This window comes from Watersipora subatra, chromosome 1, assembly GCF_963576615.1.
Source record: "Watersipora subatra chromosome 1, tzWatSuba1.1, whole genome shotgun sequence".
NCBI lineage: Eukaryota > Metazoa > Bryozoa > Gymnolaemata > Cheilostomatida > Watersiporidae > Watersipora > Watersipora subatra.
Window position 1 is genome coordinate 23065768 of NC_088708.1, and position 144179 is coordinate 23209946.

Here is a 144179-nt window from a genome sequence, read left to right on the forward strand (position 1 = left end):
GTAAATATCGATGTCCATGCAAATCAATAATAGAGTAAAATCCTTAAATTTGAGATCACAGACAACGCGTTTTACGAGTGATAACATTTATTACGACTTATATAAAAATTTCGTGCTGATGATTGGCTAATGAAGCAATCCTATATTTATCGCTCGTTGACTCTTTTCAGATGTATCACTAGTTACATCACGACTGAAGCACTCGCTGGAATGTGAGCTTTTTAAAAGATGACCTCATTCAAACGCACATATCTCTAGACAGGGTTAGTCTACAAAGACAAAAATGACACCACATTGTAGCTGATGTTTTAGCCTTTTATTGGTCTTAATTTCATTAAATCGACCTTTTTGACGCAACCAAATTTTTAGAGTAACCTGTCTCATTAGATTAACCTGTCTCATTAGATTAACCTGTCTCATTAGAGTAACCTGTCTCATTAGATTAACCTGTCTCATTAGAGTAACTTGTCTCACTAGAGTAATCTGTCTCATTAGAGTAACCTGTCTCATTAAAGTAACCTGTCTCATTAGATTAACCTGTCTCATTAGAGTAACCTGTCTCATTAGAGTAACCTGTCTTATTAGAATAACTTGTCTCACTAGAGTAATCTGTCTCATTAGAGCAGCCTGTCTCATTAGTGTAACCTGTCTCATTAGATTAACCTGTCTCATTAGATTAACCTGTCTCATTAGAGTAAACTGTCTTATTAGAGTAACTTGTCTTATTAGAGTAACTTGTCTCATTATAGTAACTTGTCTCATTACAGCAGCCTATCTCATTAGGTTAACCTCTCATTAGATTAACCTGTCTCATTAAAGTAACCTGTCTTATTAGAGTAACCTGGCTCATTAGACTAACCTGTCTCATTAGAGTAACCTGTTTCATTAGATTAACCTGTCTCATTAGAGTAACCTGTCTCATTAGAGTAACCTGGCTCATTAAAGTAACCTGTCTCATTAGATTAACCTATCTCATTAGATTAACCTGTCACATTAGAACAGCCTGTCTCATTAGATTAACCTGTCTCATTAGAGTAACTTGTCTCATTAGAGTAACTTGTCTCATTAGAGTAACTTGTCTCATTAGAGTAACTTGTCTCATTAGAGTAACCTGTCTCATTAGAGTAACCTGTTTCTTTAGAGTGACATGTCTCATTGCAGTGTGTTCTACATGTAACTTGACTGTCATTATCTACTTATCCATCAATTCGATAAAAACCTGAACACAATTGTGTTTTCTTAGATAGAAAACGACATTACTAGACAAGACATGATATAAAAATACACAAGCGCTTCAGTCTACATTTGTCGAAGTTTGAACATATTACATAAATTACATACGGTAAATTCTATTTGTTTGACAAAAATGATGTAAGTAAATACTTTTTATATTGTACTGTCAAGCATTGATTTGTAATAGGTTATTGTTTGGTTGCAACATGCAATGTATTTCTTGTGACAAAGCTGTAAACTCAAAAACAGCTTAGTCAGAGCCGTGACGGCTCTGACTGCTGTTTTTGCTCTGCTAGAATAGGTCAGCCATAGATATAGTAAACCCTATATATAGGGTTTACTATATCTATGAGGTCAGTGCTACCAATGATATACAGCCCCCATGGGAGGCTGTATATCATTGGTGCTACTTAGCAATGCTTTTACATACGGTAGTATTGAGTATACGATTCTAAAATACAATACCTAATTGACCGCATGAAGGTAAAATAACTCCAAAATCTGGGCATTCGCTACCGCGCAAATTTTTTTCACAACTTTTCAAAACAATGGCTGTTTTTCATGTTTATTCAGAGCAGATTTTATTGCTTGAAGTCAAAAAAGCAGCACACCAAATTATTTGACAACAATTTTTATTTACAGGTTTGTTTCTGCATTTGTAATATTATTGCCCCAAATAAATCATTACATTTCGGGTGTAGGAGGTTAGTAACAGTTTCACAGCACTAAAAAGCAAAATTCAAACGTCAAATATTTTACTATTAAGCATGTCAGGTAAATGTCAGGTAGGTCCTTGGGTCATTTAGCAGCAAATAGTGTACAAGAATACGGCCATATCATGGAACCATCTTCTATGACTAATTCAAACTTTCTAGCGTTTTAGAGAAATTAAAGTTTTTGATTGACGTTAAATTTTAGTTTGGGTTTTATTGATGTGTAACGCTTATAAGAAATTGACACTCTCGATAGCATGGAGCTATTTACTTTTTTAATGATGAGAAGATTATTCCTAGGAAGCCGGGAGTTTACAAGGCGCCCGTTGCCTAGACACAGATAAATCCTCTGATTGCAATTGGTCGGTAAGTGCATTGTAGTACACGTGACCTCTGATAATTAGACATGGCGTCGTAAGATAAAAGAAGTTAGGCATAAAAGTCGTACGACCTCGCATCTCATGCCTTCTCAAAGATTGGGTATTTATAGTTTTACTACATGGTTAAGCGTTATAGTATACTTTGCAACATATTTGCATTCAATTTAGTTAATTGAGAAATACTGTAAATGCTTGTTTGTTTAAGAACTTACGTTTTTAAATTATTGCAAAGCTTATATATCGCTCACAACAGAGGATGCAATGGTGTAGTAAGTAAAATAATTAATGTAGGTATGTTTAGATATATGTGTTGTTAAAGGCTAGAAACTTGAAGTCAACTGAGTTATATGACGATGTTTGTTAACACTATTGTCTGTTGCAAGTTTTTAGATGTTGTAATAAGACAACATCCTGAAAACCATAAGTTTTTAGGATGTTGTTCTAAAAATTTAAGTTGTCTTGCAATTTGTCTGCAATGGCTGTTACGAGTTGCAATGTATTGTTATTTGTACTATTATACAAAATATTAATATATTCTTCGTTATCGTTGCATGTGCGTATGATCTGGCGTGTAGCTGCGGTTGAAATAGCAGTACGGTATACAACTGCTTTTGTGCTGCGAAAACGTTATAACAAAAGGTTGTGCGATGTAAAATTAGTTTATTTCTGTCAATTATTGTTGATTGTGTTCTGTTACGCTCTATGTTTAGTTTGTACGTACAAATAGTAAATCAATAGTAAAGCTTTTTTCTGCATTGTAGATTTTCAATCTGTGAAGCGCGATACTAAGAGTCCGTAATAATCATGAAGTTCTAGTTGTTTTGTTAAATTTGCTTCTGTCAAGCTTTTAGTAAAAAACACTTGCTAACCAGTACGTTTGCTCTTTTGGCAATGACTTGGAAACGACGTTGCTTGGCTATTACAAAAAATTTTATTCAGCTGTCAGTGTCCTTACTAATTTCTGTAAAAGTTTTCTAAATGATGTCAAATGTGTACAATTAATGGTCACTGCTGCAGGACCTCTCAATATAGAGGAATTCGACTATTTGATCTATGTGGATGCTTAACATCAGAATTATTGACTCCTCAAAGGGTACTGACCGTAGTCTTACACACACATAAACAGTTTGCAACTGATAATGAAGCTCTTCTCATAAATATACAGGTAAGTCATTTGTGACGTCTTTGCATGTTTTTGGCAAGAAACCTTAAATATGAAATGTTAGGTTGACCGCTTTTTTGTTATATAAGAAAATTTCAGTAATAGTAAAACTTTGTTTTTTTTATATCACAAGGTTAAGATAGGTTTAGAATTAATATAATTTACAATATAAATTATGCATATCAATCATCACACCTTAGAGCTTTCCATGAATTATTTCATATATGTTTTAGAGATAGGGGACAGGAATCAGTCAAGCGGGTAATTCGAAATATCCTCGATGACTTACATTTTACCTGAGTTTTAGTAAAACTGTAAATTGGCATCCAAAAACTAAGGAACATTTAATATCTGGTAAATTTAGAATGATTAAGACTTTAACCTAAATAGTAGAAATAGTCAAAAAAATCTTGTAAGCAAATTGGGTTTGCAAGGTCATTTGTTCAGCGAATCTTGTCAATTGATGGGGCAATATTTACTTTTCTTTTCTCAAGCGATAAGGACAATCAGTTTAAAATCTACATCGTAAGTATGATCTAGTCCTACAGCCTACAATCTATCTATACAACATTATTGCATGTTATCTTTTTATTGGAGTCGAGTGACCTCGGTAAACTGTTTAGACTTACTCTCTTTGATCTTTAGGTTACAATCTTGAATTCTAATAAGCAAAGGAGGCAAACCTACCAAGCAGCATCATCTCTGGTTTTACAATTTTAATCACTGAGTTTCCTCGAAGCGGCTCGAAAAGTTTCAAGAATGCCCACTTCAAGCGGTGTGTCATTCAAGTCTAGTTACCAGCAGCGGCACTCGAGTCCACAAGAGAAGCTTCTCTATAAGAGACCATCTGAATACTCGTCGTCTACATACTCATCCGTATACTCGCCGTCCAGCTATGAAAACACTGCTAGTTATTCAACTTCGCATATACCTACTTCCTCTCGAATCACCGATGGGCTCTCATCAGACTTTTCCAGAAAAGCAGATATAAAGGGGACTGGTCATCGCTCCACGACATCTGAACAGCTCTTTACATTACCTCCGTCAAGTACTTCAATCACTGGCTCCTATCCGAAGAGTCATGTTAGTTCAAATTCCACCCGACAGCACAAAAGTTCTGGCTCATTTTTGAGCAGCTTGGGCAGGTCCAGCTCGGTTGAGTCTAGGCAGTCTCACTCTCGGAACCAGCTATCAGACCCGGCCATGTATAACTACAATGACAGTTGTACCTCGCATGACTCACAGACTGCCATGAAGGTAAAGTATGTACTATATTGGATGGCACTAGTACTATTTCTCTTATCATGTTACACGATTTCCCTGGGTCTCAGGCCGTTAAACTAGGACTCAACTATTTTTTCAATATTACTGCTCTAGTGACGTGAAGATATGCAAGTAAGGCTGTTTTCCATTACCTCCCTCTTTTTATTTACTACAATAGTTGATGTAATGTCAGACTTATAGCCTTACATAGAAATGGAAAAATGAGCTCATTGACAGCGTACTTAGCCAATGAAATGCAAGCAAAGCAAAAGCGTTAAGAATGAACAGCAACATGGTAAATGGTGGGTTAATGTCCATCAGAGAGTGCACTACACCTAGTGCCAAATGTTGGTCTAGGCTGGTCTGTTGTGTACCAAAGCTTTTTGCCTACAGTTTGTATAGGGTTCAGATAGAGCTATCTTATTTAATGTCTAACTTTTTATGCTTATGATACAATTTAATTTATTGTTATTCCTTGAACATATGTGTGTACTGATGTGTGTACTGATGTGTGTACTAATGTGTGTGTAGATGTGTGCACTGATGTACTATGTGTAGATGTGTGTACTGATGTGTGTGTACAGATGTTTGTGTAGATGTTTGTGTAGATGTTTGTAATGATGTGTGTACTGATGTGTGTACTGATGTGTGTACTGATGTGTGTACTGATGTGTGTACTGATGTGTGTGTAGATGTGTGTACTGATGTATGTGTTGATGTGTGTGTAGATGCGGCGGGTAACAAACCATTGTAAAACTCGGCTCTTATCACAGTAACTAGACTCGTGCACTCTGTGATCTCGTCATGAATACTCAGTATGTGAAGAATTATCCCATGAAGGACTAAGGCGCCCGAGTGGTGTAGTGGTAGCACCCTTGCATTTGAATCTGGTTCACAGGGTTCCGTCTTGTGGGTGGCAATTTTTTTTCTAACTCTTAGCATGGCTATGGACGAACAAACGCTGCTCTTATTATAGTAAAGATTTGGGTGCAAGCATGATTTACTGGGTCACATGATTTACTGGGTCACATGATTTACTTAGGGGTATAAATGTCTTGGTAGGCAGGCACGCTGCAAGCAGCCATGCTTAAACATTGATTATTTCTGCATTTGACGCCCGTGTAGCTTTTTTAAACCATGTTGTATATATTTTACCTTTTTACTATTTTTGAACGCATGACTGACTATTTATTTATACATTTAGAAAAAATTAAAAAAATCACAATTTTAGATTAATTAGTATTATCTTGAACATAAAACATGTCAAAAGGTCAAATCACAGCATCAAACCTGTCAGAGTTTCATCTAGTTCCTTACCACCGCTATGGATAGGCAGGGTGTGGGGCAGCCCAAAACCTGTCAGCGTAAGGCGTTGTTGATCTTGTGGTCATTGCAATTTTTTATATATCACAGCTATTATTGAATTCATCATCAGAACGTTGTTACCAACATGAATTTACTAGCTTGACAGCTATGCCATGCTAGTTTTATCTATAAGGCAGCGTATAACATATGTAACCCGTTTTAAATGTGTGGTTGTGTGTCGTAGAGTTAAGTTTAGTGAGTTTAGTTTATTCTGTCTAGAGCACCTCGGCGAAAAACTTTGATGGCGGAAATGTGGGTCTTACTAACCTTGGAAACACGTGCTTCATGAACTCGGTTCTCCAGTGTCTGCTCAACACCCGCAGTCTCACAGATTACGTTCTGAGTGAGGACAGGTCACGGGACATCAACACTACGACTAGCTCTATGAAGGGGGCTCTTATGGAAGGTAGTCTTGTAATCAACTCTTGGAGGCACATTGTGCTAAATGAACAAGTCCTCACGAGTCTAGATATTACTACTGGCATGTATTAGTGAATGATCGGTGAATGATAAAAATTCTATATGGTAAAGAAAATAGGTTTAATAGTTGCACTGTTCCTGTTACTCTACTCTAGCTACGATCTTTTCTAAGGCTACATTTGTACCGTTTCTTTCAGGCTACAATCGTTTCACTCAGGCGTTGAATTACTTCAGTTCCAATGTGGTGAGATATGTAACTAGCACATCTCTAATTAAAATGAAATTGAAAATTAAATGAGAATTGGTGCTAAAATCCGTGTGAAGAATGTGCAAACTTATCACTATGTAGTAGAATTCTCCTTAGCTTGTCTACTATAATAACGTAGAGTTGATATTTGTACTCATTCTTTTAACCACAGACAAAAAATGTCCAGCAGACGTCAACAAAATTAGCTTATAAATTAAGGAGCAGTCTTGTATGCCACTTTTTCCTCTCACATTGTATTACCTTCCAGTCTTGTACTAGCTCTGGAGTGCGCCAGACATTGGCTCACTTCTGAAGCCCTGTCAAAAAACTTTCTTCTTACATGACACACCGAGTGGGTCAATCAGGCTCCCCTGAGCGGGCCATATAGCAACACTAATTGTATCAGCCGCGTGTCATTATATTGCATGCCTCTTCCGAAGCATTACTGATGAGGCGCTGGGAGTATTCACTAATTCCCAATAGCCTGTTTAGCTCCCAATCAAACATGTGGGCATTAGGGAACTCCATGTATTCTACTATTTTTATTCTAAAATATAATAGGCCATTAGCCTCTGTTATGCAAGCGGTAATCAATAGGAATGCTATGCATAGCGCTATCAGTCAGCTCTGCCCTAGCATAATGTAGGCGGTATTGAAAAACCAGAGTAGCTGCCTCATGTACAGGTACAACTCTGTTACAACACAGCACCGCACATTCTTGTCTAGCATATTCATTCATGGTGGATGTGCAAGTACACAGTTACATAAGGTATGCCACTTCTGGCAGGCTCATAATTAGCTGCTATTTTTATGTCAGACGCACAATGAAATGAGTATGAAGCTTCTATTTTGGGCTATAAGTCATGGTCAACCAGCCTTTCGTATGCTGCAGAGTACGCCAAGCTTGTTAGAAAGGTCTGGGAAGACGGCACCTCGTCCTCCATCGCTCCACGTGAGCTCAAGAGTAAAATAACAAGGTTTTCTCCGAGGTTTTCAGGCTACAAGTGAGTTAAATTACTGCTATTCCATTAGTGTATGTTCTTGTTTATGAGCGAGTTATTCTTATGAGGTGATACTTCGGAGATTTGGCTCACCAAGTTATGGAAATATGTCAGTGGATCAACAAATTGCCTCAAAGTAGGGTGGTTCTTCACACGATTTGATTTAAAGAACTGGGTTAATCTACTTAAATTGAATAGCGGAATGCCCGGTGTTGCAAGGGTATTAAACATCAGCTTATAAGCAGTGATAGCAATGCCACACTTATAAACTCAGCCTAGAAACAATGCCACTTGCCATTAGCCTGGCACATTGCCAATGGCTAATTTAAGTAAGCTAGTTTTCTATGGCTTTTACTAATATATGAATGACGGTGCGTTGTGCCATAACGGAGAGCTGTAGCGTATTTTCACCGACATAACGACATATATCGACCAATGAATCCATCAATCTCATGGGGCTCGATGATTTAGCGTAGTGTATGGGGAATCGGAAGGTTCCGAGATCAAATCTTCCGCGATATGGATTCTTCATTCCAAGATTTTAATTGCTATAACTGGGCGAACCGAAGTACAAACTCTGAGATTTATATATATAGAAGTGTTTGTGGGTTTGTCGTATGTCCTGTTATATTAATAAAGTTATAAGTACTCAAAACCTGACAGTTTCCTGATGAGAGTGCAAGCTTGCCACACTATGGAATAATTGGTTGGTTACCTTGCCAGTGTGCATGAAGATCGTGATTGTGTGAAATACCATGATGCATAACTATTATAAGTACATTATAATTGTACCTATAATCATTACCATCATGATCCATACATGATCCGCCATGGTCATTAAGTTAAATTGTTTAGCGATATAACTTAATTTTTGCTAGCTCGTAACTTAAACTAGTAACAATTAAGTTACTAACTTAAGTTACTCAAATCATTGGGTAAAGAAACTTAGGCAGTGGCAACTACATTACCTGCCACTGTTTAAATCTATTTTAAATCTTGAGCCATTGCACAGCATAAGAAGTGAGAAATGTTTTTCAACAATCTGTTTTAGCTATGCATTGAGCTTTCAAATACTGTAAACGCTCCTATTACGTATACCTCTTATTACGTAAATTTCAGATAACGTAAATAATTTATGTGACGTTTTTGCTTCGTCCTACATGAAAAATTTCATATAGCGTAAAGTGTTAAGTTGGGCGTGTTTTCAAATTTGATTTGAACGGTAATCTATCTCATTGCAATTGTGAAAGAGAAAAAATGACATGCATATAGCATTATATCTGTTATATATACAACTTCGCAACATTTTAGCTCGTCGTGATAGGTAGTCAGATGTGTCGACAAAACAAAGAATAGGTAGCTGCGCAATCGTTAATAAATACAAAGGCGATCGATTGGTGCAGGTGTTACAGCGTTGGCCTACCAATCTGAGTGTGACAAGCTGGAGTATCGTCAAAAATGCTGTTTTATCCTAACCTTGACCCCTGGATATAGATGACGACGAACAGGGAGTTCCACCTTTGTAGATTAAAAATCTTTTGTTATTTTGCTTTATTGTAGACGTATAAAATATTTGTTATTAGTTTTACTTTGCAGAATAGACTTTGCTGTTTAGAAAAAGTAAGCAAATCATTGTAAATGAATATCGAAGATGTGCACTCCCCATCAACTTATTGCAAAATTACCGCAATCATTGTCTATAAAACCGATGAGATTGATCAGAAAAAGTAAAGTTGTCGATGCAAACCAATAATACTGCAGTAACGGTACAGCTCACAAATTGAAAGAATTAAGTAAAGTTTTTCCTTTCTGCATGGCCAAAAGAGTGAGTTTGGAAACATCTTAGAATGGATTAGGCAATTTACATGTATTTTACTGTTCTTATAACTTAAATTCTCTATAACGTAAACATTCCTGGAACGAATTATTTACGTTGTAGGTGCACCTATTGTATTTGAATTACGAATTGGCCGGACACACACATAAATAAAAAATACCGTTATTTAAAGGTTATAATGGAAAATGTTGTATATGTTGATTAAAAATATTTCTTTTATGTAAAAACTTTTTTTATTACTTGTGCAATGCTGGACATTCAGCCAGTCTTTACTATAATAATAGCCATGTCTGTCTATCTGTCCTAAACCGCTGAGAGTGTTATGGAAATAGATTACATCACATGGGAGTCGAACTCGAATATTAGGATTCTCAGGCAAGCTATCATCTGCATCACTCGACCACCTTACTGCATCATGGAATAATCCCTTACTGCACCATGGAATAATCCCTTACTGCATCATGGAATAATCCCTTACTGCATCATGGAATAATCCCTTACTGGATCATGGAATAATCCCTTACTGCATCATGGAATAATCATTCAGTTAGTTATTACACCTGACGGTCTCTCACGACTGATGTGACAGCTAGTGTACTAGTCACATATAATCATGGAGTTTACTTCTTCTGCAAACTCTCACTGATTGGAGAAACAAACAATTACATCGCGTGGAAATATTAACACAACTCACACCATGAATATGAAGTTTTTCTTGTGGAACAGATGGACCGCAGTAAAGCGTTCTTTACATAAAAACTATCATACCATCTATTATTGGTTAAACTCCAGTTGTGTGTCAGATAACATGTTAGTATGAAATTTATTGTTTTTATTGACCCACTATACGTTCTGGTTTTTTCCAACAGAACATTGTTTTATGGAAAGTCTGTTATATTGGCATTTTATGCCGCGTGATCTTATGGCCCATAATACCATCATTTCCATGTTTTAAGTTAATGCTCATCTATATATATATATATATATATATATATATATGTCTCAAAGTTTGTCGTTTGTAGGATTGATTGTCCGGCTATAGCAATTATTAGAATAGTTGTAGCTAGACAACAATGCAGATGCAGAGTCATGGCTTACCGCCATTAGAAGCCTATCTTATTAAGCAGCTTACTAGAATTTTCCATTGGCAATATGCCTGGCTAACAGCTTGAAAGTTACAAAGTTTTAAAACCTTTACAGTTGTTTTTATTTTTTTCTTAATTTATTTCAACTACACAAAAAACTTCTCTCATGATATGTAATTTGAAAGTTAGAATGGTAAATGTTGTTATATGCTAAATACAAATCAATTTTCTGTCTTAAGACTTTTTATTACCCGGGCAACACCGGGTAGCACAGCTAGTTTATCATATTTTGCAATTTATTGAGTCGCTCAAAAACACGGTTTTTAATTTGTGAAGGAAATTTCCTCCTTACCAATTATTTTTTGAAGAGCAGGTTGTATGAAAGGCTATTCATCGATATTCAGTTACCATTTGTATGATGAGGTGCCCATTAGCGGACCACAAGCCCTTCCGCTAGTTAGCGAGGCCTTATACGGTGCAGGCAACGATTAAATTTTAAGCGGTTTGTGTAAATAGCATAGATATATTCTTACTAGAAATTATTTGTTTTGGCTACTACAAATCTGGTCTTTCGGTCATGATCACGAAAGAAAACTGGTTTGTATACGATTGTCAACCAAATTGCCTTATAATCTAAAGAGCAATGATTTGCACTACTTTTAATCGCGTGATGTGGCCCAATAGTGGTCAGCTCATTTTGGTATGCTCTTGATGGCTGGGGTGCTTCTTCAGCATTCTTAAAGATTTTTTTTGCAAGGCACGCTCAATGTTTAGTAATATGGCTTTTCTGAGCGGTGTGGATAACAACAGTAAAAGATTGAAGTATTTACAATAATATCTGGTTTGAATTTAAGGTCAGCTGTTGTAGTTGGCACCACACCATTTGTAACAGATTAATAGTTTACCATTAATGTAGTCTAACTCATTTTTAATTTTAGACTAAAAATTCAAGTAACTCCGTCACAACACAATTGTTAAATACAAATATAGAAGTGAATTATAAATCTATACGATAAATAACTGAACTCCTTTAATAATGCTGTAATATATGTTCGGTAATCGCTAAGCACATGAAGTTGAGAGTGTCTTCAGTATCACAAGCACCTCTCTGTTTAGAGATTTGTATTCCATACAGTCTTCTAAGACGTCAGGGAGACGCTACTAAGAGTATTACGGGAAGCGATGGGAACTTGCATAAGGGGCTAACAACTACTGTATCTTTAAAGCAAGAAACGTAATGGTTTAAAGCTGGATGACCGATTTTCAAAGTCATTTTTCTCAAATGTGCTTTTTCTGTGACTCCATATGCTACCGGAGACTATAGAAAGAAGAAGATATGATATATTGTCATGAGATTTTACTTGTATATTCAGAATTTTGTGTAGAATCAGGTGATAGTAACAGATTTTGGCTAAAATCAGCACCTTCTTTGTTATTCTGTAAATTATAGGTCACAGTCTTGTCATATCGATTGGCATAAATCTTTTGGCTTAAAAATTTTTTTTGCAAATTGTTATCAAAATTCTGTTTTTATGCCTGCTAGAAGCACATTCTGAGCTTCAATTTGACACCAAGAACAAGCATTTTGGTGTAGCAGCTTATTCACTAATCGTCAAATGTGAAGCTCTGTAAAAATATTTATTTATATTTATTGATGGACATATCTCAAAAACTGTTGCATCAAACATAATGATTTTTTGTGTGGTTGATAAGTACCTAGCTTCCAAACAGTGTGCAAAATTTCAGCTCTTTATGTCCATTTTCAGAAAAAAAGTTGTCATATTAAGTTCCATCCTCATAAACCATATGGTTCCATTGCACTGTCAAAGAATGGAATAATATATCAGAGGTGTCAGGTCTGGTGGTGTATCAGCTCTCATTATGATTTGTTAGATCTGTTATGGTTTACTAATCGCTGACCCGTGACTGCATTTCGTCACCTCCTTAGTATGCAATTACCGGTATCTATATGGCTGTTAAGGTCAGCGGGTTGCATACCTTGGGATCAAGTTTTTAGTTATATATCAAGCCTTCCATCTTACTTTCCACAGACTCTTCACACTCTGACGGCTGAAATGTGTCCCTATTTATAGCCTCTATTGCTGTCTTATTGTTGTGTGCAATAACACATCCTCTCTTCCTTCACCCCATTATGCTAATATTAGGGATATTATTGCCAGTCATGCATCCTTATGATTCTCCTTAAATAAATTCCTATTTCACTTTTGGTTGCATCAGCATTGTGATGGACTCTGTGAATTCTGTTTGTAGTAATAGATATGGCTTGGTGTCTGTTAGTTACCTCTTGGGCCTTAAACATCTAACAAGTTGCTAAAGATCTAAACAACCATCAATGAGTGATTATACTGACTTCTAACGTTTCTGCTGTATGCTTCTTATGGCACTGTGTGTTTATTCGCAAAACTTTTTCTTCTCTCGCGTCATTCGCTAATTAACGTATGTTAGCAACGAGCGCTCTTTGTACTTTTTACAAAGCAACCGGAAGCTATTAAACATTATTATATTAAATATTGATTATAAAAAAGTAAGTTAAAACTAGTCTTAAAAGAATGATTTGTTGGATCACAAGCTGATATGATATGATATTACTGAAAAATTAGCAAATTGGCATAAGCTTCTTGGAAAAAATGTGGGGGTCGTTTATAGTTACTAAATCATTGGGACTAAAGCTCCTTGCCAATTATCCAATTATATTTGCCAATCCTCCTTATCAACCGGTTCTATAATAATAGGCAATGATAAGGAATGGTATGGGAGTAGTGAGAGGGCGTGGGAAGGCAGCAGCTGATAAAAACTAAAAGGTTTGGGAACTTCTACTAGATTTACATTGAAGCCTAGTGCACAGCTGTTTTGGCTCTCAGCCAACTAAGTGCGTGCCTGAGCTTTCTTACTTGTCCATGTATTGTATTTGATTGGAGAGTGTATTGACCTCGCAGCCATCGTATCATTCCTTCTACATGTATAGCGTGTGTAACTGAAAGCTTTCACCTTACTCACCTCTTGCCGGGTGATAACCCGGCTGTGCCCTGCCGGCGCTTCACTCGTGTCCTCAGTAATTAACCAGGGCACTGCCTTACTATTGTTTATAGCGCTAGGAGTTGTGCTCTTTTATTTTTACAGTCAGCAGGATGCACAGGAGTTTCTCCGTTATTTTCTGGAAGGACTTCATGCAGATGTAAACAGGGTTCGAACTAAACCTAAATACATTGGATGCGATGAAGAGGCAGAGGCTAAAATGCAGTAAGTGTTCTTTCTCTTGGCAGCGAAGTGACATGTTGGTTCCTAGTCATTCCCATCGCAATTATTGGCAGTTGCAGTCGACAGCTTTTTTGCAACAAGATCATCAGTTCGTAATTGTTAAAAAGCAGAGACTGCGTGCTGCTAGGCAGGAGCAATATTTTATTAGAAAGTATTGATACTTTTCTATTATTTGTAATTTTTTGATGTTTGAGGTGATCTGACCGCCAGTATGTTTTAAGATTACTTATCGAGATTAGATCAAGCGAGTGCGATATGACGTCTATAGTTGCAAAAAGACTGACAGAATAGAGACGCGTAACGCTGCAACTTGAACACAATAACCGATATAAACTATAGCAACAATAGCAACTAGTAACCTCATTTCACACATATTTTCCTTCCGAGTGTTTCAACCGCGATCATATTTTGTCGATTTTAATCTTAAAGGTTGACTTGCAACAAAATTCATATTACAGTTATTTGGTATCAAAAGATTCACCATGTCTTACTCTGTTGTGTTGTAGGTGCAAAATATGTGAAAATGTGTTTATAAGCTCTTAAAAGCTCAAAAACGAAAAGCCACTGTAGATTGGAATCAGTTTATTTCCCTGACGTAGTCATTACATTTGGTTATTGTTTTGTCACGTGATGTTCTCACGTGAATTGCAAGGCCAGTAAAAGCTCAATATAAAACTTATCGTAGCACTAGTTTATGACAAACACTTCGGGTTTTATCGAAGACCCCGTATCAAATATAGATGCTCGCTACTTTACAGTTTTGTTTCGGCTTGGTCTAATCGGCAAGTCGTAATCTGATCATGTGACCCAATACTTCGCAAACAATTTTTGCAGCACTTTTCGATTATCACAGGTGACCAACAGGCTTGTCGTGATTATCAGACAATGATATGTACTCCTTCGAGGTAAGGTTAAAAAATTAAATGAATTTTCACGATAGGTTATAGGATATCAGTGCTGAAAGTGACAGCATTACAATGGCGATAAAATAGACGCGTAAGAACAATAGACATGGTTTTATTGAATGCGTGAAGTATATTTATGGAAATATTTCAACAAATGAAGTTGCATGAAAGTGTAAACAGAAACCATCTTGTAACAACTACGTCTCATTTGAGCCGTTTTAGAAAGGGATCCAAACTATGGCGGTCTCGTGTGGCTGCGATTAACTGTTCGTTTTTGCGCTTTTAAGAACTTGTAATCACATTTCCACATATTTTGCACCTACAACACAGCAAAGTAAGACATGGTGAATCTTTTGATACCAAATAACTGTAATGTGAATTTTGTTGCAAGTCAACCTTTAAAACATTCTGGCCATCAGATTACTTCAAACATCAAAAACAATCAGCAATGATAAAAAGTAAAAACATGATTTTGTGCATTTTTAAATATAGATAAGATAAGCACATTTAGCTACAGTGACTCAATGTTAAACATTCCTCAACATCAAATCTTTAGGCATCTGCTCTACTTGTGCGGTGACTAATGCAATAACATTGATTGTGTGCAGTGACTAATGCAATAACATTGGTTGTGTGCAGTGACTAATGCAATAACATTGATTGTAAAGTTATCAGCCATTTTAAACCAGCAATGCAAGCCACAGATCTCAGAGTGCCACATAGATAGGCACATGGCTAGGATTTATTAAACGGAAAACAGTTGATAGCCTCGGTGGCACTCAGCACTGCGCATGTGCTGATAGTATAAGCTGATGTATCAGTTCCTGTCAGGGATCACAGACTAGCCTCCTGTTAGGTTACTGGGTTAAACCAGCTCCTAGAAGCAGGAACGCGTCTTACATATTGGCTATTGTAGATGTTCATTGTATAAATGGGCTAATATCTTCAACTAGCTTCTATCAAAAGGGTCATCTTATTGTGGCTTTTTTATGCAAAAACAGAAGGCAAATAGCATGGCTCATAAATTCTTAAGTCCAGGATCTGATTGTACATAACACAGTGACACTTCATAACCTACATAACCAGTACATAACCTGTCACTACCTGTCTAAGGCAGGTAGTGACAGGTTTGAAATAGAACATGATGCTATATCTAGCTGTCTTCATCGTAGGGACAGTGAGAAGGCAAAAGAGTATTGGAGAAGATATATCAACTTTGATGACAGTGCTATAGTTGGTAAGTTACACATTGTATCTAAACCTTGTATCTAAAACCTTGTATCTACAACCTTGTATCTACAACCTTGTATCTACACCTTGTATCTACACCCTTGTATCTACAGCCTTGTATCTACAACCTTGTATCTACACCTTGTATCTACACATTTTATCTAAAACCTTGTATCTACAACCTTGTATCTACAGCCTTGCATCTACACCTTGTATCTACACCTTGTATCTGCAGCCTTATATCTACACCTTGTATCTACAACTTGTATCTACACCTTGTATCTATAACCTTGTATCTACACCTTGTATTTACACCTTGTATCTACAACCTTGTATCTACAATCTTGTATCTACACATTGTATCTACAACCTTGTATCTACACATTGTATCTACAACCTTGTATCTACACCTTGTATTTACACCTTGTATCTATAACCTTGTATCTACACCTTGTATTTACACCTTGTATCTACAACCTTGTATCTACAATCTTGTATCTACAACCTTGTATTTACACCTTGTATCTACATCTTGTATCTATAATCTAGTGTCCACCACCTTATATAGAATGTTGTGTCCAACACTTTGTATCCATAACCTAGTGTCTGTCACTTCCACTCTAGCTGTCCCAACATCCTCTAATGCACTCACATTGCTAGTCTAAATTCTATGAGTGGCTGGAGCTCTGTGACAGCATTGGATATCATGCCATCATTTTTTGCACAACTGCTTCACTTGTAAATGCAGATCAGAATAAGTGAATATTTATTATGTAATATTATGTAATATTGTGTTTTTATTGCAGATCTGTTTGTTGGCCAGCTGAAAAGTGAGCTGAAATGCATGACTTGTGGATACAAGTCTGTCACATTTGATCCGTTCTGGGATCTCTCGTTGCCTATACCAAAGGTTTGTCATGCTGGAGTTTGTATTTAAGGCCAGCTCTGCGTAATATTTGCAGATCTGTGGGAGGGATAGATGCTTATATGAGTGAATACAGTTTTTACAAGTTTTTATCTTTGCTTTGCATCAGGCTTGAAATTGCACCACAAATCATAGCCGACTGCCGCTCAATACATCGATTGCATAACTAGATCTGCATACTAGTCTAACCATGATAATTATATATATATATAGAGATATATATATATATATGTATATATCATGTTTGTATAGCAAAATATACTTTTTTTCATGTATATATATATATAATTTTCATGACTAAACTGGTATATGTAGATATATCAGTACATTAGTACTGTAGTGGTAATATACATGTACAACTGGTAGGCTACATGTATGTACCAATACATATTATGTACAATAGACCCTCCGTTAACGTAAACCTATTACATAAAGAATAACATAAAATTCCACTTAACGCAAAGAACTTATGGAAAGTTGTTGCTGTTGTTGAGCACTACATAAGAAATTCCATATATAAGCGTGAAGTTGGTGCAAGTTGTCAAGTTCTACTCAAAAAACGAGAGTCACATAGTTAGCCTTAAAAATATGGCTTTTTCTCTTGTCGCACTCGGGAGAGAAAACGGTGTATACGAGTATCTCTATTATCTCTATATACATGTACCCTCCCAACCTAATAGTTTGGTTTTTTATTTTTGCAAGGCCAAAATGATGAGTTTGGGAAGATCCTGAAACTAATTAGGCAATTTACACGTATTTTACTGTTCGTATAACGTAACATCCCTAATTCAAGCGTTCCTGGAACGGATTATTCACTATATTTGAACCTTGAATAGTGAATTTGTATTCACTGTATATTATTCTACTGTATTTGAACCTAGACTGCAAATAGATATACGTACAGTCATACTTCAACTTACGAGCTTAATGCGTTCCGAGACTGAGCTCGTATGTCAATTTACTCGCATGTTGGTGCAATTAATTTATATATAGAACAATTAAATATATATTGATTGGTTTCCATACTCTAAAAAAAGGCAAATAAAACACTCAAAACAAGATGTTGTAACAGAAAGAACATGTTGGCTATTGTCCTTACGTACTACATGCTTTCAAAAAGCAACAAATAAAAAATAATGCAAGGAAATGTGATTAATTAAAATGTAAAATTAAATACATACAATAGCAGTTAACACTCGCATTTGCCAGGGAGGGAGATATAAGTTATCCTTCGTTACAACAGTTGACTTTGATAAATTTAGATTTTATCAAAGTGTTAAAAGACAAACTTAGAAGCAAACCTAAAAGCAAACTTTCATTTTCAACTAAACGTAATTAAAATTTCTTCGGCGCTCATAGTTTGAAATTTCTCACTGGTTAGCGAGAAATCTTTCCTTTTTTTCGCTTTCACGACTAGCCGGCCGTTTTAAGATAAACCTATCTAAGGACGTTTGCCTTTGTCGCCCTTGCAACATGTTGCGATTAGGACGAACACAGGTGTCGTCACAAATGGTTAACACACGATCACTAGCCAACTTGTCCGAATGTCTATTAAACAGTTTGGATAGATAGCGCCGGCCTTTTCACACTGCATCGTTTCAGTTACGCTGTCACCGGCCAATTGTTTGTCCAATGCCATCAGCGGTCGTGAAGATCGCTGCACCGTTTAGAAACTATGGCTAGTCCTTTTGCGAACTAAATGCCCTGAATATAATCCTTCTGTTTGATAATTATGAATGTATTTCTGTCATATTGCCGAGCTATCTGAATCACGCATACACATTTCGCATATTTTTCAATACTTTTCCGTTTAATATCGACTGTTATCATTTGCTTTTTCTTTGTATTATCTTTCATTTTACTGGCAAACTTTCGGTCTACGCACAGTACTTTTAATTCACATAATTCTGCACAGAAAATCGTGCACAAAAAAACACGGTACAACAGTATAACCTGAGCAGTTGAAAAATACAGAGTGATGCTGTTCTAATAAAACACCTCCGACATACTTGGCAACTCACTCAAGTGCTCGTATCTCAAACATGGCTCGTATGTTAGTGCTAAAACTTGCTAGAAAGCTGGCTCGTATCTTAAGTTTCTCGTACGTTGGAGCACTCGTAAGTTGAAGTATTACTGTATGTGCATCTATCAACCAGTTTAGCTCATGTTGCCTTAATTTATAGAAACAGTTTGTCTTAAGTGATGGCAAGTATAGTGGTTGTGTTTTACATTGTAGAGTCGTTATGAAGTGGACATTCAGGCATGTATGGAGAGCTTCATGAAGGAAGAAATGTTAGATGGAGACGAGATGCCAGTAGGTTTGCTGATGAATGAGTTGCTCACCAGCTCAATCATAAATATTTTCTGTCAATATATTTTTTTGTTTATTGAAATTTATTTATTCACTCTTACTTTTGCAAAACCTGCAGAATTAGCTGGGTTGATTGGGATATGGAGAGGTGTATATCACTCGGCTTTCAATCAGTTACCTTATTTTGCTGCCAGCAGATCACTATAGTTCTGTAATGTTTCCGTATTGTGGTCTGTATTATGTTGCAGACATATGCCATATTGTGGTCAGTATTATGGTCTGTATTATGTTGTAGACATGTGCCAAATGCAAGACGCGCAAACGTTGTGCTAAGACATTCAAGATACAAAAGTTTCCAAAGATTTTAGTGCTGCATTTGAAGCGTTTTTCGGGAGAGCGGTATCGTCAAAAACTGTCAACCAAAGTCAACTTTGAAGTGCAAGGCTTCAATCTCAAGCAGTTTGGAGTAGACTGTGAGTAGTAGTTTCAGGACATTTGTCGTGTTTAGTGCTGAGGCTAGCAACTGTCCTATTAGTATTATGCATTAATTGAATGCTTTTACAACTCATTTGAGATGAAGCAACTGTAGTATATCTGAGCACATTTTATCCTTTTGGGAAGTTTGTCCTGTTTGACCTGTTGAAATTTCAGCTGCCTACATTTGTTGTGTAAAATGAAGCAAATATGAGCCTTTGATTATTGATGGATTTTCAAAATCAATACATGTCAATAGCCACTGAAGTTGAAACCCATGAATGATCTTGTAGTGGTCTGTTGCAGTGCATCAGTACACATGAAGACCTTCGCATAGCTGGCTGAAGGCAATGATTTTCTAATGCTTTTTAATTAAAAAAAGCGACTGTGCCAGGGTTAGGTGTTAACACCACCTAGAATATTAATAATCTAGGTTCCAGTTATGTGCTAAAATTTGGAAGAGCCTGCAGTCGCTGTATTCAAACTCAATATTTAATATGAATCACAGTTTAATGAAATAAGTTGTTCTGTGCCTTAACTTGTTGGAATTTCTGTTTTGAACAAATATTTGTTTTGAGGCAATCGAAAGCTTTAACTAGCAAAAATAAAAAATCCTAAAATTATATTATCACATTCTTTAACTGTTTGGTGGTACTTTTTGACCAACAGGATTCACTGCGGCGAGCGGCAACAGAGACGGCTTTGTTTTGTGTGCTCAGTAGAGAATTGGTTAAACTATTTCAATCATGAATGTGGTTCTAATTAATAACTTTTAATTTGTATTTTATGGGACAACAACTAGTTGCACACATTTAACCTTAAATTAACCCTAGCCTGCATTAATCTTAAATATCTTTGACACGCCATTGCTGCTAGCTAAAACTAGTTCAGCAAATTTGTTCGGGAGTTGTCTGCTTTAGCAGCAGATAACTGCAGTTGAACTTAGATCTAATGCCTGTTTTCCCTAGTCACAGTGATTAAATGAAATGGTAGCATGAAATAAATCACATTGGTTTGCTTGTAAAACTTCACCTTATATTCTATTTAATTAGATGTTTTTAGATTTAGCTACAGACAGTTTTGGAGATATGTTTGAAGATCATCTGCCTCTCCATATTGAGATAATCATTGATCAACCAAACTGTTTATAGCGTAAATTGTTTCTAAGAATATACGCTGTATTTTTGTTTTATTTGCAGCTACAAGATCTGTTGAATATAATCTTTACGGAATTTCTAACCACGTGGGGAGTGTCTACTCGGGTCACTACACCGCTTACTGCAAGCACCCGCACAGGTCACGCTGGTACTCATTCAATGATAGCAGGTAGCTTTAAATCAGCTTTCATATTTCTATTCTGGGCTCTAGCTGTGGCCTTGAAGTAAAATCACTTACTATTACTATACATCTCATATGTGAAAAAAAACAAAGTTTGAAATCGGATAATAGGCTAAGCCATTCATTGTTGAGTGAATCGTGTTATCTGCCATTAATCCATCCTTCCTTAAAGCATTTATAATTGTATATACTATTTCTTGTGTTAGTTTAAGCTAATTATAATAAGTTTTATTTGTAGGGTGAGCAGCATTTCATCTCAGAGCCTTATCTCAGAGGAAGCATACGTTCTGTTCTATGAACAAGTATAGCAAAGGTTTTCTCAACAACAAATGCTTTTCCGCTGCTCAGATCTGTAGTAACGGGAAATGACACTTCCTGTCTAGAAGGATGTACTTTAGTTAGCTTTTTATTACACATATTTTGGTTTTATTACCACTATTTGTGGTATCATAGCCATCCAGCTTATCTTATTTCAGCTAATCTCTCACCCTAACCTCAAAAGGTATCTATGCTGACTGCATGAGACTATGCATTCTCTTCTATGACACTAGCCCTCTTCACTCATTTACAAGATCTTTTCTCCATAGTTTGCTGATAGTATTCGGAGTTACTCAAATATCCATAAAAATATGTAAGACACTTTTAATTTTTAAGTAAAGGTTGCAAAATGAAAGACCTTGCTTTCTATTTATAGGTAATATTTTTAGCTGTCTTTTAGTTCTAATTTATTTCAGCTACATCGCTAGTACAGCTTTGCCAATATACCTACAGAATCTGTACAGATAGGCCTGTCAGAGTTTAGAAGGATCAATTACCTCACTATTTTTATCTTTAGTCGTGTAAGATTGAAAGTTATACTCAAGTCTTTGCTACCTACACAGCCAGAAAAATGTTTTTAAAGTGCTGCATTACATCGTCTAGCTTTGTGCACAGCTTGCCACATCTTTTGTAGCCCTGTCAGTGTTTCCAATTGTAGAAATAACAGATTTTTAACTTTTAACCACCCCAAATATAAACCAGCATCTGTTTATAATAAATTAGAACTAAAGACATTCTGAACAAGGAAAAGTCGATTCGGAATGCTGGATTCACACACAGAGCACTTATTTCTTACAATATTTGATGCTTTTGCTAAGTTTGAGAAATGCTAAATAGTTACTCAGTGAGTTAATATTTTGCCTGTGGTCAGGTGACTTGAGAGAGGAATGGTGTGCTATGTTACATATATTATGATGGTTTCTGATTGGGATACTTTTGTGTCTTCTGCATACCAGTTGTTATTTATGACTATGAAATTGAAAAAAAATTTAAAATTCGTACCACAACTATATCACACACAATATTTAAAACCCGTACCACAACTATATCACAATATTTAAAATCCGTTCCACAATTATATCACAATATTTAAGACCAGCACCGCAACTATATCACAATATTTAAAACCCGTACCGCAACTATATCACAATATTTTAATTAAAATATATCACAATATTTTAATTCCGTACCACAACTATATCACAATATTTAAAATCCGTACCACAATTATATCACAATATTTAAAACCCGTACAACAACTGTATCACAATATTTAAAATCCGTACAACAACTATATCACAATATTTTGAACCAGTGCCGCAACTATATCACAATATTTAAAACCTGTACCACAACTATATCACAATATTTAAAACCTGTACCACAACTATATTACAATATTTAATAATTCGCACCGCAACTATATCACAATATTTAAAACCCGTACCACAACTATATCACAATATTTAAAACCCGTACCACAACTATATCACAATAGAATATCATGTTGGAGTCATGGTTATTTATTCTAGTGTTCATACTTTATATTTGTTCTCACAACATTTCATTGTTGGTTTCAGTTGCTAGTTGCGAGAGTTGCAAATAACTAACAAATTATTTTGATTAAATTTATATTAAGTTGATGATTGCGTAGTACAACTTGTACAAGCACTCCATAAACATTCATGTACATTTGCAAAATTAAGTTCTGACAACGAATCTAATCTCATCTGATAGAAAATAGCACCCTTTCTCAAATACAAGTTTCTCTATAATTATATGAAAACTGCAGGTTATAATTGTTTCAATAGGTAGAAATATATATACATGTATAACCATATAATAGATATCACTTCTCACGCAGGCGCTTGGCGTGCCACCGAGTAGTTGAATGTGTAGCTTATTTTGAGTTAGTAGACAATAAGCTACTTTGTAAATGATACTGTAGTAGAGTATTTGTGCTGTTTTCTCTATGTCACTCCAGAATGCTCTTTTGAAAACATTACGATTATGATGAAACCTCTACGGACAACTCTCATGAAGACACTACAGACAACTGTTATACTCGTGTTATAGGTATTAATTGCTATATTTACAGAGAGCTTAGCATGTCGGTCTGGTGGTAGGAATAATTATATTTTGTCAAACACCAAGCAACACTTATATATCGATGGTGGTATAACAGGTAGTATTTATAAATAGTAAGGTGACATCATCTAGTAGTAAACAATGAATCATTTGCATTGGGATGGTATGCTGACAAGATAAATAAACAGCACATAAAATGATTCAGTGTTATTGACAATACTACACGACTCTCATAAACACACTATAGACAACTCTCATAAAGACACTACAGACAACTCTCATGAAGGCACTTCGGACAACTCTCATAAAGACATAATAGACAACTCTCATAAAGACACTACAGACAACTCCCATAAAGACACTACGGACAACTCTCATAAAAACACAACGGACAACTCTCATAAAGACACAACAGACAACTCTCATAAAGACACTATAGACAACTCTCATAAAGACACTACAGACAACTCTCTACAATCACCAGACACAAACTACAATGTAATTTCTCAAAGGTTTGGCTAGTGTTTGATGTGAACCAGGCTTAATGTGCAACTTATGTCTCATCACCTGCAAATTTTGTAGCGTTTGTTTTTATCTTGTCAATTCTGCAAGCACTCTTCATAATTTCAAATCTCTCATTAAATTTTGTATTGTGCATGAACCAAGTTTTAGCTCTTTGTATGCTCACAAATCAAAAGCTTTTGTTAATAATCTCCATGAGCTAAATATTCGTTAAGTTGAAGATCTTATGCAATCTGGCCACGAATACAATGATGTGGTTTTATTCTAGCTTCATCGCGGGTGTACTAGTCTAGACTGGGCTCATTCCCACTGCTCGAGTTCAGTGCAAATTCTTTGCTAAGTAAATCATTCCTATACTTGTTAGACTATAGCTGTTTCTTAGCTGGAGGCAATTTATATACCAACACTTTGAGTAGGGGCGGTTATCGCATGCCAGCATTTTGCAAATATGCTGGCTAGTCCAGGCTTTTACATTACTAGACTTTTTGTATAATTGAAGACTGCTTGAGTTACACGCAATCAATCAAGTATCTATATCCAGCTATTATGTGGAGCTTGATGTAATACTTGCATACAGCTAGTCACAGTTAAATAAAATCACAATAAGTTTAAAAGTATTAAAAATCAAGGGCACAGCATTTCTAGAAAAGTTGGAATAGTTAATTATCTATATTTAATATAGATACCATTGAACTATTTATTAATAGCAATATTCGAACTAATATATAAATACGTTTGCATAGATTTATCAATGTCTATAGTTCAATCACAGGTTCACAAGAAATGTGGGCAAACTTGCCTCCAATGTTCACCAACATGATTATGGTGTATTGAAGTAATATTCTTGTACCGATCACGAGTTCATAAAAAATGTTGGTAAACTCATCTCCAAACAAGGAAGTCGTCATTTCAAGTCAAGTTGAGCAACATACCGGATAACAGACGTTTTTTACATCATATAAATACATATTTAGTTTAAAATGACAGGAAACAGACGGCATTGTGTGCATAGCATTCGTCATTGCTTATGACCTCCCTGTATTGTCAGGGGAGACAGCTTTCATGGGAAAACATTTGCTGATTAACACCTTTCTAGTGTTTGTGTCAGAATACACATAGAATATTGGAGTTATAAATGCATTTAAAAGCATCATGCATACACCGCAAACTATCTGGTAAGATTTTAGCAGGTAAGACTCCAAGATTGTATCTATAGTAACTGCTCCAAATAAAAAAGTCAATGGCAACCACATGACAGCAAAGAGTGTCACCATAGCCATGAGAACCTTCCAGAGTCTTTTGGATCGCTTGTTACGTTTTACCTGCTGATCGACGAGAGCTGCTTGAGCTGAGGTACTCGCTACTATCGGTGTTGGCGCTTTGCAAACTTCTTTGTATTGCTTTAGCTGTGTATCAACTCTTTGAATCTCCTTGTACAGGCGACGATAACTGATAAGAATCACAGTTAGTGGAATGATGAATATGTTTGCGATAGTAAAGGCTGTAAGAATCGAAACAAAACTTGATACATCCCTCGTACATATCTTGTACCGATTCTTTCCGACTTGCACTTCCAGTATGTTATAGACAAAGATATATGGACTGAAAAGTACGCTGCCGACCAGCCATATTAATATCAAGACAAAGGTGGCTGATGTCACTTGGAGTTGTTTCTTCGCGGATGTAGCGATCTGTCTGTGTCGATCAATCGCGATAGCAGCATTGACCCAGACAAGCACAAATGCTGACAGAAGTATTGCAAATGGTGCATACTTACAAGAGGTGGCACCTGAAAGCCATTGTCCGTCATAAGCGGCCTGTAGCATGTAAATGCTAAACGCGAGTAGCGGTACCGCAACAAATGTGTTGCTTAGCACAAACAAGTTTGTAACATTTCGGAATTGCTTAATAATAAAGAAAGTTGCTGTGAGTATCACGCACTCTAGTAGAAGAAAAGCTGAGATGGCAACGATAATTGTAGAGAAAATCTTGTCAAGATTGTGTTTTGCTTCAACTTCAACGAATATAGAGAAGTAGATGTTGCGATTTCCAAATTCATCGCGAGACGAAAAATAGCTGGTGTTAATTCCATTCTTCATGATTCAAGAATGCAACCAGCTTGCATTCAATCAATAAGAGCTGCTAATTTATATACTCATTTTTCAGATCAATGTTTATCGACCTGTTTAACATAATGAGTGCATAGTTTCACAAAGCAACAAGTAAAAGATTATTAAATAAATATATTGCTATATTCCTTTTGCAGCATATTCAGTTTCTGGTTTTTAGCGATAATGCTCAAGTTAGGATGCATAAAAATATGTCCAATATTGCATTGATAGACCCGTCAAAAATTGCAACATAGACACGGTGTGTTTTGTTGCGCTGTCTTAGTGTGGGTTTTTTACATAATATGTTTAGAGGGTGAAACGCTAAACAGACTCTACAAAACTGTGGCATCTAAAAGTAAAGCAGCAATTGAACATGTCAGATGTGCTATTATAACTATCAGTCAGCTAATGTTAGGTTGCCGTCTGCGCGCTGTTAAATTGCTATACTCTAATAATACATGGTTCAAAGCGGTAGCTGAGTCAATCAACTGCGATTAGTTTATAGAATTGGTAAGATTGTGAAAGAGTCTTAAAATACTAATGAAACGAAAAAATCAATTAGTTAATGAGAAACTGACCTGTGTTTAGGCATGCATTCGAATGACAACTGTGAAGGATCGAACGACACTAAAGCTAAAGAAATGGTTGAATATACCCTAGGGAATATAACGATACGTTATTCTGTACATGTATTACAACATTGCATGATCATGCATGAACTTTGGTGCAGTGATCGTTGTTGTACCATTGATATAATAAAGTGACCCTTTTATCAGAGATCATGAATGACATAACAGACAAGTTTTTTTCAGGTCAGCAGTTAGAAGACTAGTCTGAGAGGTCCTATTCTATGTCGTTTTATGGTATTCTATAGATGTATCAGCGTGTAGAGCAGCCATGAATATTAAATATATATATATATTTATTAAAAATACATAAATCTGTTTTTTTAGCTGATAATTTGCAAGTCTAAAAATTGTTATGTAATCAACTGCTGAAAGCGGATCTATATCTCCTTGAAACAAGTTTGTAGATTGACCAACTGCTAAGTACTCCATATTTTATATTATACTATAATTCACTCCGCACTTAGTGTGGTGAGTGTTTTTTTGAATTATTCCTCACAAAACTAGTGTTTCTAACGATGATTTATATATTATGTATTCATGTTATACAATAATATAGGTGAACTATGTGAATGTCCTGCGTTGCACGGGTAACAAAAAAGGTTTTTGCACAAAAAATTTACTTTTAATCAACATACATTTGCCAATGTAACTTTTAAATGAAGGTGTTTGTTTATTTCTATGTACTGTGTTTAAACCAGCCCGCAGCAGATTTTAATTCCTAAAACTTTAGCGCTATAAGCGAACAGACAGAATACAAACAACCATTGAGATTTATATATATAGATATAAGATATATATATATATTCATGACAGTTATACCACTACCGTTTCAAGTTTAAACCAAGGGTATGCTCCCTTGGTTTTTCCAGCTTGGTCATTATAATTGTTATCATCACTGACCGAGTCTACAGCTACTATCACTATATTCGTATGAGAGGATTTCTTCAACTTTTCAGAACAGCATTTTTCAATAATGAAATTTTTATCATGACAACATAGAAACACTGTAGGTTAGTAGCAGTAAAACTACTTACAAAATAGCTCAGCAATAAAAGCTTAACTGTCTCATAATGAAATCGGCGTAAACAGTTAATCATTGAGCAAAAATTGGTAATAACTTGCAAATTTCGCAACAGAGCTGTTAGTCATCCTTTATTAGTTTTACACTCTCAATATGAAGAGTTCTGTTCTCTTGCAACCAGTTTAACCTAGGTGTCTTTAGATCCTTGCATTCGCTCGGTAGTACTGTACAACTATTGCCAACTTTTGTAATACTGTAACTAATAAACCGATAGTGGGAAAACTACTAAAGGGAAGTTGGATATCAGAAACTTCCGGAAGCTTATTTACCACTTTCCTACAACCTTGAAATGTACATCACTGTTGATGACACCCGCAGAGTGCCACTACGTATGAAATGCTTAATATAACAATTATAGTCGTACACACAGCTCCTAGAGGTGTAAGCAGTAACGCAGTTCAAGTAGATCAAAGAAACAAAAATTAAAAGTATTTTAAAGGTTTGAACCTGGTATCTGATAGATTATGGCAGTCTTGCACTACAGGTATGATTAGCACACATATTTCTGATCGACCTAGTAGACACCTTGCTGACCAGTTTTTTGCATATCAGTTTGTACAGAGTTTGTGAAACATTTACTCACTTCCTTACTCATATGTATAAATTCATCCTGCACCCTCTACCGTAGCAGGAACTGGTAAATACTAACCGACAATCATATAACCATAAGATGATGGCTTACGAAAGAATAACAAGGTATTTATTTAGTTAATAATGCCAGTCATTGTGATGGTAGTAGCCAAAAACAAGTCTGAAGGGGTTAAAGAAAAACTGCCTTCAACCTATCTATTACAGGAGAAAGATAGAAAAACAGTGAATCAAATAAAGGCTGCAGTGTGGACTGTACAGTCACCATCATATTGTATAGTACCTCCCAGGCAGGATGCATTATCACCTGAAACAGGAATATACAGATGATACCAATGATATTATTAAGGCACACAAATTAGTTTATCACCATTCAGTGTTCACATATACAGTGATACCTTTATTTATGAAAGGCTCTAAATACATAACTTTTAGATTACGAAATACTTCTTCGGAAAAATATTGCTTCTTGTTATGAAAAAGGCAAAAATTTCCAAATACGTGCTGCGACTCACAGCTCCCAGAATCCTATTCATTTTTCCCCGTCATCCCACGATGATCACCAAAACCTCAGTTTCACGCTAGCGAAATTCAGAAACACAAGAAATGTTCAGAGAGACTTTGTTAGGCTTTGTTAGTGTTTATTGCACCTCCACTTGAGTGTATTAACTTTTGTTCACCATAGGTGAAGAGACAAGTAGTGAGAAGCAGAGAGCTGTTTTGTCAATACACATACAATGTGAGAGATAGTAGAAAATTACAAAAAAGGAATGCATTTAGTTGATAAACAAGAAACTTTATTCCTTACATATGTAAAACTCATTTTTATGTTAAATGTGCAGTAATTTAATTCTAACATGTACTTGTTACAGATCTTTATGCATTTTTGTAATATATAAAAATTTATGTGCGACTTTCACGGGCTTGGAATCGAAAAAGTCATTTATACGGTAAAAAGTGTCTCTACTTTCAAGATTTTCATGTCACAAAACGATCTCCAGAATGAATTTATTTTGTAAGTAGAGGCACCGCTGTACTGAGCTCACCTCGAACAAGTAATCTATACAACTTTTACAAAATATGTTCAGAACTCCTAGCCTATAGGATACCACGATCTAACGATCATTCTAAGATGACAATTTAGTAATTCATGTGTATAACATATTCTGTTCCAAACTATGATGAAATATTAGCAACTAATATAACAGACCGTAGAGGAGTTCTGTAGTCTGTCATATTAGCTGCCAATATTTCATCTATAGAAGAGATCTGTTACATTGAGATTGAAATTATAATCCTCACAAATTCGCTTCAGATATTTAAAACTATTGAGACAAAATGAACTGACAGATCAACACTCCCACTTGTATGAAAATTCATAAGTAAATGCTCAAATGATATTCAAATTAATGAAGAAATTTCATTAAAAATTAATTGCTTCTTCTTGACAGATGACCAGTTAATGACGAGTGTCAATTTGAGGATGTAGGCCCTTAGCTAGTCCTAACACCTACCCAGTCAATACAATATGGCACACTTTCAGCTATAAAGGCTCTGAGAGGAGCGCTGACAGAGATGAGGAAGGTTACTGTAGCAACTGTATATCTCCAGACCAAATCCAGCAGCGGCTCACAGACAACAATGACAGCCTCTAGCCACACAGGAACATTGCTGCAAAAAGATATATGACCATCTAAACATCTTGCGATGGGCTGATACAACAAGCTCGGATGCTCTGTTATAGAAAAAAGCCAGCGCTAGTGTGCAAAACAAATCTTGTAAAGCTTTCACCCTAAATTGTATACATAACGCATCTTTTTGAAATTCTTTTAGTAAGTTTCATTAACTTAAAATTTACATTTTTCCTGTTTGAGATGGAATTCTCCAACTAAATATAAATAACTCTCCCACCACTATTTATAAACAAGAATAATGGACTCCTGCCTCACATCATTCTGTTTCAGCAATAATTATTTTCAACAAAACGAGAAACATGTGGAATGTCAGGCCAAACACAACGTGCCCTCACAGCTATTAAATTGTGCCAATGTCTGTCTGAACACTAAACTTGGCCATAGAGGCTGCAATCACAATGTGGTTAAATCCAAACAAACCACTTCTAAATAATTTGGAACGTATGTTGAATTCATTCTCAAAAGCAAAAAGCAGTTTTGTATTAAAGCAGTTTTTAAAAATTAATTGTGATAGTGATTACTTATGATTTGATACACGTTTCTAAACCTGACTGTATTATACTGTTTGACTACCATGATGATAAATGGGATTTTTCTGAGATTTATAAACTCGTTAGAAAGCTGTAACACAAATTTTAAATAATTGAAAACATTCATTTGTCTAAACAGTAAGCACTAACATTCTGGTAGGAGGTAGTAGCATAGCAAATGGTCTAATCTACTCTCTGGTAGTAACATGGTTAAAATCTCTATATCTGTACGCAGTCTGATAGGATGATGATAGGATGGGGACAAGCTGATTAATTTGATATATTTTACTATCGCAACAACTTGACAAGATGAAAGCTGGTATAAGTTGTAAACCTAACTGTGTCTAGGTTAGAGAAGCTCATGCTTGTCTGCCTGACAACATATGCACAGGAAATTTGTAGATGTGACAGTTGCTACAGCCTGTTTTAATTGTGTTCAGAGTGTGGTTCAAAACATGATGTATATGGGCGTTGGCAAGTCGAGGCATGAGCACGAGTTAAACTAACCTGAAGAGAAATGCGCTAGCCTTGTAGAAGAAGGAGCTAGCCTGTCTAAATACGCTAGTGAGTACCACATCAGCTCCAGTGTCTTTCAGTAGCCGGCCTATTCTGCTCTCTGTAAGTGCAACCCAAATTAAGGCATATTACCAATAACAAAAACAAACTCTCTCTTAGCTGATTGTCATCTGTTCTATTCAGCATTTTGAGAAAAATTTCTCAAAAACTTACAATTAGGGAAAAGCTGAGGCGACCCAGAAGTAAAGCAGGGTTTTTTTCCAGATAAATTGTGAGCTTTCAGCACAAAAATTTAGTTTGCATTTAAAAATTGAAATGTTTTTTATTTTTTTGAATGGCCTGTTGGGCCATGTTCAGATGAGACAATCCGCTAACATCAATGTTGTTAAGCAGTCTTTTACGTAGAATCACCAAATATCAGGTTATTTAAAGCATCAGTTTTCATATAACTGGCTAGAATGTACATGAATATTTAGCCATGACTCGACAAACAACTCGGTGTCAACCAGCCATTTGTTGACATATAAAAAGAATTACGCATTATTGCTGACAAAATGTTAGTCCGAGTTCCTAAATGATTCAGCCAATCACAATCCTTCCAGTGTAAAGATATTTTGCTCACAGTATGCGCTGAAGATTTCATGGAATATTCTCATAGGCACTGGTAGCGTTTAGTGAAACTAGTGCGAGATTTGACCTTCAACGACAAACTCCAACAATTTGCTAGAATATTTTATTTTTTAGAAATTTACAAACTTTCAGAAGGAATGTTATTATTAGAAAATGATTAAAAGCGGTGCTAAAATTCGTGATTTTAGATAAAAGACTCTCCTCGACAACACCATGTTAACAGATTGCTTCACCTGAACATGACCCAGCAGCATCAGTAAACAAAGATAAAGAGAAATTGGGTTTTTGAACACATAAAACCAGAGATTAAGTGCGACTTATGTAATAGCGATCCGTAAAAATACTGGTGACTACCAAAGCTCCGATATGGTGCGTCTAACAAGATAGCAACCCATGAGTACATACCTCGCCAACCACCACTAGAGCCAACATCTATGGCAATCAACACAAAGAACATCAGCAAACATAACCCTACAACAAATTTGAAGGTCGATCTGCTGCTCTCTGATGCTCTGACGCTGATTTCTTCAAATTTCTGCAACAACCAGTCCGAGTAGGATGTTAGGAGTTATAATATACTCAGGGTGCAGCTAGGGAGGCATTAGTGTGATGAATAAAATTGTTGAAGCCAATATTACATGAGATTTAGCATTTCCCTCATTGACAGACTCACCTAATGATAACACACTTTCAGTTGAATAGGTCGTGGTAACTGATGAGTAACCTAATGTAAGACCATATAACATGACTTTATTATCTATCATTATCATTCGTTTTATTTATTGTGGCTACAAGCCTGAAAGTGAGATCACGAATTGCTAAAAGATGACGAGCCCTAATCGTGTAAAGATAATTTCTTTGCATAACTCAGTTGACAAGCGAGTAAAATGGAAGGCTAGGCTTCATCGAAGAAATGCTGCCGAGAAAAGAATAGTGACAAGATGCGAAAATTTTAAATTAAAATTGAAATGGAAGCTAAATGGTAATAACTTTTCTTTTTAAAGCTGACACTTGCTCATGAACTGGAGACCTAAAACTAAAGCATCTACCATTATACGGACTCGTCCCAGGAATGTACTATAATTATTATATTAACTGCACTAAGGAAGAGCAAACTTACGGCGCAGGCAGCCATACACGACTGTAAGCCAGGAGTTGATTTGTTAAGTTTGCTGTTTATGGCAGAGAATTCCCTAACAGTTTCTGTGACCAACGCAGAGTTGAGAGTCAGTGATAAGCTTGACCAGTCAGAGGTTAAATGTTTCAGCACAATACTGCAAATTTACATGAGTTCAGTCAGGATGCAGGCACGGTGCTTTCTACGATCTACTGTAGTGAGTAGATTATTGTAATCATACTAGTCGTGTTGCTTATTGTAATCATGCCGATTGCGCTGCCTTAAGCTCGGATGATTGTAAAACAAAGTAATAAAACAAGGTAGGTATATACGCTACAACATGTACGAGTGAGAATGCACAGCTAGCAACTATTTAGCAAACTATCAACAATCTCTACATAAGGATGTGAAAAGGAACTGCTTCTCCATGACATTGCAATGTAAAATATGAAGGCAATGATAGCAATGAGTAACAAGTAGTAAAGCACCTGCTCTGAGGTAGATGCTGAAGGTAAAGATTCTGTTTCCAGATCGTAAAACAACGCTTATCAGACGCTAAACAAAAGATGATGCTTTCTAGAAGCTCCCTATGCATGTCTGGAGTGCCTTTCTCCATACTGAGTCTTGCAAGAAATGATGGGAAAAAACTGTGCATCCTGTCCTTTGGATTCTTGCCAAAAGCTAACTTCTGTTAAAGATAAATCAAGTACAGATGGAAGGCTTGTGTATAGAAGGCATCTCGAGAACAGAACGAATACTACTAAAAATAACTGATGAAGAAAGTAAGATATTTATTATCATTTCATACTCGAGGGAGGAACCAATAGATAGCCATTACAATACACTGATTTGCCAAGAGACAACCGCTATTCATGTAACACTTGTGCTTATAAGCGTATATCCCAACTTCTTTCATTCTCATTTATTAACTCCAGGGTAGTGAGCACTTGTTAGTAAAACACTACACTACCTATTGGTAATTACCCGCTCATGCATGTGCAAAGCGTTGAATCCTGACGTGAAGTCACCTTGACTCAGTTACTTGAAGACCTAAATTTCAGTTAGAAAGCATATGTATTATACAGTCATATACAGTACAGTCATATACAGTACAGTCATATACAGTACTGTCATATACAGTACAGTCATATACAGTACTGTCAGAAATTATGAGATAACCTCACATTTTAAGAGTCATTCGCTAGTAGAGATGATTTTGCTAGAAACTATGGCAAACCATAATACTATTAGAGGTAGAACTTTTTAACGATTAATATTAATTGTGTTTGCAATATGTCTCATAATGTCTGACATCACTTTACACAACTAAAGTATTAATTAGCCTTATGCTTTAGCTTAAGCTTGGGCTTAGCCTATCGTAACCATCTTTTCATCTGAAGTCTGATAGCGAGCCCGTAGAACAAGTTAAGACTTAGGAAAGCTACCTTAAGAATAGGGTAAAACTCTCGAAGTTTCTTCTGCGAAGCCACCTGCACATTCTTATCCATCATGAATATTCCATCAAACAATAGGAAGTAGTCCTTCATCTCAATGATATTGTAGCCTTGATCGATGCTACTGCCCGCTTTCCTAACATAAATACATGATTGACATAAAGTGATGGCATAAAAACTATAACATTAACATAATAAGTAGAGCGAGTCTGCATATAATCACATAAGAATAGAGTGGGTGCAGCCACAGAGGTCTTATGCACAATCGCTGGTATCGCAGATGATGGACGGATGGTAAGATGTACTGTGTGTGCCATTTTACTATCTCGCATCGTTCAAAACTTTGTAAAACCTTTTAGTAAAATTCTCTCAACAAAAATGGTTTACCATCGAAAGCAAGCTTTTGTTTACTATGCTTGATATCTGTCATCTTGATATCTGAGGCACTCATCGTCGATTATGCGAACCGCAAACTGATGGCATCGACGAAGCAAAGCGGACACGTTGAGAAAGTTTGCAGTTGTCAAACTTTCCCCATATTTCGCCGAGCATCGACGACAGCCTTTCAAATGTGAACCATTTCGGCGATGGTAATTCGCGATCGCCAATAGCGTGATTTATTTATTTCCGCTTATGACCATTGCTGCGGGACTAGTATTTGATTTCAGTCATGCGAAAACAAAGAGGTTTCTTCACGAAAATTTAAAAAGAGAAATGAGAACACTACGCTACTGATGCAAAAGCGGATGGGTTTGTGATAGCGTGAACATTGTTATCATCGACGATCATCGAAGTACTGTGGAATCAACGCCTAGATTACAGCGATATAGTGTGAACCAGCCTTTAAGCGCTCAACAATAATGCTGAAAACTTACTGGAGCAGAAGAGCCAAGTAGCTGACAGCATAAGGTGCGAGAGACTTGATTCCAATCACTTGTAACATTAGTGATACCCACACTACCAAAGAACCAAAAACACAGGCTACATTTATGAGACACAGGCTATAAATTCTAATGCTATCTATTCCTGTGTGCCTAGGTTAACTTTCTGGCAACCCACCAGCAAAGATAACGATAATATCTCTGGTATTCTCTAAGTTCAGATGATATATCAGAGGTCAAGAACTGAATAAACGGCTGCTGGCTTCAAAAGGGCAAGGTTGTCTCGTAACCCTATGTACAGGTGATCGTAAGTATCTCCTAGTAATCATCATGCTGCTGCACTCCGTTTTGTGTTGGGGCTCAATAATTGCCATATTTCAAAATTTCATTGCACAATTTCTGAAGGAACTCGACCAGAATGTAAACACTAACAGATGTATTGACTATGCTATATCGACAAAATGGTAAGCCGACGACATACTGATTGAATAGCATCGGAGGTTGTTGAACAAACAGAAGTAATGAGAAATAAAACATACTAATATGTTATATTATCTATCTTAGCTATATCTCGGCAACTCTAGGGCAATTACCACTGTTTCCAAGGTTATCGGCAAAACGACTAGCTGGTAATAGCATGCTCAAGAGGTAAAGATATTCATATATCGACGAAATGGTAAGTCGACGTCATACTGATAGAATAGCATCGGAGGTTGTTGAACAAACAGAAAGAATGAGAATTAAAAAATGCTAATATGTTCCATTATCTATCTGAGCTAATCTCAGCATCTCTAGGGCAGTTACCAGTATTACCAAGGTTATCGACATAACGACTAGCTGGTAATAGCGTGCTCAAGAGGTAAAGATATCCAAAGTGGTTATTTTAAATAGGCACAGATAAAGTTGGTTGTACTTGAATAACTTCATAGAACTGGCACATATAAGAAACATATCATATAACCTAAGATGAAGCCTAGAGGGCATGGTATTGTGCTAAGTTCCTCCGAGACTATAGTCTTTATCTTCAACATAATAACTGAGACATACACTTATCAAAGCTTGCTAGTTTAGTATCTACTACTCTTCCGGGACCCTTCCTCTTACGCTTGAAGAATTCAGAAACTGACACATTATTAGCAGACTGATTATTGCAATCTGATGAAAATACACGGAAAATCCTAAACCAGCGACATAGGCAACGAGTATCTACCGGTATTTATTTAGATAAGCACTATTTCAAAGTCCAGCTCTCCAGCTATGGAGGTACTATTATTCTACACATATATCATAACTCTCTTTCCATTAGCTAGCATTAACGATATTAACAAATAGCCAGATGTTGAAAGCTTGTTAACACCAAAGCAACAATTGCTAATGGAAAACGAATCTATAGCATTTGCTTGAAAATCTTTTAACAATATGTTTAAGCAAAACATTGTTTAAAAATCTTCAACCTTGACCTCCTAATTTTACTACAAGTTTTTGAACTGGATCTACAATGGTTTGAACTGCATAAACTGGTAACCAATAAAAACAATAGAATATAACAAGGAGAAAGCCTAGCTAATGTGGGATTACCTAAAAAATTGATAACGTGAACAGAAAATTTATTGGTTGCAACTTAGTCACAGCTCATCAACTAACGTAGATTTTTTAGAACTTTTTAGAACTTGAAATGTAGAAAAAATATACCAGCATCATAACAAAAATTGAGAAGATCCTAGCCATAGACCCTAGCAATAGATCCTAGCCATAGAACCTAGCCATAGATCCTAGCCATAGACCCTATCCATAGACCCTAACCATAGACCCTAACCATAGATCCCAGCCATGGATCCTAGCCATAGACCCTAGCCATAGACCCTAGCCATAGATCCCAGCCATGGATCTTAGCCATAGACCCTAGTCATAGATCCTAGCCATAGAACCTAGCCATAGATCCTAGCCATAGACCCTATCCATAGACCCTAACCATAGACCCTAACCATAGATCCCAGCCATGGATCCTAGCCATAGACCCTAACCATAGACCCTAGCCATAGATCCCAGCCATGGATCTTAGCCATAGACCCTAGTCATAAACCCTAGCCATAGACCGTAGCCATAGATCCTAGCCACAGATCCTAGCCATAGACCCTATCCATAGACCCTAGCCATAGACCTTAATCATAGACCCTAGCCATAGACCCTAATCATAGACCCTAGCCATAGACCCTAACTATAGACCCTAACCATAGATCCCAGCCATTGATCCTAGCCATAGACCCTAACCATAGACCCTAGCCATAGACCCCAGCCATGGATCCTAGCCATAGACCCTAGCCATAGACCGTAGCCATAGATCCTAGCCATAGATTCTAGCCATAGACCCTAGCCATAGACCCTAGCCATAGACCCTAATCATAGACCCTAGCAATAGATCCTAGCCATAGACCCTCACAATAGACCCTAGCCATAGATCCCAGCCATAGATCCCAACCATAGACCCTAGCCCAAACCCTAGCCGTAGATTCTAGCCATAGACCCTAGCCATAGATCCTAGTTATAGACCCTAGCCATAAACCCTAGCCATAGTCTCTAGCCATAGACCCTAGCCATAGATCCTAGCCTGAAGAGGTACTATCTAATAGATGAACTGAGGTAGGGGCTGAATAAAAGCCTTGCATTCTATAATCCATATAAAACGTAAGTTGTATCCTCCTGACGATGTATTTGTAACAGCGATTTCATATTGTTCACGAACTTAATGCCAAGTTCTCAAATTCTTCAAATTGAATGTATTTCAAATATGAGCAATAAATGAAAGTAGGCTGCCCATTAGAATCAAGTTATTTTTACTCCCCACTCTAAAAGCAACTGGCAACTAAATCTCCCCTAAAATGAACAGCAGATGGTTTAACTATAGTCCAAAACCTTGCGACTGAATGATTGCGGTCATGATAGACTTACTTTGGTTCAGCCAGGTGCAGCCGGAGCTCAATTTTATTTGGAAAAATTGTTATTAGCAAAAGTAACATTTATTTTACATCGATTCAATCGTAAAGATGGAATTGAGTAAAAATGAAACAGGAAATAACTGCAAGCCCTGAAATCTTTGTTAACTTGGATTATGAAATGAAGATTTAGAAGGCTTGAAGTTGGTTGTTGTCTCACCATCCCTTTACCAGACCAGCGCTATCACACATTCCAACTGAGCCAAGAACGCATTAGTTACAAACGCATGTGTTGTGTTACCACGCGCTGTTTCACAAACCATTCTTTTAAAAGAAAAACATGAAAAGCAAAGGCTGAAGGAATAACAAACAGATTGCACTATAAGGCATACCTTTTAACCCAGCCTTGAAGCTGTAGACCCCTCCTTGACCAAGCATCCACATGACAACGAGACACTTTGATGGCACATTCTTATTGTTGCCAAGAATAGTCACATACTGTAATGAAAATAGCTCTAACTAGTCACTCAGTAACAACCTCAAACCTGTCACATTTTAGAAAACCTTGAAAAGGGGTGATTTTACAAAACATGCGCAAAACAATAACAGGGAGATAACTTACCTTTTCAGCTTTAAGAGGGAACAACTCCGGCCTGTTCTTGGCAAGCAACTGAACAACCATCTGATATCCATAAACGGAGTGTCCTGAGAAATGACACAACATCTATATCAAAGCATCCGCCAAGCTATGAAAGCTATGGATATAATTCAAACAATTACAATATATTATAGTGAAATCATAGTATAATTTAAACAATTACAATATATTATCGTGAAATCATAATACACAGAAACCAGTTCCATTTAATCTATAACAGCTAAATGAAAAACAAAGTTTTAAGAAACAAAGTAACATCAGCTCTGTTTGGGGTTGTCTTATAACTGCATAAGGTAGGGCAACAAAATACAATAATACCTTCCCACTTTGCAGTTCAGCTTTCGTGGCTTCAGTAATTTTCAGGGTAAAAATATCCATTAAAAAAAGAGAAAAAATGAATAAAAAAACTAAAATACATGAACTACCCTCTAATACTCTGGCTCAATGCAATTCCTCCGTGAGGATCATTGTGAGAACAGTCGCGGCGGTTTGCTGTTATTCAGTTGCGTTTTGTAAAACATTAAAGTGCAAAGTACTTGTCACACCTTGTCATTATTCGCCTAACGAACCTAAAAAACGAGGAAAAAGTGATTTTGTTAGATATGACTAATTCTATTTCGTAGATTTTCCCATTGAGCGAAGTATTGTACATTTAAAAGCGATTAACATAATTAGACTTCATTCTATGAACATTCAAGGTCATTTTGTAGTTTAGTTAATTCCCTCAAAAACTTTATCTACAAGAAAAGATGTGTGCCAATTTCTGTGATGATATTTTCAGTCATGAAATTTACCTTCATGTCGCATTTAACAATGGAACAAAAGCTAGAGAGATGCAGATTTTGTTTCAACCTTATGTAAGATTGATTACATTACAAGGTCTTTTTTATTAAAAGAAAATGATGGTATTTTTGGTGTCAGCAAAATGTGTTTGTTAAAGTTTGACTTGCAACAAAATTCACATTACAGTTATTTGGTATCAAAAGATTCACCATGTCTTATTCTGTTGTGTTGTAGGTGCCAAATATGTGAAAATGTGATTACAAGCTCTTAAAAGCTCAAAAACGAAAAGCCGCCGTAGATTGGAATCTTTTTATTTTTCTGATTTTGATATTTTTGATATTTTTCTTTTTCATTACAGTTTGGTTATCGTCTTGTCACGTGATGTTCTCACATGAATTGAAAGGCCAATAAAAAGCTAAATATAAAACTTATCGTAGCACTAGTTTATAACAAACACTTCAGGTTTTACTGAAGACCCCGTATCAATTATAGATGCTCACTACCTCACAGTTTTGTTTCGGCTTGATCTAATCGTCTAGTCGTAATCTGATCATGTGACCCAATACTTCACAAATAATTTTTGCAGCACTTTTCGATTATCACAGGTGACCAACAGGCTCGTCATGATTATCGGACAATGATGTGTACTTCTTCGAGCTAAGGTTAAAAAATTTAACGAATATTTACGGTAAGTTATAAGATATCAGTGCTAAAAGTGACAGCATTACAATGACAATAAAATAGACGCGTAAGAACAATAGACATGGTTTTATTGAATGCGTGAAGTATATTTGTGAAAATATTTTGACGAATGAGGTTGCATGAAAGTGTAAACAGAAACCATCTTGTAACAACTACGTCCAATTTGAGCCGTTTTGGAAAGAGAATCCAAACTACGGCGGTCTCGTGTGGCTGCGATTAATTGTTCATTTTTTAGCTTTTAAGAGCATGTAATCGTATTCCCACATATTTTGCACCTACAACACAACAGAGTAAGACATGGTGAATCTTTTGATACCAAATAACTGTAATGTGAATTTTGTTGCAAGTCAACCTTTAACCATGATTGTTTATATGGCAAAACATAAGAAAATAATTCTACAAATGAACTGTAATTATTATTGATTGTAGATCCAAAGTTTACAATACTATGGTAACGTAAGAAAAATATAAATGTTCTCACTTTTTGAGTAAAATTTGCTTGCCTGGGTATTCATTTAAATGAAAGTGGGCGACAAGTGGACAGAAAGTGAACAGAGCTGAGAATATAAAATCAGAGGTACACTGGTACATCCCAATGCATCCAATGCTCTGAAGTTTGGATCTCAAACAATCAGAACCTTGAAAACCACAAACTTTTGGTTGCTTTGAAGTTACAAAAACTTCAGTTGCAAATGATGAGGAACTTGCCTGGGTTCCAGGTAGATATCATATTGCTGAAAATTGTAAAGATTTTACAACAGTAAAGTATAATTGACCAATCAGAATGCATAACATGTTATAGGACTTCATTATTGGCAGCGTCTACTTGGATCCTTATTATGGCATCAGCAAAATCCTCAGCAGATTGTATCTTGCCACATAAATATGGTTCATAGAGAAATCCTATATTATTATATAGCTATTGGTCTTGTAGTCTCTAAGAGATCTTTTGGCTACTTCGGTGAAACTTTAAACCGGTGATTTAAAATAATGCATAAATCTCACAGTTCTCTTTACGGAACTTTATCTCTGCAAGAAAAACACAGCATGGATGTTTGATTTGCTTGTTTTCGTTCACTAAAGTCCAGCGAGGCTAGTTTTCAAAAGACTGTTGGTTTACAAACCAGCTCCCTCAGTAGTCTTCCTTTTGGTCAAGTATTAGATAAAGTTAACTATAAAAAGGCTAATGAAACAGAGAATTAAAGCTTCACAATTTCCAAAAAGCACCTGATGATTCGATATTACAAACAGCTGATTCATATATATGATTCAATATATCGCCTTATTGTTATGTAAAAAAACGCGTAAATTTTTGTTTTTTATACTATCAGAAAATGTTTTATATTCGTGATAACTAAAAACTTTCAATTCCTAAAAATCTGCGCCTGTGTGCGTGGAATGCCACAAAATGAGCTTATCATAAGACAAAAAGGTCCATACGTTTTAGTTCCAGTATCACTCACTCTGAAAATCATCAAGTGTCAAATAAATCGTCCAGTGTGAAATAAATCGCCATTATATTCTTATCGTTATTATTATTAGAGATTATATCACTTATACAATTGGCGATATATCTTTAAATAGTGGCAATTTTTAGTTTTTTTAGGCAATTTCAATTTAAATCGCCTACTTGAAAAATCGTCACAAAACAATCAAATCGCCATATCGTGAAGCTCTACAGAGAATTCCAATGTTCCCACTTTGGGATAATTGTTAGAAACTTAAGATAACATTACAAAGTATTTGATGCCTCTATAATAGTACCCATATCCTCACCGACAATCGCATTCGCATTTTTGCTTTGTTTTTAATAGCGGCTGCGAACAAGAGTGGCCTGAAAACTTATGAGCCAATGTTGGTGAGGTGACGATGTCACATGACATGAATGAAGAGATAATGTATGTCCGCAGATATGTATGTCCGCAGAGCACCATACCTTTACTCATCTCTCCCATTGTTGATTGTATAAGTTGGTTGAGAAAAAGCTCTAATACTTCTCCTGTGCATTCATTGATTGATTTATTGAAAACTTTTTTTATATCCGGTTTTAGCAGACTGCTTGGAAAATCTGTAAAAGAAAAAAGTGAGAACTTACCTTCAGCTGTCTAAGTACAATAGTGAGAAATGCTGTGTATAAATTATATAGGTACAGCGTAGTGCATGAGTAAGTGAATTCTGTAAAAAGGGACTACGAAATCTTACAAGTTAGTTTTTTTCAAACTAGAATAGGAGTAAAAAACCGCAGGGGATCCAATAACAACCAGCAAACTCAGTAAGGCTTTCACTAGTATGTGGGCCAAATGGCATAATTATGAAATTAATAACAACTAGACCATGCAAAAAAGTTTCTGTAAAAACACACTATGATTAAAAAAACTTTTGATAAATTCATTCTAGAGCAAATCCAGAGTAGAGATTATTGGTGTCCAATCCTCATGAACTAATTACATAGAATACTTGTGCAGCTACTTATTCTCTGTGCTTTATCAGCACACCTGATGATCTCTCACAACACACTAGACCACCAGGGTACTAGTATAATAGAGATGCCCCTATACGTATGTCGTTTTCTCTCTCAAGCGCGACAAGAGAGAAGGCAACATTTTTAAAGCAAGCTATAGTACTCTCGTTATTCAGATGAAATTTGGACACTTGTACCCACTATACGCTTCACTTTACATGAAAATTCTTGTTATACGACCTGAAAACTGTACATTACCTCTTTATGTAAAAGAAACGACATTTTTAAGGCAAACTATGAGACTATTGTTATTCCGATCAAATTTGAGAATTGAACTGACTACACTTTATGTTATATGAACATTCTTATATTATACGTTGCACAAACTTTACATAAATTCTTTATGTTAAGTGGAATTTACATACAGTGAGGTTTACATTATAAGAGTGTCTACTGCATTTATTAACCATAAAAGTGTCAGAATGATCACAAAGCGAGAACACAGCTCTGAAGCCTCTAACACACGTGTATCTCGTTATTAACTTGCCATAGAACAGCTGGTGAAGTTGGAGCGAACCTTATTCTTATTCCTCTGGTACAAAAGAATTGAGAAAAAAGAACACACAAGCAATACATGAGAACTTTGTATATTAAGTTAAAAAGCTAAAGCAAATGCACCTTGCGATGAGTCAGCAAAAATGAAGTCTGTCTGTGAGACTGTGTCAAGCAAGGCATTCAGTTGTCCAGTGAGCTCTCTGAGCCAAACAAGTGGAGCATCCTTAAACAGCTCCTGGCTCCGAGTGTATGTCTCTTCAAATTGATTGCTCCCTATCTGCAACAAATAGATTAAGACAATCTTCACTCATGGTAGGGAACATGCTTAAAAAACAAAACCAAATTTAGGCGAAGAATGTAATTAATAATTTACAACAGTACCGATGCAACAGCAGCTTCCACATTGAGAGTTTTAGGCTTCTTAGAATTGTCCTTTTTCTGCGGCCTTGGTATTGAGGACTTTTGCTTCGAAACAGGTGTTGGTGTCTCCTTTGCAGGAGGTTTTTTTTCCTTTGGTATGAGTGCTTCATACTGCGACTTTTCGCCAAAAATCGGGGCTATAATAGTGAGAGTCATCAACCCATCATTGAACAATGCTAATGGCTTTAAGAGTAGTAGGACGTAAATTAGAAATAACATACTCAATTCTTTTACTATACATTTTTTTCTAGTATGCCATGATATCCCCTACGTTTGTTAATAATAAAATTAGCTAAATGTTTTGGACTAGTGTATCGAAGGATTATGAAGCTAATCAATCATACTGATGTGAGATGATGAGCTAATTGGCAGGGTGGAAAATGACTAACAACTTACAAAAATAACAGAAAACTCACACAAAGCCATGCAAACCACTTGTGAGATCTTTCCGGCCTTACTTAATGCATATGAATCAACATCAAGACAATTAAAATCCATTAATTTGTGAGACTAGCGGTAAAAAGTTTTTGCTTGCCTATCAGCTTGATATCACTTTGAGACAGGCTATATGATAGAGCTTGTCCCTGAAAAACTATGCTGACAATAGCAGATATGAAATTGGTCAGCAAATATTTGATGCTATAGTTACTCAAACTCAATTCCAACATATTGACAGATCGAAACTAACAGACTGGTTAAATTTGAAGTTTCCCTAATCACCGACTAACATTTCGTAAGAAAACTGGTTGTTGTAATGTAGATATTTGAACAAAGAGTTTAGTGATTAGCAACATACCTTTGGGAGCTTGCAGTTCAGACTTTTTAATAGTTGTGCCATTAGAACCAGACTTCTGAGATTTTTTTGATACTTTTGAAGGAACAGTCTCCCATCGTTCAGCCATCTCTGCGCTATTCGCTAGTGGGAGAAAGAAAAGCCTCGAATTCTATGATTGTTGCCACGTACTTCGCTGTAACCCCGTCCCTACCATAAAATGTTACGAGCGCATTTTGCCCTGCAAGTATCAACTTGTAGGCGTAATCTCTGGCACCCGTATCATCTATTCAAATTTTTCCTATAGATTTTATTTGGCTAATAGAACTAACTCGTTAGGTGACTTAGTCTACGTGGTTGTTCAGCTCAGCTGTATGAAATGGAATCGCTCGCGCATTCAGAGCTGAAATGGCAGTAGAAACTGCTGTTTTATTAGGGAGGGTTTAAACCGATGCCACTGTCTACTTCCTATAGGAATATCTTTGCTGTCACATGTACATACTTGGCTTCTGATAAGAGTGTTTAGATATATTTTTTATTTATTACACAGCTTCTAGACGCGGAAAGGCGTATCATTCGGTAAATATTACTATAATTCACTTCATGGTATTTTTGTAACACACGCCTCTCTGGTAAGTTACCAGATATATATATATGAGCAATCTTTATTGTGGTTATCAATAGTCATATTTTACAATATGTTTTCCACGAGGTACTACAGCAAGTAAACTAACTAAAACGCAGTATACACAAAAAAATAAAAAAGAACGCAAAGAAACTATAGTCTAATTAAAAAACTAGTGAATAGTCTAACTAATATAATAGGCTAATCGCATGAAAACCTTTTAACACTCATCTGTGCTTTTATTTGTAAAACTTCCAAATATACTTGATTACCATTGTTTTGGCGTTGAGCCAAGTGAGTAGTATTCAACGAGATAAAGATGTTTTTTGTATTCGTTGGGGAAATTATGGAGATTTTTAAAACGGCGTAAGAGCATTTTAAAATACAAGTTTTGACATAGAAATGCACCCTAGGAATATATGGTTAAGTCAGTTCTCAAAAACTAAATTTTTTTCTAATAGATGTTGTATATTGTTGCCTCGTTTTAGTGGTTCTACGTGTAACTGGTTTTGCTTGTTGTATTCATTTATTTTGTTGTGTAATTGAGCTTTCACTAGTCAATTGCAAGTAGGTTTTGCATAAAGGTTGCCTTATACTGAATGAGTAGGAGCTTTTGCGCACAATTGTAATCGCTTCAAGCAATGTTGCTGGTTGGGTAATATGTTTTATATTATTCAAGTTGTACAGTAAGCAAAGAACAGACCGAGAACAATCGAATACTGTTCAATACAATCAAGTATAATGCTAAAAATGAGTACATGTATATGATAACAAGTGATTATGCAGTTGCACTTATAAATGGAAGAGTTTAGATGATGTGTATAAATGCCTATAGGTGTGTAGCAGTTAACAGATGATACCATATCATTTCTCTCAGCAACTCTCTCTCTCTCTCATCACCTCTCATCACCAAATAATACTAAGTATGGTATGAAAAAGATACTAGAGTATATGAGTGGTAATCAATTTGAATAGATTCCATGTTCATCACATCGATAAGATACCAAAAGGCAAGTTAACATATTTTTAGAAATAGCTTTTTACATTAGAATGTTTACAAAAAGCCTTGCAAACCTTTATAGGCAAACATCTATATCATTATTTGTTTATTTACATTTATGGCCTGATGCAGAATTGTGTCCTCACGTCATTCTATAATTTTTTGTCTTAATTCTAAGGAAAGCATTGCTGCCTACCTCTTTTCTCTATTGGTACCACGTGCCCATGAGTTTCCAAGCTCCATGCTTTTCAAACCAAAACAGCTAAGTTAAATATTGTTCAAAGATTGTATAGCCCAATCATATGAAGCAATATGTGTGTATGTACTAATTTACAAAACTGCAATATTTGAAGAAACTTCGGTCATCGTTTGTTGGAAATTATTTCATATCTGAGACAAATATTTACTGAAATTTGATTTAGGCAAATATTTGTCAAATTTGAAGTCGAGATATTAATCTTTATAGTTAGTTTTAATGCAGTCAATTTTTTGCTTGTTCTCACTTCCTCATCATTATTGTATACACATCATTGGTTTCTTGTGACCAAGAAAAATTCAGCAAATTTACTGAGCTGAGCTTTACAGTGTCATTGTGAGTACATTCAGTAAAGTTAGGTATAAGTAAGTATTTTACGCACAACCATGTTTCATTAGCTATACAACTCTTGTGCTACTTAATAAGATAAATCCCAGCACTATTTCTTATTCTTATACAAAAAAATTCTTGCACGCTCCTATTGGAAATAATCTTCCAAATCAAGCAATCCTATGAATTTATTAGTGCAAGAGCTCGCGAGGACCTAGCTAATTGGGTCATTGCATGTTTTAAGACACAAAGCTAATATTACCACTGGTATGGTTGTCTCTTGCTACTCTGTAAAAGGTTGTGAACAAGACTTATAACTGATCAGATCATAGTTTTGTATGAATTGTATAAAAAATTGTATAAACAAAAATAATAAAACTGTTCATTCTTAATTCATGTGAGTAAATATAATAATATAATAAAAATTTTCAATTTGTGTATATAAGCTTGTCTGAACTATTGCATAGGCAACAGTAAAATGCATATTTGCCAGCTCAAAGGCATACATTTGCCAGTAAATATGTATATTTGCCAGCTTAAAGGCATACATTTGCCAGTAAAAATGTATATTTGCCAGCTCAAAAGCATACATTTGCCAGTAAAAATGCATATTTGCCAACTTAAAAGCATACATTTGCGCTAGAAGTGGAATAAGAGATAACCCTACTTTTTAACTAGTTTTAGCCCAAATCAGACAGAATTGTTATTGTTGCTTTTTAAAAAAACTTGTAATTTCTAATCACATCTCTCCGTGAGTGGCTGAATATTATAGTTTCAGCCAACTCTCAATGTGACGCTATAAGGATGTTCTGAACTAGTTTAGCTAAGTTCTCTATTTCATTCAATAGATACATTGTGTGGAATATTTCTTGGATCCTCTACATTATGTGCCCTAATATATAATAGATTATATCAAGTTACATTAGAACACACCGAATATTTTAGTATTTTCTACACATAAAAGATCGTTGATTTACACATCACGTCATTAAAATACATAATCGACATTCACATAAACAACCCTTTCTACAATTTGTATTAACTTCACTCTCAAATATCCATTTGTTTATCATAAGTGAGTTCTTATCAATCAATCAGTTAACCATAGATAGTAGTTCAGCTAGATTATTATTTGTCTGAACCGGCCTTTGTTATCAAGAAGGTAGACGAGTAGTCGATATCCTCTTTTTTGTCACTTTGGGTTAATAATTGAGGCTAGCTCTGACATCATGGGTAGCGCTGGCTGGTTACGACTTCATTGATGCATAAAATACATTGTTACCTGCTTTGTGCAGGTCACGTAGTTTGCACAATTCAGACTGGTTTAGGTGAAAAATGTTTGGCAGCTCCTTTTGTGCCAGCTGGAGAACTCAAGTTTTCAGGTTGCGTTTTTTTAGAAACATATATAGCTACGTATATCAAGTTGCAAGCAGTTTCTAGTCAAGTTGTATTAAAGTAATAGATTAGTGTTAGATAATGGTATGACACTGGTGGGAATTTTATATAGTTCAGCCAGAGAGGTATGAGTGATGATTCTATTTAGACATAACTTGGTAAGTTCTCTGGCAAAGAATCATCCAATATCCGGTTTTATCTTTTAGCTTGCTGTTACATGTAAACTCATATTTCTTTTAGTGTGCTTTTACTTGTCACTGTTAGGCAGCTGCTGACTAACTGGCTGGATTCAAGACTTGATCATCTATTTCTTAGTTAATTCCATTATAAGTTCATTTGTCTGTGAAAGCAAATTCTGCATCTCTATAAAGTGTTGAAATAGTTAAGAGCTTTATCTATATATGGAGCCTAGATGATAAATCATGGCGGGTTTATTGTATAGGATGGTCGCACCCATTGCTGATTATAAACATAACCTTCAGTGGCTGCGATTTCCTAAAGGATCGGGAAAAATAATACCATTTAATCTGAATAGGACCTAGCGTAAATATCTAGCTCTGCCAGTGTCATTATTTGCTGATAAGTGTCTGGGCAGCTGACACGCTGTCATGGCCATCAGTGGTTTATGTTCAATGTTTTCAATATTTTAGAGACAAGTAGTAAAATTGTGATGGGGAACCTGATAAGTTAGAGACAGGATTGATAATGAACGAGCCAGCAACTACGGCACCAAAAGAAAGAGGTACTCTGATAGGCTTCATTCTCTTCGTAGCATGTGGAGTGATGGTAAGTCTCACCGGTGCATGTATGCTGCTTCTTGTTACTGTATTTCTCTGTCGATTATTTTGATGTTTATAAATAATGGCCAGTCCTACACTTTGAACTTTCTCATACTCAAGAATTTGACAAGAGTTATTAGAGATGTAAAATATGTCTACCTTCACCTGACTTTGTTCAAAAAGTTCAAAAGGACTCTATGCTCATGTAGGATTTCTACTTTGCAACCTTTTCTTATAGACGAACTTTCACAAAATTTAGTAGGTTTTATTTCGGAAGTATCTGTATTTTTCTATCATTTGAGATTGTCTTTGAGGTGATCTGATTGCCAGGATGTTTCAAGGTTGAAATCGCCAAAACTTGATTGCGGTTAAAATGCTCAGATCAAGCAAAAGTGCGTTTATGATGTCTATAAGTGCAAAGAGGCAGTCAGAATAGAGACACGCAACGCTGCAACTTGAGCGCAATAGCCAATATCAATTATAGCAACAAAAGCAACTAATGATGTCATTTTGCACTTATTTTTCTTTTGTGCTTTTTAACCGCGATATAGTTTTGTCGATCACCTCCAACTTTAAAACAATTGCAAATGATTGAGAAATATTGATATGTTCTGATAAAACCTACTAAAATTTATTTGTTAACTTGTACATTTTTAAAGTTTACCGATAATTCATCCATAATTTGATCATGATGAGATTAAAACCTTGCACCTTTTAGTCGATAAAACATGCTCAGTTTTCAAACCTTTCGGCCACTTGATGTATAATTATTTTCAAAATAATTTGCATGTAATATGTATATTTGCTTATAAAGTTATTGTGGTTTAGTGTTTGCTAGAAGTGTACTAATCTATGTAAGACAATATTGAAACCTAAATTTCAATGTTAAAGATCTTTTCCAAATACTCGTCGAAGATATTATTGGAAAACCTTGCGATATAAAGCATTTTTATTGTTAGGTATTTATCAATGTGGTTGTGATGGTGAAGCGGCAAATTATGAGGTTCACCCTCAAATCTAAAAGTGAACAGCATGTTCCAATATGTCATGATGTACCAAAGGTGAGTATTATCTGGAAGTGAGCAGCGGGTACCGATATGTCATGATGTACCAAAGGTGAGTATTACCTGACTTGCTGATCCCAAAAGTCAGTTTGCTTTCTGATAGCTTATGGAATAGTAAATACAGTGACAAATTCTTTGGTTATTCAGGGTCTAGCAGTCTTGCAATTATCTTATCATGATTACGCACTCTTCCAATACACCAACATTCGAAGATGAAAACTTTAGCCATTCCTAGAAAAACTTGTCCAAAAAACGTATTTTGAGTCATTTGAAAATGTAGCTCACGAAGTTGCATAAATATAGTTTCAATATATAAACTACTAGTTACATAGAGCATAAGCTGTTCCCAATATCTGAGTCATTTTTTAAAACGTATTACTTGTGGTCTGTATTTATAATAGAATAGTACAGTAGACACCCTCACAACATAACTAATTCATTACAGGAATCTTTACATTATTTTACGTTATACGAAACCTTAATCTCCTAATCTGTTCCTAGATCTTCATAAACTCAACTGACTTTCAAGATGCAAAAATCTACGCTTAGCTTTTTAATTTGATTACTGTACCGTAACTGTAGTATGATTGGTTTGTATCGACAATTTGTTTTTATTACTTTCACATAGTTTTGGGTTCATGCTTACAATAATTTTACGTTAAGTAAAGGGAAGCCCACACCTACAATGTCAATTTAAATCAGTTTTTTTACTTTTTTCGTGCCAAGGTCTATGCTGCAAAACAAAAAATATTGTATACATGTAAAATATAGGGAAGAATGCATATAAAAGATACCTTATCCACTGTTTCCTCTCCCAAGTGTGGCCAGAGATAAAACGATGCTATTAAGACTAACCATGGGACTCGCGCTGTTCAAGTCAGAAGAACTTGCACTAACTCTACGCTATACGTAATTTGAAATTGCTTACGTAACACGATGCAAAAACTTTACATAAATTCTTTATGTTCAGTGGAATTTACATAAAAGGAGGTTTACATTATAGGGTTGTCTACTCTACAGACAAAATAGAATCAAACATTGGAGTTGTCTCACAAGCCATGTTTAGCTTGTGCTGTGAAGTCGACTCGAAATTAGCAATCAATACTATTTATACTGAACATCTCACATCACCTAAGGCTTACTTTCAACAGAAAATGAAAGCAGAAGCGAGGAGAAAGTTGGAGAGAACTAAAGATATTTGTCATGAGCCAAATCTGTTATGTTCTGAAGCGAAGATGCATTCCACAACTGCTTCAGATCATGGTGAGTATTCATATACATGCTTGCCATCTATTGTATTCTTATCTTCATCAGGTGGTTTTTCCTTTCTGCGCTGATTATATCTTTTTCTGTCGGTGTGATTTCATTTTGGCCATCATCATTGCTAGTTCATGTGGTTAGTTGAAGTTCTCTGCTATTTCAGATGCGATTCCACACCTTTATCGCATGAAAGCCTTGGAGCTGTGCAAGACTCTAGGTAAGTTTTATCAGCAACATCTGTCATTGATAATTTAAACAGTGCACATTTGTACTTATCAATAACCAATTTATAATACAGTGGAACCTCGGTGCTCGATTTCCTCCATATTCGAATAGTTCAGTACTCAATCACAAAATTCAAGTAGAAAATGCATCTAAATTCGAACTGATTTCTGGTTCTCAAATTAGCTGAGTCGAGTCAGAGAGCGCCAAGTGAGCACAAAAAGAGCTGAGTTGAGCTGAACGCACTCTTCGGCCCTTTGACGAGCATTTGGTAAGCGTTTATTCGACTCAGGCCGTTAGCAAAGTAGAGCTCAAACAATTTGTTCAAGTATTTTTTGCCAGTTTTCTACTTTGTGTGTTGCTTTGGCCCTTAACAATGGGTATAAAGATGTTGTTTAGATACGTGTTCCTTCATCATTTCAGGTATTTTTTAGGGGTGAAAACGGGGTAAAATACTTTCCTTTGTTTCTTCTGGGAAATGAGTTTTAGTTTTTAACAAACTGGTGTTCGACTACCAATTCTGAACAAATTATGGTTGAGCACTGAGGTTTTACTGTATTTAATTACATTGTGTATGCTGTTATTATCTGCTGAAGACCTAATAATCTATGTAGGACATATTGCTACATTTTGTATGTTTTCGACATCTGCTGCAGAGTCGCAACTAACCAAAGACAAAAATCATGTTCGCGTGGCCGGAGAGGAGTTTGACACATTCCTGAGAAATCATGTGCATTCGTTTCCTATGCAGGTTCCTGAGCAGAAACTGGAGGAGTTTTATAAGCTCTACAGACACGCTCGACATGAGCCGAAGGTACCTGTTTTTATCAACAAATCCCGCAGCAAACATCCTCATACGTTATGCCTGGTCTCTAGTTTGTGGTAGACAGTGTTTTCTATTTGTGCGCTAGTAACTGCTCAAGAACAGCAGATCACCTTAAAAAGGAGGATTTATTACTGTGTGATATTTGTAGCCATTTGGTCAAGACTGTTACATAAGGATGGTGACAGTGACAACAGATATTAGCAACATGTAAGTCCTATGCTATCATTCTCTAGTTCTGCTGTTTAAGGGACTCTTATGATTGTTTATGTGTCCAACAGTTTGCATGTGAATTACTATTCTGCTCAACCATCCTGAGCTGATGAATAGTTAATTGCTGTTCTAGTCAGGTTCTTAGGCAAAACCTGCTCTTCTAGGAGGTTCTTAGGCTAAACCTATTTTCAACTGATACATCTTTGCACAGTTAGGTTTGTGTCGCAGGTGGGAAGAAAATTCTTATGTCTTTACCGGTCAAGAAAATCATTGCGAATATATTTTTGCGAATTTTAATAAATAAAGAGAAAGGTGGAACATGTAGTTTATATGAGCAATCTAGAGTGTACTGAGCAGTCAGTGATGTTACTGCTGTAAAAATGAAACTGTAACAATCGTAAGATAGAAGAGATGGAATTGAGAGGTGAGTGCAATTGACAAGAAACTACCAATTATTAAAAGTTCAATCATTAGATTTAGACTAGAAGTGAGTGGGACTAGTTGAAACAATAATCAAAGTTTTGTACTCGTATGTAAAACTTGCTCAGTTAGTTACCTGTCACAAGAAAGGGAAAGCAGCTGGCTTTAGTAGAGTTTTCTTATGAAGAACCTAGTGTTGAACTCATACATACTTATTTATAGATATTTAATGAACACTGGATAGATATTTTAATACCCTCAATACACTTATGAATTTGAGAAGTAAGTGCTGAAAGTATAACTATGTATACATGTCATGAGTTAGTTTATAATTGACCATAGCTATATAATAGCTATTTCAGATTTTCTGAAAAGACTTTGTCATGATTTGTGTCACACAACATTAATGATAATTATATATATTATATTATACTCATAAGTTTGTATCAGAGAATTGTTTATAACTTACTCATAGAAACAATCACCAGAAACAGAGCACCTTCAATGCAGTTTTATTACAACTTCATAAAGCAGACAACTACAGTATTTTTCATTTACTTTGGAAGGTTTTTAGGTAGTTGCTATTATTCATGTACTTGTATGTGAGATCACTACAGCTGACCCTGGGAGTTATTCCCTCCACACTCACCAAACAACCTGCCTTCTCTGAAAACCGTTTCCTTTCTTTTGCTAACACATGAGATTAGAGTCAGCTCTCAGCATCTAAACTGTGTTGTATGTACATGAATGAAGCAATTTTTACGATGACGCAGTAGGTAACCAGACTTGGACTCAACTAGACTCAGACTAAACCTACGTGTTTAGTTGCCTGTACTTGTTATTCATGTTTAATTAACTTCTCCTAGACAAGACTCGTCAGCATCTACACGCCACTAAACATTGGAACAGCAAATCACCATCAACTGTATGCATTCCTTCTATGTTCATGTTTTCTGGTTTACCTATTCTTTTGGAGCTATCTGCTCTCTATAACTGTTCATTAGTACTATTGCTTGCTATCTTGTTTTGAGTATTTTCACGAGTATCCTCCTTTTCCTTATTGACATCTTAACAGTTTAGATGAATATTTGTATTGATCTAGTGATTTAAACACAATCAGTAATGCAGCTTTGCTTCTTGTAGAGTTCAAGATGCAAGAATACGCACGGTACAGTCACCAGCCATTCGTCCAATAGGTGATATCAGTGAGATGGCCGATGAGCAACTTCCGTCTGTATCTCGGCAGCAGACTGCACCGTTTGCTTTCCCTATCAGACAGACTGTCATAGGGCTAGCTGGTCGGGTGTTCAATAAAAACAAGAGCAAACAAGAGTATCAATCTGTGCCAAGCACGGAGAGCCTTGAGAATCTGAATGAAACTACATAGCAATAGCTCGTATTAGGTTGTTTATTTTCTATGTGAATTAATGTCTATCTAGTTTTATGTGATGAATGATCATTTTTGGAAGGGCCTGTATTTAAACTCACTTCATCAACATATGCTATTCTAGTCATAAATATAGTTTATTTTTGTGTTATATATAGAAATGAATATACTCATTTACAGAAAGCATGATTCTTGACCAGCAGAGCTGAAGAATCCAGTTTTAACAATGTTAGTGCCTGAGTGATAAACATTTTTATGAGTGATATCAGCACATCCATCCCATATATCGTGTTTAGGTGTCACCCTGGAGGCAAGCAATAGCTACAATAATCAATATCACATGTGCTGCTACTCAAAGTAGTAAATCACTTTTAGATAACCAACACTCTAAGCTGATTTATCAATGCTTCTACTTCTGACTGTTTGGATGTTTCAAGATGGAAATTGCCAAAAATTGATCACGGTTAAAATGTTCAGATCAAGCAAAAGAACGATTATGGTGTCTATAAGTGCAAAGAGACTGACAGAATAGATACGTGTAACACTGCAACTTGAACGCAATAGCCAATATCAACTATAGCAACAACAGCAACTAATGATGTCATTTTGCACTTATTTTTTTCTGAGCTTTTTAACCGCGATCTAGTGTTGTCAATCACCTCCAACATCAAAAACAATTGCAAATGATAGAAAAATATTGATACTTTCTGATGAAACCTACTAAAATGTATTTGTAAGTTTATCTTTAAAGTTTATTGAGAATTCATCCATAATTTGATCATGGTAAGATTAAAACCTTGCACCTTTTACTCGATAAAAGATGCTCAGTTTTCAAACCTCTTTGCCACTTGATATATAATTATTTTTAAAATAATTTGCATGCCATGTTTATATCTGCTTATAAAGTTATTGTGGTTTAGTGTTTGCTAGAAGTGTACTAATCTATGTAAAACAATATTGAAACCTAAATTTCAATGTTAATCTTGATCTTCAATCTTGATCTTTAATGTTAATCTGTTAATCTTTTCCACAGACTCGTTGAATATGTTATTGGAAAAACCTTGCGATATAAAGCATTTTTATTGTTAGGTATTTATCAATGTAGTTGTCATGGCGAAGCGGCAAATTATGAGGTTCACCCTCAAGTCTAAAAGTGAGCAGCATGTACCAATATGTCATGATGTACCAAAGGTGAGTATTACCTGACTTGCTGATCCCAAAAGTCAGTTTGCTTTCTGATAGCTTATGGAATAGTAAATACAGTGACAAATTCTTTGGTTATTCAGGGTCTAGCAGTCTTGCAATTATCTTATCATGATTACGCACTCTTCCAGTACACCAACATTCGAAGATGAAAACTTTAGCCATTCCTAGAAAAACTTGTCCAAAAAACGTATTTTGAGTCATTTGAAAATGTAGCTCACGAAGTTGCATAAATATAGTTTCAATATATAAACTACTAGTTACATAGAGCATAAGCTGTTCCCAATATCTGAGTCATTTTTTAAAACGTATTACTTGTGGTCTGTATTTATAATAGAATAGTACAGTAGACACCCTCACAACATAACTAATTCATTACAGGAATCTTTACATTATTTTACGTTATACGAAACCTTAATCTCCTAATCTGTTCCTCGATCTTCATGAACTCAATTAACTTTAAAAATGCAAAAATCTACGCTTAGCTTTTTAATTTGATTACTGTACCGTAACTGTAGTATTATTGGTTTGTATCGACAATTTGTTTTTATTACTTTCACTTGGTTTTGGGTTCACGCTTACAGTAATTTTACGTTAAGTAAAGGGAAGCCCACACCTACAATGTCAATTTAAATCAGTTTTTTTACTTTTTTCGTGCCAAGGTCTATGCTGCAAAACAAAAAATATTGTATACATGTAAAATATAGGGAAGAATGCATATAAAAGATACCTTATCCACTGTTTCCTCTCCCAAGTGTGGCCAGAGATAAAACGATGCTAGTAAGACTAACCATGGGACTCACGCTGTTCAAGTCGGAAGAACTTGCACTGACTCTACGCTATACGTAATTTGCTTACGTAATACGATACAAAAACTTTACATGAATTCTTTGTGTTCAGTGGAATTTACATAAAAGGAGGTTTACATTATAGGGTTGTCTACTCTACAGACAAAATAGAATCAAACATTGGAGTTGTCTCGCAAGCTATGTTTAGCTTGTGCTGTAAAGTCGACTCGAAATTAGCAATCAATACTATTTATACTGAACATCTCACATCACCTAAGGCTTACTTTCAACAGAAAATGAAAGCAGAAGCGAGGAGAAAGTTGGAGAGAACTAAAGATATTTGTCATGAGCCAAATCTGTTATGTTCTGAAGCGAAGATGCATTCCACAACTGCTTCAGATCACGGTGAGTCAGCCGCTATTACTAGTACATGGGACCTCGCCTCCTGAGACGAGCGTATTCATATATATGCTTGCCATTTATTGCATTCCTATCTTCATCAGGTGGTTTTTCCTTTCTGCGCTGATTATATCTTTTTCTGTCGATGTGATTTCATTTTGGCCATCATCATTGCTAGTTCATGTGGTTAGGTGAAGTTCTTTGCTATTTCAGATGCGATTCCACACCTTTATCGCATGAAAGCCTTGGAGCTGTGCAAGACTCTAGGTAAGTTTTATCAGCAACATCTGTCATGGATAATTTAAGCATGTTTGTACTTATCATAACCAATTTATAATACAGTGGAACCTCGGTGCTCGATTTCTTCCATATTCGAACAGTTCAGTACTCAATCACAAAATTTAAGTAGAAAATGCATTTAAATTCGAACAGATTTCTGGTGCTCAAATTAGCTGAGTCGAGTCAGAGAGCGCCAAGGGAGCACAAAAAGAGCTGAATTGAGCTGAACGCACTCTTCGGCCCTTTGACGAGCATTTGGTAAGCATTTATTCGACTCAGGCCGTTAGCAAAGTAGAGCTCAAACAATTTGTTCAAGTATTTTTTGCCAGTTTCCTACTTTGTGTGTCGCTTTGGCCCTTAACAATGGGTATAAAGATGTTGTGTAGATATGTGTTCCTTCATCATTTCAGATATTTTTTAGGGGTGAAAACGGGGTAAAATACTTTCCTTTGTTTCTTCTGGGAAATGAGTTTTAGTTTTTAACAAACTGATGCTTGACTACCAATTCTGAACGAATTATGGTCGAGCACTGAGGTTTTACAGTATTTACCTACATTCTGTATGCTGTTATTATCTGCTGAAGACCTAATAATCTATGTAGGATATATTACTACATTTTTTATGTATTTGACATCCGCTGCAGAGTCGCAACTAACCAAAGACAAAAATCATGTTCGCGTGGCCGGAGAGGAGTTTGACACATTCCTGAGAAATCATGTGCATTCGTTTCCTATACAGATTCCTGAGCAGAAACTGGAGGAGTTTTATAAGCTCTACAAACATGCTCGACATGAGCCGAAGGTGCCTGTTTTAATAATAAGTCCTGCAGCAAACATCCTCATACGTTATGCCTGGTCTCTAGTTTGTGGTAAAGACAGTGTTTTCTATTTGTACGCTAGTAACTGCTCAAGGACAGCAGATGACCTTGAAAGCAAGATTTAATACTATGTGATATTTGTAGCCGTTTGATCAAGACAGTTACATAAAGATGGTGACAGTGACAACAGATATTAGCAACATGTAAGTCTTATGCTATAATTCTCTAGTTCTGCTGTTTAAGGGACTCTTATGCTTGTTTATGTGTCCAACAGTTTGCATGTGAATTACTATTCTGCTCAACCATCCTGAGCTGATGAATAGTTAATTGCTCTTCTAGTCAGGTTCTTAGGCAAAACCTGCTCTTCTAGGAGGTTCTTAGGCTAAACCTATTTTCAACTGATACATCTTTGCACAGTTAGGTTTGTGTCGCAGGTGGGAAGAAAATTCTTATGTCTTTACCGGTCAAAAAAATCATTGCAAATATATTTTTGCGAATTTTGATAAATAAAGAGAAAGGTGGAACATGTAGTTTATATGAGCAATCTAGCGTGCTTTGAGAAGTCAGTGATGTTACTGATGTAAAAATGAAACTGTAACAATCGTAAGATAGAAGAGATGGAATTGAGAGGTGAAAGCAATAGACAAGAAACTACCAATTATTAAAAGTTCAATCATTAGATTTAGACTAGAAGTGAGTGGGACTAGTTGAAACAATAATCAAAGTTCTGTACTCGTATGTAAAACTTGCTCAGTTAGTTGCCTACATCACAAGAAAGGGAAAACAACTGGCTTCAGTACAGTTTTTTTAAGATAAAAAACCTAGTGTTGAACTCATACTACAACGCAACTACAGTATTTCTCATTTACTTTGGAAGGTTTTTAGGTAGTTGCTATTATTCATGTATGTGAAATCACTACAACTGAACCTGGGAGTTACTCCCTCCACACTTGCTTAGCAACCCTGCCCTCCATGAAAGACTATTCCTTTTTTGCTAACACATGAGATAAGGGTCAGCTCTCAGCATCTAAACTGTTCTATGTACATGAATGAAGCCATTTTTACGATGACGCAGAAGGTAACCAGACTTGGACTCAATTAGACTCTGACTAAACCTACATGTTTAGTTGCCTGTGCTTGTTATTTGTGTTTAATTAACTTCTCCTAGACAAGACTCGTCAGCACCTACTCGCCACTAAACATTGGAACAGCAAATCACCATCAACTGTATGCATTCCTTCTATGTTCATGTTATCTGGTTTACCTATTCTTTTAGAGTTATCTGCTCTCTATAACTGCTCATTAGTACTATTGCTTGCTATCTTGTTTTGAGCATTTTCACGAGTATCCTCCTTTTCCCTATTGACATCTTAACAGTTTAGATGAATATTTGTATTGATCTAGTGATTTAATCACAATCAGTAATGCAGCTTTGCTCCTTGTAGAGTTCAAGATGCAAGAATACGCACGGTACAGTCACCAGCCATTCGTCCAATAGGTGATATCAGTGAGATGGCTGATGAGCAACTTCCATCTGTATCTCGGCAGCAGACTGCACCGTTTGCTTTCCCTATCAGACAGACTGTCATAGGGCTAGCTGGTCGGGTGTTCAATAAAAACAAGAGTAAACAGGAGTATCAATCTGTGCCAAGTACGGAGAGCCTTGAGAATCTGAATGAAACTGCATAGACAATAGTTCGTATTAAGTTGTTTATTTTCTATGTGAATTAATGTCTATCTAGTTTTATGTGATGAATGATCATGTTTGGAAGGGCCTGTATTTAAACTCACTTCATCAACATATGCTATTCTAGTCATAAATATAGTTTATTTTTGTATTATGTATAGAAATGAATATACGTACTCATTTACAGAAAGCATGATTCTTGACCAGCAGAGCTAAAGAATTCAGTTTTAACAATGTTAGTGTCTGAGTGAGAAATGTTTTCATAAGTGATATCAGCACATCCATTCCATATATCGTGTTTAGGTGTCTCAATGGAGGCAAGCACTAGCTACAATAATCATCATCACCTGCGCTGCTACTCAAAGTTGTAAATAATTTTTAGACATCCAATACTCTAAGCTGATTTATCAATGCTTCTTTATGTGTGACTAATAAACACCAGCTGAACAACTAAAATGATGCAAAAAGAGATGATGAAAGAAGTAAGAGTAGATAAATCGTCAACCACCTGTAATACCCAGTTTAAATATGTATCCACATTCCCTATAGCTTGTATTGATAGTAAACTACTTCTCATCATTACTAGTGTACATTACTAGACTACTGGGTCACTGTTGATATGAACTGAAAATTACGATTGTCGTCATATTTGGTAAATGCTTGAAACCAAATACAACCCTCAGAAGAATAGACGATAAAACGAGATTTCTAAATCTATATGACAAACTGTAAATCTATTCTCAAGCAAGGCATCCTCAATATGATGTACTAAGCTGTACCAAGGTGCAGGTGTACTTGTACATGTCAGTGTGTGTGTGTGCGCGCGTGGACATGCCAATGTGTACATGTCAATGTGTATGTTTACATGCCAATGTGTATGTGTACATGTCAGTGTACACGGGTGGGAGGCTATCCCATTTGAAGATTTTGGGGCTTTTGAGTACTTTAATGCATATTTTTGCTTGTTCTTTTACACTTTTATTGTCATTGTTGGTTTTTTAGAGTGAGTTTTATAATCTATTCATTTAAAATCTATTTCATCTATTCTATATAGAATAGATGAAATCTATTCCATATAGAATAGATGAAATCTATTCTAGAATAGATCTATATTTATATATTCTATTCAGTCCCTAACTTCTTCCTTTAACTACTTCATAGAACTACTCCATAAAGCTACTCCATAAAACTATGTGCAGATGTACAGTACAAGAAATAACTCGCTTTTTCTATATGAAAAACTATCACTAAACGAATCGAGTTTTTACAATGATCCGACTCAATCTTAATATAAACAGTAATTTGTTAGAAACCAATAGACTAGCTATAGAAAGTTATGGTTTATTACGCTAATGTTCAGTTTCATGAAGTTTGTAATGAAAATAATAGTAATAATAATCGAATCTACTGTCACCATAAAGGCTTGTCTCCTGTCAAAGGTCACTTTACCACCCACTAACAGTGGTTGACATCTAAACATGAGTGTAGATACTGCTTTAGTCTAGTGAGGATCCAAATGTGTATCATCATTAGACATGTATTTGGTTCTGTATATTTTCTGTTTATGTATCATGTCCTTTAGGTATTCCTCACTTTTTAGCATTGAACAAACAACAGAACCATATTAGCTGCACACAGCCATATTGTTTAGTGTTTGTTTTTGCATTTTCCTACTTTTTTTATCATGGTTGGTTTCTTAGAGTGAGTTTTATAATCTATCCATGTGTTACCTAAATCAATATTACGAGATCAATATGATACGAAGTGGTGTAAACTTACAATTGTTTAAATATTTATAAAAGCATTATAGAGATTGAAATTCTTCCCCTAATCAATGGTTGATAATGATTTTTTCTCAGGTGTCTGGCATGCTCAGAGAGCATTGAGATCTTTATAGCACTGGAGCAATCGTTCTGAATAGAAACTCATAGTAGATGTCATTTGTGACTACCACAGCACTGCTGTGCTATGGTAGTCACAAATTGGCAAACCTATTCACCGTGATCAAGGAATTATGAGATATTACTAGTGGCCACTAGTTCATCGTCTTGTCCATTTAAAGAGTATAGTACTATTTACTATCATTACTTGAGAATTATGACTTCCAAGGAAGAGACTGTGGTTTTTGTTATTAGCTAATACTTTTCAAAAGTAGCATCAAGCCATCGACACAGGCATAGACATAAACATATATATGTTAACTATAAGAAATCGCAAAACATTGAACCAACTAAAGGTGTGATCTGGATAGCAGGTACTTGCTGATAGTCAATATATTCCTTACAAGAAGATGACTTTGCTAAAAAAATAGCATTAAAAAGCATTCCAATTTTGGTGCCAGCATTTGCTACTAATATGAGCAGGTATTGTCAAATAACATTTTTCAAACTTGTTAGATTGTGTGTGAAGTTGATTTATCACCTTAGCCTGTTTAGTTCTTTGTGACCACAATTATATCTTATTTCTATCCACTGCCTCAAAGACTACCTATGATTCAGACAGCCTAAAGTGGCTTGCTGGTTATTGACACTACACCATAGGAGGATCTATCAAAGCTATAAATTTCACAGTTGTCTTCTCACTAAACCACTAATACTTGTGAAACCGGCAAGTGGCAGCAACAAACAGTGTTAGTATCAGCTAGGGAAACATGTAAGATGAATGATGGAGTTGTGACCACTTTAATAGTTCAGAGAAATGAGTCCACTGGGTGTTGCAACTGTGTCAAGAGGAATGAAAAGAAAACATTCTCCACCCTGCTACGGAGGTCTTCAATACTTAAAGAGAACACGGCCGACTCAAAATAAACCCTAAAGGAGAGTCACACATTCAGCAAACACAACTGTGGAATAATACATAGCAGTTTGGTTACACATTTTTGTATTGGTCGGTAAACATGTACAAATATATATAATTTACCACATTTAAATTAGTAAAATATATATAAATATAATTTGTAGTTTAGCACATTCATATTTATTTTTTGTTCATTCTTTATTTGTTTAAACTTCGAACAATATTAGGTAAGATAATTAGTTTTTAATATTAGTTTTGATCATACTCTCTAGGTTTTTTCTCGTTACCATGCTGCTCGTACCACTGAGCGAGTGAGTTGCCAATAAAGAGGAAGCATCCTGTTACGGTGGCAGCTCGGATTGCGAAGACCAGAACATTTCCTTTCTGTTCTGTAGCAAGTAAAACAAACTAACATCTGAAAAGGCACATTCCATGCATATCTAAATTTTCTAATAGGTAATATATACAACTGCTAAAACGAATAAGTTATGCGATTCTATTATAGCATCAGATATTTTATGCTGCCTTCTATTTGATATAATCCTTCATTTGTCATGAGCCATATGAGCAGGAGGAACCAAGTGCAAACTGCAGACTAGTTAAGTCTAGTCTATATTTAAGTATGCAAATGCATTATAAACTCATTCAGTTGATGCATTGTAGAAGGCTGCTAGGTATGTCTTCATTACATGAATATTGGATACTAGCTTTACCTTCATTTGGTATGTACCGGGAGCAAAAGGCTGTAGTCCCCAGAAATAGGGACACGCCCAAGGCTCCATCAATTGTCTGTGATTTCCCAACTAAAATGTAAAAAGGCTGGTGTTAAAAGAACACGGTTAACAAACAGCTGTCAAAGCAGTATTTATAAATGAGAAACATATAAATACAATTTTATAATATTGTGTCTTGAATTGCAGTAATATACAAAAGATTATGCATTCACAACACAGAAGAAAGCAATTTTCTGACTGATAGCCTTTCTGGATACCATTTATCGCTGGTACAACGTGCGTTGCAAAAGGTGTCGCTGCCTTTCGCAACACACGCAGTACCTGTGCATTTATAGAAGTATGCATAACAAGTAACAATTAACCACCAGTTAAACATGTTTATGGTTTACATAACTATACTAAAATAAGTTTGCTATATGAGTCTTTTATTCCATTAATTTAGGAGAGCTAATATATCTTCGGAGTACTTACTTATTGGTACGAATGAGGGCACCACGCTTAAAAAAGTATTGTATTATTTTCTTGTATGTACTCAACTATCAAGAATAACATAAACAAGGGAAGCGAGCTCTTATATAGTAGGATTGGGCGTGGCTTGGAAACAGTATTAGTCCTGCTGCCACGCCCTGTTATGGCTTCTTGCTTGCCACTTCTCTTGGGTGAATTGACTGACTCGCTGTATCTTGTCACAATGGGCTGATTTTCTCTCGCTCTGTGCTGCAGGATTCTTTGATTTTTTGAGCTTTTATTGTTGCTATTCTCAACTTGACTTCTCTTACTTGCCGCTCTCCCCCCTCCCCTTCACTCATTCACTCCGCGTGCCATCTTTCTCCGATCGGCCGTGCTCCCTCCCTTCCTCTCCCCTGTTCCTTCACTTTCCCTCTATATCTCTTCCTCTCCCTCCCTCTCCTTCCCTCTTCCTACCTCTCTCTGTTATACAACTGATTTTTGCTAAAATCTATTTTTAATTGAAGTATTTTTTCCTCAAGCTATATATATAGAATTATATACACTGTATATTTAAAACTTGCAACAGGCCCGGTGTTGCCTAGGATTTCTTTCATCTTCAATCAAATGGCCTGTAGCTTGGGTGTAGATTATTACAGCAAATTGCTACACTGCTTCATGACAACAACCCATGAACACATTCTTTGAAGTCGACTGTCCTTGATACATGTGCAAGTGCATTTTTCAGTTTCTAGTCAGAGGCTGGTTCTGAGAGACGAAGTTATGAACCTTATGAATATTTTGGTGACCTGGGGGAAGGTACAGAGCATATGCATGGGAAGTTTGGATAAAATCGATGAAGAAAATGTGGAAGTACACAGCATTCACACGTACTAACAGACAGACACACATAATGAAAAAATTGGAATTTATTAATAAAGATAGGACTACTTTATGTTACTTACATGTAAGTATTTCTCTGACCAAATGTGACCATCCGATTAATGACTACTTAATTCTTGAATGAACTGATTTACATTTTCAATTCAAAAAGTGCATATGATGAAATCTCACATGCTCCACTGAAAACCAGAAAAATTTAGAAGAAAGATATAAAAATGTCCAAAATAATTTTACAGCTGTCAAATCTCTCAGATCTTATAAGAACTTTCCAGAGTTAGAGCTATCTTATTTTCAACTCTCTGATTTATTAAAACTCTCATTTAAAAAACACCCTTCAAAACTACCAAGATTTTAAACATTTCCTGCATGGCCAGAGGCTCTGTGGCATTATTTTTTTTACCTTTTTAAAATCTAACTGATACATTTCACCTCAGAGGGATATCTATCGGACAATCGGATCGCTACCATAAATTCCCTAACACATAGTTATCCTAGTTTGCACAACTGAGCTACGCGATTTCATTATAGTCTTGTTATATGCCAGCCAGGTAAGAATGTCAACGGACATCGGTTACAGGCCATGTTTTGAACCTACATCAATTCAAGCTGATGAATTGTTTATGAGCTATTGGTTGCAGGCATGATAAAAGTTAAGTTTTCGTCGGAGTTAAATTTAAACTGTGTAAAGACATTTCTTTCATATTCTACCGTTAATATTTTGCATGCTTCAACATGTTTTGCTGTTCCCATATTAGGTACACTTTTTGTTACATTTCCTTGTTTGGCATTTTTTGTAAAATACTTCAAAATTTGTACCTGCACATCAAACCAAACAGAGCTAGCTATGAATATACATGTCGTACACTTAAACAAATTTGTGCTTAATCTATTGTTTACAAATCAACTCTTCTTTTACGCTATTCATAACATTACCTAATTTTATTTCACTAGATGCATAAAAATCTTCCTCAATTTTTCCCTGCTACTCAACATGTGTGCAAAGCAAATCCCTAAAGTAAGAGAGTGAAAGAGCAACTTCAACTTTGAACTTGGTAATTACTCTATGTTTTATTGCAGCTAATAGAGCGCACGGAATCCAAAAATTCTTGCGATACAACCTGCCAAAGGGAACAGAACTGAGTTGAAACTGGCTCTTTGTACTCTACTAAAGCAAACAGAGACACTGGGTGCAACATTTCTTGGAAATGAACCTGCTGTAGGCAACAAGAGGGAGTTGAAACCAACTCTTTGGACTCAACAGGAGGAAACTAAAGTTTTTACTTGAACAGTGTTGTTCGTCTTTACAATAGTGTACTACTAGGTGAAAGTCCGGCGTTGCAAGGGTAATAAAAAAACTTTGACCATTCTAACCTTTAAATGAAGGTGCTTGTTTATTTCTGTATATGTCTGGCCGATGCATAAATCAAATAATTGAAAGCTTGAGACAAAAATAAATTGCTGAAAAACATTTCTTCACATTCGTTCAAGATTTAAAAGAGCGTATAAACATGACGGGTAATGTAGTTACCATTGGTTACGTTTCTTTACTCAATGAATTTGAGTAACTTAACCTAGTAACTTAAGCTAGTCTAAATCTTTACTATAATAAGAGCTAGGTTCGTCCTTTTAGTTGGATATTAACCAAATATTTCACTTCACAGCTATCAAACCAGCACATTCAGTGGGTGCACAGATGTGAAGTCAAAAGCGATGCCGCTAAGCCACACAGCCAGTTAGCCACAGTATAGAGTAATTGTACTTATGACTGTTACGTGTCATGATCTCTCACGCAATCATGATCTTCAATGCCCTCTGCTAACAAAAAATTACACAAGAATTCTCGCTGCACGTTGATAAAAAATTACTATGCAGCAAACAACTATAATTAGGCAACAATGTAGGCACTATTAGAAAGTCTGTGAAAAATTGCACATAGGCCTACTTCAAACAAACAGCATTTTGATGATAAATAACAGTCATATTAAATTGTAATAAATAGGAAATATAAATTTAAATTCTTAGGTTATAATCTTAGGAATATAATCTTAAATTCAAGATTTAAAAGAGCGTATAAACATGGCGGGTAATGCAGTTACCATTGGTTACGTTTCTTTACCCAAAGAATTTGAGTAACTTGAGATAGTCTAAATCTTTACTATAATAAGAGCCGTGTCCGCCCTTCCAAATGGATGTTAAGAAAAAAGATTTGACCTCACTGTAATCAAACTAGCACATTCAGTGGTTGCACATATGTAAATCCAAGAGTGATACCACTAAACCACACAGCCAGCTAGCAATGGTGTGGAATAATTGTACTTATGAACGTTATGCGTCATGATCTCTCACACAATCATAATCTTCAAGCTGGTGTAATTTAACTAGACAATAAATATCTGAATCATCTAATCACAATGTTCTCTGCTGACAGAAAATTACACAAGAACTTGCGCTGCACAATGATAAAAAAATTATTATGCAACAAACAACTAGAATTAAGCAACAATGTAGGCACTATTTGAAAGTCTATGAAAAATTGCACATACTTCAAAACAAAAAGTATTGTTATGATAATTAACAGTCATATTACATAAAATAAATAGGAAAAACATGAAAAATATAGAATAAATATCCTGTAAGCATATCTCTATTAGTTGGTAAATACTGTAATATATACCTCTAATATTTTGGTGGCCACACAGAATATCAATAGAATTTTGTCAAACCGCAGCATAAAAAGAAAATTCAAAATTTTTTAACTAGTCCACTGTCCACTCTAGTAAAATGGTATTTTTCAATGTTCTGTTGATGTCTTTTGTTGTACATAGCTGTTGAGCCTCCAGAGCTACCACAATTTCACTGAGTTTGTCCCATCATTTAGCTTTCTCAATTTCTTGTTCTACTACATATGTAATTTTCATCACTATTGACAGCAGGCGTTAACAATAAGCAGGTAATGCATAAAACTAATTAAAAAAATTATACCTTTTTGAATTAAAATTTTGAACTTCATCAAAGGCCTCATTGAGCTATTTTCCAACATTCTGTACACAGCTATCTTCCTTACTATAACTCATGCTACTGTTTTTTCATCTTATCAGCTTCTGAAAATATAGTTTGGATTCATTCACTTCATTTGTTTTACTTTTATATATTTGTTTAATCGTACTAGCATCCAAGAAATATACAATTATTGCCTATATTGAGATTGATGGGCTACACTCAAACCACGCAACTAAAGGGTTCCTTGATGTGCATATATCATAAACTGTTAACATAGACTTATACTGTTTCTGGGTTATGATGCGCAAACTAAATCTTTTATTTGCAGGTGTTAAAATGAGCAAAAAACTTAATATTATGGTTATTGTCAAGGCCATGGCCTCCCAAAGCTCAATCCTAAAGCTGATAACTCAAATTCCTACAGGGAATTGAGCACCCGACAAACACATGCATATGCATGTACGTATAACGATGTCCAATACCATTCAAATTGTGCTCCTCATTTGCTGATGTATTTAAGGACAATTACTCAGAAACGCTCATAGTTACAGTCACATATAACATTTTAGGAGAACAATAAGCGAAGTCAGTCACTCTTGGCAGCAGACACATGATATGCGACCCATCGCTGCGTCTACTGGTGCTTTATATTTGCAGATGACATCCCAGTCTTGCCTTCTAATAAGTCTTGGTCTGCTAATAAAATCTAAAGGACTAAACTAGGAAGCACTTAAAATAATATTTCTGCTGTAAGCGTGCAAAGTGTTGTGTGCAACCAGGTATATACAATGCTAGAAGGTTTTGTTACGTGTACATGTAAAAAAGTTAATAGGAAACTAAAATAATTTATGTGAGCACGCCATGTCAAGGCCTTGGTGTCTAAGGTTATTATACTGCTTATGAACATAATAAGAGCAGACTATACTTGTATGCATAAAACTACGGCTCTATTTTAGAATATAATATAAAAAATTATTATTTGCTTTCAAGTGTTCTTTTATCTTTAGTATGTCATGTTTTAGCAGTTTTAACTTTTAAAAGCTTTCTAACATTGATAACAAACGCTAAGCATATTTTCACTAGTTCTGGTATAAGTAATTTTATTTACACAAAGATTCCTCATTTATAGACATTATATAATTTGTTTATAACTGTAGTTATGCATGTAGACTAGACTAATTCAGTTGGTGTGCAACTGAGCTCTATACTTGCAACCATTGTATGGTATTATTACATCATTTTCTTGAAGACATCATCATTGCATTTAGCTGTAAACTCAATAAATAATGATTCAACCGCAAGTTTTAGATAATTATTGAATTTAAAACGATAACTGAAAATCTCAGAATTAATATCATTTTATAAGTTGCACTCCTATGAGTTCCTTCTCGATTGTTTCATTCATTAAAATATTTAATGGGATGATTCACACCTTTTGTGTATAGATAACAGTATTTTATTTGTAGCAATAAAGTCCATGACCTGCATTAATAGTAACAATGTATACATAAAATAAGCTTTTAAAAATTTTAACAAATTCAATTATAAAATTGCAACTGGAAAATAGATAGAAACTCACACAGTTGTGTGCAGAAAGCTAATAGAAGACAGGAGCTAATAGTTTAGAGACAAAGTTTTTTTTAAGATTACCTTCAATAAATCCTTAGCCCATGTTTATTGTTCAGTTGACGGGTAAAAAATCTATGAATGTCAGTGCTCATCATAAACAGTTACAAGTATTACTTATTCTGCATGAAACCAGCTCTATCAGGGCGAGTCTCACAAACTTTAATTTTGTCATCGCGCGTTTGACTACGTTCATGATAAATGCTTTTGATAAATGTTCAACAACTGCTTGTTGTATTTTATAAATTTACGTGTCTGACCTGATATAGGAAAAGAGTTTAATTGAGAAATATGTTCACATTTGGGGTAGTTTTATAGGTTGTTGTTTACTTTGTCCGTTGCGTGCTAGAGACAAGTGATAAATCTCTTTAGATACACTCACTACTTTAAAAGATTTTGTCATGTCATTATAGAAATGTAAAAGATACAATAACCTCCATGAATTTAGACAACAAACAACCAAGACACGCTGCTCTAAATGAGATTTTTTTCAACTGAACTTGGTTGTCATGGATTTATAATATTTAAGAGACTTGACAACGTAAGCTAGTAGGCTAATAACATTAGAAATACCATCTATACAGATATAATAAAGTAAAACAAGCTCAACTAAATTGACAGGTGAAAGCGGGTGGTTGATGTGTGATTGAAATAGTTGAAATTTTCTTAGGTAAATATCTGTATTGCAAAACTGCATTCAATAAATCTCAAAAGGTTGTGTGGATTAAGGTCATCTTGCGGGTTGCCTCAAGTCCCTCTGGTCATAGTTGCAAATGTTTTTTTGAGTGGCCTGTTATCCAAGTTATCAACAGCTTTGCAGCTTTCATTTACTGTAGCTATTTGTCTATACTCAAGCAGTATCTTGTGGTTCCTTCCAACAAACAACCTGATGTAGTCGAATATAGGTACAAACAACACATTATCTTAGCTATTGGCTGTATATGCAAGGTGAATAAAGCTCAAGGAGTCAAGTGTTTGATTCGCATGAAACTACCAATAACTCAATAAACAATGATAAATTTATGAAATAAATAATATTTATTTCATAATATTTATTTCATATAATATTTATGAAATAAATAATGAAAACTCAATAAATAATTATTCAGCCGCAAGTTTTAGCAACATCGAAGCAGAGACTCACTTATGTGCGTCATACTCCTTTATTCTGGACAATAGTCTTTTTTTAAAATACATGATGATGATTGGGCACATCTAGCAAATATTCTGATCACCTGTAATAAGCTATTACCATCTCGTTTTGTTTATTTTACTTAAAAAATGCTTTTTAACTGCACTCAATCATACAACCAGCCAGTTTTATTGCGTATAAAAAATTCTGCAGATTTTGTGAGAATGAAAATTTTTTATGGAATATAATAATCTATTACTAAGTTTCCACATAGTAATAGTGATAGTTGAAACCTAGTTGCGTCAGTGCCAAGATGCTACGCTGGGCTGACAAGCAGATCATGCTTCCATACGGCGTTATAGTAGAGCCATGGTCGTTTGACGCCATATGTCAAAGTCAAGCAAGATCTATGTATGTGCACAAATGCGACGTCATTGGTGGCTCAAGCCATTGCCATGACACAAGGGATGTTTCGCTTCTAAGCAGTGGCACTGGATCATGACAGAATGACAGTGACACGGCTGTTTCCATGATTACATTGCAGAGCCATACGGGTGCTCGTCGCTACACTATCACTGTATGCAAGCTTAGTGTATGTCATGATAACATTCAGCTTCTTGTTTGGCAAGACTTTTGTGTGAAGCATCCGCCATTGTTATCGACTTTTTCCTTTTTACAACTGTTTACCCAATAGTTCATATGTAGTGATAACTTCAAAAATTAAGTTGTTCATATATTTACAGACAAACTAAAATAAGAAATTGTATTTTAGGCTTTTAATACATTTAGTCATGTTAGATTACATGTTAGATTAAAAGTGATAAAAAAATTTTTTTGGTTTTCAAAATTATGCAAGCTGCCTCAATAGTGAAAATGAGGTTTGCAACTATCGCTAGCAATTCGTGACTAAAAAAGTTGGCCAGGTAACGCCATGCATTTTGAGGAGTATGAGAGGTATGAGAAAAGGGCACAGCTGTGCATGCGTGTGCACCCTGTTGTCTTTATTTTACTCTGTTTGCAATTCAGATTTCTATGTTACTTCTACGCTAAATAGTAGTGTATATATATATAGCACAGGCAGGATAAAAATTGTGTTTTACAACAGCTTCGGGTAGTAAAATGAAATGGTATTCTACCAGGATGTTTTCAGTATGCAAGATTACTTTCTGAGATGGAGTTTCTGCTCAAGCCATGCTGCAATGCCATTGACCCATTGTTCAAAACATAAAATATACATGTACATGGTAATAACTATCAAAGGCTGTAGATTAGTTACTCTAAGTTTATCATTGCTGTCCTAACCAAGCGATGTTAAAATTCGTTTAATAATTTATTATAACTAAATACATATATGATCAACAACTGCAAACACTGATAAATAATGGTATTATTTACATTGTTCACAGGGCTTGAGTTATTGTAATGCATTTATGAGAAATAAATGAGGAGCACTGGAAATTTTAATACTAGCTTTGCATGTAATACACAACAAAGCTTATCATTTTGGCTGTCAGAAAGCATGACTAAGAACACTTGTTCAATGATTACCATCTGGATACTGCAGCATACCACACTAACACATCAATCCTAAAACACATCACTTTAAAACACGATGTACACAATTTATAACTAGCCCTAAATTTTACATTGATTTTGTAATTATGATTTTTATAGATTTTTTTGTAAATATTTCAGAACAGTACAACTTGTCATTTTATCAGTAAAAATGCAATAAAATGTACATATGTTCAAAAAACATACAATGTCAGTAGCATTCTCCTGGCTAGCTTTCTGTCCTCCTCGTACATTCTTCAAAGACCTATCATGAAGTTTAGGGTTGCTGTGATGATAACACTCTCTGATAACTCTGTTGATCCACATTGACGCTTTATCAAGTCTTATCTTACAAATAGTTACCTGCACATATGAGTTATAATGGAGTAAAGAACGTTTAATTTGGTAAATTTTTGCAAATTATAATATTTCTAAAATATTCGCTTTTGTCACAGTCAAATGCATATATTGCATTTTAAAAACCGCAAAAATTTCAGCGCTGTAAACACAATATAGCCTACTATGATTATTCTTCCGCTGTTAATGTTTTCATGCGTATTTATTTGATAAATTTATTTAAATTGCTAAATAAAATTGGACGCCATGCAATGGTCCTTCATATTGTAGCTGTTGCTTAGGAAAATCTCGCAGGCTGGAGATGATTAATTTATCACAAAAGCCCTATCTAGAAGCCCAGTCGTTAAATGAAAAGCTATCAATGCATAACACACCTGTAATCTGTACATAATCTTGTTTAATCAATCAAATAGCTTCTGTACCCTCAATTTTTTCTGTGTGACCTCAAACTATGAATGCAGCGTGAAAAGATTAACAAAATTGTCGATTACTCCATCCTCGAATGTAATTGACCTTTTTTATATTTTAGACTATATATGCAACATATATAGATACTGGGATGAACACAAGTCAACCAATTGATACGCAGGTAAATTTGTCTGCTAGAAATACTCTTTCTTAGTGTTCCTTCATAAATAGCCTACTTAGATTAAAGGAATTAGTAATTTTGCTACTCTGAAGTCAAATTGTAAAAAAATCTATCTTACTGACCTTTAAAGATGTGATTGCATCAAATTTTAGTATCAGCTGATATGTTGTTTGTTGTTTTAGGCGATCTCATTGTCAAGATATTTGAAGATTAAAATCGACAAAAATTAATTGCTGTAAAAACGCTCAGAAAAAAAGATGGGCCTGGACTTGCCCAAAATGATGTATATAGTGAAACAGTCTGTCTCTATCTCTTGTATTCACATTGGCTATTGTGGTAAAATTCTAATCGTACGCAGCTCTATTGGCATATATTATATTTTGTATTTGCTCAAAATTACAAGGAAAGAATTTTAAATCTAGCTACAGATACATTATTATCAACGTCTCAAACGCCTCAAATAAGGGAAATTAAAAATTTGTCTTATTAGTTTCCTCTAAATACTGTGTAAACATTTGAGTGCCGACTACGATTCTGCCAGTCTACGGTAATTAGGTCATCAAGTTAACCCATTTCATGGCGGCCTTTGTATCAGCGAAGTTCTCAGTTGCTACCCATACCGGAAACTAGTTACTAGATAAAATAAGCAAGCCGCATCTTTGAAAAGAATATGTTCAAATATTTGGCAAAACCAGTTGCATCCCTAAAAAAGTCATGTATAGTCAATGTTATCTAGTCATTATTAGTATCAATTTGTAGAAAAAAATTTACAGGTCACATTTGATTCGTTGATACAAGTACAAAACAAATGGTTTTATGAGTTGACCGAAATAGTGAACGCAAAACAGCATCAATTTCTTTGAAATCGATTATCCCACCAAGTCTGGCAAAGGGTTAATAAAACCATTTTTGCACCTGGTTGGCGGTTTTCACTTAATAGCGTGGGGCTTAAAATTTTTTGAGCTTTTATAATATTTGATCCGTTGGAATTGAGACGAGCTATACAAAAGTACTTGTCAATACAGCTCTGATTACACTTCATCAATCCATCTATCAGACAAGATTTCAGCACAGGTGGCAACGGGGCTATGATGTATTTGATATGTTTTACAAATCATGTTTTGAATTATCTTCAGCAATATTATTTTATTATATAATTTTTACAAGCAAAAAATTTTTCATTTTGGCATAAAGTTTTTATTAAAAACAACCATATAAGTCGTGGCCACTCACATAGTTTCAGCTCATATAATAAGGCAAATTGATCTACTGCGGCAAACTCAAACAAAACATCATGGTTTATGCAGCACACATTCGTGTCTCCCTTTCCCATTTATGACAGTTTCCAGACTGGCTCAACTGCTTCGCTGGTGGCGCCACATAAATATCCTGTAATCAATAAAACAAATGTAATAAATATATGTCATTCATAGATATGTTGTTCTAACGCGTATCTGTTGAACGCTTTTAATTTGAGAGTTAGATAGATTGCGAGCGTAATTTTCAAAATAAATAAATGTTTAGCAGAAGCATAAGTGCGCCAAGCCAACAATTCGAAGCTTTGGTTCTGGAAGTTCGAAATGAGCATCAGCCAATCAATTTTCCTCACATTCTGCAAGTGAGAAGTGAACATAAATTCGAACCATAAATCTAATTTACTATAGCTAAAACTGCCAAAGAAAATTTGAAGCAAATATTACAGCTAGGTGGAATGATAAAAAAGTTATGAAACGATGATTGGTGATAGCAAAAAGTTATAATTTTAATAATTGGTAAATGTATTCATGAGTACTAAAATTATTCCCTTTAGTATAGGCCTATATATATATATATATATATATATATATATATATATATATATATATATATATATATATATATATATATATATATATATATATATATAGGAGATTCAAAGTTGAAAATAAATTTACCTTCATTCTCCTATCTTCCTCTGCAGCATAATGCTGCTGACGCCTGTCAGCTCAAATCATAGGCTGTCTGTCCCAGTCTTTAACCGCCTGATGCTCAGTAAACTCTAAGTCACCTTTGCTGGAACCGGAAGCATTATTACAATTCTGTTGTTCATCAATAAAACGTGTCGATGCAGTAATTCAGTAAATTAACGGTGGCAATTAATTCAGCAAATTAAATACCGATGTCAATGCGTGATCAATATGCCTAATCGAGTAAAACCCCTAATGACAAGAATCTTTGAGATCATAGAGAGCTATGATCTCGAGCAATTACATTTATTATGACCTATATAAAAATTTCGTGCTGATGATTTGCTGAAAAAGAGATCTTATATTTATCGCTTGTGGACTCTTTTCACATGTATCACTATACACATCATGAATAAAGCACTCGCTCGAATCTGAGTGTTCCAAAAAATGAACTCATTCAAACGCTTATATCTCTGGACAGGGTTAGTTTACAAAGACAAAAATGACATCAAATTGTAGCTGATGTTTTAGTCTTTTATTGGTCTTAATTTCATTTGATCGACTTTTTGACGCAATCACATCTTTAAAAATCAGTTTCACTCTATTTATGATCAATTTTTTTCTTTCATCTACATTGCACAACCTGTTCATTGTACAGATGGAAGCCGGCCGACAGCCTCTCTTTGCGTTTTTGTCCAACTAAGAACGTCTCCACGAAAAAATTCAGCGCATTGAGCCAACCTCATCGTAAGTCTCCAAACATCAAGTATTTTTCAATGCTGTATGGTTCTTGCAGAATATTCTTTATCTATGAATGAAACGTACGAGTCTATTGACAAAAGTTTACAATACATTGGAAAGATTGTTCGCGCGACTTCATTGGATTATTGTGTGTAAGATATTCTCCATGTTATATGTACACACAGACATTGTTGAGCGATCATGGGAATATAACTCAACATGACCCGCCATGAGCCAAATCTGTTATGTTCTGAAGCGAAGATGCATTCTACAACTGCTTCAGATCACAGTGAGTATTCATATATATTTGCCTGCCATTTATTGTATTCCTAGCTTCATCAGATGGTTTTTCTCTTTCTACACTGATCATATCTTTCTCCTTTGATGTGGTTTCATTTTGGCCATCATCATTGCTAGTTCATGTGATTAGGTGAAGTTCTCTGCCATTTCAGATGCGGCTCTACACCTTTATCGCATGAACGCCTTAGAGCTGTGCAAAACTTTAGGTAAGTTTTATTAGCAACATTTTTATCTGTCATTGATAATTTAAACATATTTATACGAATAGTTTTTGGTACTCAAGTTAGCTAAGTCGAGTTGAGCTGAGCGCACTCTATGGCCCTTTTTCGAGCATTTGGTAAGCGTTTATTCGACTCAGACTGTTAGCAGCGCAGAGCGTACACAGTTTGTTCAAGTATTTTTTGTAAATTTTCTACTTTTTGTGTTGCTTTGGCCCTCAACAATGGATCTAAAGAAAGACCGTGATAAAGTTGATATTTATTAATTATTATGTGTGCATTGTTGTCTTTATGTTGTTTAGATATGTCTGACTGTCATTGTTATTATCTGCTGAAGACCCAATAATCTATGTAGGACATGCTGCTAAATTGAGCCAAAGGTACCTGTTTTTATCAACAAGTCCTGCAGCAAACTTCCTCATACGTTATGCCTAGTCTCTAGTTTGTGGTAAAGACAGTGTTTTCTATTTGTACGCTAGTAACTGCTCGAGGACAGCAGATGACCTTAAAAGGGAAGATTTATTACCATGTGATATTTGTAGCCATTTGATCAAGACTGTTACATAAGGATGGTGACGGTGACAACAGATATTAGCAACATGTAAGTCCTATGCTATCATTCTCTAGTTCTGCTGTTTGAAGGACTCTTATGCTTGTTTATGTGTCTCTCAGTTTGCATGTGAATTACTATTCTGCTCAACCATGCTGAGCTGATGAATAGTTAATTGCTCTTCTAGTCAGGTTCTTAGGCAAAACCTGCTCTTCTAGGAGGTTCTTAGGCTAAACCTATTTTCAACTGATACATCTTTGCACAGTTAGGTTTGTGTCGCAGGTGGGAAAAAAAATCTTATGTCTTTACCGGTCAAAAAAATCATTACGAATATATTTTTACAAATTTTAATAAATAAAGAGAAAGGTGGAACAGGTAGTTTATATGAGCAATCTAGCATGCACTAAGAAGTCAGTGATGTTACTGCTGTAAAAATGAAATTGTAACAATCATAAGATAGAAGAGACGGGATTGAGAGGCGAGAGATATGGACAAGAAACTACCAAGTATTAAAAGTTCAATCATTAGATCTAGACTAGAAGTGAGTGGGACTAGTTGAAACTATAATCAAAGTTTTGTACTCGTATGTAAAACTTGCTCAGTTAGTTACCAATGTCACCAGAAAGGGAAAGCAGCTGGCTTCAGTAAAGTTTTCTTATGATAGAAATAATTACCAGTAACAGAGCACCTTCATTGCAGTTTTGTTACAACTTCATAAAGAACCCAACTACAAGATTTCTCATTTACGTTAGAAGGCTTATAGGTGAACATGGGAGTTATTCCCTCCACACTTGCTGAACAACCCTGCCCTCCATGAAGGTCCTTTCCTTTTTTGCTAACACATGGGATTAGAGTCAGCTCTCAGCATCTAAACTGTTGTATGTACATGAATAAAGCCATGCTTACGATGATGCAGTAGGTAACCAGACTTGGACTCAACTAGACTCAGACTAAACCTACATGTTTAGTTGCCTGTACTTGTTATTTGTGTTTAATTAACTTCTCCTAGACAAGACTCGTCAGCACTTACACAACACTAAATTTTGCATCATCAAGTCAACATCAACTATATGCATTCCTTCTGAGTTTATGTTGTCTGGTTTACCTATTCTTTTGGAGCTATCTGCTCTCTATAGCTGTTCATTATTACTATTATTACTAATCAAGCATGGAGAGCCTTGAGAATCTAATGCAAGAATACGCACAGTACAGTCACCAGCCATTTGTCCAATAGGTGATATCAGTGAGATGGCCGATGAGCAACTTCCGTCTGTATCTCGGCAGCAGTCTGCACCGTTTGCTTTCCCTATCAGACAGACTGTCATAGGGCTAGCTGGTCGGGTGTTCAATAAAAACAAGAGTAAACAGGAGTATCAATCTGTGCCAAGCACGGAGAGCCTTGAGAATCTGAATGAAACTGCATAGCAATAGATCATATAAAGTTGTTTATTTTCTATGTGAATTAATGTCTATCTAATTTTATGAGATGAGCGACCATGTTTGGAAGGATCTGTATTTAAACTTACTTTATCAACATATGCTAATCTATTCACTAGAAATTCCACTGTCATACAGCCCATGACCAAAGTGATATTGGAAAAAAGAAAGGGTACTGCTGGTTGAGAGATGCAATATTAGCAGTCAAATGGCACTGCAATGCAATAGGAGAACTGCAATGATAGCTGTAATGTACTGGGTGTTATTATGTACAACAAACAGTTACAAACTGTTACTTTGAAATCGGCAAAAAAGAAACAATTACTTTCAGTACTTCTACGTTAATACAGAAACCTTCGGTTATTGGACAATGCCATAGACTGGTGAAATGTGCATGTTTTCTTCGTGAAATGCGAAAATTGTGAATGTGAAAATGTAAAAATGCAAAATGAAAAATGTGAAAATTTTGATTAACCAATGCTTGTCTAGTTTTAATGGCTATTTTAGGCAAAATAAACTGTCTATTTATGTACATGTATAATCCGAACAGATGGGTTAGTTTTAGAATATTGTCTACAGATTTCAAAGACTTGGTAACATATTTAAATAGGTTTATATGTGTTTTGTATCATTATTATACTTAAAAGACTCCATAGAAAAAGGGTTAAATTTGATGATGAGATTTGGGCACAAGGGTTTGGGACGGCCGATCATGAATAATTTTCGTGAATTGCGTGCACATATGCATTTATCATAAAGCTCCCAAACAATCGCTTCGCTCGTGTTTGGTTGTGGGATAAATATAGTTTATTTTTGTATTATATATAGAAGTGAATATACTCATTTACAGAAAGCATGATTCTTGACCAGCAGAGCTAAAGAATTCAGTTTTAACAATGTTAGTGCTTGAGCGATAAAAAATTTCATGAGTGATATCAGCGCATCCATATATCGTGTTTAGGTGTCTCAATGGAGGCAAACACTAGCTACAATAATCAATATCACCTCCACTGCTACTCAAAGTAGTAAATCACTTTTAGACATCCAATGCTCTAAGCTGATTTATCCAAGCTTCTTTATGCTTGACTGATAAACGCCAGCTGAACAACTACAATGATGAAAAAAGAGATGATGAAAGAAATACAACTAGACGAATCGTCGACTATCTGTAATACGCACTTTAAAATACCCACCTTCCCTATAGCTTATTATTGTTAGTAAACTACTTGTCATTACAAGTGTAACTCACTAGACTGCTTTGTCACTGTCGATATCATAGACCTATTAACTATATCTATAGTATTAACTATTTATTATACGTATTACGTATTAACTATACGTATAGTATTAACTATTAACTATAAGTATAGTTAATAGGTCTATGGTCGATATGAATGGAAAATTACAACAGTTTCCCTTCATATTTGGTAAATGCTTGAAACCAAATACGACCCTTAAAAGAATAGATAATGAAACCAGATTTCCAAATCTATAAGGTAACCCTAAGGTAAACTGTATATCTATTCTCAAGCAAGGCTTTTAGGACAAGCATCTTTGATATGTTGTACTAGGTTGTACTAGGTTGTACCAAGGTGCAGGTGTGTTTTTACATGTCAGTGTGTGTGTGTGCGTGCGTGCGTGCGTGTGCGTGCGTGCGTGCGTGTCTGTTTGTACACGGCAGAGTGTGTGTGCGTGTGTGCATGTACATTTCAGTGTGTGTGCGTGTACATGCCAGTGTGTGTGCGTGTACATGTCTGTGTGTTTGCGTGTACATGTCTGTATGTGTGCGGACATGCCAATGTGTACATGTCAATATGTATTTGTACATTTCAATGTATATGTTCACATGTCAATGTGTATGTGTACATGTCAGTGTATCCGGACGAGAGGCGAGCTATTTTAGGATATTGGGGTTTTGGAGTAATTGAATCTACTATCAATATAAAGGCTTATCCAGTCAAAGGTCACTTTACAGCACCACACCAACAGTGGTTGACATCCAAACATGTGTGTAGATACTGCTTTAGTCAAGTGACAATCCAAATATGTATTATCAATCGCTAGATATGTATTTAGCTCTGTATATTTTGTTCAGTGTGTGCCTGCGCAACTGTGTGTGCGTGCTAAACTAGGTTTCATAACTCAATGCATATGTTTGTTCATTCTTTTATGCTTTGGTTGTCATGTTAGTTTCTTAGAGTGAATTTTATAATATATTTATAATCTATTCTATATGTTTTAAGTTTATTTATTCGCTAGCTCCTAGTCTCCTTCATGTTGTCTACATCAATATTGTAAGAACAATATGAGACTAAGTAGTGTAACCTTACTACTGTGTTAATATTTGTAAAGGCATTATAGAGATTCCAATTTTTTCCCTAATCAATGGGCGCTGATAATAGCTTTTGCTTAGGTGGCTGGCATGCTCCCAGAGCATTGAGATCTTATAGCACTGGAACAATCGCTTTGTGTAGAAACTCATAGGTGATGTCATTGTTTAGTACGATAGCACAGTAATTCTAGTCTCCGTCATGTTGTCTGAATCAATATTGCAAGATCAATATGGGACCAAATTGTGTAAACTTACAATTGTCTTAATATTTATAAAAGCATTATAGAGATTCAGGTTCTTTCCCTAATCAATGGGTGTTGATAATGACTTTTTCTCAGTTGTCTGGCATGCTCCCAGAGCATTGAGATCTTATTGCACTGTAGCAAGTTGTTTGTATAATAACTCATAGGAGATGTCATTTGTGGCTACCATAGCAAAGTAGCTAGCAAACCAACTCACTTTGAATGAGGAATTATAAGATATTACTAGTTCATCTGTCTTGTTCATTTAAAGAGTCCAGTACCTTTGCTATCATTACTTGAGAAGAGATATTGTGTTATTTGTTATTAGCTAATATTTTTTAGAAATAGATTTTTCAGAAGTAGCATCATGTCATCGACACGAGCAGAGCATAAACATATAAATGTTAACTATGAGAAACCACAAAATATTGAGCCAACTAAAGGTGTGATCTGGAGAACAGGTACTTGCTGATAGTCAATATATTTCTTGCAAAAAGATGACTTTTGTAAAATAGCATTGAAATGGATTACACTTTGAGACTAAATTTTGGTGCTAGCATTTGCTACTAATATGAGCAGGTATTGTCAAATAACATTTTTTAAACTCGTTAGATTTCGTGTTAAGTTGATTTATGATACTAGCCTGTTTATTTTTTTGTGGCCACAATTATATCATATTTCTATCCACTGCCTTAAAAACCACATACAATTTAGGCAGCCTAAAGTTTCTTGCTGGTTATTGACATTATATTATAGGATCTACCAAAGCTATGGAGCTCACAGTTATCTTCTCACTAAACCACTAATACTTATTGAGAAGCCTTCAAGTGGCAGCAACAAATGGTGTTAGTATCAGCTAGTAAACGTGTAAGATGAATGAAGGAGTTGTGACCACTTTAATAGTTCAGAGAAGAAGTGATTCCTCTGAGTGTTGCAACTGTGTCATAATGAATGAGAAGAAAACATTTTATATCTGGTGAGGAGGTCGTCAATACATGAAGAGAACACACCTGACTCAAAAGAAACTCTACAGGGGCAGTCACATTCACAACAACAGAACTGGAAGAATACAACGATTTGTGCACCAATGAGGCTTTTATTTAATTAATAAAGTAATAAAATAATAAAGGAATAATTTTTTTTTTTGGTTTTTTTTTTACGTTTTTTGTTTTTATTTTTGTTAGTGAATTTTAATGATTGTTCTCACTGGTGCGATTTTTTTATTTATTTTTTAGTGTTTAAGCCTTTCATAACCCAGGGTACACGCAGCACCAATTGCGATGAGGCATCCTGTGATGGTTACAGATCCGATTGAAAGTGCGAGAACCTTATCCCTCAAGCCTGCAACAAGAAAACAAGCAAACATTTGAAAAGGCATTACATTATCATTTTTCATTCATATAGCTACATGCATTTAATAGTATATGGAACTAGTAAAATAAATATGAGCAAGAGGGGCTCAGAGGAACCAAATGTAAACTGCAGGCTAGTTGAGTCTAGTCCATATTTATGTATGCAAATGTGTTATAAATCCATTAAGTTGAAGCACTGTAGAAGGCTGCTCGGTATGTCTTCATTTTATGAATATTGGATTATAGCCTTACCATCATCTTTTATGTACTGCGAGCAATGGGTTATAGTCCTTAGGATTAGGGACATCCCTAAGGCTCCATCTACTATATCTGATTTTCCTGTTAAAATGCGAAAGAGCACATTTAACGAACAGCCATCAAAATAGTATTTATAAATCAGAAACATAAATATAATTTTATAATATTGTGTTTTGAATAGCAATTATACACAAAAATTATGCAGTTACAACACAGAAGAAAGCAATTTTCTGCCTCAATTTGATACCATTTATACTAGTATGCTTAATGTCAAGTAACACAGTTAAACATATTTATAGTTTACATACCGTAAAACCTCTAATTGAACGCCATGGCGCTCTATTTTTCAACCTTTTCTCTATAGTGGCGGTCAAATAAAGGTGTTGTTTAAATAAAAACTGGCGTTGTATTTTTCAAGTGGCTCATCAGAACATTCGGACGATAAATTTAGCCATTTTACGGGCGAAGCGAATGTTGCCTATATTTTGCTTTATCTTTTTACTAGAGCGAGATTAACCCTTTTGGATGCAATAAATCTACTAACTTATCTCCAACTTGTTAAAGATCCATTAATAAACATGCATTGAGAAGCTGAGAATTAGCTCTACCAGTCAGATATCTATTGCTTGCAATTAATTAACCTGTGATAATATTATAGCCTATGTCCTGCTTTACAATTTGTTTGAGCTTTCACTTTTTATTTCATGTTTTAAGACATGTTTTTATTTTATATCTATATTTAACAGTGTTGAATCAAAGCTCATTGCACTCATTGATATGTTTGCTACAGTTTTGCAGCCAAAACTAGTTTTTTATGTGCAATAGAAGAGGAGTTATGAGTATTGTTCCATTGTAAGATCAAATTTCTGCAAAGAATGCTATCAAACAATATACTATAAATCTGCAAATTTATAAGTGATATGATGATAATCTATCAATTGCTACAAATAAATATTCATGAACAAGTGACATAAACAAACCATACTTATAATACATGCAGATACAGAAACAAACAATGTTTTTAAAAAAAATATTTGCATCGTTTGCTTGGCCAGCTGCAATCTGATTATTGCTTTCGACGGAATGAACATTTTTGGTTGTCCAATACCTTCCATAATGTCATCTGATCTCAACCCTTCTTCTGCACTGCTGAAGAAAACTTTTGCTGCTAAACTAAACACTGCTGAACTAAAGCAGAGCTAAACTTTTACGTGCTGCATTTTCCACAAATGCAAAGCAGAAAAGTTGCGCTCGCTAAGCTAATTTGCTATTATGGGTTCATAAAGATCAAAGAATGTCAGAGGGGCGGTCAAATGGAGGTAGCGTTCAATTAGAGGATGGCGGTCTAATTTTCATCCCTTCTCCCATAGTGGCGGTCAAATAGAGGTGGAGTTTAAACAGAGATGGCGTTCAACTGGAGGTTTTACAGCAACAATACTAATAAGTTACCATGTATTTACTGTGAGTCCTGTAGTCTATCAATTTAGGAGAATAAATATATCTTTAGAGTACTTACCTATTGGAATTAATGAGTCTGCTACGTTAGCATTATCTTCATGTGTGTTATCTCTGTTTTGCTCCGGCATGCAAAATGAATGAACAAAGGAAGGGAGGCATTATATAGTAGCGCTGAGCATAGCTTAGTAACAGCACTGTAAACAACTACGTGTGTGGTGCCCTCAAGTAGGCAGGGCCATATAGATGTTTGCTACACATATAATAGATCTATGACACGAATAACTCAGATGTTGCAGTGCTCCGTGTATAGCTACTGTCAGCAGACAAATTTAGAAGAATTAATAGTTTTTGTACTTTTGTTTCACAAACTATATATATATATATATATATATATATATGTATATATATGTATATATATATATATATATATATGTATTTATATATATATATATATATATATATATATATATATATATATATATATATATATACATATATATATATATACTGATGAAGAAGAAGGTTGCAGTTCACTAGAAGAGAGTGCTCAATATTAAAATAGAGCATTTATATAAAATAATATTTTATATAAATATAATAAATATAATAATATAATAATGTATAATATTTTTACCTGATGAATGGTAACAACCATGAAACATTAAGTAGCAAACAGTTTTAAAAGTTTTCAGTTCTTAATATATTTTATATATATACCATATATATATACAGTATATATATATACCGTATATATACTATATATATAGTATATATATATATATACTGCAGCTCGATTTTTTAACTGATTTGTATTCGTTTAGATCGGCGATTTCATCAAATAATTAATCACGTTGTACTATCCTAAAGATGGCATGTATTGCTGTTTCGTAGTTGGGCTCTGCTTCCTTATAGATCACTTTTCGTATTAAGGCCATTGCCTTGATTGCACTGTTCCATTTTGAAAATCGTTCCAAGTACATATTTATCAAATACCACTACTTAGCAGTTGTCATTAGTGACATGGAAACTTTCTTAAATTCATTGGCATTAGGTCTGATGGACAGCTGAGGTTGTAGGGGTATATCAATTGGCTCAGTCCACAAAATTGTGGACCTGAAAACCAACCTGAGTGTGTGAGATCCATGATACTAGCACCTTGTGATGCCATATCAGCTGGATTCTGGTTAGCTAGTATATACGCCCAATGTTTTGGTTTAGAAAGTGTGCGTACTATGTTGACTCTGTTGGCAACAAATGTGTAGAATTGCTCTTTTGTATTACAGATGTATCCTAGTACTACTGTGGAGTCAGAGTAAAATAGTTTGTGATGTTTGGGAGCTCTAGCTCCTTGACATCCTTGTTTACTGCTTGTACAGCACCACAAGCTGCTTACAGTTCGAACCTTGGTATTGTGATTTGCTTGATGGGAACTACCTTAGCCTTGCTGGCTAGTAGGGCTATATGAACCTTGTGGTTTTTATCAACTAATCTCAAATATGTACAGGGACCATAACCAGTATTCCTAGCATCGGTAAATGTATGTAATTGAGCGCTTTCTATTTGATTGAAAGCTTTGGGTGACACACATCGAAGTACTTGAACATTGTGTACATTGGAGAGGTCTGACATCTATTTGGCAATTTAGCAGTGATAATTCTAAAGGGGTATCCCAATCATTGTTCTGCTTGCAGGTTTCCTGCAGAATAATTCTCCCTTTGAGTGTGAAGGGGGATATCAGACCTAAAGGATCAAAGACGGATGCGACTGAGGACAAAACACATTTTCGGGTTTTAGATTTTGGGGTGGTTCATGCTTAAAAGTGAATATATCTTGGTTAGTATCCCACAACACGCCAAGAGACCTTTCTGGTAAAAGAGGTTCTGAGGTAAGCGCTAGACTAGCCAACACGCTAGTGCACTCACTTTTTGGAATGACAGCTATTATGGCTCGGCTATTTGAAGCTATCTTGTGCAATTTCAGTTTTCTTGTCTGACACAGGGCCTGAGATTCTTTGATCAGGTTTATGGCCTCAGACTTGCTTCTGACACTGGAAAGGCCATTATCAACATAGAGGTTATAGTGTATGAAGTGATGCTATCGGGTTTTGTGAGGAAACGTGTCTCTGAAATTGTCAGCCAAAAAGCGTAGCCCATAAGTGGCACATGCAGGAGAGGACCTGGCTCCAAGTAAATGTACTGTCATTTTGTATAACTGAAGCTGGTCTTCTGTGTTGTACCAAATGAATCGTAGATAATCTTGGAATTGTTCCAATACTTCGAACTGGTGAAACATCCTTTCAATGTTTTCCTTGATTGCTATTGGTCTCAGTCTGAACCTTGGTAGGATCCCTTGTAGATCGTTCATATGTTCTGGTCCCTGAAGAAGAAAGTCATTCAGGCTTACTCCTGCCACCTTGGCAGCACAGTCAAAAACTACTCTGATTCGACCCGTTTTTTGAGGTTGGTGCAAACCAAAGTGTGGAATGTAACATGAGTGGTCACTAGTTTCCTCAGTTGTTGGAATAGCTTTTCTCTTGCTCATAATATTGCTCATAAACTCATGGTACTGTTCCTTATAATGCGAGTCTTTTTGGAATTTCTTTTCTAGCCGCCTAAACCTATGTTTGGCAGCTGATTTTGTATTTAGTGTATATGGTTTTGCTTTTAAAGGCAAGGCATAGTTACCCTACTATTTTTTAGAGTAGTTTGTGTTTTTAGAATGTGAAGAAATTGCTTATCATCTACAGAAGGCTTGGTGTGTTTTCATGTGCACCATGAAATTCTTGGTTGAATATATTTAGAAGTTTGTGCAGTTCAATGTTTGATTTGGTTGTGCACTGAATTGTCACATATTCATGTTTGGCTGGTTTGTCAACACTTGTTGCTATTTTGGTATGCGGAGTACTGTTACCCATAATATTCCAGCCTATGGCAGTTTTGATGGCAAATGGTTCATCATCTTGATCAGTGTCAATAACTTGCTGAGATTTGAAAGCCTTGGTAAAGTTGTTTCCTTTTGAGTAGGCCGACAGGTACATCTTTGTGATTGTTAGGTAATTCATTGGCTACTTGTATGAGATGTGACCAACGGCTCAGTACAGTTTTTGTAGGTGTTTGTCATTTGTCAATAGGTATTTTGTGATGTGAATAGATAAGGGGTAATTCATAGGAAGTTTCATGATTGTAGGCTCTGACTGTCAAACCATACACTAGCTGAGTATGGAATTTCTTTTTGTCAGATGTCATTGTTGTATTATCTATTTCTGTGTGGGTATAGTTTGGCTGTATCTTGTGCATCATATCTAGCGATATAAGTTGTATCAGACATTGAGTCAACAAGAGCATATAGTAAAGCTTCCTTGAGAGGGTTTTTTTTACTTGAGACCCAAACAGGTAGTATTTACAAAAGTGAGTTCAAGTCCGTGTTTAAACATGTATTCAAATATGATTTTTCTAGTCATTGAAAATTGTCTTCTGTTTTCAAAAGTTCTACAGGTTTTGGCTGCAGAACTGCTGGAGGAGCTGCTGGCTATAGGCTTAGATTGCTCTTGATTCGAGCTTTTGCCAAAACCAGATTTTGCCTGCTGTTTGACAGACAAAGTTTGCTTATTGTGTAAAGCTGTTGGGTATTTACTTTGACAGACTTTACAATATATACTGTACAATATATAGCTGGCACTTCCCACTGCCTCTAGCTGTGGGCATCAGTCAAGCAGGAGAAACATAACTGTTTGTCCTTCATGAAGGTTTATTGTCTAGACTCTACCAAATTGTATAGACTCTACCAAATTTCCCACACTCTGCGGTGGAGTGGTTTTCTATGTTGCAATAGATGCACTCCTTAGTACTGGTTTTGCTTCTGATGCCTTGATTTGGTCCATTATGCTGAGTGGCACATGTTTTCTTAAAATTTCTGCTTTGCTTGTTAGTATCGTTTGTGTTAGCAGCCTTGCCTGCGTATATGTCGGCGTACATAGGATTGCACGACATCTCAAATTCTGTACTCAGAAACTTGCAAAGTGCTTCAAAACTTGGGCTTCGGTTATATTTATTTTGATATTTAGTAGCCTTTCGTACCCATTGATGAGTTATGAATTTAGGCAGCTTAGCCAAGACTTTTTATGTACTTCATAGTTTTCAAGAAAGAAAAGCTTGTCTATACAGACTTTTTGCAGTCTTGCACAACAGAAAAAAATTCATGAACTTCCGCAGTCCATCATGGTTTCTAGGTTTGATGGCAGACCACTGTTCAAGTTTGCTTCTAAAACCTTGAGTAATTGTGAATGGGTCACCAAATCTGGCGTCTAACACTGCTTTTCACACTCAACATAGGCGGTCTCACTTTGTAGGAAAAAGTACCCATTTACAGCTTCTAGAGCTTTTCCTCCTAGATATTTACCCATGTAATCTAACTTTTCAGAGTTGGACAGCGGTTTGTTACCTATCAGGTTATCAAAGCTGAGCGTCCAACGAGAATAGTCTAATGAATTTCCATCAAACACCTTTGGCTCTGATAGCAGTAGTTGATATGTCATAGCTACAGTCCTAACAGGTTCTGCTGAGACATGCTGCCCTGAGCTTGTATTTTGCTGTAAGCAAGTAGCTACCGGAGTTGTGTTCACCTTGCAATGCGAAGCTGTAGGAGGCCTAGTCATACGTTCTTGATTGAAGGCTTGCGAGATGGGCATAATTGGCTAAGGTTCAAGATCATTATTCTCAGATTCAGAGTATAATGTATGTGGGACTTGATTGGCAACATGGTTTGTTGCTTTCTCTTTGCGCAGCGTTGTAGTTACAGGTGGCTTGCTGGGCGCAAAAGGAGATGCAAGGTTCAAAGTATTTGGAGGTGCATCAAGTACTTGGTGGCTGTTGCCAGTTAGCATGAGACCAGACCCTTCGCATTCTTCTTCAGCTAATGTTTGACTGTATATGACTTTTTGTTTTTCAGCCTCAATTTGACTCTCGATTTCAATTGCTTTTTTGGCGTTTTCTAATTTTGTTAGTTGTTCTTGAATTGCTTGTGTTTTTTTGTTAGCATGTAGCTGCATTTCTAATTTGGCTAGTCTTGCATTAGCTTCAGTTTGTTTTGTCTTAAAATTGATGAGGGTGTTGAACAAGAAGTGCTGCATGAATACTGTGAGCCAATTGCTGAATTCCTAGATTTATGTGATAATCTCTTGAGGTTTTTGGCCTAACTACTTTGCTGCTTATGATCTGGCTTATTTGATTACACAGCTCATCATTATCCTATGTTTGCTTGTCAACCTGTTGTGTGACAGCCTTGCATGGATCTCCATTCAAAACTCTAAATTCATTGTAGAGGTTATGCACATGTCTCTTACTGGCATCAAGGTCCTTTTTTATAGACTCATACCTGGCAAAGGTGGTGTCTTCTTGGTTTATTTCATTGTGAAGTGTGGCATTTATCTGAGCTTGCATTTTTATATCACTTACCAGTTGTTGTTTTATTGTTTCACCTTTCACCCTAGCTGATCTTTTAGGTTGGTTTGACAGTGACAAGGTGTCGTAGTGAGTACCAATTTTACTGGTGGGCTGGTTGTGGAGTGAAGGAGTTTTATAAATGGAAATTAGATCGATATGTTCTTTATTTGCAAGGTGTGGATTGATTGACTTAGACAAAAGATTAGAGTCGAGCGGCGTAATATCACGTAAGATCTCATCGGGACCAGCAACCGCGCCAGCTGCATGAGCAGGCAACCCTTCATGCGGTGAAGCAGAGCTAGTAGTCCTATTCATTTTAATACTTATGCTTATGTATCCAAAGAATAATTATTGCAGATCCAATAAACCCGCAGCTAATTGTTATACCCAAAATAGTGTGGTTAACTACCCTACACTTATATACATGTATGACGGTCAATATTTGGCAAACACAAAATCTATGGTTGTGATTTCACCCGTGCTAAGCCTAATTAATTACTGCTGACAAATAACATAAGAGAAATGAAAAAATACAAGCTATGTAACTAAATAATAAAACAATGACGGCTATGATCATGGTTATGTAAAATTGATTGCAGACATAATACAACGACTTTTTGTAGACTTACCTCCTCTTCATCCGGTTGACTTGCCTGGTGGTGATATTACACAGCTGTAATTTTTTTCTGCTGTTAATTTAGTGGTTGGGATTAATCTGTGTATTAGTAGTAGTTCAGGTGTAATCTCCACTCTATTCTATTCTTGTACTCTCAGGTGACCAGATTCCCTGTATTGCACTTCCCAATAGATCTGAGATCCAACAGATTATTGGATGTTAGTTGTATGCAAATAGTAGGTTTATTTGATATATATGCATATACCGATATATCGTGAATCTAAAATGAAATTAAATGAAGAGTAAATAATAAAAGAGGCAACAGCAAATCTGGTAGCAAGTGAGAGTAGCGTAGAAGACGTATAAAAACTTGCAATAATATGTAGCAGATGAATGATAGTAACAAGTTACGATTTGATATAAATGAGTATATAACAGATTAAAGCAGATATGCGCATATTCTTGAATAAGACAGTTGAAAACAAAGCATTAACTATATGAATAATAAAAAAAATAAAAAAGCATGCTGTATAATAATGATATTAAAGTAAAAAGTATTACCTTGTTACATCCTCTCAGGAAATGCAATAAGAATTGTCCTGACTGTGATATAACGTGATAAATATTCTTGGTCGTGCTTTCTGATGACTTTAGTTTACTTTAGTAATACTGGCGAATATGGTAAGTGTAAAACACAAGTTACCAGCTTGAGGTGCACAAGGTAAATGCTTCAGGTGGTCCAAAAAATAGAAAAGTGTTGCTGCCAATTGCTAATGAATCATACTTCCGATTATAAACCAAATACACAAATGTTGAAATAGTATTGAAAAACACATAAAATGAGGACAAGGTTTGGTGAAATCACAACCCTGTGGTTAAAATTGCTGTCTCTTGAGGACAGCTGATAGCCTGGGACAGTGAGTAAACATGTACACATTAAAAGTTGTATAGCAAAATAAATTTCTGAATATAGCGCGTATCATGCGAATCATGGAAACATATTGATCGAACTACCACCAGAAACAACACAATAGCTAGATAGCTGACAAGAAAGCTAAAGGGTTGTTTATTAGAGCCCAGTAAAAGTACCCTCACAAAGGCTACTTCTGACAGTGAGATGATGCTATGACTAAGTTACCGAAATCAATAATGGCTGTACAAAGATTTACTTGCTAATCATGGCCTAGCTTTAGCCACAAATTAACCACAAGCATGCTGACTCTCGCAATCAGTTCTTTATAGATAACCTCCGATATGCGTGTGTAATTTCTCCCAAGACTAATTTGGACCATAGATAAAGTAGTATTGCGTACCATAAAAATTAAAATGTTGCTACAAATTAATGTTGAGCTAGTGAATCAATCGACATTACCTTTGTTTCTTTGTAAAAGGTTCAAAAGATATAATCTCTCAGAACTGTCTAATTGTTTTATATAGTATACTACTGTTCAATAGTAAGCCCATATTTGACTCAGGTAGTGTTAAATTACAAAGCCTAAAACTTAATGGAGCTAGTTAGATTTTAACAACAAACAAGATTTAGTCAAAGTGTCTACAGGCTTTAATTACCTTGAAGGCATCTAAATATTGACACTAAATGAATGGTTATTAATAATTAATAATCCAAGCCAAAATAAAAATACTCTCTGTATAGACTGACCGTAGTTTCTAGTTTGTTTGCTGGGATTATAGTGACAGTGCTCGCTATGGGCCAAGAGGGGGTATATGGGCTTTATCTTTTCTCGGAGTTTCTTGCTCACCATCGCTTTTAGGTGAATTGACTGGCTCAATGTAACTTGTCTAAAGAGACCGGTTCTTTGCAAGCTATATGCTGCAGGCTTCTCTGGTTTTTAGCACTTTTTAGTTGCTGTTCTTAGCTTGACTTCTCTTACTTCGCTGCTTCTACTTCTCTCTCTGCAAACTCCCTCTGCTTTGCTCAGAGCTCTCTCTTGCTGATTCCTCAATTTTGGCTTGCTTTTATAGTTTTCCTCAGGCCTATTTCAGCTGCCATTGATTGCACGGGCTTGTATGTGGCTGATTTTGACAGTTCTCATCAAAACCTGTGAGAAGTTTGTTTGTAGTCTGTGTTGGAATTCTCCCGATGAGGCTCAGAAAATAGTTAAAACAACTGATTCCCCTAAAATGGCCATAACTCAAAAATTGATTGTGAAACTAAAAAACACTAGCATTGTGAAAAGATGTTTGTTTTACATAATGATCCCATCACCATTAAATGCACTGATTGACATTTTAAATTAAAAAATAGATGATGAAATCTTAGAATTCCCATTAAGAACTGAAAGGCTAAAAGAGAAATACAGGACTGTTCATAATAATTTTATAGTTAATTTTATAGCACGACTCTCCCGAGATTAGAGCTATTCTATTTCCAACTCATTAATTCATTTTTTCACTTGCAGTCGGTCATTTCGACACTATCTTATGGTTTAGACTTGATCACCGACTTCCACGTAGCTCTATTTTCTACTTTCTCTTACCATCTGTTTGTGTCTAGTTCCCTCAACTTCATGTTACACTTTCCTACATCTTTAAATCTCAGTTTGGGTCTGCCCTGATTCCTCTTTCCTTCATAGAGTGTGGAATATAACAGTTGTCTAGGTAATTGCTTATGATCCTTTGGACATACCCCAGTCATCTTAGGCCTTTTTCTATCAGAATGTTTTTTATAGATGGGAGAACAGCCTGTCTTAAGATGTCGGTGTTAATGACCTTATCTTTCCAGGTGAGACTCATTATGCTGCATAGTTGTCTAATCATGACTGGATGCAGTTTCTTCGTTGTGTTTGGCACGCCGTCCAAGTCTCAGCTCCATATAACAGGGCTGTTAATACTACGGCTCTGTGTACCTTACACTTAGCTCGGACGGTTACATGCATGTTCATCCGTAAATGACTCTGAAGTTTTCTGAAGAAAGCACTCACAGTTTAAATTCTGGGACTAAGTTCTTTATCGATTCTGACATTGCTGAATAAAGTACTACCCAGGTATCTGAAATCTGTACAGAGAGTGAGCGGCTTGTCGTCAATCAGGATATTTGCAGGATCTGATAGTGAATGCAAAAGTTACAAATTGATACAGACCTTGCTTTTTTGTTTATCTTTAGGCTGAATTTTGATGCTGCACTTACAAATCAATTTATAAGGAGTTGCATGTCCTTAGTTGAGTGAGTAATCAAAACACTGCCATCTGCTAACAGCATCTCCCTGACAAGAAATTTGGTTTTGCATGATGTGGAGTTGAACTGGAAGACTCTGAAGAAATTGGCACGGTGTCTTGTTTGGATGTAGACTCCTTCACTGATGTTGGCCAGCGGCTCCCCAAGAGGCTAGAGTGAACTTTCAGAAGGCCACAAGATATGGCAATATAATGAACGAAAAGTAGAAGTTGTCCATTCATGTAGGTCTCCTAATGACTCAACCAATGAAAACCTGAGAGCTGTTTGATTTCATATCGTCAATAACAAGGTTATCAAGCCCACAACTGTGAATTGAAAACCAAAAGGTTTTAAATAGAATACCAGGATATATTTTTGTATTAATAGTTGTTTTTATTGCTCTAAAAAGCTTTTATCTGCCAGTGGATGAAAAACTATGTAAAAGGCTTGGAAGAACAATACCGACAGAAATCTAATATCACAGTTGATAAGTTGAACATGTTCTGAGTCAGATGAGTTATCACTATTATTATAGCTTAGAGCATTGTTAATACTGATAAAAATAAATACTCACTGTCACCACCACTATTGCCGAAAAAGGTAATCATCAGAAGTCTATTGATGTACAATTTGTGAACCCTGCATACATGTAGCTGTAATGCGTCTGATCATCACAAACAAGAAATAGCTATAAAATGGTATTTTTGCAAAACGAAACTAAGCTCATAGTGAGATGCAAGAATGTTTACCATTGACTCACTGCAAACAGGTGATTGTTTCCTTTCGAGTAAACGGAGGCATGATAGACTAATTATACAAGTACTCAACAATGAGAAATACTTTGTACTAATCCTGCAAAGGTCATTTCAGCAACTTTTTGCTTTAGGCTTATATGCGGAGATGTACAATATAAACTTACTTTTATTAAAAATATTCTATCAAGAAAAATGTTAGCGAAACGACATGCCTTTAATCCAGATTACATACAGTTCGGATTCACACAGTTTTACGAACTAAATGAGGACAAAGCTTAATGTGTAGTACGCTACAGAGTCCTTGGCAACCACTCTTTATGACCATTAAACATGAAAGAACGCTTTCATCCAAATCTTGTAGGAAGAAGTCGAGATTACTTTCAATGAATGGATTAACCATTCAAAAACAAAAACTGGATTTGACAGGTGCTCAATCACAGCAATAGAAAAATTTGATTTCAACATCTTACAAAGTAAGCGTGCTCATTGTGAAAATTAAAAAACAGCATACTATTGGTGTGGAATTAGTGAAACCGGCTGCCCTTCTAATGGCCAAAAGAGTTCTTAGTGAGGTGGCAGAGAAGAAACTCCTTCGAGTGCCTCTAGCCAACAGTATACCTAGTACAGAGAAGGATAACAGAGATATCAGGAGACATAAAAAATAACTCCAGCAAAAAGTGCCTAATTTGGGCTATTTGCAACCCAGCTGTATGAGTCCACTGATGTTGCTTCAATCTCACACCCAATCTGCTTTGTTTGATATGCAACCAGTAAGGGTAGCAAAAACGTATGTTTTTGCAAGCTTCTTGAGACAACTAGAGAAGCTGCAGGCGTGAAGAAAAAAGTCTCTGACTTTTTTGAGGCTGTAGGTATGTTATTGCTCTTTCTTCATGGTGTTTGGGAGTGATCGAGGACTGTCTGAGTGGGCCACCACTGGCTACAAGATTGAACCGGCCTGGGCCAAAGAGCAGCTTTATAGCCCAGTGCCTCACTATCTTACACCAACCTCCTCCAACTTTGAGCCAGCAGTACAATAGGCATATACATGGGAGTAGCAGACCATCAGGTGGATAACAAGCCACATCTCGCCGCGGCCCTGAATGCACATACGCTGGATGGAAGGGTGCCAGTCTACCTGGAGAGCCTTTACGCCGAACAGGCCAAACAGCTGGCACGGTTGCCAACAGGTTACCAGAGTACATTCAGCACCGCTGACAAAGATGTGAGCCAAACCTCCCGATTAAAACACTCTATTCCACTGAAAGCAGGAACCCCTCCTATCCGCTAGCCACCGCATGGACTGAGTCTAGAGAAGAAGGCAGAGGCCAAGCATCAAATCAAGAAGCTGACAAACAAAGAACTCATTGAGCTCTTCATAGAGCTCTTCGGTGGTACACATTGGGAAGAAGGATGGCCAGATTACTGATGGCCAAATGCTGTTATGGAGCAAGATGTTCACACACTCCCTCAGATTAATGACAGTCTCGATGCGTTGTTTGGCAGCTAGTACTTTAGCACATTGGACATAGTCAGTGGCTACTGGCAAGTACTCTTGGACGCCAATGTACAGAATAAATTTGCATTCAGGACTTGTTCCGACCTTTAGAAGTGAAAGATCTTGCCCGTTGGTTTTACCTCAGTGCCGGCCACCTTTCAAAGGTTGATGGAGGGAGTACTGCATGACTTGCATTGGAAAACGCTATTGCTCTATCTGGATGACATCATAGTCATTAATCCCGACCTTCAACTCCCACTTGCAACAATTAGAGGAGGTGCTCTGACGGCTAACAGAAGCCGGCCTGAAGTTGAAGCCTTCTGGGTGTGAGCTTCTTCAATCACAATTTCGGTATTTAGACCATGTGGTAAGATTGGAAGGTGTGGCTATCGACCCGGAAAAGAGCCAGGCGATTCATCAATGGTCAACCTCCAGGAGATTTCAAGAGTTTCTAGGCTTTCTGAAAGCAGTAGGGTACTACTGACAATATTTTTCCAACTTTGCCACCATTGTACAGCCTCTACACCAACTAATAGGCAAAAGGAAAGAGTGGATGTGGGGCAAGGCAGAGCAGGCAGCGTTTTACGAGTTGAAAGAACATCTCTCCTTGGGCCCTCTACTGAGCTACCAAGATCTGAGCTGGCTGTATGTCCTGGATAAAGACGCTGGCGACTGCAGAATGGGTGCATTGTGTTTGTAAGTACAAGAAGAGGCCAAGAGGGTGATAGTTTTCTTCAGCAAGACACTGACACCGGCCGAGAGGAGCTACTACGTGACCCAGAGATAGTTGCTCGTCGTGGTCAAGGCCATGAAACACTTTGGACACTACCTGTATGGCACACAGTTCTTTCTGCGTATGGACCACACCTTTCTCCAGTAGCTAGGTCGACAAAAGGAGTCCTCCAACCAGATGGGTGGAGGTATTGGCCGAGTTTCGATGTACACTGGAATACAGAGCTAATCATCGTCACGAGAACATGCATGAGCGGAGCTGGCAGACCTGGAAAGACTGTTGGCAATGTGAGCTCATCAAGCTGAGAGACGGAGGACTGACTCACAGGGAGCTTACCATGGAAGACCAGCACTTGTTGAAGGGATTAAAAGATAGCTTGTCTTCTGCCAGAGGTAGCCCGAGACCCCATGTGAAACAGTCAGCCATATGGGCCTGTTTGCTGCTACGGCAACTAGGGGAGCTGGCCCAGAACTAACCGAGGTCACCCTGAAACTCTGTGGCATGGCACGAGTGGAGACTCAGATATATGCCAAGAGAAAGCTGGTCCAGATGCAAGCCGCTAGCCAAGGATGGGTGGCCACTATGTACCACACCATTGAATGAGCCAGTGAGCTGATGCGAAAGCAGCTAGAGTTAGGGGGTCAAAAGCTTCGACAGCTGCATAAAATTTGTTCGTTCTTCAGGCTGTGATCTGATGGGGTACTGGAGGCCCGGACCTTCTCTCATGACCAACCAAAATAGTGCTTGGTCTGTCCACCAGCCATCAAAGAGACAGTTGTATGGCAGACTCACACCCTTGCCCATTCTGGAGTGGGTAGGACGATCAGCCAACTGCGACTGACCTGGTACTGACCAGGGATGACAGCCACAATGAGATGCCTGATCAAAAGCTATGAGGTATGCCAGACAACAAAGCACAGTGGCACCACAACGGCTGGCGACAGGCATAGACTCTATGCCGAATTCCCCTGGCAAAAGTTAGCCATGGACCTGGTAAGGCCAATGCTAGAGACTCCAATAGGGAACAAGTGGATTCTGGTACTACGGACCACTTTACGAGGTGGCGAGATGCCCTAGCTCTCTCGGAGGCCATGGCTTTAGTGGTCTCCGGGAGACCACTAGAGCCATGGCCTTTGGGAGGGCTTTAGTAGTTCTCCAGGAAAGTTCTATATATATATATACTGTATATGTCTTTGACATATACATGCCATGGCGTTCAATTAGAGGTTTTACGGTATATATATCTTATATCTATATATATAAATGTGAAAGTATGTGTGTCCCTCCAGCTATAGCTATTATTAGAATAGCGTAGCTGGACAATGCTGAAGCAACGTCATGGCGTACCATCATTAGAAGCCTAGAGCTTACTAACTAGATTACTGAAATTTTCCATTGGCAATGTGCCAGTGCCAGTGCTTTTATTATTGTAGAATCATTTCCTCATGATACGAAAGTTACAGTTGTTTGACAAAGTTTTAAAACCTTTACAGTTGTTTTTGCTTTTCTCTTAATTTATTTCAACTACACGAAACACTTCTCTCAGGATATGTAGTTTGAAAGTTACAATGGGAAATGTTGTTATATGTTAAATACTAATGAATTTTCTGTCCAAAGGCTTTTTTCATTACCCGGACAACGCTGAGTAGCACAGCTGGTACATGTATATATATATTTCTGTTTCGGCTTCAAAAGCTGAAACAGTACTGTCTGTAGCATATATATATGTATATATACATATATATATATATATATATATATATATATATATATATATATATATATATAACTAACTAGAGTGTGGAATAGGTTAATTTTACTTATCTTTATTCCAGATTGATGTTTTATTCTGGGGTCACTCTATATATATATATATATATATATATATGTGTATATATATATATGTACATATATAATATATATATAAATATATATATAATATATAAATATATATATAATATATAAATATTATAACTATATATATAATATATATATATTATAAATATATATATATATCTCTTTGACATGCTTGCATCTGTAAGCATAACTGTTTGATTATTTATTATTTGTAAACTCATTTCAGCATTACACTTGATTGCCTTGGATTGTACATAAATGTTCTGTTTTTTTTATTTTTATAGAGCTTGAGTAATAAAGAGCCATACCTATTCACCAGTCACCCTGCTTGCAACATCTACAGTTGTGTACGAGAGCTATTATTCATTCAGCATAAGACAACTTGTAGCTTGTCAGCTGAAGCTATTCAGCGCTGATTTCTACAACAATAATTTTCCTGCATGCTTGTTTGTGCTTTGATTATTAAACACATACATTATCTTAGATAAACATTTGATGCCTAAGTGGTCTTGTGGAAAGTACAGGGCTGATGAAGTCCTTTACACTTGCTCTTACAGTTTATTTCTCTATTGGTTTCAGAACTGCTGTACAAGTTCCTGCACTAATATGATAATATAATATTGAAGAGCTTGAAATAATACTACCTGCTGATATACCTGGCATCTATGAACATTACAGTTTACAAATTCAATGATAAAATTACCACTGCAAAATAGATAGAAGCTCGCACAGTTGTATGGATGAGCCAAACTGAGAATATGATATCATAGCTCAGACACGGAGTTGTTTTCTCTTCAGATGATTATCTCTAATGAATTCTTAGCCCATGTTTATTGTTCAATTGACGAGTCAAAAATTCTACAGCTGTCAGTGCCTATCGTATACAGGTAATAGGTACCCTGGAACCGGCGCTATCAGCGCGAGTCTCGCAAACTTTAATTTTGCCGACGCATGTTTGACTACATGAAAATACATGTATACAACAATTATTTTGTAAATTTACGTACCTGACTTTATATAGCAACAATATTTTAATTGATAAAAATGTTCAAATTTAGACTAGTTTTATAAGTTGTCGTTAATTAGTCTGCTGTGTTCTAGAGACAAGCAATAAAACTCTTTAGATATACTCACTACTTTAAAAGATTTTGTCGCATCATTATAGAAATGTAAAAGATACAATAACCTCCATGAATCTAGAGAACAAATGACTAAGACGCGCTATTCCAAATGAGATTTTTTTCAACTGACCTAACCTAGTCGTCATAGATTTATAATACATAATAGATTTCTCGCCGCAAACGAATATAACATTCTTGTGATAACCACCGTCTATCCAGATATATAACAAAGTAAAAATAACTCAATTGAATTGGCAAGTGGGAGACGGTAGTTGATTTGTGATTGAAGTAGTTGATTGATTAAGTTAATTGAAATAGTGCCACTTTTCGTGGTAAATATATGTATCGCAAAACTACATTCAATAGATCGTCAAAGGGATGTATAGTTTGAGGTCATCTTTTGGGTAGTCTTAGGTCGTTCTGTCATACTTGTAAATGTTTTTAGTGGTCTGTTATCCAAGTTGCAGCCCTGATAGCAGCTCTGATAGTAACTTTGATAGCAGCTCTGATAGTAGCTCTGATAGCACCTCTGGTAGCACTTCCCTTCTCAGGCAATATTTTGTGGCTCCTTCATGCCGACCATTTCCTGTAGTTGATTATATGCGCAAACAGCACATTATCTTAGTTATTGACTGAGTATGCAAGGCCAATAAAGCTCAAGTAATCAAGTATTTCATTAGCACGAAACTGCCAGTTGAAACAGAAACACACTTGTGTGTTTCCTAATCTCTTCTTTTTTCCAGTTAATTCTGACAGTAGTCTGCCTTTAAAATTATTGATGGTAATGTGATTGGGCTTATCTAGCAGATATTTTGACCACCTGTGATAAGCTAGTTTACCATCTCACTTTGTTTATTTACTTAAGAAATACTTTTTAACCGCTCTCAATCATACAACCAGCTAGTTTCATGGCATATAAGATGTTTTGCAGCTTTTGTAAGAGCAAACACGTTTTTCCAGAGTATTATAATTTATTACTAAGTTTCATACGGCAATATTGTAGTGACACCTAGTTGTGCAAGTGCCAAAACGCTGAACTGTGCTGACAAGCAGATCGTGCTTCCATAGGGCGCTATAGAGCGATGGTTGTGTGACACCTTACGTACAGGCCAAGCAAGGTCTATGCGCATGCACAAGTGCAACGCCGTTGGTCGCTGAGGCTGTTTCCATGAAACGATGATGTTGCATCGCATGAGCGTTTTGCTTCTAAACAGCGGCACTGGATCACGACAGAATGAGAGTAACGCAGCTGTTGCCATGATTACATTGCAAAGCCATATGGGTGTTTATTGCTACACTATCGCTGTATGGAATCTTAGTATATGTCATGATAACATTCAGCTCCTCATTGTTTGGCAAGCCTTTTGTGTGAAGCACATACCATTGTTATCGACTTTTTCCTTTTTACAACTATTGACCCAATAATTCATATATAGTGATAACTTCAAAAATTAAGCTGTTCTTATATTTACAGGCAAGTTAAAATAAGAAACTAGTTGGGCTTTTATTACATTTAGTCATGTTACATTAAAAATAATAAAAAAGTTTCTTTACATTTTCAAAATTATGTAAGCTGCCACAATGGTAAAAGCAGGGTGTGCAACTATCGCTAGTAATTCCTGACTAAAAAAAGTTGGCTAGGTAAGAAACGCATCGCATTTTGATGAGTACGAGGGATATGAGAAAAGGGCATGACTTTTAGTGTGCACATACTGTATTGTATTTCGCTGGCTATTCAGACTTCTATGTTACTTACAAGCTAATTTGTAGTGCATATATGTAGGACAGTGGATAAAAATTGGGTTTTACAACAGCTTTGGGTAGTAAAATAGAATGGTATTCTACCATAACGTTTTCAGTATGCAAGATTACTTTCTGAGATGGAGTTTCTGCTCAAGCCATGCTGCAATGCCATTGACCCATTGTTCAAAACATAAAATATACATGTAGATGGTAACAACTATCACAGGCTGTAGATAAATTGCTCCCAAGTTTATCATTGCTGTCCTAACCAAGCAATGTAAAAATTTGTTTTAATAATTTATTATATGACTATACTTATATATGCTAGAAATTCCCCTGTCATACAGCCCACGACCAAAGTGATATTGGAAAAAAGAAAGGGTACTGATAGTTGAGAAATGCAATATTAGCAGTCAAATGGCACTGCGGTGCAATAGGATAACTGCAATGGTAGCTGCAGTGGTAGCTGTAATATAATGGGTGTTATTATGTATAACAAACAGCAATAATGAAAAGAAAAGATTATGGTTATATCTTCCCCTGCAATAGGAGAAATGCAATATTAAAAGTAAAATGCACTGATATTATTAGAATAACCAATATTATTAATATAGTAATACAGTAATAATAAAAAACCAATGCACAATTTTGTTTACATTTCAAAACGTCATAGCAACTGATATCAAGAAGTTGTGATATTTATCTAGATTTTTAGAAAACCTATTTAAAACAATTATTTAGAAAAAATAATAACAGTAACATATTGCCCAACATCGGTCGCTATATACTTCGATCTGGTAAATTCGAATGACTATTCTTATAAAATCGAATAATTATTCTTATAATTAAACATCGTAATAATCTTATAAGATTCGTTGGAAAAATATCGTCATTCCCTCTACTTTCACTGCTTTGGACATCAGTTGGAATACCAAAGTACTCATTATAAGTGTCCAAAATGTCAGTTACTTTGAAATCGGCAAAAAAGAAACAATTACTTTTCAGTACTTTTACGTTTGTTACAGAAACCTTCGGCAATTGGACAATGTCATAGACTGGTGAAGTGTGCACGTTTTTCTCGTGAAATGCGCACGACAATGATTCTACTCTCTGTCGCACGGCCTTATTGGCGTTTTGTTGGCCAGTCTTAATTTCGATAAAAATAAGGTTTGTCAAGTTTTAGTAACGATTTTAGACCAAATTAATCTGTCTATTTATGTATAATCTGATCAGATGGGTAAGGTTTAGGATATTGTCTACAAATTTCAAAGACTTGGTAACATATTTAAATAGGTTTATATGTGTTTTGTATCCTTATTATACTTAAATGACTCCATTGAAAAATGGTTAAATTTGTTGATGAGATTTCAGTATAAGGGTTTGCGACGGCCATTGATGAATTAATTTTCGTGAGTTGTGTGTACATATGCATTTATCATAAAGCTCCCAAACAATCGCTTCGCTTGTGTTTGGTCGTGGGATGATCAACAACTGCAAGCACCGATAAATAATGGTATTACATAGTTTGCAAGGTTCTAATTTATTGTAATGCATCGATGTAAAATAAACGTGGAACACTGGAAATTTTAATACACAACAACTGTTATCACTTGGCTGTCGAAAAGCATGACTAGGAACACTTTTTCAATGATTACCACTTGGATACTGCAGCATACCACACCAACACACCAATCCTAGAACACCACTTTCAAACAAGATGTGCACAATTTATAATTAGTACTATATTTTACATTGATTTTGTAGTTATGATTTTTATAGATTTTATTGTTAACATCCCAGAACAGTACAACATGTCATTTTATCAGTAATGATGCAATAAATTACACATATATACAAAATACATACAACGTCATCAGCATTCTCCTGGCTAGCTTTTTGCCCTCCTCACACATTCTTCAAAGAGCTATCATGAAGTTTAGGGTGGCTGTGAGGATAACACTCTCTGATAACTCTGTTGATCCACATTGAAGCTTTATCAAGTTTTATCTTACAAGTAGTTACCTGCACATATGAGGTGTAATAGAGGGAAGAACAGTTTGCAGTTAATTTGGTGAATTTTTGCAAATTTAATATCTCTAAAATATTCGCTTTTGTTACAGTCACATGTATATATTGCATTTTGGAACCCACAAGAATTTCAGCACTGTAAATGCTATATACTAGAAATTCCACTGTCATACAGCCCACGACCAAAGTGATATTGGAAAAAAGAAAGGGTACTGATGGTTGAGAAATGCAATATTAGCAGTCAAATAGGATAACTGCAATGGTAGCTGTAATGTACTGGGTGTTATTATATACAACAAATAGCAATAATAAAAGGAAAAGATTATATGTTTATATCTCTCCTCTTGCAAAAAAAGAAATGCAATATTGGCCAATATTAGAAGTAAAATGCACTGATATTATTAGAATAACCAATATTATTTATATAGTAATAATAAAAAACCAATGCACAATTTTGTTTACATTTCAAAACGGCATAGCTAACAATATCACGAAGTTGTGATATTTATATAGATTTTTAGAAAATCTGTACTACGTAGTCATTGTCCTGTAGTCATCCAAACTTATAATTAATTATTGCAATAATCTCATTAGAACCGTTAGAAAAAATATCATCGTCATGCCTTTACTTACACTGCGTTAGATTTTTAGAAAGTCTGTACTACGTAGTCATTGTTCTGTAGTCATCCAAACTTATAATTAATTATTGTAATAATCTCATAAGAAACGTTAAAAAATATCATCGTCATTTGCTTTACTTATACTGCGTTAGACATCAGTTAGAATGGGAAAGTATTCAAATGTGTCGGCAAATGAAAATGAAAAAATTGAAATCGGCGAAAATGAAACGATTTCTGTACTCCTATGTTAATTGCCAAAACCTTCGGCAATTCGACAATGCTATAGACTGGTGAAAAGTGCACGTTATTTTTTCGTGAAATGCGCAAGACTTCATCGTTCTATTATCTGTCCCTCGGCGTTTCAATTTTTGGTCTTAACTTTTATTAAACCAAGCTTTTCAAGTGTTTTGTGGCGATTTTTGTTGAAATTAATCTGTATATTTGTGTATAATCCGATCAGATGGGTAAGTTTTAAGATAATACCGACGGTTTACAAAGACTTGGTAACATATTTAAATAGGTTTAAATGTGTTTTGTATCGTTATTATACTTTAACGACTTTACATAACGATGCTTAAATTTGTTGATGAAATTTCTTGACGAGCGTTCGTCTCATTGTTGATGAATAATTTTTGTAAGTTGTGTGCACATGCATTTATCATAAAAACTCCCACACTTCCCTCCGCTCGTTTTGTCGTGGGACTATGCTTTTTCTTCCGCTGTTAATGTTTTCATGCATGTTTATTTGATGCATTTATTTAAATTGCTAGACAAAATTGGACGCCATGCAATGGTCCTTCATGTTGTAGCTGTTGCTTAGGAGAACCTCACAGGCATCAGATGATTGATTTATTACAAAAGCCCATGTAGAAGCCCAGTCGTGAGATGAAAAGCTATGAATGCATAACATTCATGTAGTCTGTACATACTGTAAAACTTCTAATTAAATGTCACCTCTATTTGACCCCACTATAAGAGAAGGATTGAAAAATAGAGTGTCACCCTCTATTTGAATGCCACCTCCATTTGACCGTCACTTTGACAATCTTTGATCTTTATGAACCCATAATATCAAGAGATCAATAGAAAAGTGTCCACAAAATTGTATTAATACGGAATTGTTTACATCAATAATAATGAATTTTCTCGCTGTCTAACTCCAAGGCTTTTCACGTTGATTCGTCAAAACTTTGGAAGCAACGCCATAGAAATAATTAACTGTCTCAGGCTAAAAGTACTTCCTTGTTTAACACGGTCTTGATACTTGTATGTAGTTGTACATGTATATAAAAACGGTTTACATTTATGATGGTAGATAAACGACTAGTTTTAGAACAAAGGTTACGATTTGCGAGCAAAACTTTTACACTTTGCATTCGTGCTAAATGCAACTCTTAAAGTTTTGCTCTGCCAAAAAACGGTTTGGATGCTAAAATCGACTAGTTCAGCAGTGGAAAAGAAAATTGGAGGTCAGAAGACTTTGTGGAAGGCATTGGACAACCAGTAAATGATCTTTCCATCGAAAGCAACAATCAGAACGCAGTTATCTGAGCAAACGATGCAAATATTTTTGTTTTAAAAATGGTGATTTTTGTTTTGGCAAGAAATATAAGTATGGTTCGTTTATGTCACTTGTTTATGAATATATATTTGTAGCATTTGATAGATTATCATTATATAACTTATAAATTTGCGGATTTATAGCATATAATTTGATAGCATCACTGCGGATGCTATCAAATTGTGGAGCGTTGATCAATTGTAAGTCGATCTTACAATTGGTCGACGCTCGTAACTCTATTGAACGTAAAAAGCTAGTTTTGGCTGCAGACTGTAGCAAACATCAAGAGCTCTTATGCAACATTGTTAAATATAGGTATAAAATAAATATATGTTTTCAAATTTAGAATGAAATAAAAATTGCAAGCTCGAACAAATTGTAAATCAGAACACAGGCCATAATATCATTGCAGGTTAATTGCAAGCAATAGACATCAGCTGGTAGAGTTATTTCTCGGTTTCTCAATACGTATTCATTAAGATATCTTTGACAAGTTGGAGGTGAGTTAGCAGGTTTATTGCATCCAAAAGGTTTAATATCGCTCCACGGGAAAAAGAGGGCAAAATGTAGGCGACACTCGCTTCACCCGTAAAAGGGCTAAATTTATCTTCTCAAAATCCTGACCAACTATTTGAAATTTACACCGCCAGCCTCTATTTGAACGCCACCTCCAATTGACCTCCAATATAAAAGAATGGTTGAAAAATAGAGCGCCATGGCATCCAATTAGAGGTTTCACAGTAATCATGTTTAATCAGCCAAATAGCTTCTGTACCTTCAACTTTTTCTGTGGGACCTCAGGCAATGAATGTAGCAAAAAGGATTAACAAAATTGTTAGTTACTCCATCCTCGAATGTAATTGAACATTTTTATATTTTAGATTATATATGCAACATATATAGATACTGCGATGAACACAAGTCAACCAATTGATACGCAGGTATATTTGTCTGCTAGAAATATTCTTCCTTAGTGTTCCTTCTTAAATAACTTACTTAGATTAAAGGAATTATTAATTTTGCTACTCTGAAGTCAACTTGTATAAAAATCTATTTTATTGACCAATACAAATATGTGGAATCAAATATGGCTCAGCTTGTTTTTAAAAGGATTGAATTCGCAGCAACATGCACCATGTCTTTAATTTAATTCTCTATCTTTAGTTCCATTTTTCAATATTTGGTAGCATTCTTTACTTTACGTGTTACAGGATTGTGTATCAAATGAAAGCCCAACAACTGAATCCGAGGCTACTACTCAGCTCCCTCTAGCACAAGGCGACATTTTAGGTAACGTTGCCTTATTCTCATAACTAGATGAATGTCTGGCGTTGCACGGATAATAAAAAGTTTTTGTGCAAAAAATTTATTTTTAATCGACATCTACAAAATTCAACATTCTAACTTTTAAATGAAGGTGCTTGTTTATTTATGTGTGTGTTATAAGTTTATTTAAGTTTATGTTGTATATATACATACATGTATATATATTTATAGGATTTTGGGAAAGTCTGGACATGTATTTTTCTTCTATTCTAAGTAAATTAGTTCAAGTGTGCGAGCTTAAGTGTGAAGCATAGGTATTTCAACCAAATGGCATTAAAGATTGGCAAGTGTAATAAGTATGTGCATAATCATTCCATGGTATGGCAAATATGATGTGTGGCATAGTGAATAGCATGCCTGTCTGCAGACTGGGGTTTCCCAGTTCAATTCCAGTGCAAAGTGGTTTTTTCCATTCCTAAAACTCTATCGCTATAACTAGACATGACAGACAGACACTCGCATTTATATATATATACTAGCTGTGCTACCCGGCGTTGCCCGGGTATTAAAAACCAGCTTATAAACAATGAGAGGTAATGAGAGTTGCTTGCCACTTGTTATTAGCCTGGCATATTGTCAATGGATAATTTGAGTAAGCTTACCAATAAGAGCTGCTGTTATGATGTTATGCTATAACCTTACGTCGTGACGCAGAGCGATAGGGTATTTGCTCCAATATAGTGACATATATCGCCTAATGAATACATTAAACTCATTTGGCTTAGTAAGGTGTCGGACTTGTGAACCGAGGGTGCAAGATCACATCTTCTGCGATACGGATTGTTTACTCCAAGATGTTAATAGCTATAGCTGGACATATACACATACACACATGTACAAACTTTGAGAAATATATATATATATATAATGCAGATAGATAGACTGAGGTACCATTGGCTAGACTACTTTTTATTACTTAATCATGACAAGCAAGTGACAAAAGTTTGTCAAAAGTTCATTAGAAGTAGAAAGTATTGATTATATTCAGTATTGTAACTGTTGATTTTTATACTTCACCGATAAGAGTATTGTACCCTTTTGATATTGCACTCTATTGATCTTTACAAATCAATTGCGCTTTATTTATGATCAGTTTTTTTTTATTTAAACTAAATTGCATAATTTGTTCATTGTGTGTTGTTCAATTCTATTATATTGAACAGATGGAAGCAGGCCAGCAGCCTCTCCTTCCGTTTTTGTCCAACTAAGAACATCTCCACGAAAAATCCAGCGCATTGAGCCAACCTCATCGTAAGTCTCCAAACATCAAGTATTTTTCAATGCTGTATGATTCTTGCAGAATATTCTTTATCTATGAATGAAACGTACGAGTCTATTGACAAAGGTTTACAAGAGTTGGAAAGATTGTTCGCACGACTTTATTAGATTATTGTGTGTCAGATATACTCCATGCTATATGTACACACAGACATTGTTGAGTGATGATGGGAATATAACTCAACATGACCTGTGTGATGTTAAGAATTGTTCGACTAAGCAATCCTGTGACTCTTCCTTTTTGCTGTTTGGCAGTTCGCCATTGGCAGGAGCTTTATCCAGGCTGTTACGCAGCAACAAGGTATAAATTGTTAGTAGTTTTAAATACTTCGCACCATGTTGACTGAAATTATAATGAAGTTGTCAAACCTACAGTTGCCCTTTCCCATTCACAACCTTCTACAATTGAGCAGTCAATGCACAACAGGATAGGCTTACAGATGATTTGGTGCGAGATGAACACAGGTTGGAAATGGATTAAATTGATAATATGGAGTGTTTTTGGAGGTGTTTGATATTCTAGCATCGTTTATAAAACACTGTTTCGTCGATATTATAACTCTCACCACTTGCCGCATGCCTACAGTTGATGTATATGTGATGATGTACAGTTGTGACTGGTTAAGTGCTAAGCTATTGATCTGAAGATTTCCTTTCTTGCAGTGTTAGTGATCAGGACAGCAAGGGACTCGATTTAATTGCTGTTGAAGATGCGCATTCACAAAATCTCTTTGATACTCAAACACAAGGTGATATTTTTTATTATAAACAATATTGTAGTCCTAGTAATTGTTTTCAAAACTATAGAATATCTTATATATAATCTTTGTCAAAAGGCGTCATTGAAGTACGGAACTGATAAGGTTTTAGACCTGCCTAAACAGCAATCCTACTTTCTTCGCTTACACTTGTACATATTGGGTGGACTTTCGAGTTCAACGGATTCGTTTTGATATGAAGAAAGCTTGTTTTATTGGTTGGAACTTTGTGTCAACTTAAAGATGAACTCACACAGAAGTTTAGTAGATTTTATTAAAAATTATCTTTTATCATTTGTCATTGTTTTTGATGTTTGAGGTGATCTGACTGCCAGGATGTTTCAAGATTAAAATCAACAAAGCTTTATCGCAGTCAAACCGCTCAGATCAAGCGAAAGCGCGATTATAAAGTCTGCAGTTACAGAGAGACTGACAAACTAGAGACACGTAACTCTGCAACTTGAACACAATAACTGATATCAACTATAGGAACTAGTGATGTCATTTCGGCACAGATTTTTTTTCTGAGCATTTTAACCGCGATCAGGTTTTGTTGATTTTAATTTAGAAACATCCAGGCAGTCAGACCACATCAAACATAAAAAACAATCACAAATCATAGAAGAATACTGATATTTTCTGATAAAATCTACTAAAATTTTATGTAAGTTCATATTTAACTGATAGTGTCTAGTCAAAGGCTTTTGGTATATTTATTCTAGTTTAGAGGACGTACATTGTAGCTGTGACTCATATTTAGTGACTACGGTATTTAAAGTTAGATTTACTAGCAGAGAAATAGAGAAAACATAGTGAAGTAGGTCTTAAAAACATATTTATGGTGATTTGGTTTTTTGACAGAAAGCTCACAAGCTGCGGAAGTTAAGCAACAGGAAGATGAAGATATGGTAAGGGCGTGCTGTATTATCATTCGCTGCTCGTATTGTAGTTGACTGGCTATTGGTTGTGAATTAATGTCAAAATTCCTCAACAGCGACACTACATATTTATTAGTTTCACATATGCTTGAGCTTTCGTGCTGTTTGTTCGTGTCTATTAGGCAGGCATGGATTGTGTTGGGCAGAGCAATGGAGTGTGCTAAAACTGATATCGAGTAATTTCCTTTCCGTTTGACTAATCAAGCAGCAGTCAGACAAATAAGATAGAGAAGTGGTAGTATTCAAGTTTAAACTAGTTGGTGAACTTACATCTGTACCTTTATCTTTGGTAACGTGTTGGAAAATGAATATTAATATGAAGCAAGTTTGTTGATCCTATCTGATTGCTGCTATGATTACTACTAACTTCCCATTAAACAAGAATTTGATAAGACTTTCTTAATGCAAGTTTGGTATTGTTACTAACTAGAGAGATGATAATGTGTACTACTAGTACTAACTAGAGAGATGGTAATGTGTAGTACTAGTACTAACTAGAGAGATGGTAATGTGTAGTACTAGTACTAACTAGAGAGATGGTAATATGTAGTACTAGTACTAACTAGAGAGATGGTAATATGTAGTACTAGTACTAACTAGAGAGATGGTAATATGTCGTACTAGTACTAACTAGAGAGATGGTAATGTGTAGTACTAGTACTAACTAGAGAGATGGTAATGTGTAGTACTAGTACTAACTAGAGAGATGGTAATGTGTAGTACTAGTACTAACTAGAGAGATGATAATGTGTAGTACTAATACTAACTAGAGAGATGATAATGTGTAGTACTAGTACTAACTAGAGAGATGGTAATATGCAGTACTAGTACTAACTAGAGAGATGGTAATGTGTAGTACTAGTACTAACTAGAGAGATGGTAATATGTAGTACTAGTACTAACTAGAGAGATGGTAATATGTAGTACTAGTACTAACTAGAGAGATGGTAATATGTAGTACTAGTACTAACTAGAGAGATGGTAATACGTAGTACTAGTACTAACTAGAGAGATGGTAATATGTAGTACTAGTACTAACTAGAGAGATGGTAATGTGTAGTACTAGTACTAACTAGAGAGATGGTAATGTGTAGTACTAGTACTAACTAGAGAGATGGTAATATGTAGTACTAGTACTAACTAGAGAGATGGTAATGTGTAGTACTAGTACTAACTAGAGAGATGGTAATATGTAGTACTAGTACTAACTAGAGAGATGGTAATATGTAGTACTAGTACTAACTAGAGAGATGGTAATGTGTAGTACTAGTACTAACTAGAGAGATGGTAATATGTAGTACTAGTACTAACTAGAGAGATGGTAATGGGCTTGTACTAGTACTAACTAGAGAGATGATAATGTGTAGTACTAGTACTAACTAGAGAGATGGTAATATGTAGTACTAGTACTAACTAGAGAGATGGTAATGTGTAGTACTAATACTAACTAGAGAGATGGTAATGTGTAGTACTAGTACTAACTAGAGAGATGATAATGTGTAGTACTAATACTAACTAGAGAGATGATGTGTAGTACTAGTACTAACTAGAGAGATGGTAATGTGTAGCACTAGTACTAACTAGAGAGATGATAATGTGTAGTACTAGTACTAACTAGATGTAGTACTTAGTATTAGTAATAACTAAAAATAGCTAGGAGATAGAATCTAGTAACTAGACATAGTGAGAAGATAGTATTTAGTACTAATACTAGACATCGGTAATATCTAGACATTTTTTCCAGATTGCTCCACGAATGCGAAAAGCACGACCATGTATTGAAAGCCAGGATGATGCAGTTGAACAAAGTAAGCATTTGGAAGTTCAAGTTATTTCCCTAATTTACTTTACTATGAGATGAGTGTAGTAGATGATGAGTTACTTACCTCCTAGTCTAAATAGATACATACTTACCTAATTTACTTCACCATGAGATAAGTGTAGTAGATGATGAGTTAATTACCTCCTAGTCTAAATAGGTACATACTTACCTAATTTACTTCACTATGAGATAAGTGTAGTAGATGATGAGTTATTTACCTCCTAGTCTAAATAGATACATACTTACCTAATTTACTTCACTATGAGATAAGTGTAGTAAATGATGAGTTAATTACCTTGTAGTCTAAATAGGTACATACTTACCTAATTTACTTCACTATGGAATAAGTTTAGTAGATGATGAGTTATTTACCTCCTAGTCTAAATAAATGCATACTTACCTAATTTACTTCACTACGGAATAAGTGTAGTAGATGATGAGTTACTTACCTCCTAGTTCAAATAGATGTATACTTTTCATTATATTTCCTTTTGGTGAGATCAATGCCATTTTCTTTTAACTGTTTTGAAAAGATGTTATTTGATCGTGAATCATCAAAGGTCTGGCTACACACATTGATAAAATCTGTAGCCAAGGTGAAGTGTAGATATTTTCTATGGCTACACACACTGATGCTAGACGGTGTATCACGATGAAGAATACGCTGATTATTGAGAATTGACCTCAGTAGTGTAAATCCTTGATGTCCATCGCGAATTTTCCATTACGATTATCAGCATTTTGATTACTAATATGGATGATCTAAACTTTGTGATAGCAATAACGTTCTTGCAACTATTTGCACTGTTGTATTTTCGCTCAAGGAGAAAATGCCGTAGGTTGTTGATGGAAACAGCAGCAAAGTACAAAAATACTTTAGGTTCACGACCTGAATCAAACCATAGAAAAAATGGGGTTGAAACAGATATAATTACCTACGGAGTTATCTGGTTGATTTCATGAACAGCTACAATTACACCGGTGTTTCTTGTATATCTGTTACAACTAAGAATATTTTTGTCTCTATATCAATAGCTGTTTGTGGGAAACCCAGTTGTCAACACTGTTTGAAACCGAATCTTAGATGAAACCTGTCTATGTTGAAAATAACAAAAATGTTCACTAGAATCCACTATTTCACCCAATCAGATGCATCCAGTTTTTTCTACTAATGTTGATCAGCATGTTCGTTTTGACATAACGCGTGGTCAACACCGACCGATGCTTCACCATTGCATCGGCTACTCCAAGTGCGCGCTTAAAATGCAGTTCACTTTGTGTTCTTCTGTGCCAGTTACAAATAATCCTTTGTTGTGTATTCTCTAGAGTCAAACAGCTGTGAAGAACCTGCGTCTGGTGCAAGCAAGTTAAAGGTAGGAGCATTAAGTATAACTGCAATGCAATTTAAGCTTAGTATCAGTACATCTTCTGGTGTGCCGTTATTGTTTTGTTAGTTTAGAAAAGCTAATAAGGCACCGAAAGAAGTTTTTATGCGAATGTTCTCTCTCATACAGGCACGGATGATTTTACAATGGCACTCTTGAAGGAGTGCCTTTATTTTATTAGGAAGAATAATTTTATAGGAAAAAGTGCTGCCAGATGGGCGTATCATAAAATATGCCCACACTGATGTAGTGAGGAGATACTATGATGCGAGTGGCCGGCTCGTGCATACAGAGGCTGAGGAAGTTGATTCCACTCAAGGCTCCTCAGGCTATTTAGCTGATCACAGTTCTAGCGGGACTTCATCAGGCGTGTCTCACAATTCTCAAGGTTGGTATTTCACCACTTGCTACACCCGTTACATCAGACACTCTCGAGCTCAGTGAATATGCATAACGCTGGTTTTTTCCAACATCGAAATTTGGTTGCCCCTTCTCATATTATGCTTAGGTATACCTTTTTAACTGGCCGCTGAATCTTTTCTGTAATCAGAGTCGTGTCTGTCCATTCGAAGTCACGTTAAGAGCTTTAGGAAAAGAGATTGCCAAACACAGTATTTGAACTAAGGTATCTGGGTTTGCTACCTCAAGCTCTACCAACTGCACACTGGACCACAGTGCAGAACTATGGAATAATTGTGTTCATACTTATTATACAAGATGATATCTGTCGGCGCAGTGAACTGCCAGCGTACTAGTACCTAATTATTTTTACAGCCCTTGACCTCTCTAAGAGTGTGCTGGGTTACACAATTATTGATTCAACTATTTTTATTGCTCTCTAAGAGTGGTCAGATAACTTTTAAGGAAATTCTTCGAATAGTTAACTGATGACAATATCTGTTTTTTTTTTCTGCATTGTGGATCCTGTTTGCAAGTACGATGGAACCTCTACTAACGAAAGTAATGCGTTCCAGAAGCCGTTTCATAAGTAGAAACCCATTTTACCATATCATATAAATGCCCTAATCCGTTCCAAGCCTCACAAGACTTAGACAACATTTGCATAAGTTATAAATACATGTAATGGTTAAAACCTGTAACAAATACATGTTAGAATTATATTACTACATAATAAATAAAAATTCATGCAGTGAGAAAGATAAAAACTCAGTAATAACGAATAAAAACTATGAACGATTTGTTTGTTTGCCTTCTATTTTGGCCATCTAGACAAGGCTAAGAGAAGACCACAGGAAGGTGGAAGATAGCGGTCTGAAGAGATTGATGTTGTGTCATTGTCTTGGTTTTGTTTTGCTCAGAATAAATGTTTTAAAAACATAAATAGAAAGATTTATTTACATTGGCGCAAACTGAAAAACTGTCATGCAGAAAATACGGAACCTGAAATGCTAGAAGCAGAAGTTGTCCTAACGTGTTTGCGATATATAATAACTCCAAATTATACAACGATCGAGAACAAACTACAGTCAAACATGGATAACTCGAACTTCACGGGACCGAGCGAAAGTGTTCGAATTATCAGAGCGTCCAAGTTATCAGAGCACTGTCACAAGTCCATGTATTTACTTATTTATTAGTAGATACATGTACATATACAAACTATAATATAAATCAAAAGCACAAATGGCTTGTTTCAAATTAAATGCTTCTAATGTAACGTTTAAAACGTTTTTATCAAAAAGTATAGAGATTTTTCTATCACTTGAGATTGGTTCGTTGTTTGAGGTGATGTTATTGCCAGGACGTTTTTTAGATTGACATTGGCAAAACTTGATCGTTGTTGAAATGCTCAAAAGAAAAGACATCTTTTTCTTTTGAGCGTTTTACTCACGATAAATTTTGCCGATTTTTCTTGAAGTTTATGCAAAGATTACCTCACTTTACCTCGCTTCCGAAGGGCGATCGCTAAGCGGATGTTTGGTATAAATCAAATTTCACCAAACCTTTAGAAAAGCCGTTGACAAAAATATTTTGCCAATGGTGGTAATAACACCACTTATGAATTACGAAAAGTTGAGGTTTACCTCTATGGCTTGGAATAAAGTGATTTTCTAAAGCAATAACAACCGTTTCGGTAGCCGTTGGGCAAAAAACAGTTCGAGTTAACAGTGATGAGTTCCAGTTATCTATAGCAATTTATCATTACGTGGGAACGGACCAAAGAAACCGTTCGAATTAACCATGGGTTCGAGCTATCCATGGGCGAGTTATCCATGTTTGACTGTACTCGTTGCCGTGGGCGAGTTATCCATGTTTGACTGTACTCGTTGTTTACTGACTTTCGCTAGCAAAATAGTAACTTGAAAATTTCATATGTGGAGTCCTTTGTGAGTAGAGGTTCTACGGTTCTTCCAAATATAATATAAGTATTTTCAGTTTCTACGCCTCGCTCTGGTTGGAGATGTTGCCTCACAAATTCATGCACATCAGAAGATTTGTATGAGTTCAATAATTCAATACTAGTTTCTACTCATTCTACACAGTAGCGTACGACATTTGAGAAATCTAACATTAAAACAATAGTCTGAAATGTTTTCAGTAGAGTAATATTTTTTCAAGGTTTGTGTGCAATTACAAGATAATTGAGACATTCATGTACAATGTAGATGTGAAAGATTAACAGTGCAAACTTACTAGTTGTGACTAGTAATGGCTGAATTTCTAGTAGTCAGCAATCATCACTGAGTGACTTGTGGCAACGACAGGCAAGGGTAGTAATTTGTATCTTTTAGGGGTCATTCATTACCTGTATTTTATTCTAGCAATGATTTGTTATGTCAGCCTCTGCATCTCCTCTTCCCTCTACAATGCTGCAGTCAAATGGTGTCTTTGTGAATGTGTCGAGCAATTGATTTGGTGCTGTTGTCACATTCATCACACCTGTGTATACCAACTGGGGTAAATTCAACATTGTTTTATGATGAGTATTTTAACACTATGTCCCAACTCTATCTTACTAAAAAGGTGATACAAAACCAGCCATGTCAGTTATTTTTTCATTGTTATTAGTACAGAGAAGATAAATTCCCAGCCACATGTTGGCATACAGCAGACAATCCCTTTTAAATGGGCTTTTTTATTCATTGATAAATATAATATAATTTGAGTTGTTGGAGGTATCATTTACGTAACTTGTTTAAAAACTCATGAATAATCATTGCGATTTCAATGTCTTTGCCAAAAAAATGTTTCAATTAAAAATGCTGAAACAAATTGACAAGAAACACTTTTTGTCTATCCCTAAAAGCTATTGCATTAAAAAAATACATTCTGCGTTATAATGACAAATTTAGGATTATATTAATGTTTGAAAGTTATATTAATGTTTGAAAGTTATATTAATGTTTGAAAGTGATATTAATGTTTGAAAGTTATATTAATGTTTGAAAGTTATATTAATGTTTGAAAGTTATATTAATGTTTGAAAGTTATATTAATGTTTGAAAGTTATATTAATGTTTGAAAGTTATATTAATGTTTGAAAGTTATATTAATGTTTAAAAGTTATATTAATGTTTGAAAGTTATATTAATGTTTGAAAGTTATATTAATGTTTAAAAGTTATATTAATGTTTGAAAGTTATATTAATGTTTGAAAGTTATATTAATGTTTGAAAGTTATATTAATGTTTGAAAGTTATATTAATGTTTGAAAATTATATTAATGTTTGAAAGTTATATTAATGTTTGAAAGTTATAATAATGTTTGAAAGTTATATTAATGTTTGAAAGTTATATTAATGTTTGAAAATTATATTAATGTTTGAAAGTTATATTAATGTTTGAAAGTTATAATAATGTTTGAAAGTTATATTAATGTTTGAAAGTTATATTAATGTTTGAAAGTTATATTAATGTTTGAAAGTTATATTAATGTTTAAAAGTTATATTAATGTTTGAAAGTTATATTAATGTTTGAAAGTTATATTAATGTTTGAAAGTTATATTAATGTTTGAAAGTTATATTAATGTTTGAAAATACTAGACTAGCGTGCGACTTAGCCAATGACACTGAAAGTGTGTATTTAAACCATAACTGCCACGTATATATATTCTTATATATATACTTATATCGTTTTGTTCTAGGTAAACCAGACACGCTGATTCCGATTTTGTACTCAAAATAATAATTGGTCCACTAACTTTCAAAGTCATGAAGGCTTTTTTAAAGCGTTTCAATATCCGTCTTGAAAACAACACAATTGGCATAACAAGCTAATTGAAGCTATGCCCATAAATATGTGATGTAGCCTAGCTTTTTAGGAACAGAAGTTAAGGATGTTTAGTCCGATTTAGAATGATAAAGATGGTTGTCTTAAAACCCATTATTATCTAAATTCAGCCTGTAAAATAATCTCAGTATTTTATGAAAGGTAGATAAACTATTTAAAATTGCTCGTAGATTGTTACATGATGTTTAAATGGGCTGAACGCCGAAAAAATAGCTCAAAAAGCGCAATTTTATCACACGCTAGCATTGTTATCGCGCTTTTTTGAACTTATTTTTGAATATGCAATGTTAAATGGCTTATTTATTTACCTTTCAGAAAAGACTGAGATTATTTTGAATGCTGAATTTAGATAATAATGGGTTTACGACACCCATCTCTATCATTCTAAATCGGAATAAACATTCCCAATTTCCGTTCCTAAAAAGTTAGCGTACGTCACATATTTACGGGCAGAGCTTGTTGTGCCGATCATTTTGTTCTCGAGACTGATATTAAACCATAACTGTCATGTACAACTTTTATCGTATTTATTAGGTAAGTCAGACACGCTGATTCCGATTTTGTACTCAAAATAAAGGTTAGTCCACTAACTTTCAGAGTAATGAAGGCTTTTTTACAGCGTTTTAATATCGGTCTTGCAAACAACACGATCTGCACAACAAGCTCCCCCCATAAATACGTGACGCAACCTAGCTTTTTAGCAACAGAAGTTACGTAGGGGTGTTTAGACCGATTTAGAATAATAGAGATGGGTGTTTTAAAATCTATTAATATCTAAATTCAGCCTTAAAAATAATCTGTCTTTTCTGAAAGGCAGATTAGCTATTTACAATTGCATATTTAAAAAAGCGCGATAACAACGCCATTTTGTGATAAAACCGCGCTTTTTGAGCTCATTTTTCTCGGCATCCAGCCTATTTAAACATCATGTAACAAGCTACGAGCAATTTTAAATAGTTTATATACCTTTCATAAAAGATTGCGATTATTTTACAGGCTGTATTTAGATAATAATGGGTTTTAAGACACCCATCTCTATTCTTCTAAATCGGACCAAACATTCCTAACTTCCGTTCCTGAAAAAGCTAGGTTTCATCACATATTTATGGGCGGAGCTTGTAATGCCGAGTGTGTTGAATTCCGAAACGGATATTGAAACGCTTTCAAAAAGCTTAAATGACTTTGAAGGTTAGTTGACCAATCTTTATTTTGAGTACAAAATCGGAATCAGTGTGGCTGATTTACCTAGAAACTACGATAAAATTTGTATGTGACAGTTATGGTTTAAAACGCTGTAAAAAGCCTTAATTACTCTGAAAGTTACTGGACCAATCTTTATTTTGAGTACAAAATCGGACTCAGCGTGTCTGACGTACCTAGAAAAAATGATAAAAGTTGCACGTGGCAGTTATATTTTAAAGAAGGTACAGTTAAAAAAAGCCTTGGTCAGGTCAAACCGGTGTCAATCACTGTATATTCTGTTATATGAGCGATTTCATTATGACCTTATTCTCCCTCACCTCTCATGTATTCCACTTTTCTCCCTCACTTCTCATGTATTCCACTATTCTCCCTCACCTCTCATGTATTCCACTATTCTCCCTCACCTCTCATGTATTCCGCTATTCTCCCTCACTTCTCATGTATTCCGCTATTCTCCCTCACCTCTCATGTATTCCGCTATTCTCCCTCACCTCTCATGTATTCCGCTATTCTCCCTCACTTCTCATGTGTTCCACTATTCTACCTCACCTCTCATGTGTTCCGCTATTCTCCCTCACCTCTCATGTATTCCACTATTCTCCCTCACCTCTCATGTATTCCACTATTCTCCCTCACTTCTCATGTGTTCCACTATTCTCCCTCACCTCTCATGTATTCCACTATTCTCCCTCACCTCTCATGTATTCCGCTATTCTCCCTCACCTCTCATGTATTCCGCTATTCTCCCTCACCTCTCATGTATTCCGCTATTCTCCCTCACCTCTCATGTATTCCACTATTCTCCCTCACCTCTCATGTGTTCCACTATTCTCCCTCACCTCTCATGTATTCCACTATTCTCCCTCACCTCTCATGTATTCCACTATTCTCCCTCACCTCTCATGTATTCCACTATTCTCCCTCACCTCTCATGTATTCCACTATTCTCCCTCACCTCTCATGTATTCCGCTATTCTCCCTCACCTCTCATGTATTCCGCTATTCTCCCTCACCTCTCATGTATTCCGCTATTCTCCCTCACTTCTCATGTGTTCCACTATTCTACCTCACCTCTCATGTGTTCCGCTATTCTCCCTCACCTCTCATGTATTCCACTATTCTCCCTCACCTCTCATGTATTCCACTATTCTCCCTCACTTCTCATGTGTTCCACTATTCTCCCTCACCTCTCATGTATTCCACTATTCTCCCTCACCTCTCATGTATTCCGCTATTCTCCCTCACCTCTCATGTATTCCGCTATTCTCCCTCACCTCTCATGTATTCCGCTATTCTCCCTCACCTCTCATGTATTCCACTATTCTCCCTCACCTCTCATGTGTTCCACTATTCTCCCTCACCTCTCATGTATTCCACTATTCTCCCTCACCTCTCATGTATTCCACTATTCTCCCTCACCTCTCATGTATTCCACTATTCTCCCTCACCTCTCATGTATTCCACTATTCTCCCTCACCTCTCATGTATTCCACTATTCTCCCTCACTTCTCATGTATTCCACTATTCTCCCTCACTTCTCATGTGTTCCACTATTCTCCCTCACCTCTCATGTACTCCGCTATTCTCCCTCACCTCTCATGTATTCCACTATTCTCCCTCACCTCTCATGTATTCCACTATTCTCCCTCACTTCTCATGTATTCCACTATTCTACCTCACCTCTCATGTATTCCACTATTCTCCCTCACTTCTCATGTATTCCGCTATTCTCTCTCACCTCTCATGTATTCCACTATTCTCCCTCACTTCTCATGTATTCCACTATTCTCCCTCACCTCTCATGTATTCCGCTATTCTCCCTCACTTCTCATGTATTCCACTATTCTCCCTCACCTCTCATGTATTCCACTATTCTCCCTCACCTCTCATGTATTCCGCTATTCTCCCTCACCTCTCATGTATTCCACTATTCTCCCTCACTTCTCATGTATTCCACTATTCTCCCTCACCTCTCATGTATTCCGCTATTCTCCCTCACCTCTCATGTATTCCGCTATTCTCCCTCACCTCTCATGTATTCCACTATTCTCCCTCACCTCTCATGTACTCCACTATTCTCCCTCACCTCTCATGTATTCCGCTATTCTCCCTCACCTCTCATGTACTCCACTATTCTACCTCACCTCTCATGTATTCCACTATTCTCCCTCACCTCTCATGTATTCCACTATTCTCCCTCACCTCTCATGTATTCCACTATTCTCCCTCACCTCTCATGTATTCCACTATTCTCCCTCACTTCTCATGTATTCCACTATTCTCCCTCACTTCTCATGTGTTCCACTATTCTCCCTCACCTCTCATGTACTCCGCTATTCTCCCTCACCTCTCATGTATTCCACTATTCTCCCTCACCTCTCATGTATTCCACTATTCTCCCTCACTTCTCATGTATTCCACTATTCTACCTCACCTCTCATGTATTCCACTATTCTCCCTCACTTCTCATGTATTCCGCTATTCTCTCTCACCTCTCATGTATTCCACTATTCTCCCTCACTTCTCATGTATTCCACTATTCTCTCTCACCTCTCATGTATTCCGCTATTCTCCCTCACTTCTCATGTATTCCACTATTCTCCCTCACCTCTCATGTATTCCACTATTCTCCCTCACCTCTCATGTATTCCACTATTCTCCCTCACTTCTCATGTATTCCACTATTCTCCCTCACCTCTCATGTATTCCGCTATTCTCCCTCACCTCTCATGTATTCCGCTATTCTCCCTCACCTCTCATGTATTCCACTATTCTCCCTCACCTCTCATGTACTCCACTATTCTCCCTCACCTCTCATGTATTCCGCTATTCTCCCTCACCTCTCATGTACTCCACTATTCTACCTCACCTCTCATGTATTCCACTATTCTCCCTCACCTCTCATGTATTCCACTATTCTCCCTCACCTCTCATGTATTCCACTATCCTCCCTCACTTCTCATGTATTCCACTATTCTCCCTCACTTCTCATGTATTCCACTATTCTCCCTCACTTCTCATGTGTTCCACTATTCTCCCTCACCTCTCATGTACTCCGCTATTCTCCCTCACCTCTCATGTATTCCACTATTCTCCCTCACCTCTCATGTATTCCACTATTCTCCCTCACTTCTCATGTATTCCACTATTCTACCTCACCTCTCATGTATTCCACTATTCTCCCTCACTTCTCATGTATTCCGCTATTCTCTCTCACCTCTCATGTATTCCACTATTCTCCCTCACTTCTCATGTATTCCACTATTCTCCCTCACCTCTCATGTATTCCGCTATTCTCCCTCACTTCTCATGTATTCCACTATTCTCCCTCACCTCTCATGTATTCCACTATTCTCCCTCACCTCTCATGTATTCCACTATTCTCCCTCACTTCTCATGTATTCCACTATTCTCCCTCACCTCTCATGTATTCCACTATTCTCCCTCACCTCTCATGTATTCCACTATTCTCCCTCACCTCTCATGTATTCCACTATTCTCCCTCACCTCTCATGTATTCCGCTATTCTCCCTCACCTCTCATGTATTCCACTATTCTCCCTCACTTCTCATGTATTCCACTATTCTCCCTCACCTCTCATGTATTCCGCTATTCTCCCTCACCTCTCATGTATTCCGCTATTCTCCCTCACCTCTCATGTATTCCACTATTCTCCCTCACCTCTCATGTACTCCACTATTCTCCCTCACCTCTCATGTATTCCGCTATTCTCCCTCACCTCTCATGTACTCCACTATTCTACCTCACCTCTCATGTATTCCACTATTCTCCCTCACTTCTCATGTATTCCACTATTCTCCCTCACCTCTCATGTATTCCACTATTCTCCCTCACCTCTCTCTCATGTATTCCACTATTCTCCCTCACCTCTCATGTATTCCACTATTCTCCCTCACCTCTCATGAACTCCACTATTCTCCCTCACCTCTCATGTATTCCACTATTCTCCCTCACCTCTCATGAACTCCACTATTCTCCCTCACCTCTCATGTATTCCACTATTCTCCCTCACTTCTCATGTATTCCACTATTCTACCTCACCTCTCATGTGTTCCACTATTCTCCCTCACCTCTCATGTATTCCGCTATTCTCCCTCACCTCTCATGTACTCCACTATTCTCCCTCACCTCTCATGTATTCCGCTATTCTCCCTCACTTCTCATGTATTCCACTATTCTCCCTCACTTCTCATGTATTCCACTATTCTCCCTCACTTCTCATGTATTCCACTATTCTCCCTCACTTCTCATGTATTCCACTATTCTCCCTCACCTCTCATGTATTCCACTATTCTCCCTCACCTCTCATGTACTCTGTTTATGTTACAGAGTTGAGCCTAAAAGCTCATCGCAGTGCTGAGGATGCTTTATTTGTTTCTCCAAAAGTTCCGGTACTGAGGAGTGTAAAAAGTATTCCTCTTTCTTCTGAAACAGCTAAATCTACGTCTCTCGCTCCTCTTCCAACCAATCACGCTGTGGTATTGACAGCGCAGCAGAGGAGAAACATACTCAGCGCTATCACCGGTGAACTTTCCTTTCTTAATGGCCCTTTTATGCATCGTCTCCCATTAAAAGTCTTCATACTATAAGTTAATAGCATATAATATTAATAAACAGTAGTGTACAATATTTATCATAGCCCTTTCTGCACTGTTGTACCTGTTACCATATTCTTTGTTGTTCTTTCTGTACTGTTGCATTTGTACCGCGTAAAGAACACTGTCTGATAAAACCGAGCTATTTTGGGGCTTTAGTGTATCAAAATTGGTTGTACGTTTAGAGCAAGCAACTTTGTAATTTTTTGTTGTTTTTCTGTTAACGCGCACCTCTTATTGCAGGTAATAAACCGCAACCCGAGCCCAAAGAAAAGGCTGCAGCAGAGTTTTCCCCTCTTTCCAACTTTGATACAAGTCCACCAAACCCTACAAACCTGAGTGCAATCTCTGTAAGTGTAAGCTCATAGATATAACTGTCTTACTGCCCTCAAACACTTGTTTTATTTATCTCATGTAGCCAAATCACTATTTCTATAGAATAAATCTCTTGTCTTTTATGTGCATACATCCATAAACATGAGCATGTGTACATGCATGTTTCTGTGTATATATAAGGTGTACACGCATGTTTCTGTGTATATATAAGGTGTACATGCATGTTTCTGTGTATATATAAGGTGTACACGCATGTTTCTGTGTATATATAAGGTGTACATGCATATTTCTGTGTATATATGAGGTGTACATGCATGTTTCTGTGTATATATAAGGTGTACATGCATATTTCTGTGTATATATGAGGTGTACATGCATGTTTCTGTGTATATATGAGGTGTACATGCATATTTCTGTGTATACATAAGGTGTACATGCATGTTTTGTGTATATATAAGGTGTACATGCATATTTCTGTGTATATATGAGGTGTACATGCATATTTCTGTATATATAAGGTGTATATGCATAGCTGTTTGTAGGCCTACATTTCCCTTTGCAAGCACATGTAAGCTCTGTTTGCATTTGTGCTCATTTTGACTGCAGCTCATCATCTCCTGTAGGTTCTATTCGTGTTTTGCTGTTCGTCTGAAACTTAGCTCAAGACAATTTCTATCATAGCGTTTCTAAAACGAGACTTAAATTATTTTAGTCTATTATGGCTGACTCACAAAATGCTGACACCGAGCCTCCATCTCAGTCTGACAGGTATGAATGATTTTTTTCTGCCGTGTCATCATACTTTTAACCTCGTTCTAGAAACGGCGGTGATCGATGTATAAATGTGAACACTTTTTGTAGCTGTGGTGGAACAGCAAAAGCTCAGAGCAAAGTCATGGCTGATCACGTGAGTTGTAGTCTTTGTCGCAGCATCGCTTTCAGTGCAACCTGATCGTAAAGAACAGTTCAACCTTGGTTTTCAATGTCTCAAATATCGAACAAATTGTGGTCGGAAGAAGTTCAAAATATTTTTTGCTTCTGATTTCAAACAAAAGATTGCTACTGAAACACTCCCCAGACCAACCAAGGAAGCTCGACAATGGTTCCTCTCACACTTTTCTCCTATCATCTTCAGTATTCAATTGTTGTATGCAGATGTGCTCATGTGCTTAATGAAATACTGACTGTATTTTGTGTTTATCTAGTATGTTACTGTAATTTTTTTTTTATTGCGATAAAATGAAAAAGGCATTTCTATACTTTTTGCATTTTGGACAAAATTTGAAAAAATGAGTCAAATGGTAGAGTTGCTACAGATACACGAGTATCTGTATAAAAAGAGTATTTATGAATAATTCAGTGTGCTATGTTTATTGCCTGCTCTTTCTTAGTATGCAGTTTATGGGGTAAATTCAAAATGCTTAAAATATCGTTTTCTAATCTTAAAATGGTTTAATATTAAAATGAAATGTTGTTATGTTGAAAAAAATCATTTCAGAATTTGATCCAGTTGCCTTTTGATAGTCTTCTAGAATGAATTGAGGCTGATGGCTGAACTTGGGCCGAGATTTGTTCTTGCAAAGAACATATTTGAAATAGATTAGTCATATATAGTCAGAGAGCAGGATAACCCTATCTGTCATAAAAATAATTTCTATTCCCTTTCTCAACTTGTGCAATTTTTTGAATTGAACTAGTAGTTCTAGCCCTAGTGGTGATAAGATTAAGCCTTGCACCTTGTACAACCATTCTGCTGCTGTCGGCAGCACTTGAAAGTTTATTCAGAGTTGTGTTACTTTCTCGGAGTTGTGGTACCTTTTTGCGATTGAGCTTGCGTGTTAAAAAAACTAAAACCAATTCAGGTAGAGGGTTCAGGTGCAATAACTGTCTCAAGGACACTTAATAACACCTGTTGTAGCAAATGAACTTGGTTAAAGGCTTTGATTTTGTTTTATTAAATAATTATAGTTGCTTTACATCTCCTGAGATAACTCCAATAGAAGCATACACTTTCACTCGGTTGATGCTTCATCATCAATCGGCTTTATCTGCAAATAAAATAATACGGTCGAAGGTCAAAGGGTTGACCTTTTAATGGTCAACGCGTTCAGTTACTGTTTTTATTTGTTGAGGTGATAGAACTACTAAATCACTTGAAGTTAGTAGCTCAGGCACGCAGTGCAGTCAGCGCATGCTGCTAGCTTGGGCCGCCATTATTAACCAAACTGGCGGGTTATGACGTTTTGTTTCAATTATCCAATCACAGTGTGTGAAATTTCTTGTCACAATGGCAACAGCGATAGACTTGTTTATTGCGCCTCCGCCCTTTGATGAGATGTAATTTAAGCATGAAAGTATATAAGAAATGACCTTACAGAGTGCAACGTGCAAACAGACATTGTATAAATGTGGAGGAATTCCTTGCTCGCATCAGAGTTCAAAAGTTGAGTAAGGGAATAACAACTCACAATTGAGTTACTCTGCTCCCAGACTAATACAAGTTCATTTGCTCAATTGTTATGCTAATGCGTTAATTTGGTGTTGTGATGGTCTGTTGGTGGGCTGATATGTTTGCGTGATGAAACGCTAACATGAACCTGTGCTGATTGGCTGATGTGCTGATAACATTTTACGTGGAAATGTTAACAAGTTTCTTTAGCATATCAATTACTAAAGAAACTTGGGCGCTGCCAGAATAAAAGCCCAGCCTCTTATTCACGCATAAACAGTATTTGTGTTTTTATAGGTGTCTGGTGAATCTACGGCAGAAGTGGCAATTGCAGAGGAAAAAAATGTTGACTTGAACAGGTTAGTCATTATACTTTAGTGGAGACCCTGGCACTCGGTCGCTTCGCAGTATGGTTTATCCTCTATCGTTTTCCATTTTAAATTCCTACCTGTATCGATTGATATGTTCCAAGATATGTTGCCCATGCGTAGTGACATGGGTGTAGAGGTGATTGGTCAGACCCTCTATAGTGACATGTGTGTTGAGGTGATTAACCAGCCCACGTGTAGTGACATACCTATGTGTAGAGGTGATTGGTCAGATTTGTGGCCGATGGGCTTTTTTGGAGTTTTCTTCTTAAGTATTATTGTCAGTGTTCAACTATAACCTAAATTGATGAGATCAGAGTGAACCAAGCCATTCTCTTGGCTTGGTTGACTTGACTGACTAGTGCAAGTCATTACAGGCATGCTGAGGCAGGTGGTAGGAAAGCTACAACAACAGTTAGACTCATCAAAAGACGAAAGCGGTCACGATCCTCTTCAAGGTACCTGAGCTGCTCATTATTTGCTATTCCGTATATCCAGTAATAGTTACTGGTATGAATGTATTGTTTGTGGTTTATTTCATGTTCAAAGTGTATCCCTTCACACCTCTCAAGCCTTCATCAGCATGAAACTTACAGCGCTTGTGAAAATTAGCACAACTTTAAGAGCAGCTCACTGTGTGGTGCACTGCATTAGGTAAAGTTTTTCTACTGCGTCTGTAACCACTGTTGGTGTTTATAAAAGTCGATACACATGATTTTGTGCACGTCATAAGTGCTAATATGATATGTCTGCCAAGGGTACACATTTGAGTGTTTCTTAGCAATGCCTAAGATTATCAATGGTGATGCTATAAAACATGTGAACAAATGATAGAGGTTAAACAGTTGAATTTATTATTTGTTGAAACTGAGAGCCTATGTGTGTGAGAAATGAGAATGGTTATGTATTGTTATCTCGTGGTAGGACCATGATATACCTGCGAACCATACATTGACTTATGAGTCACCTGTGAGCCATGCATGGACTTGTGGGTCACCTGTGAGTCATGCATAGACTTGTGGGTCACCTGCGAGTCATACACGGGTTGGGTTAAAACCCAGATTTATGATTATTGTTAAAACTATGAGTGGTTTTCATTGGCTTCTCACATCAAATCAGTTTACTTCTATGCCAGTGCTGTATCTGATGATGCATTTGTGTAGCCAATGTGTAGCTGACTCCCATCCTCACACTTTGTACCTAAACCAATATGCTGGTTTTCATGGCAACTTTACTGGCTAAAGGACTTGAATCTCATTGGACAGTTCTGATTACATTTTGTTAGTCTCTAGCTCAGGTTCGGTTCATTTCAAGCATTGTACTAGCCGCAGACTGGTTTGTCAGCGTTCATAGACTTTCATTTTTCAGTTAAAATACAGCTGCATAACCATTTGTGGTAAGTCCCTCATCGCTGCTCAATGTTTATGTCCCGTGATAAAGAAAGTAGTGGTTTCTGAATCATTGATAATTCAAAAATGATAAACTACTCCAATAATCCATCAAATTGGTCTCTATCCTACAAAAGCCACTTCTGATTTGTTGTTTTATTGTTCATCACAACATGCTTATGTGTGGCCATAGATATTTCCTTGGTATTTAGCCACAGGTTTAACCTAGGCTATAACATACTGCTTTTATAGCCAAGACTAAACAAGGTTTATATTAATGACCTGCTCTCTCTTAAGATACAGACTAAACAATAGGTATAAATAGTTCTGAAGGGCATTACATCGGGTGAACAACTCCATGTTTGCTTTTCATTTGTCGAACATCACAGTTGGGTCTTTTAATTTCGCAGTACCAAAGACTGAAACTGTGATTAAAATTACATGTAAGTGACGTGATCCAAGCTCCTTGATTTCTTTATGTTTGTTACTCAGCAACTCACCATCATCCATTGATTGTGCTTATAAACACCTTCCTTTATGTGCGACGCTATTTGCTAGTTAATAAAGCAGGTTTATTCTTCTTTTATTTTAGACATCCTTGTAGTCATTAAAGGTTGACTTGCAACAAAATTCCCATTACATTCATTTAGTATCAAAAGATTCACCATGTCTTACTCTGCTGTGTTGTAGGCGCAAAATATGTGGAAATGTGATTACAAGCTTTTAAGGCTAAAATACGAACAGTTAATCGCAGCCATCACAAAAACGCCGCAGTTTGGAATCTCTTTATTTCGACGGGTACTCAACTCGACGTGGTTATTGTTTTGACATGTGATGTTACCACGTGAAATGAAAGGCCAATAAAAGGCTCAATATAAAACGTTTTGTAGCACTAAATTATGACAAACACTTTGGGTTCTACCGGAAAGCCCTTATCAAATATAGACGCTCGCTTCTTCACAGTTTCGCTTCAGTTTAGTCTAATCATCTAGTCGTAATCTGATCATGTGACCCATACTTCCTGCCAAATAGCTTGAACAAATTCTGCAACATTTTTCGACTATCACAGGTGACCAACAGGCTCATCATGTTTATCAGAGGATGATATGCACTCCTTCGAGCTAAGGTTAAAAAATTAAACAAATTTTTACGGTAGGTTTTGAGATATCAGTGTTCAAAGTGACAGCATTACAATGATGATGAAATAGGACAATATACATGGTTTTATTGAATGCGTGAAGTATATTTGTGAAAGTATTTTGACGAATGAGGCTGCATGAAAGTGTAAACATAAGCCATCGTGTTCAACTACATCCCATTTGAACCGTTTTGAAAGGGATTCCTATCTACGGCGTTTTCGTGATGGCAGCGATTAACTGTTCGTTTTTGAGCTTTTGAGAGTTTGTAATCACATTTCCAAATATTTTGCATCTACAACACAGCAGAGTAAGACATGGTGAATCTTTTGATACCAAATAACTGTAATGTAAATTTTGTTGCATGTCAACCTTTAAATGTTTAAGCACCCTCATTTGTTCATATTTTTATTTGTGCAGCAAGCAAGTTTCCTTCCAACAAACTGACCTTCCTACTACTAGACATGCGAATAAAAGGGCTAGGAAACCATCATCAAGGTAAAAGGAAGTTAGAGTTGGTTCCTCACTTTCACTTCCTGTGTAACGTTTCATCTTCCAATCGCAATGATAGGGCAATACACAAAAGTACTTCTGTGCTATCTATAAACAGCAGTGTCTGAATCAGGTTGGGCAGCACTTAAAATGTTGTGTCAGCACCTAACAGGTTATATCAGGTTGATATCGGATCAGGTGAAACAATCACGCTTGACCTACCACCTAATAACATTGTATTATAAACTCTGTATTGCAATGTACAATGTACATTGCAGCAATGAGTCGAGCAGCTCAGCAGTACCATACGGCCGGTGCGCAAGAAACCTACCAGCTCCGAGCCATAAAGAGCTGGTAGTTGGTGCAAGGGTTGTGGCCAAATGGCCATCAGACAATTACTACTATATGGGCATGGTGGCTCAGAAGGACAGGGGCATGTATGTTATTTGAGTTCAGACTTTCCTTGTATCTATTCTCTCCCAAGTTCTAGTTGATTCTACTTCAGTTTGTATGTACGGTTACGATCTGTAAATGCAAAGCTGCACATCGATTTTTGAGCTTGATGTTTTGCTGACGGTTTTATCATATACCAATGAAATTGATTCATGTTTGCTTTCTGGTAACCATGACTACATCGTGTGAAGCTTTAAAGGGCGTGTTATATTAGACACGCCCTTTAAAGTTCTACACAGTAATCACTTTCTAATTTATATTGCCTTCTTTGATCAGCCTTTCATACAACGGCATATTCAAAGGCCATTGGCTAAACATTTTCACTACTGCTGATGCAATACTCCATACACGCATATATCGTAAAGAATTTGCTGTTTTCATATTTCTATTGTAGTAAAAGGTAGAGAATATTCTGCATGTATGATAATAATGGAACAAAAACATAATTATTATTAAACTGTGCTGAATTTATAGCTATTGACATAGTGATATAATATTACTCATTTTGATAGACTTATGCTCCCAAAGAATTTGATGCGATAATCAATAATAATTTTTGCTGTAGGATTTGTTTTTCTAAAGAGTATCAGGATATCATAAACGATAATGAACTCTTTGTACAGACACAAATAATTTTGTAATAATGCGCTGCTATAGCATGAAGTTTAATAGTCAACTACATACGGTAACCATAATTACAGTATTTCTGTTTGTCATTCGCCTATGCTACTGCTCATCTGCAAGCATGAACTATTGTGAGTTGTTCTATGAGGAAATAACTCCTGATTAAAATAAAATTGTCTGTCTTGTAACATTTTTGACAAAATGTATTGACTTCGCTGCTGTCACACCTTTCAATGTTATTATTAGCTTCCTAATTTGCTAACATATGTAACTTAGACAAGCATAGCTGTAACTCTTTCGCACATAAACTCTAGTAGACAACTGGTTGCAGGTGACAGGTAATATATGAAAATGAAAAAACCTGTAGGGTGTATATAAGCGCCAGTAGACAACTGGTTGCAGGTGATATATGGTGATAAAAACAACTGTAGCGTATATATGAATGCTAGTAGACAACTGGTTGCAGGTGGCAGGTGATATATGATGATGAAAACAACTGTAGCGTATATATGAATGTTAGTAGACAACTGGTGGCAGGTTATATATGATGATGGAAACAATTGTAGCATATATATGAATGCTGGTAGACAACTGGTTGCAGGTGGCTGGTGATATATGATGATGGAAATAACTGTAGGGTAAGTAGTAAGGACCTGTTGGTGATCAAATGCATACCCAAACGCCATGCAGTTCTTGCGCGGCGACCTGGATCAGAGGAGTATGTACCAGCCATTGTTGTCTCCAATGAGGATGAATATTACGATGTCTCCTTAATAAACGAAACATCTCCAGGTTTGATCAGGTAAGGCTACTTATATCATTACTTGTTTATGCGCTGATGTTAAAGAAGTTTATCTTTGTTTATCTTTAATAATATAAACTCGACATTTGCTCCACTTCTACCCGGTTTTATGCATAAATCATTGCATGTATTACTCGTTGCACTCTTGCTATTTTTATGCCAGCCTTGAGGTCAAAAATGGATGGAAGCTGTTGACTTCTTAGCGTTTCAGCCAAAAATGTGAATTTTTTGTAGAGTCGCTGCTAAAGATATATGTCTAGACTCTGGCCAGTTCATTAATCTCACAACCTTGTTAGCGTCGCAGGGTTCATCAACGGAAGGAGAAAGCGTGGAGAATGCTAGGGCTACTGTTATTCTTACAAAGCCTTTATCATCGACGCCTGTGTTACTTACTAGAACCGCAGGCAAGTAATGGTCAATGTCTATTCGCTTTGATTTGAGGATGATAGTCAGTTTTTGTTTGCAGACATGTCTGGTCGTTAAGATCTTGATAAGGATGAAGAGGTATTGTTTGAAACCTGCTTATCTCAGCACTTCTGTCCGCTATAAAATAACTCAAGAGCAACTCATTAGTCAGCAATAGATTAATATCAAAATGGGGGCTGACTTCCTCCATTCATGAATTCTGATGTATCACATCCTCTTCTCTTAGAGCTAACTTGCTTTGACTTGAAGGTAAACCCTTTGTAAACTCTAAACATTCAATATGAACTGTACTACTGGTTGGTGTGAACCGTTTATCAAAGGATTTATTGCTAATGCATCTGACGGAAAATAAGTTGTAATATGCAAGTGAATAGGTTTTAGAACTGCATTTTATATCTTACAGCGCAGTCCGCAAAAACGGCTAAGATATTTACAGATGTGCAAAGATCTCCTATTAAAAGCAGATCAAGTCATTCCGGAGGTAGGAATTGCAGTCAGGCTCCGGTCACTAAGGATCCCATCCCCGTGTTCTCTCTAGATAGATTCACACCTCACTTTGGTTCTTGTTACTAGGGATTTCCATGTTCTCTCTAGATAAATTCACATCTCACTTTGATTTCTGTTACTAGAAATCTTCATGTTCTTTTTAGATAAATTCACACTTCACCTTGATTCCTGTTACTAGAGATCTCCATGTTCTCTCGAGATAGATTCACACCTCACTTTGATTCCTGTTACTAGGGATCTCCATGTTCTCTCTAGATAGATTCACACCTCCCTTTGATTCCTGTTACTAGAGATCTCCATGTTCTCTCTAGATAGATTCACACCTCACTTTGATTCCTGTTACTAGAGATCTTTATGTTCTCTCTAGATAGATTCACACCTCCCTTTGATTCCTGTTACTAGAGATCTCCATGTTCTCTCTAGATAGATTCACACCTCACTTTGATTCCTGTTACTAGAGATCTCCATGTTCTCTTTAGATAGATTCACACCTCACTTTGATTTCTGTTACTAGAAATCTTCATGTTCTTTTTAGATAAATTCACACTTCACCTTGATTCCTGTTACTAGAGATCTCCATGTTCTCTTTAGATAGATTCACACCTCCCTTTGATTCCTGTTACTAGAGATCTCCATGTTCTCTCTAGATAGATTCACACCTCCCTTTGATTCCTGTTACTAGAGATCTCCATGTTCTCTTTAGATAGATTCACACCTCACTTTGATTCCTGTTACTAGAGATCTCTATGTTCTCTCTAGATAGATTCACACCTCCCTTTGATTCCTGTTACTAGAGATCTCCATGTTCTCTCTAGATAGATTCACACCTCACTATGGTTCCTGTTACTAGAGATCTCCATGTTCTCTCTAGATAGATTCACACCTCCCTTTGATTCCTGTTACTAGAGATCTCTATGTTCTCTCTAGATAGATTCACACCTCACTTTGATTCCTGTTACTAGGGATCTCCATGTTCTCTAGATAGATTCACACCTCACTATGGTTCCTGTTACTAGAGATTCCATGTTCTCTTTAGATAGATTCACACCTCACTTTGATTCCTGTTACTAGGGATTTCCATGTTCTCTCTAGATAGATTCACACCTCCCTTTGATTCCTGTTACTAGAGATCTCCATGTTCTCTCTAGATAGATTCACACCTCCCTTTGATTCCTGTTACTAGAGATCTCCATGTTCTCTTTAGATAGATTCACACCTCACTTTGATTCCTGTTACTAGAGATCTCCATGTTCTCTTTAGATAGATTCACACCTCCCTTTGATTCCTGTTACTAGAGATCTCCATGTTCTCTCTAGATAGATTCACACCTCACTTTGATTCCTGTTACTAGGGATCTCCATGTTCTCTCTAGATAGATTCACACCTCACTATGGTTCCTGTTACTAGAGATCTCCATGTTCTCTCTAGATAGATTCACACCTCCCTTTGATTCCTGTTACTAGAGATCTCCATGTTCTCTTTAGATAGGTTCACACCTCACTTTGATTCCTGTTACTAGAGATCTCCATGTTCTCTCTAGATAGATTCACACCTCACTATGGTTCCTGTTACTAGAGATCTCCATGTTCTCTCTAGATAGATTCACACCTCCCTTTGATTCCTGTTACTAGAGATCTCCATGTTCTCTTTAGATAGATTCACACCTCACTTTGATTCCTGTTACTAGGGATTTCCATGTTCTCTCTAGATAGATTCACACCTCCCTTTGATTCCTGTTACTAGAGATCTCCATGTTCTCTCTAGATAGATTCACACCTCCCTTTGATTCCTGTTACTAGAGATCTCCATGTTCTCTTTAGATAGATTCACACCTCACTTTGATTCCTGTTACTAGAAATCTCTATGTTCTCTCTAGATAGATTCACACCTCACTTTGATTCCTGTTACTAGGGATCTCCATGTTCTCTCTAGATAGATTCACACCTCACTATGGTTCCTGTTACTAGAGTTCTCCATGTTCTCTCTAGATAGATTCACACCTCCCTTTGATTCCTGTTACTAGAGATCTCCATGTTCTCTTTAGATAGATTCACACCTCACTTTGATTCTTGTTACTAGAGATCTCCATGTTCTCTCTAGATAGATTCACACCTCACTTTGATTCCTGTTATTAGGGATTTCCATGTTCTCTCTAGATAGATTCACACCTCCCTTTGATTCCTGTTACTAGAGATCTCCATGTTCTCTCTAGATAGATTCACACCTCCCTTTGATTCCTGTTACTAGAGATCTCCATGTTCTCTTTAGATAGATTCACACCTCACTTTGATTCCTGTTACTAGAGATCTCTATGTTCTCTCTAGATAGATTCACACCTCCCTTTGATTCCTGTTACTAGAGATCTCCATGTTCTCTCTAGGTAGATTCACACCTCACTTTGATTCCTGTTACTAGAGATCTCCATGTTCTCTTTAGATAGATTCACACCTCACTTTGATTCTTGTTACTAGAGATCTCCATGTTCTCTCTAGATAGATTCACACCTCCCTTTGATTCCTGTTACTAGAGATCTCCATGTTCTCTCTAGATAGATTCACACCTCACTTTGATTCCTGTTACTAGGGATCTCCATGTTCTCTCTAGATAGATTCACACCTCACTATGGTTCCTGTTACTAGAGATCTCCATGTTCTCTCTAGATAGATTCACACCTCCCTTTGATTCCTGTTACTAGAGATCTCTATGTTCTCTCTAGATAGATTCACACCTCCCTTTGATTCCTGTTACTAGAGATCTCCATGTTCTCTCTAGATAGATTCACACCTCCCTTTGATTCCTGTTACTAGAGATCTCCATGTTCTCTCTAGATAGATTCACCCCTCACTTTGATTCCTGTTACTAGGGATTTCCTCGTTCTCTCTAGATAGATTCACACCTCCCTTTGATTCCTGTTACTAGAGATCTCCATGTTCTCTCTAGATAGATTCACACCTCCCTTTGATTCCTGTTACTAGAGATCTCCATGTTCTCTCTAGATAGATTCACACCTCACTTTGATTCCTGTTACTAGGGATCTCCATGTTCTCTCTAGATAGATTCACACCTCCCTTTGATTCCTGTTACTAGAGATCTCCATGTTCTCTCTAGATAGATTCACACCTCACTTTGATTCCTGTTACTAGGGATCTCCATGTTCTCTTTAGATAGATTCACACCTCCCTTTGATTCCTGTTACTAGAGATCTCCATGTTCTCTCTAGATAGATTCACACCTCCCTTTGATTCCTGTTACTAGAGATCTCTATGTTCTCTTTAGATAGATTCACACCTCACTTTGATTCCTGTTACTAGAGATCTCCATGTTCTCTCTAGATAGATTCACACCTCACTTTGATTCCTGTTACTAGAAATCTCTATGTTCTCTCTAGATAGATTCACACCTCACTTTGATTCCTGTTACTAGGGATCTCCATGTTCTCTCTAGATAGATTCACACCTCACTATGGTTCCTGTTACTAGAGATCTCCATGTTCTCTCTAGATAGATTCACACCTCCCTTTGATTCCTGTTACTAGAGATCTCCATGTTCTCTCTAGATAGATTCACACCTCCCTTTGATTCCTGTTACTAGAGATCTCTATGTTCTCTTTAGATAGATTCACACCTCACTTTGATTCCTGTTACTAGAGATCTCCATGTTCTCTCTAGATAGATTCACACCTCACTTTGATTCCTGTTACTAGAAATCTCTATGTTCTCTCTAGATAGATTCACACCTCACTTTGATTCCTGTTACTAGGGATCTCCATGTTCTCTCTAGATAGATTCACACCTCACTATGGTTCCTGTTACTAGAGATCTCCATGTTCTCTCTAGATAGATTCACACCTCCCTTTGATTCCTGTTACTAGAGATCTCCATGTTCTCTCTAGATAGATTCACACCTCACTTTGATTCCTGTTACTAGGGATTTCCATGTTCTCTCTAGATAGATTCACACCTCCCTTTGATTCCTGTTACTAGAGACCTCCATGTTCTCTCTAGATAGATTCACACCTCCCTTTGATTCCTGTTACTAGAGATCTCCATGTTCTCTTTAGATAGATTCACACCTCACTTTGATTCCTGTTACTAGAGATCTCCATGTTCTCTAGATAGATTCACACCTCCCTTTGATTCCTGTTACTAGGGATCTCCATGTTCTCTCTAGATAGATTCACACCTCACTATGTTTCCTGTTACTAGAGATCTCCATGTTCTCTGTAGATAGATTCACACCTCCCTTTGATTCCTGTTACTAGAGATCTCCATGTTCTCTCTAGATAGATTCACACCTCACTTTGATTCCTGTTACTAGAGATCTCCATGTTCTCTCTAGATAGATTCACACCTCCCTTTGATTCCTGTTACTAGAGATCTCCATGTTCTCTCTAGATAGATTCACACCTCACTTTGATTCCTGTTACTAGAGATCTCCATGTTCTCTCTAGATAGATTCACACCTCCCTTTGATTCCTGTTACTAGAGATCTCTATGTTCTCTCTAGATAGATTCACACCTCCCTTTGATTCCTGTTACTAGAGATCTCTATGTTCTCTCTAGATAGATTCACACCTCACTTTGATTCCTGTTACTAGGGATCTCCATGTTCTCTCTAGATAGATTCACACCTCACTATGTTTCCTGTTATTAGAGATCTCCATGTTCTCTCTAGATAGATTCACACCTCCCTTTGATTCCTGTTACTAGAGATCTCTATGTTCTCTCTAGATAGATTCACACCTCTCTTTGATTCCTGTTACTAGGGATCTCCATGTTCTCTCTAGATAGATTCACACCTCACTATGTTTCCTGTTATTAGAGATCTCCATGTTCTCTCTAGATAGATTCACACCTCCCTTTGATTCCTGTTACTAGAGATCTCCATGTTCTCTCTAGATAGATTCACACCTCGCTTAGATTCCTGTTACTAAACTACCTGATACAACTGTTTTGATAGGATTTAATGAATGTCTCCCCTGTTGTAATTTGTACTGAACTTACGCTAATATGACCCGCTAAATTTTGATTGGAAGGGCAACTCACCATGAGATGTAGATTGTTAATGTTATAAATTGATAAATTGTCATAAATATAGCCGAAAAGAATTCTAAAGATTAGAACTAAAACATTTTTTTGATCTAATTTTATTCTAAAGTTAGATATGCTTCACTCGGTCCGCCATTCACACAACAGTTGATTAATAAATTATGGCTGTGCTTTTTATTGCTGTTGATGCAATAATTGTATCTAGTAGAAGTGGTTTACTTGAGATTAACATAATATTTAACATAATAGTTAAACTTGTCTCATTTAAAATAACCAAAAATGAGCTGATCTGTTATTTAACTTTGTCAATGTTTAAATTGTTACAATGGATCAATAATGTGATTTGCAAGGTTTGCAGCTGACATTAATTTGATTCAAACAGTTTGACTCCGTGACATGGCACCCACATTATGTATTTTTGGTGAAGATTTACTGGCTCTTGTTTATATCTATATTGAAAATGGCACTGCTTGACTTTTTCTATTGCACTTAGCACTCGCATAAGTTCATTTGTAGATGTTAGAAAAAATTGCTTCCAAACCATGGAGGAGAAAGTTTTATGAAAACCTCATGTATAAAAAACTGAACATTTAGTAGAGTTTATGTACAACGACTATGAACATTTCCATGGAGTTGGATTTACGGTTTACAAATTCTAATTGAGCAATTTGACCCTAAGCGTGTGACAGTCTTTAGCTAATTCCCGTTTTACAGAACCTGCTGCTGGAGTTGTTGCTCTAAAATTTGGCGAGACGGCGACCACCAGCTTAGATATTTTCAGCGGTTTCGTGTTTATGGTGACGAGCCTAAGCAAAAACAAACTTGTGAACGAAGTAATGGACCGTCTTGGCATCGCTGACGAGGACTCCCAGTCTCAGTCACAAGGTTAGTAAAGCACTAGCTGTATCGCTGCTCAGTTTAGCAAAATATGTCCAGCTGGTTTTTTGTCCAACTGGCTCAGCGAACAATTCCAATGTCATTAGGCATCCATTGTAAACAGAATGCATGTTTGTAAGTGCCAAACTAGCTTTCGATTACTTGCAGTCTTTGAACATACCTTCATGCTTTAGGAAGGGCATGACAACACACCAATTCATTGTTGAAGCTGTGAGTTGTAACTAGGTTCATGAAAATATGCAGTCTTAATCATGAACTTTCTGTTCATGATCTCATATTGACCCAAGTTGAATAGCTAAAACAATTTGAAATATATCAGCAGAAGATAGTGTAAATAATACTTCATAAATGGCAATATAGGAAGGCAGGAAAATGGCAATCTAGCCAGCTATCTCTCGACAGTGCTGAACGAAATAATTCTGTTCTGGAAATAGTTTTACAGTCATCGTTCAGTTGTATTACAATTTTCTGCTGAGGTTATTTAACCTCTCTATGTAATAATGATCTACAAATGTATTACACTAAAAACTTGCTTTTATAATATTTGACATCAAATTTTCATTATACCCTCTGATATTGAAAAGCTATTTATAAACCCTTACATGATTTTTGCTTACCTTTCAACCGGCTCTTGTTTTCTGTCTCTTTTTTCACCCTGACCTCAAACCTCTCCTTTAGAACTTCAAGTGTCGAGTTGAGTATTTCGAGTGTCATGTCAAGTTGAGTATTTCAAGTGTCAAGTTGAGTATTCCGAGTGTCAGGTTGAGTATTTCAAGATTAAAAGCAATAATAAGTAGTTTATAATATGGGAAATGTATTTTATTAAATGGTGAGAAGCATTAAGCGGTGCGATATCTGGTAGCAGCAGAAGGTTAACGCCAGAAATATACACTGCAGAGATTAGATTGACTAGGTTTCCATTGCGAAGTCAGGTAAATTGTGATGAGATGTAGATATAGTGATGCAGTGATCTAGTTACTAGCTTGTCATTAAATACCTTTTGCTAAAATAAGAAAAAGGATTATGTCGGGTGCAGACCACTTCCCGTCGAGACTGGTTTGTTCTCCATTTTTTATGCTTAGCGGGGTCAGGATACTATTTTACTATAGAGCTGCAAGGCCACAGACACTTTTACCATATGTGGTTTTTAACAATAGCTTCTAATCTATTGTTTCTTCTCAACCTTGTCAATGAATTTTAACAAACTTTCGAGTATAATCATCCTGGCAACGGATGGTTTTCATATCCGACTTTAGCGAGCATGTCTGAGAGTTCTTACATTCAAGTGCTTTCAACATTGGAGTTGTCTGCTCTAACAGTAATATATTAGCAGCACGTAATCACATACATGTACATAGTTTTAAGGCTATGTGAGTGCTATACCGCAATTCTACTAAACAACAGCTCATATAAATATATAGTACAGCTCATATAAATATATAGTATAGTTGTGAAAAAATTCCCTAAACATTTTTTTGACAAAACACAAATAGCTCTATTTCTATACAATAGTTCACTTGAATAATGTGTTTTTCAAGTCAAACAAGTTGAAATAAAGTTATATGTAAATAACTTTTGGACTCCTATGGTGAACCTAAAGAAGAATTTATAAGTTAGTCAATATGGCTATTAAACATTACGGCGAAGGAAAGTTCATCTTTAGAAGATATTTGTTTTTCTGGTGGTTAGAAAATCATACTTACTCATAAAGCATGTTCATACTGTACTTTCATCTGTGAATGTATTTCTCAGTTGACAGCGCTGATGAGAAGGATGATGCTGTCAACCTGGAGACATTATGCGCCAAAATCGAGGCTTTAGGAGGAATGGTTATTGACCAATTTGATGCTGATGCTGTAAGTGGACACTGTTATAATTTAACTCACAATCTCAAATGGTACAGTGCACTCTCAGGATACAATTAATTACTCTGATATATGATTTTTTTCACCTGATGAATTGGAACATTATGATATTTTTACCTCACCATGCGAATCATATTTCACCATACGAATTTGACAAAATCTTTGCCGGAGTTGAAATTTGGCAGTCGGCGTGTTTATTACATACGTCAAAATAACAAGGACACTGATATGCTGTTCGTCGAAAATGTTTTCAAAACGCCTGAAAGAGATACGATGACCGATTTCTCTCAGTTTAGCAATTCTCATTTGTAAAACAGTAATATTTTCTCTTTAAAACCAGTAGCAAAGTTGGAGTTGCAATCCCTTTAAACAGAAGGTCAGTAGTCAGACAACTTCCGTAAACCGGCTAACAAAAATTCGCTTCATTATAAAAACAGGTTTTAATACAGGTAGAAAAGGTTTGAAACAGGTCCGCTAAAAGTTATAGTGAAAGCGAAGACAGAAACTGATGTGATGACATTTTAGTAATAAAAAGTTGAAATTTAGTGAAATAAGTCAAAATTATTATTATTATACTTTAACGTGACGTGTTTCTGTGTTTAGTAAGCTAAAATTATTTGAGGTGAATTCAAAGTTTATATTATACGTACATCTGCCTTGAAGGTAAGAACTCCTTACGGTACGTGCTGGACATGGTACATTATAATGTTACTTGTTATTGCAGATCATAACCACTAAATACAATAAGGTTCTTGTAGATAACTCTAGTTACTAAGGTTACCATATAATTTTGCTAATAATTTTTAATATGTTCAGCACTTATATATAAAGTTTTGACGGTTTTTACCAGGAGATGTTTGCATTGTATAATTACTATAGTTTCTATACCCTTACATACGATTTTTACCAGGAGATATTTGCATTGTATAATTACTATAGTTTCTATACCCTCACATACGATTTTTTTACCGTACCATGCCAACCCTGAAACAGATCAAATTCGGATCCTGAGGATGCACTGTATAGGATTTTTAGCTACATGTAATCTTGGCTTATACATTTAGTTTTTTTGCATAATCTTATATAATTTGTTTATTTTGATGTTATATATAATTAAGTATTTCAAGTAAATAAGATTTATTTAAGTAAATAAATTTATTTTAAGTGAATATAATCTAAGTATTTTGTGTTGTTTCTTGGATCTGTAAAGAATCAGACAAAATATAACGTATTCTTATATTGTAATTACAAATCTATTACATAATCATTGTTTAGCACACAAACAACTATATAGTGTATTACAATACCAAAGACATGGTAAGCTCTTTTGGAGTGTTTATTCGATTTATTTTTTACAGCTTAGCGCTTTGAACATCCATTTTAACTGAATAGCTGAAAAAAGTAGCCCTGTTTTTCTGCAATTTTTCAGTTTGGTAGTTTTATAGTCATTTTTTCGTTTTCATCATCTACTTGTCCAGCAGAGAATTTATGTCATATTCAGTGCCCTTCATGGCACGATGTTTACAATCTATCAGGTATAGTAATTGACACATTTTAACACCCAAGTATTTGCTTGTTTAGGTGTACTTAGTTTAAATAGTCCTGTGGAGACAGGCATCAACCTTAATAATGATGTCTATTAGCATTTTAGCTAGCACTTTTAAGAACATGGAAAACTGAGCAATCATGCGTATTTCATAAGCTTTTTTGTGTATTTCTACATGTATATTTGTATGTTTTCTAGAATTGTATTGCTACTGTAGCTTATTGAGAATTTTTTGAAATTATTAAATATTTAAGTTTTAACTTCATAACTATGCATAAATAGTACCAGACTTGATAGTCTGCTTACAGGTATTTAGTGATGCTTCTTTTATTGCTTTTTAACCTGAGAAATCCTCTCGAGGTCGTATCAATGGAGTAAATAAAAATTGTGACGTTTATCCTACAATAACTCGTAATAACCTGAAACTGCACAGCGGTATACATTACCGGTAATTCCTTCTGACCAACCATCGCTGTTTAGGTCAGGGTAGCCTGTCTTGACAAACTGTTGTTTTTGCGGAGTTTTCCCCCTTCGCGTGGCCGAGCAACACAACAGCTTGTCACAAGACGTACTGCACCTGATGCATCAGCTGCACTTATAGGGAGTTGTTCTCTTTCGTCTATGCGGCTTAGTTGCGATGTTATATCGGTCGCTCCGTTGGTAATCATAACGGATTTCGCGCAAAGATTTATGTAGAAAAAAATAAGATTACAACGTTTAACCAGCGACCAGTCTCTGCGGTAAACTAGTAGCATTTGAGAACTTAGGCAACAACAGCGACTAAACATGTCGTTATTTGTGCGCTCAGTCAGTTTAATTTCTATTTTTGTATCAGTCAGTTTTATTTGTTCTTATGGATTTTATTTTCAATTTATTTTATTCTTAAGTTTTACTAAAGTTTACAACAGAGTTGTAAACAACCAAGTCTTTGGTTAAACGATGTAATCTTATTTTTTTCTACATAAATTTTTGCGCGAAATCAGTTACGATAACCAGTGGAGCGACCGATATAACATCGCAACTAAGCCGCATCGACGGAAGAGAACAACTCCTTATAAGTGCAGCTGATGCATCAGGTCCAGTACGTCTTGTGACAAGCTGTTGTGTTGCTCACCCGCTCGACAGGGGACAACTCCGCAAAAACAACAGTTTGTCAAGACAGGCTAAGGTCAGGGTTGATGACATGACCAATGGGAGTCAAACATGAAGCACGTCTGGAAGTTTTTAGAAGGAATCCCTTGCTTTTTAGTTACTTTTTCTGTTGTAGCAACATTATCATGTCTTCCAAAGATGCTGCCAAGTACTTATATATACATTTATATACGAGCCTAGCTAACCAACTTCTCATCTTATCACAGTGAAGCTCAACAAAAAACAAAATGTATTGATTGTTAAACTTAAATACTTGTTCAATTAGTTTGCTCGCTAAATTCCGTTTGTTTGTATCCATTTATAACTTGCTGAGGAAGCTAAAATATTGGTTAGGCTTGCTGGTGTTTTTGTATAGAGTAGTAAAAAAGCAAAATGGGGATTTACATAGACATACAACCTATTCATCAGTGAAATTTAACTTTCATCTCATACACTTATCTCATGTACTCGCTGATAACAATTGCCGCAAAAATTGTATTTATGTGAGAAAAAATCTATTTTTAGCATGAATGTGAGGCTATTTATGTTTGATAAGTTGTAGTCTGAGTGCCAAAAGTAGCCGGAACCACTGATTTCATCTGTGGCCTGCTCCTAAGTTTTACCCTAGTCTGAGCTAGTCTGTTGATTATTTGTAGGTAGCGGCTGCTAAGCGATCATACCTAATATCTTCTGGATTTCGCAGAACTGTCAAGTACTTGCAGTGCCTTGCCGCTAATATCGCGCCTGTGTCATATAGCTGGGTTGATCATTGCTTTGCACACAAGGAGCTTATTCCGGAAAGATGTTATCTGTTGCCAGCTGGTGTGAATCGAGATGGTAATGTCGTTGAGTGGTAAGTAATGCTATGATAATTCTTGCTTACAAGCAGTACACCCGGTTAGTCAGTGTTTCTCTATTTTATATTAGTCTTGTCGGTTTTACTCGGTGGTTGTCAAGGTGCCTAGTTGTCTAAGTGTCTAGGTGTACCGTGCGCTTTTGGTAAAGTATCAATATTGCTCTCAAAAGTTAATGTGACATAAAAGCCCACCCGTTGATAGGAAAGAGTATATTAAATGGTTAAGGTAGCGTATGCAAGAACTGTTCATGTCACAATCTCATGTGTAAATATGATATGAGCAGGGATAGCTCTCTCATCTGCACTGTCTCTTGCAGCAAGAAACTTGTAAACAATTTACAAAATTATATGTTATGCTCTGCACCACCATTGTTAGAACTAATTACTGCAATTTAGATCATTTGAGAATAAAACTATGTTCCTTTTATCTCTGCTTGTTTATGATCTAAAAAAGTTTGACGTGAGTAAATCGATGAATTGATTCAGTAGCTAGGAGGTGACTTAAAGAGTTTGAACTTGATTCTCTGCATTTTGTGCGGATCAGTGATTGAGCTATCTCAGCTAGTATTATTTGTACATTTGTTACCTTTCGGAGACTGCAGCCAAATGTAATATTGTAGGCGACTTTGTTAAAAAGCCCGCTTCTGTAGTAGATTGTGATTCAGTTAAAACAACAAACTGGTACTTGAGCCTCTCTAATGATTTTCGATTTCAACAAAATTTATATAATATAGTTTACCAAATTAAAAACTGCTTCAACAGCTACTTCCAGGCAATTAATATATCTTCCGATATTAATTTGATTTTGAAACTCACACGCGATTTGATATCTGCTAGAAGGCAACATTGTGTCTTAATTCATATCAAACTCTCTGGTTTGGGATACATTGTAGTCATGTTTCTTATGACCAAACTTGGGCTGTCTGTGAGCAGAAAGCAACTTGCAGGAAGTGCAGTTGTGACTATGACTGAAAACTGCATTTCCTAGAGCTTGTGATCACGCAGAGACTATTCGTGCTGCCCATCAGCTGTTGGTGGAAACCTGCTATGGTAGCGATGCCTACCGTTGGATGAAAACTGAAGGCCTATAAAATACTTGCTATAGATTCAGGACAAACATGGTAAAGTTTACTCGCCGTGATGCTGTAAGGAAGGAGGTTACTCGAGGAATTATCTTCATAACCACCATAACACCCCAACGAGGCTATTAAGCCTTTACCTTTAAACCAGTAGTAATAACCAAAAGAAATGATCATCGGTGTAATCTCAGCAAATATATATGAGGAAGGCCAAGCTTTGGAACGTACTTTTCAGGGAACGTACTTTCACTATATATTTTCAAGAACCGATACTACAATCTGAAGATGAATTATTGAGCAGTCATCAAAAATAGGCAAAGGAGAATCAGCCAACAGCAGCTTTTAGCTCGGAAAACTAGCTGAAATTTTTAATATTTTAATATTAATTTGATGTGATTTACCTCTAAGCAAAATTATTCATTACTCTAACTAGGACAGTCGAGATGCGTACCTCTATGAAGAAGACTCTGGCACTACGGCAAACTTGTTCTGAGATCATTTTATGCTGTTTATAAAAATTCG

General features: G+C 36.1%; 6 protein-coding genes across 6 annotated transcripts in view; 4 read left to right on the forward strand and 2 right to left on the reverse strand.

The window, feature by feature from the left end:
* The first annotated feature begins 2337 nt into the window (after positions 1-2337).
* Positions 2338-22236, forward strand: LOC137399272 (ubiquitin carboxyl-terminal hydrolase 2-like). Its single transcript, XM_068085309.1, has 12 exons — positions 2338-2426; positions 3344-3491; positions 4134-4745; positions 6336-6522; positions 7676-7787; positions 13848-13967; positions 16063-16127; positions 16927-17030; positions 19282-19359; positions 19652-19829; positions 21030-21156; positions 21407-22236. The coding sequence occupies exons 3-12, from the start codon at positions 4248-4250 to the stop codon at positions 21474-21476; spliced, it is 1539 nt and encodes a 512-aa protein (XP_067941410.1). The 5' UTR covers positions 2338-2426; positions 3344-3491; positions 4134-4247; the 3' UTR covers positions 21477-22236.
* Positions 22237-25121: 2885 nt separating this feature from the next.
* On the reverse strand, positions 25122-26195 carry LOC137410651 (neuropeptide Y receptor type 2-like). Its single transcript, XM_068096114.1, has one exon. The coding sequence runs from the start codon at positions 26193-26195 to the stop codon at positions 25122-25124; it is 1074 nt and encodes a 357-aa protein (XP_067952215.1).
* A 2400-nt stretch (positions 26196-28595) lies between these two features.
* LOC137405442 (transmembrane protein 214-B-like) lies at positions 28596-44768 on the reverse strand. Its single transcript, XM_068091709.1, has 14 exons — positions 44636-44768; positions 43801-43976; positions 43543-43696; positions 42340-42471; positions 38883-38965; positions 38653-38758; positions 35322-35403; positions 34438-34582; positions 33481-33680; positions 32996-33149; positions 32281-32410; positions 31237-31345; positions 30020-30176; positions 28596-28812 (listed from the first exon to the last, which is right to left on the reverse strand). The coding sequence occupies exons 1-14, from the start codon at positions 44739-44741 to the stop codon at positions 28678-28680; spliced, it is 1869 nt and encodes a 622-aa protein (XP_067947810.1). The 5' UTR covers positions 44742-44768; the 3' UTR covers positions 28596-28677.
* A 258-nt stretch (positions 44769-45026) lies between these two features.
* LOC137402250 (protein C1orf43 homolog) lies at positions 45027-54536 on the forward strand. The gene is made up of 8 exons (XM_068088749.1): positions 45027-45190; positions 48868-49003; positions 49956-50057; positions 51212-51323; positions 51484-51537; positions 52199-52356; positions 52517-52575; positions 54142-54536. Exons 2-8 carry the CDS (start codon positions 48923-48925, stop codon positions 54383-54385), a joined length of 810 nt encoding a protein of 269 aa, XP_067944850.1. The 5' UTR covers positions 45027-45190; positions 48868-48922; the 3' UTR covers positions 54386-54536.
* A 318-nt stretch (positions 54537-54854) lies between these two features.
* Positions 54855-59713, forward strand: LOC137410658 (protein C1orf43 homolog). The gene is made up of 7 exons (XM_068096124.1): positions 54855-54884; positions 55475-55576; positions 56670-56781; positions 56989-57042; positions 57698-57855; positions 58016-58074; positions 59317-59713. Exons 1-7 carry the CDS (start codon positions 54855-54857, stop codon positions 59558-59560), a joined length of 759 nt encoding a protein of 252 aa, XP_067952225.1. The 3' UTR covers positions 59561-59713.
* Positions 59714-105561: 45848 nt separating this feature from the next.
* The window catches only part of LOC137385255 (TP53-binding protein 1-like), a 40249-nt gene continuing 1631 nt past the window's right edge, over positions 105562-144179 (forward strand). Inside the window, exons 1-22 of the mRNA XM_068071693.1 lie at positions 105562-105616; positions 105887-105965; positions 107165-107252; positions 107943-108028; positions 108899-108945; positions 110720-110783; positions 112124-112170; positions 112381-112570; positions 121989-122183; positions 122498-122604; positions 123303-123358; positions 123452-123497; positions 125337-125398; positions 125785-125865; positions 128352-128429; positions 128702-128860; positions 130102-130302; positions 130537-130706; positions 131132-131209; positions 136998-137168; positions 138933-139036; positions 142379-142575. Coding sequence (XP_067927794.1) covers positions 105587-105616; positions 105887-105965; positions 107165-107252; positions 107943-108028; positions 108899-108945; positions 110720-110783; positions 112124-112170; positions 112381-112570; positions 121989-122183; positions 122498-122604; positions 123303-123358; positions 123452-123497; positions 125337-125398; positions 125785-125865; positions 128352-128429; positions 128702-128860; positions 130102-130302; positions 130537-130706; positions 131132-131209; positions 136998-137168; positions 138933-139036; positions 142379-142575 — 2336 coding nt within the window. The 5' untranslated portion in view covers positions 105562-105586. The remainder of the gene's footprint in view (positions 105617-105886; positions 105966-107164; positions 107253-107942; positions 108029-108898; positions 108946-110719; positions 110784-112123; positions 112171-112380; positions 112571-121988; positions 122184-122497; positions 122605-123302; positions 123359-123451; positions 123498-125336; positions 125399-125784; positions 125866-128351; positions 128430-128701; positions 128861-130101; positions 130303-130536; positions 130707-131131; positions 131210-136997; positions 137169-138932; positions 139037-142378; positions 142576-144179) is intronic.

Excerpts from the sequence above, each read along its gene's own strand:
- LOC137399272 (XM_068085309.1), top strand. The coding sequence starts at position 4,248 with ATGCCCACTTCAAGCGGTGTGTCATTCAAGTCTAGTTACCAGCAGCGG. Across the intron at positions 6,523-7,675 it reads GAAGGGGGCTCTTATGGAAG|AGTACGCCAAGCTTGTTAGA; the intron begins GTAGTCTTGTAA and ends CGTATGCTGCAG. Across the intron at positions 7,788-13,847 it reads CCGAGGTTTTCAGGCTACAA|TCAGCAGGATGCACAGGAGT; the intron begins GTGAGTTAAATT and ends TTATTTTTACAG.
- LOC137410651 (XM_068096114.1), bottom strand. The coding sequence starts at position 26,195 with ATGAAGAATGGAATTAACACCAGCTATTTTTCGTCTCGCGATGAATTT.
- LOC137405442 (XM_068091709.1), bottom strand. The coding sequence starts at position 44,741 with ATGGCTGAACGATGGGAGACTGTTCCTTCAAAAGTATCAAAAAAATCT. Across the intron at positions 42,472-43,542 it reads TTTTGCTGACTCATCGCAAG|ATTTTCCAAGCAGTCTGCTA; the intron begins GTGCATTTGCTT and ends TTTCTTTTACAG. Across the intron at positions 38,759-38,882 it reads TCCCTCTTAAAGCTGAAAAG|TATGTGACTATTCTTGGCAA; the intron begins GTAAGTTATCTC and ends TTTTCATTACAG.
- LOC137402250 (XM_068088749.1), top strand. The coding sequence starts at position 48,923 with ATGAACGAGCCAGCAACTACGGCACCAAAAGAAAGAGGTACTCTGATA. Across the intron at positions 49,004-49,955 it reads TCGTAGCATGTGGAGTGATG|GTATTTATCAATGTGGTTGT; the intron begins GTAAGTCTCACC and ends TTTTATTGTTAG. Across the intron at positions 51,538-52,198 it reads GGAGCTGTGCAAGACTCTAG|AGTCGCAACTAACCAAAGAC; the intron begins GTAAGTTTTATC and ends CATCTGCTGCAG.
- LOC137410658 (XM_068096124.1), top strand. The coding sequence starts at position 54,855 with ATGTTCAGATCAAGCAAAAGAACGATTATG. Across the intron at positions 55,577-56,669 it reads TATGTCATGATGTACCAAAG|AAAATGAAAGCAGAAGCGAG; the intron begins GTGAGTATTACC and ends TACTTTCAACAG. Across the intron at positions 57,856-58,015 it reads ATGCTCGACATGAGCCGAAG|CCGTTTGATCAAGACAGTTA; the intron begins GTGCCTGTTTTA and ends TGATATTTGTAG.